General features: G+C 43.1%; 2 protein-coding genes across 2 annotated transcripts; one reads left to right on the top strand and one right to left on the bottom strand.

The window, feature by feature from the left end:
- The first annotated feature begins 19,339 nt into the window (after positions 1 to 19,339).
- On the top strand, positions 19,340 to 40,688 carry LOC139367784 (guanine nucleotide-binding protein G(t) subunit alpha-2-like). The gene is made up of 8 exons (XM_071106116.1): positions 19,340 to 19,645; positions 31,768 to 31,810; positions 32,087 to 32,228; positions 33,707 to 33,867; positions 35,856 to 35,984; positions 38,709 to 38,838; positions 39,237 to 39,390; positions 40,490 to 40,688. Exons 1-8 carry the CDS (start codon positions 19,534 to 19,536, stop codon positions 40,675 to 40,677), a joined length of 1,059 nt encoding a protein of 352 aa, XP_070962217.1. The 5' UTR covers positions 19,340 to 19,533; the 3' UTR covers positions 40,678 to 40,688.
- Positions 40,689 to 49,881: 9,193 nt separating this feature from the next.
- LOC139368990 (guanine nucleotide-binding protein G(i) subunit alpha-3-like) lies at positions 49,882 to 126,591 on the bottom strand. The gene is made up of 9 exons (XM_071108527.1): positions 126,221 to 126,591; positions 74,470 to 74,512; positions 73,099 to 73,240; positions 70,532 to 70,689; positions 66,007 to 66,135; positions 64,069 to 64,198; positions 62,146 to 62,299; positions 57,706 to 57,917; positions 49,882 to 54,581 (listed from the first exon to the last, which is right to left on the bottom strand). The coding sequence occupies exons 1-8, from the start codon at positions 126,336 to 126,338 to the stop codon at positions 57,727 to 57,729; spliced, it is 1,065 nt and encodes a 354-aa protein (XP_070964628.1). The 5' UTR covers positions 126,339 to 126,591; the 3' UTR covers positions 49,882 to 54,581; positions 57,706 to 57,726.
- Between the last annotated feature and the right edge of the window lie 17,588 nt (positions 126,592 to 144,179).

Raw genomic sequence — 144,179 nt, 5'->3', positions numbered from 1 at the left:
TTTGTGATGTAGCCTACGCTAGCTATCCCCAGTAAGATCCCACTTCGCAACGTCTAGGTTTGAGTTACATTTGGAATAGTTTCGAGTTACATTTGATTAGTTTTGAGTTACATTTGATTAGTTTTGAGTTACATTTGATTAGTTTTGAGTTACATTTGGTTAGTTCTGAGTTAGAAGGTGGAGGGGGGGGGGGGGGGGGTTCTACTAAGCTAACATATGGAATTGTTTTAAGACGGTCATACCAAAGATCATTTAGCTTTTTGATTTAGAATTTTAGGACCCCTTTCGGTATAAAAAAATATATATATATATTTATTTTTAGGATAAAATATTGAATTTGGGCTTTACTACTATAGTCCATAGACATGCATTGAATAAGACGTTCAGAAAACGGCAAAAAATACACAAAATAATAAAAATAATAAAATAATAATAATAAAATAAAATAAAATAATAATAATAATACTAAAAATAATAATAATAATAATAATAAAAATAATAATAATAATAATAATAATAATAATAAAAAAATATATAATAATAATAATAATAATAATAAAAATAATAATAAAAATGATAATAATAATAATAAAAATAATAATAATAATACAAAAAAATAATACTAATAATAATAATAAAAATAATAATACAAATAATAATACTAATAATAATAATAATTAAAAAAAAACAATAATAAAAAATAAAAATAAAATAATAATACAAATAATAATAATAATAATAATAATAATAATAATAAATAAAATAATGATAATAATACAAAAATATAATGATAATAATTTTAAAAATTACAAAAATAATAATAAGAAAAATAAGGAGTAAGGTTTTGAGGTGTCTGTCGTATATCGGAGATTCAAGAAAGTTCAGGAAATACTTTAGTTTGGACACATTGAACCCCTTATTTTTGTTGACACGAAACTACCTTCATGCTTCCATTCATTTGTATGGGTCACCAAAACGGAGAATTAACTCCATGCTTCCATTCATTTGTATGGGTCACCTTCCGAAGAGTCCCTTGACACTTGTTGGGGTTGTAGAGCAAAACTCGTGAGAGTCTCTCCATATTAGATTAAATCCCAAACGGTTCAGACGCTACAGACAGAAATAGGATCATCAGAAGACCGGTTATTTTTTCTTCTCACGGTCTGACCAACACCGCTGTCGCTCTGCCACTTTCAACTGCAGATATCTGTAGCTTTAAACTCACAGATTTTGATGGGGATTTTTTTTGAAATTATGTTCATTAGACTGGTGAGTCAATACTCTTTTAAGGATTAAAAATTTAGTGAAAAAAAATATGAATTTCCCATTCGTTGATGATTTTTTTGCAAATCCAATCCGTTTTCTACATTGATTCATTGTCATCTAATTAAATATTGTGGTTGAATTGACGTGGAAACAACGTTGATTTTGCAACCAGATTTTGCCCAGTGGGATAGTTGACTCGTTTTCACTTGTTGTTTTTGTGCTTGTTGTGTTTTCCCCTTCATCTATCAGTCAACGTCATCGGTAGCTCTCTCTAACTGATGGTAATCTGGTAATCTGTTCAAATCACTGGTAGCTCTTTCTAATTGATGGTAATCTGGTAATCTGTTCAAATCACTGGTAGCTCTTTCTAATTGATGGTAATCTGGTAATCTGTTCAAATCACTGGTAGCTCTTTCTAACTGATGGTAATCTGGTAATCTGTTCAAATCACTGGTAGCTCTTTCTAACTGATGGTAATCTGGTAATCTGTTCAAATCACTGGTAGCTCTTTCTAACTGATGGTAATCTGGTAATCTGTTCAAATCACTGGTAGCTCTTTCTAACTGATGGTAATCTGGTAATCTGTTCAAATCACTGGTAGCTCTTTCTAACTGATGGTAATCTGGTAATCTGTTCAAATCACTGGTAGCTCTTTCTAACTGATGGTAATCTGGTAATCTGTTCAAATCACTGGTAGCTCTTTCTAACTGATGGTAATCTGGTAATCTGTTCAAATCACTGGTAGCTCTTTCTAACTGATGGTATTCTGGTAATCTGTTCAAATCACTGGTAGTTCTTTCTAACTGATGGTAATCTGGTAATCTGTTCAAATCACTGGTAGCTCTTTCTAACTGATGGTAATCTAGTAATCTGTTCAAATCACCGGTAGCTCTTTCTAATTGATGGTAATCTGGTAATCTGTTCAAATCACTGGTAGCTCTTTCTAATTGATGGTAATCTGGTAATCTGTTCAAATCACTGGTAGCTCTTTCTAACTAATGGTAATCTGGTAATCTGTTCAAATCACTGGTAGCTCTTTCTAACTGATGGTAATCTGGTAATCTGTTCAAATCACTGGTAGCTCTTTCTAACTGATGGTAATCTGGTAATCTGTTCAAAACAAAGTGCAGCAGGGATTCTGATTTTCAAATGCAAAAATGTAAATATTTCTAGGCCTATTTATGCTGTTCTTCAATTGCATAGATCCAAGGTCAAACACTAATCTAGTTTTTCAACAGCAAGGCTCAGACCAACTAGCCTGGCTAACACCTAACTTCTTCCTGATATCAGAGTCCGGAATGGCTCTTTGATGTTGTCGACAAAATGCTCCAATGATGTAAGGGGCTGTGTTTTTACTGGTCGGCTCTCCTCTGTGTCTTTATCACTCAAACACCCACAGTCACACACAGACCCCAGTCCACTGACCCCTTCCATTTACAACGGCTGGAGTTTTAAAATTCAAACAGTGAGAGGTCTCAACCCTCAAAGGAATGTTTGATTGTTGATGGTTGAAAAGAACCAATCAAATCTGTCGCACAATTTCTGAGCGATTATATTACGTTGACAAACGGCCTCCTTTCCAGACTCTTGTGGTCACAGCTCTCCCTGCGCTGCGAATCACGTGGGTTGCGTCAGACAAGCTACAGATCAACACGGCAGTGTTGCCATTCTTTATGAATTTGTTTATTTATAATGTCACAATAAACACGTCTCCAACCCCCATATCACACCCTCGCAGACAGAAATCATATGTGTTTTACATTGTACAATCAATTAGTGAGAGAGAGCCTAAACATTACATACCTTTAGTATATACAGTGCCTTGCGAAAGTATTCGGCCCCCTTGAACTTTGCGACCTTTTGCCACATTTCAGGCTTCAAACATAAAGATATAAAACTGTATTTTTTTGTGAAGAATCAACAACAAGTGGGACACAATCATGAAGTGGAACGACATTTATTGGATATTTAAAACTTTTTTAACAAATCAAAAACTGAAAAATTGGGCGTGCAAAATTATTCAGCACCTTTACTTTCAGTGCAGCAAACTCTCTCCTGAAGTTCAGTGAGGATCTCTGAAGGATCCAATGTTGACCTAAATGACTAATGATGATAAATTTGAACCAGCTTGGGGGTATGAACTTGCAACCTTCCGGTTACTAGTCCAACGCTCTAACCACTAGGCTACCCTGCCGCCCCACTTTGACATTTTGGGGTATTGTGTGTAGGCCAGTGACACAACAATCTTCATTTAATCCATTTTAAATTCAGGCTGTAACTCAACAAAATGTGGAAAAAGGGGTGTAAATACTTGATGAAGGCACTGTATGCAATATATACGCTTTCATTCATACAATTCTGAACCATACAGCGGCTACTATACATTTATTTGATCATTGATACAGTATGTGGAAGAAGCCATAATGTGAGTCACCTTTGTAGCCCCTCCCTTGTTCATAGAGTGTTCAATGTTCCCTCTAAACTGCAGGTACACTGGGTCCTCTCAGACCAGCACGAGATTGAACTTCACTCAACTTTCTAGAGTTTTCTCCCTTTAGTTAACACTATCAACATGTCCCTTCACTGTGGGAATTGTGATCGAATCAAGGCAATGTTAGACACTTTCAATGCAACATACGTGAAACTAAACTAAACTAGTTTTAAGGCTATACTGTGTTTGTTAACATTTACAGTGCATTCGAAAAGTATTCAGACCAGTTTACTTTTTCCACATTTTGTTAAGTTACAGCCTTCTTCTAAAATTGATTAAATAAAAAAAATCCTCATCAACATACACACAATGGCCCATCATGACATCACAATACTCCATAATGACATCACAATACCCCATAATTGCATCACAATACCCCATAATGACAAAGCGAAAAATTGTGTTCTAGACATTTCTGCACTTTCAGTACAAATAAAAAAAGGAAATACATTATTTACATAAGTATTCAGACCCTTTGCTATGAGACTCGATATTGAGCTAAGGTGCATCCTGTGTCATTGATCATCCATGAGATGTTTCGACAACTTGATTGGAGTCCACCTGTGGTAAATTAAATTGATTGGACATGATTAGGAAAGGCACACACCGGTCTATATAAGGTCCCACACTTGACAGTGCATGTCAGAACAAAAACCAGGCCACGAGGTCGAAGGAATTGTCCGTAGATCTCCGAGACAGGATTGTGTCGAGCCACAGATCTGGGGAATGGTACCAAAACATTTCTGCAGCATTGAGGTCCCCAAGAACACAGTGGCCTCCATCAATCTTAAATGGAATAAGTTTGGAACCACCAAGTCTCTTCCTGGAGCTGGCCGCCCGGCCAAAGTGAGCAATCGGGGGAGAAGGGCCTTGGTCAGGGAGGTGACCAAGAACCTGATGGTCACTCTGACAGAGCTCTAGAGTCAGTCTCTGGAGCTCAGTTACATAAACACAGTTACATAGTTACAGTTACATAGATACAGTTACATAGTTACAGTTACATAGATACAGTTACATAGATATAGTTACATAGTTACAGTTACATAGATACAGTTACATAGTTACAGTTACATAGATACAGTTACATAGATACAGTTACATAGATACAGTTACATAGATACATATACATAGATATAGTTACAAAGTTACAGTTACATAGATAGTTACAGTTACATAGATATAGGTACATAGTTACAGTTACATAGATACAGTTACATAGATACATAGTTACAGATACAGTTACATAGTTACAGATACAGTTACATAGTTACATAGATACAGTTACATAGATATACTTACATAGTTACAGTTACATAGATATACTTACATAGTTACAGTTACATAGATATAGTTACATAGTTACAGTTACATAGATATAGTTACATAGATATAGTTACATAGTTACAGTTACATAGATATAGTTACATAGATATAGTTACATAGATATAGTTACATAGATATAGTCACATAGATATAGTTACATAGTTACATAGTTACATAGATATAGTTACATAGATATAGTTACATAGATATAGTTACATAGATATAGTTACATAGTTACAGTTACATAGATATAGTTACATAGATATACTTACATAGATATACTTACATAGTTACAGTTACATAGATACAGAAACATTACAGAGACATAGACATGAACAATGTTTCTACTGTTTAACCGTTCTTTTTAAATGAGATTATGGTTTGGTAGGGCTTAGAGTTGCTGTGGTAGTTTGTTCCACTCAACAGCGCCGGTATATCAGAAGGTGTTCTCACTAGATAAACCTTTCAATTTCAATAGCAGTTAGTAGAGTCTCTGGCATCATGCTGGTGGAAAAAATAATTGACAGATGGCAACGCGCGCGCGCCCACACACACACACACACACACACACACACACACACACACACACACACACACACACACACACACACACACACACACACACACAATTATCTTTGACCAGAGCTCAAAAGTAATAGGGTCCTATTTGACCTTCTAGATGACCTTTAATAAAAACAGTTAGACTGGAAGAAACATAGACTGGAGGGTAAACCGTGCGGGCAAAGCACCATCTGTTAATGTGATTGATACCTCAAAAAGATACAAAATCATACACTTAATAGTGTGAGGTATTGCTAATGGGATATATGGGATATTGGGCAAGTGTAATGTCAAGCGTTATGAGAACGCCTCCTACGTCACTCAGTCAAGGACGGAGTTGTCAACTGTGTTGGCCAGGTCGCAGTTGTAAATGAGAACGTGTTGTCAATTGGCCTACCTGGTTAAATAAAGGTGAAATAAAAAATGAAAAAATAATCTTGATAGTGCTGCTGCAAGTGTTATGTGTTTTTTTTTTTGTGTGTTTTTATTTTAATTTAGTTTGAGTACGTGTGCGTATGTGTGGGTGTGTATGTATATGTGCGTATGTATGTACGTACGTATGTATGTATGTATGTATATGTACCAAGGAAAAGATAAAGATTAAGAAAAATAAATGCTTTTATTTGACTTTATCATTCATTTTAATTGTATTTTTAATTTTTCAAAAGTATTATTATTTTTTTATTTTTTTTATTTTTTAAAGCCTGTCACATCTGTGAATGTGGAATGTGTTTTGTTGGTTGATTGAAAAACAAGAAAACTTAATAAAACTTTAAATTGAAAAAAAAAAAAAAAAAAAAATGAAAAAGGAGCTTATGTTTGCTCCCTCTTGTGGAGATGACGAGGTATCAGTGGTGACAAATGGATGGCAAAATGGAAGACATCAAACCTAGGAAATAACACATATGGAATCATGTAAGTAGCCAAAAAAAAGTGTTAAACAACTCAAAATACATATTCCATGTTTGAGATTCTTCAAAGTAGCCACCCGTTGCCTTGATGACAGCTTTGCACACTCTTGGAAGTCTCTCAACAAGCTTCATGAGGTAGTCACCTGAAATGCATTTCAATTAACAGGTGAGCCTTGTTAGAAGTTCATTTGTGGAATTTCCTCCCTTCTTAATGTGTTTGAGCCATTCAGTTGTTTTGTGACAAGGTAGGGGTGGTATACAGAAGATTTGGTGAAAGACCAAGTCCATATTATGGCAAGAACAGCTCACATAAGCAAAGAGAAACAACAGTCCATCATTACTTTAAGACATGAAGGTCAGTAAATCTTGAAAAATTCAAGAGCTTTTAAAATTTCTTCAAGTGCAGTCGCAAAAACCATCAAACGCTATGACGAAACTGGCTCTCTCTCACTGCCACAGGAAAGGAAGACCCAGAGTTACCTCTGCTGCAAAATATAAGTTCATTAGAGTTAACTGCAACTCACATTGCAGCCCAAATAAATGCTTCACAGAGTTCAAGTAACAGACACATCTCAACATCAACTGTTCAGAGGAGACTGCATGAATCGGGCCATCATGGCCTAATTGCTGCAAAGAAACCACTACTAAAGGACCCCAATAATAAGAAGAGACTTGCTTGGGACAAGAAACATGAGCAATGGACATTAGAGAGGTGGAAATCTGTCCTTTGGTCTGATAAGTCCAAATTTTAGATTTTTGGTTCCAACCGCCATGTTATTTTGAGACGCAGAGTAGGTGAAAGGATGATCTCTGCATGTGTGGTTCCCACTGTGAAGCATGGAGGAGGAGGTGTGATGGTGTGGGGCTGCTTTGCTGGTGACACTGTCTGTGATTTATTTAGAATTCAAGACACACTTAACCAGCATGGCAACCACAGCATTCTGCAGCAATACACTATCCCATCTGGTTTGCTTTTAGTGGGACTATCATTTGTTATTCAACAGGACAATGACCCAACACACCTTCCGACTGTGTAAGGGCTATTTCATCAAGAGGTAGAGTGATGGAGTGCTGCATCAGATAACCTGGCCTCCACAATCACCGAACTCAACCCAATTGAGATGGTTTGGGATGAGTTGGACCTCAACAAGTGCTCAGCATATGTGGGAACTCCTACAAGACTGTTGGAAAAGCATTCCAGATGAAGCTGGTTGAGAGAATGCCAAGAGTGTGTAAAGCTGTCATCAAGGCAAAGGATGGCTACCTTGAAGAATCTTGCTTACCACTTTTTTTGGTTAATACATGATTCCATTTGTGTTATTTCATAGTTTTGATGTCTTCACTATTATTCTACAATGTAGAAATTAGTAAAAATAAAGAAAAACCCTTGAATGAGTAGGTGTATCCAAACTTTTAACTGGTACTGTACATGTCAGTACATACATACAAAAAGTAAGTCACATGGGATAGAGGCATTGTTCCGTGAGGTGTTGCTTTATTTGTTTTGTTGGAGCTAGGTTTGCTCTTCATTTGCACTATATTAGATGGAAGGGAGTTCCATGCAGTCATGGTTCTGTATAATACTGTATATGAGATGGAAGGGAGTTCCATGCAGTCATGGCTCTGTATAATACTGTATATGAGATGGAAGGGAGTTCCATGCAGTCATGGCTCTGTATAATACTGTATATGAGATGGAAGGGAGTTCCATGCAGTCATGGTTCTGTATAATACTGTATATGAGATGGAAGGGAGTTCCATGCAGTCATGGCTCTGTATAATACTGTAACTTTCCTTGAATTGGTTCTGGACCTGGGGACTGTGAAAAGACCCCTGGTGGCATGTCTGGTGGGGTAAGTGGGTGTGTCAGTAGATAATACATAATACATGGCCCTGTCAAAGTGTGGTAAACTATTTGTATCACTTACCTTTCCACCATTTCCTGTAGCTACATTTTGTATACGGTTCAATTACAATGTATCCATAAAGTGGTGTTTATGGCAGCCAAGATTGGGGTCAATTCTATTTTAATTCTATTATATTTAAATTCAATTCTATTTTAATTCCAAACAACAACACTGAAATTGGTTCTGAATATTATGTAAATAGTGTATTTCCATTTTTGTTTTAAGTTTTTTATTTTTATTTTTTTTATCTACTTTTTAAACATTGTATCAACAGTTGTGTCAAATCACTATGGTGATTGGATAGTTTTTAATGTGCGTTATTCAAGGCACATTTCATATGAATTTGATTTCCATGTATTCAGTCCTCAAATGGAACGCGTCTCTGAGACTGTCTTCCGGTTGTCTTCAAAAGTAGAATTTATTTCACTGTCCACTTCTTAAAACCAACCCAAGATGAAGTACAAACTTAACGATAAGTATGCTATTCAAAATCATTTGTAAGGTTGCGTGCGTAGTTGCTTTAGTATTTTAGGGATTACTGTGAGTAGTGGCTTATTCTACGTCATCACTGTGAGTATCCCTATATAAGCTCTCTTACAGGCTAAACCACTTATATATGGTATAGCTATATTGGCTAGGGCCTGGAGTAAACCATCTAACTGGCCCTGCATGCCAGCAGGCTAATTAATACCATAGAGGGACTAGATAAACCATGTAACTGGTCCTACATGCTAGCAGGCTAATACCATAGAGACAAACTAGATAAACCCTGTAACTGGCCCTACATGCTAGCAGGCTAATACCATAGAGACAAACTAGATAAACCCTGTAACTGGTCCTACATGCTAGCAGGCTAATACCATAGAGACAAACTAGATAAACCCTGTAACTGGCCCTACATGCTAGCAGGCTAATACCATAGAGACAAACTAGATAAACTCTGTAACTGGTCCTACATGCTAGCAGGCTAATATCATAGAGACAAACTAGATAAACCCTGTAACTGGTCCTACATGCTAGCAGGCTAATACCATAGAGACAAACTAGATAAACCCTGTAACTGGCCCTACATGCTAGCAGGCTAATACCATAGAGACAAACTAGATAAACCCTGTAACTGGTCCTACATGCTAGCAGGCTAATACCATAGAGACAAACTAGATAAACCCTGTAACTGGCCCTACATGCTAGCAGGCTAATACCATAGAGACAAACTAGATAAACTCTGTAACTGGTCCTACATGCTAGCAGGCTAATATCATAGAGACAAACTAGATAAACCCTGTAACTGGTCCTACATGCTAGCAGGCTAATACCATAGAGACAAACTAGATAAACCCTGTAACTGGTCCTACATGCTAGCAGGCTAATACCATAGAGACAAACTAGATAAACCCTGTAACTGGCCCTACATGCTAGCAGGCTAATACCATAGAGACAAACTAGATAAACCCTGTAACTGGTCCTACATGCTAGCAGGCTAATACCATAGAGACAAACTAGATAAACCCTGTAACTGGTCCTACATGCTAGCAGGCTAATACCATAGAGACAAACTAGATAAACCCTGTAACTGGTCCTACATGCTAGCAGGCTAATACCATAGAGACAAACTAGATAAACCCTGTAACTGGTCCTACATGCTAGCAGGCTAATACCATAGAGACAAACTAGATAAACCCTGTAACTGGCCCTACATGCTAGCAGGCTAATACCATAGAGACAAACTAGATAAACCCTGTAACTGGTCCTACATGCTAGCAGGCTAATACCATAGAGACAAACTAGATAAACCCTGTAACTGGTCCTACATGCTAGCAGGCTAATACCATAGAGACAAACTAGATAAACCCTGTAACTGGTCCTACATGCTAGCAGGCTAATACCATAGAGACAAACTAGATAAACCCTGTAACTGGTCCTACATGCTAGCAGGCTAATACCATAGAGACAAACTAGATAAACCCTGTAACTGGTCCTACATGCTAGCAGGCTAATACCATAGAGACAAACTAGATAAACCCTGTAACTGGTCCTACATGCTAGCAGGCTAATACCATAGAGACAAACTAGATAAACCCTGTAACTGGCCCTTGAGGGATTCCACCATTTTAATATAAGGAAACATTTCAGTAACATCTGCTAAACATGTATGCGACCAATAAAATGTTATTTGACTAGCAGGCCAATACCAAAAGAGATAGACTGGGGTTTGACAAGTCAATGGGAGAAGTGAACAATTCTTCCTAAATGGTTAATTTTCTCGATTTCTAAATGAGCTCCCTCTATCCAACTCTATGGCTAAGCTCATTGACTACAGGTATAAATAAAGGATAATACTGATCTACAGAAGCCTCCTCAGGTTACTAAATACCATCTGTTGAATCTCAAACCACCACACTATTCCTCACCACGCTTTTCATAGTGTCAATTCAAAGTGAATGAAGGTAATGTATCCCTGATCCCTTTCAATTAACACTATGGCCCTATATGGATTGGTAGGTATAGAGGTATGGAGAGAGGGAGAGGACAGAGAGACGAGAGACAGAGACAACAAAAAAAGAGACAGACAGCTCTACCAGGGAGGGACTGAGACCAGAAATGGGCCCGGGAATTTCTAATACGCTGGGACATTTCTTTTCCTAGAGAAATTATTAGCCCAATTTGTTTTTATCATGCGTATTTGCCTGAGCTGGTCTATGGCCTACCTCAAAAGCCCTATTCTTCAAGTATAGGCAATAAACCCCTGACATACACGTGTCTTACAACAATAACCTATAATTGGTTAACAAATTAACAAATTGGTTTGAGGTAGCAGCCAGTGACTAAGCAGACGAGGTTGGGTTCAAATACCAGTCAGTCACACATGGTACTGGCTCTGCAAATAGTTGCGTGAACTAACGGGACCCCAAAAAAACGTGCAGGAGACAATAGGATTGGCCCCGCTGGGAATCTATTTACATGTATTTGGGTGAATGAAAGCCTGTGGCAAAGCAATATTCCGTGTGAGGGACTCGCATTCCTTTATCTCAGTCTGAGACAGAGCTACACGTTTGTTATTGAAGTTAAACTGGTTGACATGCAAAGCTTTTGGGCAGTTGGCAGGTTTTTCCCACGTTGCCCATGCAGGCTTCAGGTAGAGCCAGTAGAATACAGTGGGATAGAAAACCGTCTTATATCCATGGTATAGGAATTATGTTAGTGTTCAAGTTCCATGACTAATCAATGAACACAAACACGACATGATCTAAGAATGGAGATTTTTGCTGCGAAGAGACAGAATCATTAGATCATTTGTTTTGGTACTATCCATATGTAGCTTGTTTTTGGTTGCAAGTTCAGGAATGGCTGAATAATTAACTCTGCAAATAGCACTGCTGGCTGAAAATTCATAGTTAAATCGATCAATAATATAATAATACTCTTAGCAACAAAAAAAACGTGTATCTTTAATTTACAATCTGTAGAAACTCTGAGAATAGAAATGTTTCAAACTTTTGTGAAACATCACAGCACAGTGGAATGGCAAATAGAAATCTAATATGGATGGTGTTAAGAGATAGATGGGAGGGGTTGAGGGGAGCTGAAGGATGGGACTGGATGGTGTTAAGAGATAGATGGGAGGGGTTGAATGGAGCTGCAGGGACTGGATGGTGTTAAGAGATAGATGGGAGGGGTTGAGGGGAGCTGAAGGATGGGACTGGATGGTGTTAAGAGATAGATGGGAGGGGTTGAATGGAGCTGCAGGGACTGGATGGTGTTAAGAGATAGATGGGAGGGGTTGAGGGGAGCTGAAGGGTGGGACTGGATGGTGTTCAGAGATAGATGGGAGGGGTTGAGGGGAGCTGAAGGATGGGACTGGATGGTGTTAAGAGATAGATGGGAGGGGTTGAGGGGAGCTGAAGGGTGGGACTGGATGGTGTTCAGAGATAGATGGGAGGGGTTGAATGGAGCTGAAGGGTGGGACTGGATGGTGTTAAGAGATAGATGGGAGGGGTTGAGGGGAGCTGAAGGATGGGACTGGATGGTGTTAAGAGATAGATGGGAGGGGTTGAATGGAGCTGCAGGGACTGGATGGTGTTAAGAGATAGATGGGAGGGGTTGAGGGGAGCTGAAGGATGGGACTGGATGGTGTTCAGAGATAGATGAGAGGGGTTGAGGGGAGCTGAAGGATGGGACTGGATGGTGATCAGAGATAGATGGGAGGGGTTGAGGGGAGCTGAAGGATGGGACTGGATGGTGATCAGAGATAGATGGGAGGGGTTGAGGGGAGCTGAAGGATGGGACTGGATGGTGTTCAGAAATAGATGGGAGGGGTTGAGGGGAGCTGAAGGATGGGACTGGATGGTGTTCAGAGATAGATGGGAGGGGTTGAGGGGAGCTGAAGGATGGGACTGGATGGTGTTCAGAGATAGATGGGAGGGGTTGAGGGGAGCTGAAGGATGGAACTGGATGGTGTTCAGAGAAAGATGGGAGGGGTTGAGGGGAGCTGAAGGATGGGACTGGATGGTGTTCAGAGATAGATGGGAGGGGTTGAGGGGAGCTGAAGGATGGGACTGGATGGTGTTCAGAGATAGATGGGAGGGGTTGAGGGGAGCTGAAGGATGGGACTGGATGGTGTTCAGAGATAGATGGGAGGGGTTGAGGGGAGCTGAAGGATGGGACTATAACAAACAAAAGATAACTAAATGTAAAATATACTGTCTGTGAAATGTATGTAGTATGTATTAAGCTGGAAGTGGGAGCCCAAGTGTTGTTGTCGATTAGTTTACTCCAATTAGGGGAGGGGTGGTAGGGTTAGGGGAAAATAATAAAAGAAGTTAAATACAGTTAGCATGAAAAAGTATTTGAATCCTTTGGAAATACCTGGATTTCTGCATAAATTGGTCATAAAATTTGATCCGATCTTCATCTTGGTCACAACAATAGACAAACACAGTCTGCTTAAACTAATAACACACAAACAATTCTACGTTTTCATGTCTGTATTGAACACACCATGTAAACATTCACAGTGCAGGGTGGGAAAAGTATGTGAACCCTTGGATTTTAGTAATTGGTTGACCCTACTTCGGTAGCAATAACCTCAACCAAACGTTTTCTGTAGTTGCGGATCAGACCTGCACAACGGTCAGGAGGAATTTAGGACCATTCATCTTTACAAATCTGTTTCAGTTCAGCAATATTCTTGGGATGTCTGGTGTGAACTGCTCTCTTGAGGTCATGCCACAGCATCTCAATCGGGTTGAGGTTAGGACTCTGGCGGGGGCAATCCAGAAGGCGTATTTTCTTTGTGTGAAACCATTTTGTTGTCGATTTACGTCTGTGTTTTGAGTCGTTGTCCTGTTGCATCACCCAACTTCTGTTGAGCTTCAATTGGCAGACAGATAGCCTAACATTCTCCCGCAAAATGTCTTGATTAACTTGGGAATTCATTTTTCCATCGATAATAGCAAGCTGTCCAGGCCCTGAGGCAGCCCCAAACCATGATGCTCCCTCCACCATACTTTACAGTTGGGATGAGGTTTTGATGTTGGGTTGCTGTGCTATGCCTTTTTTCTCCGCACATACTGTTGCTGTTGTGGGTTCCTTCCAAACAACTTAACAGTAGTTTCATCTGTCCACAGAATATTTTGCCAGTAGCACTGTGGAACATCCAGGTGCACCTTTGCAAATTTCAGACGTTCAGCAATGGGTTTTTTTGGACAGCAGTGGCTTCCTCCGTGGTGTCCTCACATGACACCATTCTTGGTTAGTGTTTTACGTATCGTAGACTCGTGAACAGAGATGTTAGCATGTTCCAGAGATTTCTGTAAGTATTTAGCTGACACTCACTGATCTCAATGAGCATTCTGCGCTGTGCTCTTGCAGTCATCTTTGTAGGACGGCCACTCCTAGGGAGAGTAGCAACAGTGCTGAACTTTCTCCATTTATAGACAGTGTGTCTTACCGTGGAGTGATGAACATCAAGGCTTTTAGAGATACTTTTGTAACCCTTTCCAGCTTTATGCAAGTCAACAATTCTTAATCTTATGTCTTCTGAGATCTCTTTTGTTCGAGGCATGGTTCCCATCAGGCAATGCTTCTTGTGAATAGCAAACTCAAATTTTGTGAGTGTTTTTTATAGGGCACGGCAGCTCTAACCAACATCTCCAATCGTCTCATTGATTGGAATCCAGGTTAGCTGACTCCTGACTCCAATTAGCTTTTGGAGAAGTCATTAGCCTAGGGGTTCACATACCTTTTCCAACCTACACTGTGAATGTTTAAAGTATGCAAACGTAAAATTGTTTGTGTGTTATTAGTTAAAGCAGACTGTGTCTGTCTATTGTTGTGACTTAGATGGAGATCAGATCAAATTTGATGACCAATTTATACAGAAATCCAGGTAATTCCAAAGGGTTCACATACTTTTTCTTATAATATACAGTACCAGTCAAAAGTTGGGACACCTACTAATTCAAGGTTTTTATTTTATTTTTTATTATTTCTACATTGTCAAATAATAGTGAAGACATCAAACTATGAAATAACTCATCACGTAGTAACCAAAAAAGGTGTTGAACAAATCAAAACATATTTTAGATTTTAGATTCTTCAAAGTAGCCAGCCTTTGCCTGGATGACATCTTTGCACACTCTTGGCATTCTTTCAACCAGCTTCATGAGGAAAGCTTTTCCAGCAGTCTTGAAGGAGTTCCCACATATGCTGAGCACTTGTTTGCTGCTTTTCCTTCACTTTGCATGTCCGGGTTATCACAAAACATCTCAATTGGGTTGAAGGCTGGTGATTGTGGAGGCCAGGTCATCTGAGGCAGCACTCAATCACTCTCCTTGGTCAAATAGCCCTTGCATAGCCTGGAGGTGTGTTTTGGGTCATTGTCCTGTCGAAAAACAAAATGATAGTCCCATTAAGCGTAAGCCAGAAAGAATGGCATATCGCTGCAGAATGCTGTGGTAGCCTTACTGGTTAAGTGTGCCTTGAATTTTAAATAAATCACAGACAGTGTTACCAGCAAAGCACCCCCACACCTACTCCTCCATGCTTCACGGTGGGAACCATACATGCAGAGATCATCCGTTCACCTACTCTGAGTCTCACAAAGACACGGCGGTTGGAACCAAAAATCTCAAATTTGGACTCATCAGATCAAAGGACAGATTTCCACCAGTCTAATGTTCATTGCTCATGTTTCTTGTCCCATGCAAGTCTCATCTTCTTATTGGTGTCCTTTAGTAGTGTTTTTTTTGCAGCAATTCAACCATAAAGGCCTGATTCACGCAGTCTTCTCTGAATAGTTGATGTTGTGATGTGTCTGTTACTTGAACTCTGTGAAGCATTTATTTGGGCTGCAATCTGAGGTGCAGTTAACTCTAATGAACTTATCCTCTGCAGCAGAGGTGTAACTCTGGGTCTTCCTTTCCTGTGGCGGTCTTCATGAGAGTTTCATCATAGCGTTTGATGGTTTTGCGACTGCACTTGAAGAAACTTGAAAAGTTCTTGACATTTTCCGGATTGACTGACCTTCATGTCTTAAAGTAATGATGGACTGTCATTTCTCTTTGCTTATTTTAGCTGTTCTTGCCATAATATGGACTTGGTCTTTTACCAAATAGGGCTGTCTTCTGTATACCACCCCTACCTTGTCACAACACAACTGATTCGCTCAAACATCAAGATGGAAAGAAATTCCACAAATGAACTTTTAACAAGGCACACCTGTTAAATGAAATGCATTCCAGGTGACTACCTCATGAAGCTGGTTGAGAGAATGCCAAGAGTGTGCAAAGCTGTCATCAAGGCAAAGGGTGGCTACTTTGTAGAATCTCAAATTTAAAATATATTTTCATTTGTTTAACACTTTTTTGGTTACTATACGATTCCATATGTGTTATTTCATAGTGTTGATGTCTTCACTGTTTTTCTACAATGTAGAAAATAGTAAAAAAGAAAGAAAAACCCTTGAATGAGTAGGTGTGTCCAAACTTTTCACTGGTACTGTACATTTATAAAACACATATATGGGCGATTCGAAATGATGCAGACAATTACATTGATAGAAGCTACTATCTATCTGAAATATAAAAAATAAAAAAAAGATACAAATAATTGAGCATGTGTAACCATGGTGATGTGGTCAACCATGCTGTCGTAGTGAGTAACGCCTAGACTCTAACTCGCCGAGGAACCTCCCAGTGTTGTGGTGCACAGATGACCCGGGTTCAGAGACCAGTTAGTCACACATGGCAATCAATTGGACCCAAAAGAGTACAATACGCTGGGGATTGACTCTGGGAGTCTGGGACAGGGCCACCCGCTTGGTATTAAACTCATGACATGCAAAGCTTTGGGGCCGTTCCATGGCTGAGCAGGGTGACCCAGTTGCTCCTCTATTTGCCCAGAGTCCACCCACACAGACGGCAAGGGGCCATCTGCCCGGTTTAAGCCTGTCCCTCCCTGGGTGGATCAGGGGCTCTGTAGGGGTAATCTCCTCAACAGATCAGCAGTGATGATGGTGGGGGTGGTGTGTGTGTGTCTGTGCTCGTGCATATATATATATATATATGTGTGTGTGTGTGTGTGTGTGTATCTGCGCGTATGCATGCAAGTGCGTGTCCATGTGCACTTGCGTGTGTGAATGTCTACTCGTGCGCCTATGTGTGTGGTTGGCCTAGTCCAGCCATCCACGCCTTAGAGACATTCATTGGATTGGCTAGATGATGAGGCCATGATTAGCTGTCAATGGAAGCCTTTGGGGATTTGGATCTGGAGTAAATTAGCTAGCTGTCACTTAGCGTTTCGGTTAGGGGAGATTCAGTGACGTCCATCTGATGCTGACTATCTCAGGAAAGCATGTGAGTCCAGATGGAGAGATGCAAGCCTTAGATCGGGGTTCCCTTCTTTCTTTTTGGGGATAAAAGTGTTCTTCCGGAGAGGTTACCAGGGTTCTTGAACTGCGTCAGGGTTCTGCCAGGGTTTGACCAAGGTTCTACCAGGGTTCTGCCAGGGTTCACCAACACTCCTGTAGTTGCCTTTGTCATGGGTGGGAGCTGAACCCTGGTCTAAGGTGTTGCGGAGGTGAGTCAGAATCCCACTCTCGTGATAAGGTAGGTTAACCCTGGTCTAAGGTCGTGATGAGGTAGGTTAACCCTGGTCTAAGGTCCTGATGAGGTAGGTTAACCCTGGTCTAAGGTCCTGATGAGGTAGGTTAACACTGGTCTAAGGTTGTGATGAGGTAGGTTAACCCTGGTCTAAGGTTGTGATGAGGTAGGTTAACCCAGATCTAAGGTTGTGATGAGGTAGGTTAACCCTGGTCTAAGGTCCTGATGAGGTAGGTTAACCCTGATCTAAGGTCGTGATGAGGTAGGTTAACCCTGGTCTAAGGTCCTGATGAGGTAGGTTAACCCTGATCTAAGGTTGTGATGAGGTAGGTTAAACCTGATCTAAGGTTGTGATGAGGTAGGTTAACCCTGATCTAAGGTTGTGATGAGGTAGGTTAATCCTGGTCTAAGGGAATGATGAGGTAGGTTAACCCTGGTCTAAGGGGGTGATGAGGTAGTTTAACCCTGGTCTAAGGGGGTGATGAGGTAGGTTAACCCTGGTATAAGGTTGTGATGAGGTAGGTTAACCCTGGTCTAAGGTTGTGATGAGGTAGATTAACCCTGGTCTAAGGGGGTGATGAGGTAGTTTAACCCTGGTCTAAGGGGGTGATGAGGTAGTTTAACCCTGGTCTAAGGGGGTGATGAGGATGTTTAACCCTGGTCTAAGGGGGTGATGAGGTAGTTTAACCCTGGTCTAAGGGGGTGATGAGGTAGGTTAACCCTGGTCTAAGGTTGTGATGAGGTAGTTTAACCCTGGTCTAAGGGGGTGATGAGGTAGTTTAACCCTGGTCTAAGGGGGTGATGAGGTAGGTTAACCCTGGTCTAAGGTTGTGATGAGGTAAGTTAACCCTGGTCTAAGGTAGGTTAACCCTGATCTAAGGTTGTGATGAGGTAGGTTAACCCTGGTCTAAGGGGGTGATGAGGTAGGTTAGCCCTGGTCTAAGGGGGTGATGAGGTAGGTTAACACTGGTCTAAGGGGTGATGAGGTAGGTTAACCCTGGTCTAAGGGGTGATGAGGTAGGTTAACCCTGGTCTAAGGGTGTGATGAGGTAGGCTAAAGCAGTGCTGGATCAAAAGCCTGCACACACCCATAACCTTCTCACACGATCGTGCCGACCTGAACTGTGCTGTGCTAGCTCGGTAATGTTTCTTTCCCATTGTCCTTTACAGAATGGTTTATATAGTACTGGAAGCATCACAGTAATAGGAACCTGCACTTTTTAATCATGTACAAGAGCTCTTAAAAGGGCAATCTGCAGTTCAAACAATAACAAACCTGTTAAACAGCTGAGGGACGGGGCTGGAGAAATGTAACCACTCTCTGCTAGACAGAGATATGACACAATGACTGACCATCCATGATATCAACATTATAGTAGGAACCATGTTTTCAGGCTACACAGTATTTGTTTACATGTACTGTGTTTACAAACATTGGAGTAAAACAACAAGCTCATAAGGCATTGAGTTATGGTCTTGAAGAATCAATGGCTATATACCTATATATATATACATTTCATTTTAAAGTCCTCTAATGGAGGTACCAATGCTCTTTAATAAATCATATAAAGTACAAAACCTTTGAAAGGTCATTCTCTGGTGTCAAAGTTACAGAAAACGGGAACAGTCAATGCATCTCTCCATATCAAATCCCTAACCAACCGTAGAGGAGCCAAATTGGTCGTGTTTTGGTCTCTTCAGTCCAGACCTGATTAGCTGTGTTAATAGGATTTGGCTTCTGGTTCCATGTTCTATGACATGAGCTTTAAACCACAGAGACTACCCGAGTGACATTTAGCACCTGAACCTGCAGAGGAGCGACACTCTGACTCAACCTTTGAACAGTAGCCTACCTAGCCAACAACTACTTAACGATCTAACTGATTGTTCCTTTATCTGGGCGATCACACATCGTTTAGTGACTGAAAGGCTGTTTCTGTGTAGTTAGGCACTCCGGACAACTAACCGCCAAGATGTCGATGGACCAGCCGGAGGATCTGGAGATGGAGGGAGAGGAGGGGATAGACTCCAAGGAGCTGAAGAAGCAGCTGGCAGAGTCTAAGGCAGTTAAAGTGCTGATGCTGGGTAAGAGAACTGAACCCATTGGTGTGAATGTATCGGAGGTGATTTGAAAATCATCACGTTATTGTGAAGAGTTAACCCTGTCTGAGACTTAGAAGCCAGAAGGATGTCCTTTTGGTCTAATGGCTAAGAGGTTAGGATCCCCCATCATATTTTTTCCCTGTTCATATAGAAACTGAAAGGATATATTTCAACTAAATACCATGGAACAATAAACAGGATATTTGTTGTGCAACATTTAACACAACACATTTGGCCTCCCGATAGCACTAAAACTATTTAAAATTAAATTGAGATTACCAGATGTCACCTGTTTGAAAAACATCTGTAATTTGCACATTTAATGTTTCTGCTGTTGAATATAGTCGATGAAATGATATGATGCTTTCTCTATGGTCACATTTCAATCAAACACAGAAAATTAAGTCCTGTTTTTGTCTGTGAATTGATTATTCACTCTATCTGAACATTGACAGTTAAGAGCAGGGCTGCCAAACCATCTTCCTGGAAATCTACTGTCCTGTAGGTTTTCAGTCCAATTCCTCTTCCTGGAGATCTACAGTCTTGTGGGGGTTTCAGTCCCACGGGACTGTAGGTTGGGCAGCCCTGGTTAAGAGCAACACTTTGTCTGAACATTGACAGTTAAGAGCAAACTAACACAGATCAAGGCATAATGTTCTTTCTCATAGAATGTTTTAAGATATATGTGACTGAACCTAGAAAATAAGGAACATTGTTAAAGTTCAGACTAAGAGCTTTAAGGTACATTGAGGTACATTTCTCCCTGAGGTACATTTCTCCCTGAGGTACATTGAGGTACATTGAAGTACATTTCTCCCTGAGGTACATTGAAGTAAATTTCTCCCTGAGGTACATTGAAGTAAATATCTCCCTGAGGTACATTGAAGTAAATTTCTCCCTGAGGTACATTGAAGTACATTTCTCCCTGAGGTACATTGAAGTACATTTCTCCCTGAGGTACATTGAAGTACATTTCTCCCTGAGGTACATTGAAGTACATTTTTCCCTGAGGTACATTGAAGTAAATTTCTATTTTATTTTATTTCACCTTTATTTAACCAGGTAGGCTAGTTGAGAACACCTTTATTTAACCAGGTAGGCTAGTTGAGAACAAGTTCTCATTTACAACTGTGGCCTGGCCAAGATAAAGCATAGCAGTGTGAACAGATAACACAGAGTTACACATGGAGTAAACAATAAACAAATCAATAACACAGTAGAACAAAATAAAAAAAAGAGTCTATATACATTGTGTGCAAAAGGCATGAGGAGGTAGGCGAATAAATACAATTTAGCAGATTAACACTGGAGTGATAAATGATCAGATGGTCGTGTGCAGGAAGATATAATGGTGTGCAAAAGAGCAGAAAAGTAAATCATTAAAAACAGTATGGGGATGAGGTAGGTCAATTGGGTTGGCTATTTACTGATAGACTATGTACAGCTGCAGCGATCGGTTAGCTGCTCAGATAGCAGATGTTTAAAGTTGGTGAGGGATATAAAAGTCTCCAACTTCAGCGATTTTTGCAATTCGTTCCAGTCGCAGGCAGCAGAGAACTGGAAGGAAAGGCGGCCAAATGAGGTGTTGGCTTTAGGGATGATCAGTGAGATACACCTGCTGGAGCGCGTGCTACGGGTGGGTGTTGCCATCGAGAAGAGTGAACTGAGATAAGGCGGAGCTTTACCTAGCATGGACTTGTAGATGACCTGGAGCCAGTGGGTCTGGTGACGAATATGTAGCGAGGGCCAGCCGACTAGAGCATACAGGTCGCAGTGGTGGGTGGTATAAGGTGCTTTAGTAACAAAAAGGATGGCACTGTGATAAACTGCATCCAGTTTGCTGAGTAGAGTATTGGAAGCTATTTTGTAGATGACATTGCCAAAGTCGAGGATCGGTAGGATAGTCAATTTTACTAGGGTAAGTTTGGCGGCGTGAGTGAAGGAGGCTTTGTTGCGGAATAGAAAGCCGACTCTAGATTTGATTTTAGATTGGAGATGTTTGATGAGTCTGGAAGGAGAGTTTACAGTCTAGCCAGACACCTGGATACTTATAGATGTCCACATATTCTAGGTCGGAACCATCCAGGGTGGTGATGCTATTCGGGCGTGCGGGTGCAGGCAGCGAACGGTTGAAAAGCATGCATTTGGTTTTACTAGCGTTTAAGAGCAGTTGGAGGCCACGGAAGGAGTGTTGTATGGCATTGAAGCTCGTTTGGAGGTTAGATAGCACAGTGTCCAAGGAAGGGCCAGAACTATACAGAATGGTGTCGTCTGCGTAGAGGTGAATCAGGGAATCGCCCGCTGCAAGAGCAACATCATTGATGTATACAGAGAAAATAGTCGGCCCGAGAATTGAACCCTGTGGCATGCCCATAGAGACTTCCAGAGGACCGGACAACATGCCCTCCGATTTGACACACTGAACTCTGTCTGCAAAGTAGTTGGTGAACCAGGCAAGGCAGTCATTAGAAAAACCGAGGCTACTGAGGTACATTGAAGTACATTTTTCCCTGAGGTACATTGAAGTACATTTCTCCCTGAGGTACATTGAAGTACATTTCTCCCTGAGGTACATTGCTCCTTCCCAGAAGAGTTGTAGTCCAGGTGAAAGTCAGGACACAGTGAGGTGCTGAAAGAATCACTACTTTAGGTCCAAGTCAATCATGTTCCCTTGCTGATGAGAGGTCAAGCCTATTACTCTAACTGGTTTAGTCCAGTCTCAGAATCCAGTCCAGATTGGTGTACCCATCCTCTCGTCAGACAGCATTTAACCTTTCACACTATCATGCTGACCCAATCCAAACTGTACTTTCACACAGTGGTGGAAAATGTACCCAATTGCCATACTTGAGTAAAAGTAAAGATACCTTAATTATGGCTGGGGGCAGTATTGAGTAGCTTGGATGAATAAGGTGCCCAGAGGTGCCCAGAGTAAAGGGCCTGCTACTCAGTCCCAGTTGCAAATACATGCATATTGTTAGTACATTTTGATAGAAAACACTCTGAAGTTTCTAAAACTGTTTGAATGATGTCTGTGAGTATAATAGAACTCATATGGCAGGCAAAAACCTGAGAAGAAATCCAGCCAGGAAGTGGGAAATCTGAGGTTAGTCGATTTTCAACTCATTCCCTATTGAAGATACAGTGGGCTATTGGTCATGTTGCACTTCCTAATGCTTCCACTAGATGTCAATAGTCTTTAGAAACTTGTTTCAGTCTTCTACTGTAAAAGGAGGGGCTCATAAGGGCTCTTTGAGTCAGTGGTCTGGCAGAGTGCCACAGGCTCGTGAGGCTCATTCACGTGAGAGGTAGCTCGTATTGCGTTGCTTTTCTACAGACAAAGGAATTCTCCAGTTGGAACATTATTGAAGATGTATGTTAAAAACATCCTAAAGATTGATTCTATACATCGTTTGACATGTTTCTACGGACTGTAACGGAACTTTTTGACATTTCGTCTGCTCCTAGTGAACGCGCTTCGTGACTTTGGATTTGTTTACTAAAGTAGCTATTTGGACATAAATGATGGACATTATCGAACAAAACAAACATTTATTGTGGAACTGGGATTCCTGGGAGTACATTCTGATGAAGATCATCAAAGGTAAGTGAATATTTATCATGTTATTTCTGACTTCTGTTGACTGCACAATATCGCGGATATCTTTTTGGCTGGTTTGGGCTCTGAGCGCCGTACTCAGATTATTGCATGGTTTGCTTTTTTCATAAAGCTTTTTTGAAATCTGACACAGCGGTTGCATTAAGGAGAAGTGGATCTAAAATTCCATGTTAACACTTGTATCTTTGATCAACGTTTATTATGAGTATTTCTGGAAATTGATGTGGCTCTCTGCAAAATCACCGGATGAGATTTTTTGATATAAATATGAACTTTACCGAACAAAACATACATGCATTGTGTAACATGAAGTCCTATGAGTGTCATCTGATGAAGATCATCAAAGGTTAGTGATTCATTTTATCTCTATTTCTGCTTTTTATGACTCCTGTCTTTGGCTTGGAAAAATGGCTGTGTTTTTCTGTGACTTGGTGTTGACCTAACATAATCGTTTGTGGTGCTTTCGCTGTAAAGCCTTTTTGAAATCAGAAATTAGATTACCTTTAAAATGGTATAAGATACTTTTGTATGTTTGTGGAATTTTAAATTAGGAGATTTCTGTTGTTTGAATTTGGCTCCCTGCACTTTCACTGGCTGTTGTCATATCGATCCCGTTAACGGGATCTCAGCCATAAGAAGTTTTTAATAGAAAATGACTCAAGTAAAAGTGAAAATCACCCAGTAAAATACTACTTGAGTAAAAGTCTAAAATTATTTGGTTTTAAATATATTTAAGTATCAAAAGTAAATGTAATTGCTAAATATACTTAATTATTAAAAGTAAAAGTATTAATAATTTCAAATTCCTTATATTAAGCAAACCAGAAGGCATGATTTTCTTGTTTTTTTAAATTGACGATAGACAGGGGCACACTCCAACACAACAAAGCACTTGTGTTTAATGAGTCCACCAGATTAGAGGCAGTAGATGACCAGGCAGGTTCTCTTGATAAGTGTGTGAATTGGACCATTTTTCTGTCCTGCTAAGCATTCAAAATGTAACGAGTACTTTTGTGTGTCAGGAAAAATGTATGGAGTAAAAAGTACATTATTTTCTTTAGGAATGTAGTGGAGTAAAAGTAAAAGTTGTAAATAAATAAATAGTGACAGAGACCCCCAAAAACGACTTAAATAAAAAGACTTTAAAGTACTACTTAAGTACTTTACTCCACATCATTCTGACCCAATCCAAACTGTACTGGCTCTGACTTAGTGTTATTTTCACCTAGTTCCTCTTCCAGCACCTATGATGTATGGGTTCAGATGGGTTCTCAGACCAGCAGGGTTCAGATGGGTTCTCAGATCAGCAGGGTTCAGATGGGTTCTCAGACCAGCAGGGTTCAGATGGGTTCTCAGATCAACAGGGTTCAGATGGGTTCTCAGATCAGCTGGGTTCAGATGGGTTCTCAGATCAGCAGGGTTCAGATGGGTTCTCAGATCAGCAGGGTTTGACTAGGTTCTCAGATCAGCATGGTTTGACTGGGCTGAGGTTCAGTAGTGTGAAAGGGGTAATTCTCTTAGCCTCTCTGCATGTAGCCACTTAAAGTCTCAATCAAGGTCAAAGATCAGATCCCGAAACAAGTCAGTATATACAGTGCCCTTTCTAATCATTGGAACATTGAAGCATTTGTCTTATTTTGTCTTTATACTCTCTACTTGAAATCAAACAGTGCAGACTGTCAGCTTTAATTTGAGGGTATTTAGATCCATATCAGCTGAACCGTTTAGAAATTACAGCACTTTATGTACATAGTCCCCCCCATTTTAGGAGAGCAAAACTATTGGGACAAATTCACTTGAGTACGAAAGTGGTGAAAAGCTAATGTATTTGGTCCTATATCCACAGCACGTAATGATTACATCAAGCTTGTGACTCAACAAACTTGTTGGATGCATTTGCTGTTTGTTTTGGTTGTGTTTCAGATTATTTTGAGCCCAATAGATATTAATGGTAAATAATGTATTGTGTCATTTTGGAGCCACTTTTATTATAAATAAGAACAGAATATGTTTCTGAACACTTCTACATTAATGTGGATGCTACCATGATTACGGATAATCCTGAATGAACCGTGAATAATGAATGAGAATAACATGCTAACCTCTCACCATTTCAATAAGGGTAGGTTAGCATTTTTGGGGGGTATATGACAGGGTCTAACTCTCTCTTAATCTTAAACACAACCAAAATAATGAGCAAATGCATACCAAAAATGTGTATAGTCACAAGCTTGACGTAGTCATTGCATGCTAGGAATATGGGAGCAAATAGACTTTTTACTACTTTAATACACATATAAGTGAATTTGTCCCAATACATTTTTGTTAGCCCTATGCAGTAAAGCCTAGACATTAGATTGGGGATGGGAAGCGAACACAAGTTTTAAGGTCTCGTTTCTCAGGTTGATTGTTGTTTTATTGCACGGGCAGTGATATCTCTTGATCCACAGTGGCCAAACGAAATGTTTCCAGGTTACATAATGCTTGTTGTGTTAAGACAGGATCAGGTTACATAATGCTTGATGTGTTAAGACAGGATCAGGTTACATAATGCTTGATGTGTTAAGACAGGATCAGGTTACATAATGCTTGATGTGTTAAGACAGGATCAGGTTACATAATGCTTGATGTGTTAAGACAGGACCAGGTTACATACTGCTTGATGTGTTAAGACAGGATCAGGTTACATACTGCTTGATGTGTTAAGACACAGGACCAGGTTACATACTGCTTGTTGTGTTAAGACACAGGACCAGGTTACATACTGCTTGATGTGTTAAGACACAGGACCAGGTTACATACTACTTGATGTGTTAAGACACAGGACCAGGTTACATAATGCTTGATGTGTTAAGACACAGGACCAGGTTACATAATGCTTGATGTGTTAAGACCGGACCAGGTTACATTTTGCCTGATGTGTTAAGACACAGGACCAGGTTACATAATGCTTGTTGTGTTAAGACACAGAACCAGGTTACATACTGCTTGTTGTGTTAAGACAGGATCAGGTTTCATAATGCTTGATGTGTTAAGACAGGATCAGGTTACATAATGCTTGATGTGTTAATACACAGGATCAGGTTACATAATGCTTGATGTGTTAAGACACAGGACCAGGTTACATAATGCTTGATGTGTTAAGACACAGGACCAGGTTTCATAATGCTTGTTGTGTTAAGACAGGACCAGGTTACATACTGCTTGATGTGTTAAGACACAGGACCAGGTTACATACTGCTTGATGTGTTAAGACAGGACCAGGTTACATACTGCTTGATGTGTTAAGACACAGGACCAGGTTACATACTGCTTGATGTGTTAAGACAGGATCAGGTTACATAATGCTTGATGTGTTAAGACACAGGACCAGGTTACATACTGCTTGATGTGTTAAGACACAGGACCAGGTTACATAATGCTTGATGTGTTAAGACACAGGACCAGGTTACATACTGCTTGATGTGTTAAGACACAGGACCAGGTTACATACTGCTTGATGTGTTAAGACAGGATCAGGTTACATAATGCTTGATGTGTTAAGACACAGGACCAGGTTACATACTGCTTGATGTGTTAAGACACAGGAGACATGAAACCCAACACTCAATAGGGAAGTGGATGGGCACTGAGCCAATGGGTGCTATCTGTGACTAGGAGTGGTTCAGGACTTAACCAATTAGAGTAGACTAAATAGAGAACCCATCTCCTTCAGAAGGTGGTCCCTCTTGGGTTTCTATTGCCCAATTTGTATTTTGTTTTTATTTAACCTTTATTTGTCCTTTATTTGTCCAGGAAGTCCCACTGAGGCCAGAATACCTCTTTTACAAGGGATACATTGTGGGGCGGCAGGGTAGCCCAGTGGTTAGAGCGTTGGTCTAGTAACCGGAAGGTTGCAAGTTCAAACCCCCGAACAGGGGCTGTCATTGAAAATAAGAATTTGTTCTTAACTGACTTGCCTAGTTAAATAAAGCTAAAAAAAAAGTGTACACTGGGAGTCAGGAAGTACAGGAATTGCACATTTTATAATAAATATAGTACAAAATAATAAACATGGAAAGCGTACAGAGTCAATAACACCCGAGGAGAGAACAAAGCGGACGGACAGATACAGGGGAGGTAATCAGGAAGGTGATGGAGTCCAGGTGAGTGTCATGAGGCGCAGGTGCGTGTAACGACTGTGACAGGTGTGCGTAATGATGTGACAACCGGCCACGTCGAGCAACTGAAGAGAGGCAGCAGGATGCAGAGGTGATGGTTAACAGAGAGAGTCTTTAAGCTCAGCTGAGAGGAGAGAGGCAGCAGGATGCAGAGGTGATGGTTAACAGAGAGAGTCTTTAAGCTCAGCTGAGAGGAGAGAGGCAGCAGGATGCAGAGGTGATGGTTAACAGAGAGAGTCTTTAAGCTCAGCTGAGAGGAGAGAGGCAGCAGGATGCAGAGGTGATGGTTAACAGAGAGAGTCTTTAAGCTCAGCTGAGAGGAGAGAGGCAGCAGGATGCAGAGGTGATGGTTAACAGAGAGAGTCTTTAAGCTCAGCTGAGAGGAGAGAGGCAGCAGGATGCAGAGGTGATGGTTAACAGAGAGAGTCTTTAAGCTCAGCTGAGAGGAGAGAGGCAGCAGGATGCAGAGGTGATGGTTAACAGAGAGAGTCTTTAAGCTCAGCTGAGAGGAGAGAGGCAGCAGGATGCAGAGGTGATGGTTAACAGAGAGAGTCTTTAAGCTCAGCTGAGAGGAGAGAGGCAGCAGGATGCAGAGGTGATGGTTAACAGAGAGAGTCTTTAAGCTCAGCTGAGAGGAGAGAGGCAGCAGGATGCAGAGGTGATGGTTAACAGAGAGAGTCTTTAAGCTCAGCTGAGAGGAGAGAGGCAGCAGGATGCAGAGGTGATGGTTAACAGAGAGAGTCTTTAAGCTCAGCTGAGAGGAGAGAGGCAGCAGGATGCAGAGGTGATGGTTAACAGAGAGAGTCTTTAAGCTCAGCTGAGAGGAGAGAGGCAGCAGGATGCAGAGGTGATGGTTAACAGAGAGAGTCTTTAAGCTCAGCTGAGAGGAGAGAGGCAGCAGGATGCAGAGGTGATGGTTAACAGAGAGAGTCTTTAAGCTCAGCTGAGAGGAGAGAGGCAGCAGGATGCAGAGGTGATGGTTAACAGAGAGAGTCTTTAAGCTCAGCTGAGAGGAGAGAGGCAGCAGGATGCAGAGGTGATGGTTAACAGAGAGAGTCTTTAAGCTCAGCTGAGAGGAGAGAGGCAGCAGGATGCAGAGGTGATGGTTAACAGAGAGAGTCTTTAAGCTCAGCTGAGAGGAGAGAGGCAGCAGGATGCAGAGGTGATGGTTAACAGAGAGAGTCTTTAAGCTCAGCTGAGAGGAGAGAGGCAGCAGGATGCAGAGGTGATGGTTAACAGAGAGAGTCTTTAAGCTCAGCTGAGAGGAGAGAGGCAGCAGGATGCAGAGGTGATGGTTAACAGAGAGAGTCTTTAAGCTCAGCTGAGAGGAGAGAGGCAGCAGGATGCAGAGGTGATGGTTAACAGAGAGAGTCTTTAAGCTCAGCTGAGAGGAGAGAGGCAGCAGGATGCAGAGGTGATGGTTAACAGAGAGAGTCTTTAAGCTCAGCTGAGAGGAGAGAGGCAGCAGGATGCAGAGGTGATGGTTAACAGAGAGAGTCTTTAAGCTCAGCTGAGAGGAGAGAGGCAGCAGGATGCAGAGGTGATGGTTAACAGAGAGAGTCTTTAAGCTCAGCTGAGAGGAGAGAGGCAGCAGGATGCAGAGGTGATGGTTAACAGAGAGAGTCTTTAAGCTCAGCTGAGAGGAGAGAGGCAGCAGGATGCAGAGGTGATGGTTAACAGAGAGAGTCTTTAAGCTCAGCTGAGAGGAGAGAGGCAGCAGGATGCAGAGGTGATGGTTAACAGAGAGAGTCTTTAAGCTCAGCTGAGAGGAGAGAGGCAGCAGGATGCAGAGGTGATGGTTAACAGAGAGAGTCTTTAAGCTCAGCTGAGAGGAGAGAGGCAGCAGGATGCAGAGGTGATGGTTAACAGAGAGAGTCTTTAAGCTCAGCTGAGAGGAGAGAGGCAGCAGGATGCAGAGGTGATGGTTAACAGAGAGAGTCTTTAAGCTCAGCTGAGAGGAGAGAGGCAGCAGGATGCAGAGGTGATGGTTAACAGAGAGAGTCTTTAAGCTCAGCTGAGAGGAGAGAGGCAGCAGGATGCAGAGGTGATGGTTAACAGAGAGAGTCTTTAAGCTCAGCTGAGAGGAGAGAGGCAGCAGGATGCAGAGGTGATGGTTAACAGAGAGAGTCTTTAAGCTCAGCTGAGAGGAGAGAGGCAGCAGGATGCAGAGGTGATGGTTAACAGAGAGAGTCTTTAAGCTCAGCTGAGAGGAGAGAGGCAGCAGGATGCAGAGGTGATGGTTAGCAGAGAGAGTCTTTAAGCTCAGCTGAGAGGAGAGAGGCAGCAGGATGCAGAGGTGATGGTTAACAGAGAGAGTCTTTAAGCTCAGCTGAGAGGAGAGAGGCAGCAGGATGCAGAGGTGATGGTTAACAGAGAGAGTCTTTAAGCTCAGCTGAGAGGAGAGAGGCAGCAGGATGCAGAGGTGATGGTTAACAGAGAGAGTCTTTAAGCTCAGCTGAGAGGAGAGAGGCAGCAGGATGCAGAGGTGATGGTTAACAGAGAGAGTCTTTAAGCTCAGCTGAGAGGAGAGAGGCAGCAGGATGCAGAGGTGATGGTTAACAGAGAGAGTCTTTAAGCTCAGCTGAGAGGAGAGAGGCAGCAGGATGCAGAGGTGATGGTTAACAGAGAGAGTCTTTAAGCTCAGCTGAGAGGAGAGAGGCAGCAGGATGCAGAGGTGATGGTTAACAGAGAGAGTCTTTAAGCTCAGCTGAGAGGAGAGAGGCAGCAGGATGCAGAGGTGATGGTTAACAGAGAGAGTCTTTAAGCTCAGCTGAGAGGAGAGAGGCAGCAGGATGCAGAGGTGATGGTTAACAGAGAGAGTCTTTAAGCTCAGCTGAGAGGAGAGAGGCAGCAGGATGCAGAGGTGATGGTTAACAGAGAGAGTCTTTAAGCTCAGCTGAGAGGAGAGAGGCAGCAGGATGCAGAGGTGATGGTTAACAGAGAGACCTGTAGAGAGAGTCTTTAAGCTCAGCTGAGAGGAGAGAGGCAGCAGGATGCAGAGGTGATGGTTAACAGAGAGAGTCTTTAAGCTCAGCCTGGGCACCAGATTGTTTGTGTTGTATAACCTATTCCTATCTATGTTCGTTGTCATGGCAAGACAGCACAAACAGAACTGGAACCAGGCTAAGTGCTGAGCAATAGGTACTAACACACGTGCTTGGTACAGGGTGGGATCGGTACCATAGTGTTGATTGATTGAACTTATGGGACATTTGAAAGTAGCAGGTTGACACAGCATTACATGAACTGTAAGCGAGGCTAAAAACACAATAAAGCCGAGGTCTTCTTTTCAATATGGTGTTTAAATAAAGGGGTTTAAATAAGTGACATCGAGGCCTTTGTCCTAATCTGCCTGAGAGAACCAGGTTACATCCCAAACGGAACCCTATTTAAGCAGTTGTGCACTATGTAGGGAAGAGGGTTCCATAGGGTTCTGGTCTAAAGTAGTGCACAATGTAGGGAAGAGGGTTCCATAGGGCTCTGGTCTAAAGTAGTGCACTATGTAGGGAAGAGGGTTCCATAGGGTTCTGGTCTATAGTAGTGCACTATGTAGGTAAGATGGTTCCATAGGGTTCTGGTCTAAAGTAGTGCACTATGTAGGGAAGAGGGTTCCATCGGACTCTGGTCTAAAGTAGTGCACTATGTAGGGAATAAGGGTCCATCTGAGCTCAAAAAACGAGCTGAGCCGTGCTGCACTGGTCTGGTTACATGTTGGGGTAGGCACCCATAGTATTTTAGTTTTAAAGGTTTTAAAATAAAAGGTTTAAAATAAATATTTTAGGTGACATCAAGATCTTTTTTACCCTGAAGTCTCTGAGAGACCCAGCCTGCCTCTCAAATGGCATCCTATTAAGCACTGGTCAAACAATAGCGTTTAAAATGAAGGTTTTAAAATAAAGGTTTTTAAGTGACATCCAGGCCTTTGTCCCGGTGTGTTCTGAGTCCCAGTAAGGAGATGTCAGTGATCTCCACACAGACTGTTCTGTCAAACTGCTCTATTTTCAATCGGTCCCATAGGGCTCTGGTCAAAATTAGGGCACTATATAGGGAAGAGGGTGCCATTTGGGAATAACCCTATGTTTCGCTGGCCACCAGGTCCAGGAGTATTAAGATATTTTATTGTCGCGTACACCGGATAGTGTAGTGAAATGTGTTGTTTTACAGGGTCAGTCATAGTAGAACACCCCTGGAGCAAATTAGGGTTAAGTGCCTTGCTCAAGGGCACATTGGCCGGTTTTTCACCTTGTCAGCTTTGTAATTAAAAATGACATTGTTGACCTTTATTTAACTGTTGTAATAAATGGTGTATTTTTGTTTTCTTTCAGGTGCTGAGGAGTCTGGGAAAAGCACCATCGTAAAACAAATGAAGTAAGTTAAGTTACAAATGAAGTACGCTTTTTCGGGTTCTCTCTCTGTTAATATGGGGCAGCAGAGAAGTGAGCTGCACTGCCACAGAAGCACCACTAGGTGGCAGTTTGGATAATTGAGCCACAGGGAAATTCCACTTTCACAGAGTGACAGACTCAGATGTCACAAAGTTAAACAAACCATACAACTCTATGCACAACAAGGACTACGTTAAACAATTTTTTAAAAAGTGGAATGACTCAATACTAACCCAATAGTTCTTCTTCTTCTTCACAGAATCCTTCACCTGGGTGGTTTTAATAAGGAGGAGAAGGTGTCATCCAGAGGGGCGATCTTTGGTAACATCCTGCAGTCAGCTCTGTCCATCGTCAGAGGCATGGGCATCCTGGGGATCAAGTACGGCTCACCGGCTGCGGAGGTGGGTACTGCAGGCTGGGTGTTTGCGTGTGTGTGTGAAACAATACTATAATATACTGTACCATGTTATACATGTTATACTATATAGACATGTTATACTATACCTTATGTTATACTATACTATACTGCTATACTATAGACATGTTATACTGTACTATACTGTTATACTATAGAGACATGTTATACTATACCTTATGTTATACTATACTATACTGCTATACTATAGACATGTTATACTGTACCATGTAGACATGTTATACATGTTATACTATATAGACATGTTATACTATACCTTATGTTATACTATACTATACTGCTATACTATAGACATGTTATACTGTACCATGTAGACATGTTATACATGTTATACTATATAGACATGTTATACTATACCTTATGTTATACTATACTATACTGCTATACTATAGACATGTTATACTGTACCATGTAGACATGTTATACATGTTATACTATATAGACATGTTATACTATACCTTATGTTATACTATACTATACTGCTATACTATAGACATGTTATACTGTACCATGTAGACATGTTATACATGTTATACTATATAGACATGTTATACTATACCTTATGTTATACTATACTATACTGCTATACTATAGACATGTTATACTGTACCATGTAGACATGTTATACATGTTATACTATATAGACATGTTATACTATACCTTATGTTATACTATACTATACTGCTATACTATAGACATGTTATACTATACCTTATGTTATACTATACTGCTATACTATAGAGACATGTTATACTGTAACTTATGTTATATTATACTATACTGTTATATTATACTGTTATACTATATACTATACTGTTATATTATACTGTTATACTATAGACATGTTATACTGTACAATACTGTTATACTATACAGACATGTTATACTGTACCTTATGTTATACTATACTGTTATACTATAGACATGTTATACTGTACAATACTGTTATACTATACAGACATGTTATACTGTACCTTATGTTATACTATACTGTTATACTATAGACATGTTATACTGTACAATACTGTTATACTATACAGACATGTTATACTATATAGACATGATATACTACACTAAATACATTTTATACTATACTGTATAGACATGATATACTATACTATACTGTACACATTTTATAATATTGCGGAGTTGCCAACAACCGGAAGTTCTGGTTGTCAGGGGAAATGGAATGAGAGCCTGTGACTCGACTTCCTCTTTTTGGATGTTAAGGCGAGACTTCATCTTAACTCCTCCTCCGCATTCATTGGATTGGTTGAACAGTGCAGAAGAGAACCTCCCCCCACAGTTTGTCTTTGTATTCTCTTCAAGACCAGAATGTGGAGGGCTCTACAGTAGTTTCAGGTGTTTCTTTTCTGCCTGGTAATGTTACATCATGCTATGCTATACTGATGCATGTATGGGTGTTGTTCTCTGTGTGTCCAGGATGAAGGCACGAAGCTGGAGAACCTATCCAACTCTACTGAGGAGGGAACCATGTCTCCTGAGCTGGCTGAGTGCATCAAGAAGCTGTGGATGGACCCTGGCATCCAGGAGTGTTTCGAGTCAGCAGCCGAGGGCTACCATCTCCTCGACTCCGCTCACTAGTGAGTCTATGGCATGGCTCAATAACCAGATTCAGGCGCGGGACGTTTTCTTCTTGATCGGAGGGTCAGGGGGCCGGAACATAATTACAAATCATTTGTAGAATGCAAATTGACAGCAAGAAGCCTAAACATATATAATATTTGACTAAAAGACCATTTCAAATTTTTCTGACATTTGTATACGATCACATATATCTGTTATACACGGGAATACTTTTGGACAGATTTACACAATTAAAATAACTTTGCTGGTGTTTTTACAGTCTTTTATACTGAACAAAAATATAAACGCAACATGTAAAGTGTTGGTTCCATGTTTCTTGAGCTGAAATTAAAGATCCCAGAAATTGTCCATACGCACTAAAAGGTTTTCTATCAAATTTAGTGCTCACATTTGTTTACATCCCTGTTAGTGAGCATTTCTCCTTTGCCAAGATAATCCATCCACCTGACAGGTGTGGCATATCAAGAAGCTGATTAAACAGCATGATCATTACACAGGTGCACTTTGTACTGGGGACAATAAAAGGCCACTCTAAAATGTGCAGTTTTGTCCCACAACACAATGCCACAGCTGTCTCACGTTGAGGGAGCGTGCAATCGGCATGCTGACTACAGGAATGTCCACCAGATTATTGAATGTTAATTTCTCTACCATAAGCCGTTTAAGAGAATTTGGCAGAACGCCCAACCAGCCTCACAACCGTAGACCACTTGCAACCATGCCAGCCCAGGACATCCACATCCGACTTCTTCCCATGCGGGATCGTCTGAGACCAGCCACCCGGACATCTGATGAAACTGTGGGTTTGCACAATGGAAGAATTTCTGTAGAAATGTTCAGAAATCGTCTCGGGGAAGATCATTTGCGTGCTCGTTGTCCTCACCAGGATCTTGACCTGACTGCAGTTCGCCGTTGTAACCGACTTCAGTGGGAAAATGCTCACCTTCGATGACCACTGACACGCTGGAGAAGTGTGCTCTTCACGGATGAATCCCGGAGTATGGCGTCTTGTGGGCGAGCGGATTGCTGATGTCAACGTTGTTAACAGAGTGCCCCCATGGTGGCGGTGGGGTTATGGTATGGAGCAGGTATAAGCCATGGACAACGAACACAATAGCATTTTATGGATGACAATGCGATATCGTAATGAGATCCTGAGGCCCGTTGTTGTGCCATTCGTCAGCTGCCATCACCGTTTCAGCATGACAATGCATGGCCACGTCTCAAGGATCTGTACACAATTCATGAAAGCTGAAAAATGTCCCCGTTCTTCCATGGCCTGCATACTCACCAGACATGTCACCCATGTAGAATGTTTAAGATGCTCTGGATCGACGTGTACGACAGCGTGTTCCAGTTCCTGACAATATCCAGCAACTTCACACAGCCATTGAAGAGGAGAGGAACAACTTTCCACAGGCCACAATCAACAGCCTGAACAACTCTATGTGAAGGAGATGTGTCGCGCTGCATGAGGCTAATGGTGGTCACACCAGACACTGACTGGTTTTCTGATCCACGCCCCTATTTTTTTTGTGATCAACAGATGCATATCTGTATTCCCAGTCATGTGTAATCCATAGATTAGGGCCAAATGTATTTATTTAAATTAACTGATTTGCATATATGAACCGTAACTCGGTAAAAATCTTTGAAAATGTTGCATGTTGCATTTATATTTCTGTTCAGTGTTTTTTTTGGTGTTCAGAAAAATTGAGGGTCCAAATAAAATCAATCACGGGCCAAAGTTTGGCCTGCGGGCCGCCAGTTGGGGATCCCTGGTCTATGGCCTCTGTGGATGCTAGACAGTGCTGTTGTCTTTGGGGTCTAGTTACTGTAAAGCACTCTGTAATAACTGCTGATCTAAAAAAGGCTTTTTAAATACATTTTATTGATTTGTTGATTGATTTACTCTGCCTCTCTCCCACAGCTAACTCAGTGATCTGATCTTGATTGATTCATTGATTGACTGCCTCTCACACAGCTTCCTCAGTGACCTGGAGCGCATCACCCAGGCTGACTTCACCCCTAACGACCAGGACATCCTTCGGTGCAGGATCAAGACCGGCGGGGTCAATGAGGAGAGGTTCATCTGCAAAGATGTCAAATTCAGGTGAGCTACAGTAGCTAACTACCTGGCTCTTTTGTCACAGTACATTATAGTTCACCTGCAAAGATGTTAAATTCAGGTGAGCTACAGTAGCTAACTACCTGGCTCTTTTGTCACAGTAAATTATAGTTCACCTGCAAATATGTTAAATGCAGGTGAGCTACAGTAGTTAACTACCTGGCTCTTTTGTCACAGTAAATTATAGTTCACCTGCAAAGATGTTAAATTCAGGTGAGCTACAGTAGTTAACTACCTGGCTCTTTTGTCACAGTAAATTATAGTTCACCTGCAAAGATGTTAAATTCAGGTGAGCTACAGTAGCTAACTACCTGGCTCTTTTGTCACAGTACATTATAGTTCAACTGCAAAGACGTCAAATGAAGGCAAGGTAGTGTAACTGTTGCAATTGAACCAGCCACTTCTTACCCAACATCTTAACCATTAGATCAGGATACTCCAACCCTGTTCCTGGAGAGCTACCCTCCTATAGGTTCACTACAACCCTGTTCCTGGAGAGCTACCCTCCTGTTGGTTTTCACTCCAACCCTGTTCCTGGAGAGCTACCCTCCTATAGGTTCACTCCAACCCTGTTCCTGGAGAGCTACCCTCCTGTTGGTTTTCACTCCAGATGCAGTTGTAACTAACCTGATTCAGTGTATCATCCAGTTAGTTATTGGAATCAGGTGGAATAGATTGGTATTGGAATGAAAAAATACAGGACGGTAGCTTTCAAGGAACAGGGTCAGAGTTAAAACCTACAGGAGGGTAGCTGGTACAGAGTCAATGTGGAGGCTATATACAGGGGGTGCCAGTACAGAGTCAATGTCGAGGCTATATACAGGGGGTACTGGTACAGAGTCAATGTGGAGGCTATATACAGGGTGTTACGGTACAGAGTCAATGTGGAGGCTATATACAGGGTGTTACGGTACAGAGTCAATGTGGAGGCTATATACAGGGGGTACCGGTACAGAGTCAATGTGGAGGCTATATACAGGGTGTTACGGTACAGAGTCAATGTGGAGGCTATATACAGGGGGTACCGGTACAGAGTCAATGTGGAGGCTATATACAGGGGGTACCGGTACAGAGTCAATGTGGAGGCTATATACAGGGGGTACCTGTACAGAGTCAATGTGGAGGCTATACACAGGGGGTACCGGTACAGAGTCAATGTGGAGGCTATACACAGGGGGTACCGGTACAGAGTCAATGTGGAGGCTATACACAGGGGGTATCGGTACAGAGTCAATGTGGAGGCTATATACAGGTGGTACCGGTACAGAGTCAATGTGGAGGCTATATACAGGGTGTTACGGTACAGAGTCAATGTGGAGGCTATATACAGGGGGTACAGGTACAGAGTCAATGTGGAGGCTATATACAGGGGGTACCAGTTCAGAGTCAATGTGGAGGCTATATACAGGGGGTGCCAGTACAGAGTCAATGTCGAGGCTATATACAGGGGGTACTGGTACAGAGTCAATGTGGAGGCTATATACAGGGTGTTACGGTACAGAGTCAATGTGGAGGCTATATACAGGGGGTACAGGTACAGAGTCAATGTGGAGGCTATATACAGGGGGTACCAGTTCAGAGTCAATGTTGAGGTTATATACAGGGGGTACCGGTACAGAGTCAATATACAGGGGGTAACAGTACAGAGTCAATGTGGAGGCTATATACAGGGGGTACTGGTACAGAGTCAATGTGGAGGCTATATACAGGGGGTACCGGAACAGAGTCATTGTGGAGGCTATATACAGGGGGTACTCACTACCCTCTGTAGTACATTGCGGTCAGAAGCCGAGAAGTTGCCATACCAGGCAGTGGTGCAACCATTCAGGATGCTCTCGATAGTGCAGCTGTAGAACCTTTTGAGGGTCTGAGGACCCATGCCAAATCTTTTCAGTCTCCTGAGGGGGAATAGGTTTAGACATGCCCTTTTCACGACTGTCTTGGTGTGTTTGGACCACGTTAGTTTGTTGGGGATGTGGACGCCAAGGAACTTAAAGCTCTCAACCAACTCCACTACAGCCCCGTCGATGAGAATGGGGGCATGCTCAGTCCTCCTTTTCCATATTTACCGTAACAACGTAGTAGTGTCTATACCATATCAACGTAGTAGTGTCTATTCCGTAGCAATGTAGTAGCGTCTGTACCGTAGCAACGTAGTAGCGTCTGTACCGTAGCAACGTAGTAGCGTCTGTACCGTAGCAACGTAGTAGCGTCTGTACCGTAGCAACGTAGTAGCGTCTGTACCGTAGCAACGTAGTAGCGTCTGTACCGTAGCAACGTAGTAGCGTCTGTACCGTAGCAACGTAGTAGCGTCTGTACCGTAGCAACGTAGTAGTGTCTGTACCGTAGCAACGTAGTAGTGTCTGTACCGTAGCAACGTAGTAGTGTCTGTACCGTAGCAACGTAGTAGTGCCTGTAACTTAGCAACGTAGTGTCTGTACCGTAGCAACGTAGTAGCGTCTGTACTCATAGCAACGTATAATACAGTGTGCATGCATTGTCAGTATTTGTATGTGATTCCTGCTGGAGTTGAACCTTCAACCTTTGTATTACAAGTACCACGCTCTCACCATATACAAGAACTATGTGTAAAAAGCCTGGAGGAGCTCATGATACTGTACTGGAGTTACTGATCGCTCCTCTCCTGTAAAAAGGTTGACACTTAATAATTGGTTAATTGATTGATTATTGTGTCTCTCTGATGGACAGGATGTTTGATATGAGCGGTAGAAGAGAAGAGAGGAAGAAGTGGATCCACTGTTTCCAGGGCGTCCATTGTGTCCTGTTCTGTAGTTCCCTCAGCGCGTATGACCTGGTGCTGCTGGAGGACGAGGAAATGGTGAGTGATCACACACACTGTTTCACATACATACACACACACACACTGTTTCACATACATACACACACACACACTCTTTCACATACACACTTTTTCACATACACACTCTTTCACATACACACACAAACTGTTTCACACACACACACACACACACACACACACACACACACACACACACACACACACACACACACACACACACACACTTCAAAGTTAAACTAAACTAAAGGAGGGTACAGATGAGAGGGAGGAGACGCTGATATGGTTCAACCATATTGCAAACCTCACCAACTAGTGTGACCGCAGCGAGCTAGTGGAGGTTGAGCATTGACCCTTTTGTAGCCCGACGATGACGATGACCCATCCTTCATTCCTCTTCTGTCCTCTTCTCTTTTCAGAACCGCATGCACGAGTCTCTCCATCTATTCAACAGTATCTGCAACCACAGGTTCTTCGAGGACACCATCCACGTGCTCTTCCTCAACAAGAAGGACATCTTCCAAGAGAAGATCAAGAATGTCCACCTCAATGTCTGCTTCCCCGACTACGATGGTGAGTCCTACTCTTGAGTCCCAAAATGGCAAAAACTTGTTTTCCATGAACTATTGACCATTGGTTTTTTAGTGTATTCACAGTGTGTGATGAATGACTCCAGGCTGAATCTCATCCGGCCGTGACTGGGAGTCCCATAGGGCCGTGCTTGGGAGTCCCATAGGGCCGTGCTTGGGAGTCCCATAGGGCCGTGATTGGGAGTCCCATAGGGCCGTGATTGGGAGTCCCATAGGGCCGTGATTGGGAGTCCCATAGGGCCGTGATTGGGAGTCCCATAGGGCCGTGAATGGGAGTCCCATAGGGCCGTGAATGGGAGTCCCATAGGGCCGTGATTGGGAGTCCCATAGGGCCGTGATTGGGAGTCCCATAGGGCTGCGCACAGTTGGCCCAGCATTGTCCGGGTTGGGCTGTCATTGTAAATAAGATTTTGTTCTTAACTGACTTGCCTAGTTAAATAAAGATTAAATAAATAAAATATATACATAAAAAAAATGAATACATTGAAATCTTTCTCACTCAATTAAAACACAATAAGAAACTCCCTCTTATTCCCTCTGTCAAACACATACGAAGACACAACTAGTCTCTGATCAGTTTTTACAGCTCTCTTATTCCCTCTGTCAAACACATACGAAGACGCAACTAGTCTCTGATCAGTTTTAACAGCTCTCTTATTCCCTCTGTCAAACACATACGAAGACGCAACTAGTCTCTGATCAGTTTTAACAGCTCTCTTATCTCCCTATAGGGCCTAACACATACGAAGACGCCAGCAACTAGTCTCTGATCAGTTTTTACAGCTCTCTTATCTCCCTATAGGGCCTAACACATACGAAGACGCCAGCAACTAGTCTCTATACAGTTTTTACAGCTCTCTTATCTCCCTATAGGGCCTAACACATACGAAGACGCAACTAGTCTCTGATCAGTTTTAACAGCTCTCTTATCTCCCTATAGGGCCTAACACATACGAAGACGCCAGCAACTAGTCTCTGATCAGTTTTTACAGCTCTCTTATCTCCCTATAGGGCCTAACACATACGAAGACGCCAGCAACTAGTCTCTGATCAGTTTTTACAGCTCTCTTATCTCCCTATAGGGCCTAACACATACGAAGACGCCAGCAACCACGTGAAGATGCAGTTTGAGTCTCTGAACTTGAGGCAGGCGGAGAAACCCATCTACACCCACATCACCTGCGCTGTAGAGACACAGGACGTCAACCAGGCCTTCAACACCATCACAGACGTCATCAAAACCAACCTAAAAGACGCCGGGCTGTTCTGAGCAGACTGAAGGTACAGTATGACGGCCTGTATTACTGCCTGAAGCACGCTCACACCTCAGTGCCGAACAGGAAATCACTATGAAGGACCAACATTAGTCCTGTGGCCTTACTGAAACAATGTAATAAGGTCTGGCTATGAACAGACCATCTGCTGACAAACTGTAATAAGGCCTGGCTGTGGACAGACCATCTGCTGACAAACTGTAATAAGGCCTGGCTGTGGACAGACCATCTGCAATGAAATTAAAATACGACATGTTGTATTATGTCTGACATATTACCTCAATGACATAAACTCAGCAAATAAAGAAACAGCCCTTTTTTCAGGACCCTGTCTTTTAAAGATAATTCGCAAAAATCCAAATAACTTCACAGATCTTCATTGTAAAAGGTTTAAACACTGTTTCCCATGCTTGTTCAATGAACCATGAACAATTAATGAACATGCACCTGTGGAACGTCGTTAAGACACTAACAGCTCACAGACGGTAGGCAATTAAGGTCACAGTTATGAAAACTTAGGACACTAAAGAGGCCTTTCTACTGACTCTGTAAAACACCAAAAGAAAGATGCCCAGAGTACCTGCTCATCTGCGTGAACGTGCTGCAAGGAGGCATGAGGACTGCAGATGTGGCCAGGACAATAAAGTGCAATGTCCGTACTGTGAGACGCCTAAGACAGCGCTACAGGGAGAAAGGACGGACAGCTGATTGTCCTCGCAGTGGCAGACCACGTGTAACAACACCTGCACAGGATGGGTACATCAGAACATTACACCTGCAGGACAGGTACAGGATGGCAACAACAACTGCCCGAGTTACACCAGGAACACACAATCCCTCCATCAGTGCTCAGACTGTCCGAAATAGGCTGAGAGAGACTGGACTGAGGGCTTGAAGGCCTGTTGTAGTAAGGCAGGTCCTCACCAGACATCACCGGCAACAACGTCTCCTATGGGCACAAACCCACCGTCGCTGGACCAGACAGGACTGGCAAAACGTGCTCTTCACTGACGAGTCGCGGTTTTGTCTCACCAGGGGTGATGGTCGGATTTGAGTTTATTGTCGAATGAATGAGGGTTACACCGAGGACTGGACTCTGGATCGGGATCGATTTAGAGGTGGAGGGCTCGTCATGGTCTGGGGTGGTGTTTCACAGCATCATCGGACTGAGCTTGTTGTCATTGCAGGAAATCTCAACGCTGTGCGTTATAGGGAAGACATCCTCCTCCCTCATGTGGTACCCTTCCTGCAGGCTCATCCTGACATGACCCTCCAGCATGACAATACCACCAGCCATACTGCTCGTTCTGTGTGTGATTTCCTGCAAAACAGGAATGTCAGTGTTTTGTTATGGCCAGCGAAGAGCCCGGATCTCAATCCCATTGAGCACGTCTGGGACCTGTTGGATCGGAGGATGAGGGCTAGGGTCATTCCCCCCAGAAATGTCCGGGAACTTGCAGGTGCCTTGGTGGAAGAGTGGGATAACATCTCACAGCAATAACTGGCAAATCTGGTGCAGTCCATGAGGAGGAGATGCACTGCAGTACTTAATGCAGCTGGTGGCCACACCAGATACTGACTGTTACTTTTGATTTCGACCCCCCCTTTGTTCAGGGACACATTATTCCATTTCTGTTAGTCACATGTCTGTGGAACTTGTTCAGTTTATGTCTCAATGGTTGAATCTTATTTTCATACAAATATATACACATGTTAAGTTTGCTGAAAATAAACGCAGTTGACAGTGAGAGGATGTTTCTGTTTATGTATGGTTCTAATTATTACAGCATTATTATACTTCTATTACACGGTTAGGTCAGACTATAGAAATCTATTACTAGAATGGACATACCATGGTCTGAGGTGCTTTGTCCCTTCTAGTAATTGAGTTTCTATGGTTCAGACGGCTGAGGGTGAGGAGGATGGATGAAGAGAATCATATCGCTAACATTTCCCCGATATTATCCCTCCCTCCCCATCTCGACACTATGTCTGTCCCTCCCTCCGTCCCTCCCTTCCCATCTCGACACTATCCCTGTCCCTCCCTCCCCATCTCGACACTATCCCTGTCCCTCCCTCCCTCCCCATCTCGACACTATCCCTGTCCCTCCCTCCCCATCTCGACACCTGTCCCTCCCTCCCCATCTCGACACTATCCCTCCCTCCCCATCTCGACACTATCCCTGTCCCTCCCTCCCCATCTCGACACCTGTCCCTCCCTCCCCATCTCGACACTATCCCTGTCCCTCCCTCCCTCCCCATCTCGACACTATCCCTGTCCCTCCCTCCCCATCTCGACACTATCCCTGTCCCTCCCTCCCTCCCCATCTCGACACTATCCCTGTCCCTCCCTCCCCATCTCGACACTATCCCTGTCCCTCCCTCCCCATCTCGACACTATCCCTGTCCCTCCCTCCCCATCTCGACACTATCCCTGTCCCTCCCTCCCATCACGACACTATCCCTGTCCCTCCCTCCCCATCTCGACACTATCCCTGTCCCTCCCTCCCCATCACGACACAATCCCTGTCACGCCCTCCCTGTCCTTCCCTCCCCATCTCGACACTATCCCTGTTCCTCCCTCCCTATTTCAACACTATCCCTGTCCCTCCCTCCCCATCACGACACAATCCCTGTCCTTCCCTCCCCATCTCAACACTATCCCTGTTCCTCCCTCCCTATTTCAACACTATCCCTGTCCCTCCCTCCCCATCTCGACACTATCCCTGTCCCTCCCTCCCTCCCCATCTCGACACTATCCCTGTCCCTCCCTCCCTCCCCATCCATCTCGACACTATCCCTGTCCCTCCCTCCCCATCTCGACACTATCCCTGTCCCTCCCTCCCCATCTCGACACTATCCCTGTCCCTCCCTCCCCATCTCGACACTATCCCTGTCCCTCCCTCCCCATCTCGACACTATCCCTGTCCCTCCCTCCCCATCTCGACACTATCCCTGTCCCTCCCTCCCCATCTCGACACTATCCCTGTCCCTCCCTCCCTATTTCAACACTATCCCTGTCCCTCCCTCCCCATCAACACTATCCCTGTCCCTCCCTCCCCATCACGACACTATCCCTGTCCCTCCCTCCCCATCTCGACACTATCCCTGTCCCTCCCTTCCCATCTCGACACTATCCCTGTCCCTCCCTCCCTGTCCCTCCCTCCCCATCTCAACACTATCCCTGTCCCTCCCTCCCCATCTCGACACTATCCCTGTCCCTCCCTCCCCATCTCGACACTATCCCTGTCCCTCCCTCCCCATCTCAACACTATCCCTGTCCCTCCCTCCCCATCTCGACATTATCCCTGTCCCTCCCTCCCTCCCTCCCTCCCCGTCCCTCCCTCCCCATCTCGACACTATCCCTGTCCCTCCCTCCCCATCTCGACACTATCCCCGTCCCTCCCTCCCCATCTCGACACTATCCCCGTCCCTCCCTCCCCATCTCGACACTATCCCCGTCCCTCCCTCCCCATCTCGACACTATCTCTGTCCCTCCCTCCGTCCCATCTGGACACTAGCTCTGTCCCTACCTCCGTCCCATCTCGACACTATCTCTGTCCCTCCCTCCGTCCCATCTCGACACTATCTCTGTCCCTCCCTCCGTCCCATCTCGACACTATCCCTGTCCCTCCCTCCGTCCCATCTCAACACTATCCCTGTCCCTCCCTCCCCATCTCGACACTATCCCTGTCCCTCCCTCCGTCCCTCCCTCCCCATCTCGACACTATCCCTGTCCCTCCCTCCGTCCCTCCCTCCCCATCTCGACACTATCCCTGTCCCTCCCTCCGTCCCTCCCTCCCCATCTCGACACTATCCCTGTCCCTCCCTCCGTCCCATCTCGACACTATCCCTGTCCCTCCCTCCCCATCTCGACACTATCCCTGTCCCTCCCTCCCTGTTCCCTCCCATATTGCTCTCTTTTCATGGTTTATTTTTCATCATTAGCCTCCCAAAAGTCCCATTGAAACAGACCTGGGGCTCTATTTAATGTGCATGGCAGAAGTTCAGCTGTACAGCACACTCCCGTTTTACAGGAGACAGCGTTCATGGAAAACGCCGCATGTCGACGTAAACCGGAAATGACCTTTTGTATTTCTATCGCTTCACACTTTGAATAGAAGTTAAGATATATTTTACTCGATACAAATGCGATCAAATATATATTAGAGCAGCTGTGAGGCATTGCAGCGTGTCCTTTTTTGTTCCCGTCTACAAGACCAAAACACAACTGAATCTGCAGACATGATTGATCTACGACGAGTAGCATTCACAAAGTTTTTTATGGACATATTAAATGGACTTCCTCTTTTCTCTTCAGAACTTCCATCAGCCAACTCACTGGTTTTTATTGGGCCACTGTGCTGGAGAAGGTGGACAGTTGGTGGACAACTGTTTATCCTGCTGTCATCGTCACCACCGCAGAGCCCTGGGTTCCTCGGATGCATCCCTCTACTACTACAACAACATCATCATCATCATCATCATCATCAAGTCCATTGGGTAGAAAACAGTATCAACATTTAACATTTTTGTTGTAAAAAAATTAAATGAAAGTGCTCCTTGGACGGCACTTATATTGTGTAACGTACCTTTAAACCCCTGAAGCTAGTGTTTATGTTTTACCTTTAGTAGTCTCCTGCTGTTTCTCTTTAACTTGTAAAACAGTTACCAACAGCAGATATTTGAAAATGATCATCTATTTTTAATTGAATCTATTTTAATAGCATAAACTGTGTATTGTGAGACACAAGCTTAGACTAAATAATAATAGACCAAACTCTATTTTGACCAGACCAATATTATCGTAAGTACTGTGAGAAAGGGATCGTTTTGAATATTACCTTTGTCCTTATTTTTGAAGTTTAGAGACAAAATAAAGATGGATAGACTTCTCTGTACTCTGTTTTTGATAACTGAAGATTACACAGACCGTACCAGACACCGATTACACAGACCGTACCAGACACCGATTACACTGACCGTACCAGACACCGATTACACAGACACCGATTACACAGACCATACCAGACACCGATTACACAGACCGTACCAGACACCGATTACACAGACCGTACCAGACACCAATTACACAGACCGTACCAGACACCGATTACACAGACACCGATTACACAGACCGTACCAGACACCGATTACACAGACCGTACCAGACACCGATTACACAGACCGTACCAGACACCGATTACACAGACCGTACCAGACACCGATTACACAGACCGTACCAGACACCGATTACACAGACCGTACCAGACACCGATTACACAGACCGTACCAGACACCGATTACACAGACCGTACCAGACACCGATTACACAGACACCGATTACACAGACCGTACCCGACACCGATTACACAGACCGTCCCAGACACCGATTACACAGACCGTACCAGACACCGATTACACAGACCGTACCAGACACCGATTACACAGACCGTACCAGACACAGATTACACAGACCGTACCAGACACCGATTACACAGACCGTCCCAGACACCAATTACACAGACCGTCCCCGACACCGATTACACAGACCGTCCCAGACACCGATTACACAGACCGTACCAGACACCGATTACACAGACCGTACCAGACACCGATTACACAGACCGTACCCGACACCGATTACACAGACCGTACCAGACACCGATTACACAGACCGTACCAGACACCGATTACACAGACCGTACCAGACACCGATTACACAGACCGTACCAGACACCGATTACACAGACCGTACCAGACACCGATTACACAGACCGTACCAGACACCGATTACACAGACTGTACCAGACAGATTACAGAGACCGTACCAGACACCGATTACACAGACACCGATTACACAGACACCGATTACACAGACCGTCCCAGACACCGATTACACAGACCGTCCCAGACAGATTACACAGACCGTACCAGACACCGATTACACAGACCGTCCCAGACACCGATTACACAGACCGTACCCGACACCGATTACACAGACCGTCCCAGACACCGATTACACAGACCGTACCCGACACCGATTACACAGACACTGATTACACAGACCGTACCAGACACCGATTACACATACCGTACCAGACACCGATTACACAGACCGTACCCGACACCGATTACACAGACCGTCCCAGACACCGATTACACAGACCGTACCAGACACCGATTACACAGACTGTACCAGACACCGATTACATAGACCGTACCAGACACCGATTACACAGACCGTACCAGACACCGATTACACAAAACGTACCAGACAGATTACACAGACCGTACCAGACACCAATTACACAGACCGTACCAGACACCGATTACACAGACACCAATTACACAGACCGTACCAGACACCGATGACACAGACCGTACCAGACACCGATTACACAGAGAGTACTGACACCGAGAAAACAAACTGTTGTTTGCAGCACTATCATTTGGACTTGGAGTCAATTCCATTTCAATTCCAGTCGATTCATGAAGTACATTGACATTTCAATTCTAAATCCAATTCTCTTCAATGAGGAAAATTAGGAATTGTGTTTACTTTCTGAATTGACTATTCCTCTTCTGCTTGACCTGTTGTGTGAGAGCAGAGTGGATGGACCAAACGCCTTGGATAGGTACAATTGAATCAGAACACTGTGATGACAACAGTTGAGTTGTACTTAATACCGTTACATACATGGACATCATATCACACTTTACCATCAGCTGGTGGTTTTATTCATTTTATTTAACCTTTATCTAGTCAAGACAGTTAACAACAAATTATTATTATTTACAATGACGGCCTACCCCGGCCAAAACCTTTCTTAACACGGACGAGGCTGGGCCAATTGTGCGCCGCCCTATGGGGACTCCCAATCACGGACGGTTGTGATACAGCCTGGAATCGAACCAGGGTCTGTAGTGACGCTTCTAGCACTGCGATGCAGTGCCTTAGACCGCTGCGACACTTGGGAGCCCTTGTGTTGTTTATGAAGACAAGGGATGTGTCACAAAAGGGCATCGTATTCCCTACGGGCCCTGGTCAAAAGGGCATCGTATTCCCTACGGGCCCTGGTCAAAAGGGCATCGTATTCCCTACGGGCCCTGGTCAAAAGGGCATCGTATTCCCTACGGGCCCGGGTCAAAAGGGCATCATATTCCCTACGGGCCCTGGTCAAAAGGGCATCATATTCCCTACGGGCCCTGGTCAAAAGGGCATCGTATTCCCTACGGGCCCTGGTCAAAAGGGCATCGTATTCCCTACGGGCCCTGGTCAAAAGGGCATCGTATTCCCTACGGGCCCTGGTCAAAAGGGCATCGTATTCCCTACGGGCCCTGGTCAAAAGGGCATCGTATTCCCTACGGGCCCTGGTCAAAAGGGCATCGTATTCCCTACGGGCCCTGGTCAAAAGGGCATCGTATTCCCTACGGGCCCTGGTCAAAAGGGCATCGTATTCCCTAAGGGCCCTGGTCAAAAGGGCATCGTATTCCCTAAGGGCCCTGGTCAAAAGGGCATCGTATTCCCTACGGGCCCTGGTCAAAAGGGCATCGTATTCCCTACGGGCCCGGGTCAAAAGGGCATCGTATTCCCTACGGGCCCTGGTCAAAAGGGCATCGTATTCCCTACGGGCCCGGGTCAAAAGGGCATCGTATTCCCTACGGGCCCTGGTCAAAAGGGCATCGTATTCCCTACGGGCCCTGGTCAAAAGGGCATCGTATTCCCTACGGGCCCTGGTCAAAAGGGCATCGTATTCCCTACGGGCCCTGGTCAAAAGGGCATCGTATTCCCTACGGGCCCTGGTCAAAAGGGCATCGTATTCCCTACGGGCCCGGGTCAAAAGGGCATCATATTCCCTACGGGCCCTGGTCAAAAGGGCATCATATTCCCTACGGGCCCTGGTCAAAAAGGCATCGTATTCCCTACGGGCCCTGGTCAAAAGGGCATCGTATTCCCTACGGGCCCTGGTCAAAAGGGCATCGTATTCCCTACGGGCCCTGGTCAAAAGGGCATCGTATTCCCTACGGGCCCTGGTCAAAAGGGCATCGTATTCCCTAAGGGCCCTGGTCAAAAGGGCATCGTATTCCCTAAGGGCCCTGGTCAAAAGGGCATTGTATTCCCTACGGGCCCTGGTCAAAAGGGCATCGTATTCCCTATGGGCCCGGGTCAAAAGGGCATCGTATTCCCTACGGGCCCTGGTCAAAAGGGCATCGTATTCCCTACGGGCCCTGGTCAAAAGGGCATCGTATTCCCTATGGGCCCGGGTCAAAAGGGCATCGTATTCCCTACGGGCCCTGGTCAAAAGGGCATCGTATTCCCTATGGGCCCTGGTCAAAAGGGCATCGTATTCCCTACGGGCCCTGGTCAAAAGGGCATCGTATTCCCTATGGGCCCGGGTCAAAAGGGCATCGTAATCCCTAAGGGCCCTGGTCAAAAGGGCATCATATTCCCTATGGGCCCGGGTCAAAAGTAATACAGGGGAATATGGTGCCATCTAGGATGCAACCAAGGATAGAAAAATAGAGCAGAGAGTTGAAGTGCCATCATTTAATAGAGTTAATAGTAACACATCTGAACAAAGTCAACCTGAACCAGAAGTATAATGTAACCAGCTCATCTGATCCATCTACAGGGTCGCATTCATTAGTGCACACCGTTTCAAAACGTAGCGAAAAAGACATCTGGCAACAGGAGAGAGAGAAAAAAAAAAAAGAGCGTTTCTTATTGGACAATTCCGGGTAGTCCCTTCCTGTTTCAGTGTATTTTATTCCGTTGTAAGGTATAGTTCTGACCGAGGAGGAAGTCATGACAGTCTCTAACCCAGGTAGTTGGTGGCTTTTTGACAAACTGTTTTCTGGACAAAACAAATGTTCAGTGGAGTTCTCCTTGGTTCCCGAACCAACCAATCAATGTTTCTTATGTAACAGTAACCCCACCCATAAACCTAACCTTTCGTGGAATGACTTACTTAGTATCACATTTGTTTCTGCCTCCCAAGCAAGTGAAGGCATGCAGTGGGGTTCTGAGCACAGCTTTCCCCTCTGTACAAAATTGTTTTTGTTACATACTCGATCTAGTTCATTGGTCCGTTCATTCTTAACAATACACTTTGGATAAAATAAATCTCTTAATTAATTATAAAGGCTATAAAATATCAAGATAGTGAATTACAAAAATGGTATTTTCATCCAGATAATCAATAAGTATTGTTTTATAAAAGTGGTGCGATAAAACTATTAATCTCACTTGACAATAATCAATATTCAATGATCAATATTATACAATAATGTGCCGTAGTGAACAAGAGTCCCACCATACAAAAATACTGTTCTACACAAAGTGGTCCATTTGTAATTTAAGTTTTGAAAATGAAATAACAAATAAGGATGTAACCTAGGTAAAACGTGATGAAAGGTAAAGAGGTTAGGTGCCACGTCAAATCTATCACATTAATTCCCGATCCATCTCTAGAGCATTGACACACTACTTATAGATGGAATCTGATTTTGTAAAGAAAATCCCCAAATGAAAAAAAAGACAGTTTGAACTAGTCCATACAAACAACATGCCATAAAGACAATGGTTTTACAGGAAATTAAATGAGATAATTAACTCAGTAAACAAACACAACAAAGGTGAAATAGTGACATGAGATGTTCAGCTTGGTGGTTTGGTCTGGTGTGCATTCTGAGTAGACAAAACATTAGGAACACCTGCTCTTTCCACCAGACTGACCAGGTGAACGTTGTAGATGAAGGGGAGGATGTCTAAGCCTTGAGGTAATTGAGACATGGACCATTCAGAGGGTGAATGGGCAAGAAAAAAAAAGACTTAACCACCTAAGGTCGATGTCCACACCCCCGTGGAAAATGAATTAGCATAATAAAATACAAATATAACTTTAAAAAAAAAAACCTGTCAGTTTAAACTAGAGTTTTGTTGCTGTTGCATCTTAATCTACCGTCGATGTAACACTTCCTGTGGTGAAAGGTGACAAAGCTAGAGCGGTGTTTGTCAGACCAGGAGACGTTGTCGAATAACAGTGAAGACATCAAAACTATGAAATAACACATATGGAATCATGTAGTAACCAAAATAAAAATAAAATAAAGTGCTAAACAAATCAAAATCTATTTTATATTTGAGATTCTACAAAGTAGCCACCCGTTGCCTTGATGACAGCTTTGCACACTCTTGGCATTCTCTCAACCAGCATCATGAGGTCACCTGGAATGATTTTCAATTAACAGGTGTGCCTTATTAAAAGTATTTGTGGAATTTGTTTCCTCCTTAATGCGTTTGAGTCAATCAGTTGTGTTGTGACAAGGTAGGGGTGGTATACAGAAGATAGTCCTATTTGGTAAAAGACCAAGTCCATATTATGGCAAGAACAGCTCAAATAAGCGAAGAGAAACGACAGTCAATCATTACTTTGACTTTTTTTCGGTTCAATCAATACGGAAAATGTCAAGAAGCTTTTCAAGTTTCTTCAGGTGCAGTCGCAAAAAAAATCAAACACTATAATGAAACTGATACTCATGAGGACCGCCACAGGAAAGGAAGACCCAGAGTTACCTCTACTGCAGAGGATAAGTTCATTAGAGTTAACTGCACCTCACATTGCAACCCAAATAAATGCTTCACAGAGTTCAAGTAACAGACACATCTCAACATCAACTAATCAGAGGAGACTGCATGAATCAGGCCATCATGGTCGAATTGCTGCAAAGAAACCACTACGAAAGGTCACCAATAAGAAGAAGAGACTTGCTTGGGTCAAGAAACACAAGCAATGGACATTAGCCCGGTGGAAATCTGTCCTTTGGTCTGATGAGTCCAAATTTGAGAGTTTTGGTTCTAACTGCTGTGTTCTTGTGAGACACAGAGTAGGTGAATGGATGATCTCCGGATGTGTGGTTCCCACCGTGAAGCATGGAGGAGGAGGTGTGTGGTTCCCACCGTGAAGCATGGAGGAGGTGGTTTGATGGTGTGGGGGTGCTTTGCTGTTGACACGGTCTGTAATTTATTTAGAATTCAAGGCACACTTAACCAGCATGGCAACCACAGCATTCTGCAGCAATACACTATCCCATCTGTTTTGCGTTTAGTGGGACTATCATTTGTTATTCAACAGGACAATGACCCAACACACACCTCCAGGCTGTGTAAGGGCTATTTGACCTAGAAGGAGAGCGATGGAGTGCTGCATTAGATGACCTGGCCTCCACAATCCCCTGACCTCAACCCAATTGAGATGGTTTGCGATGAGTTGGACCGCAGAGTGGAGGAAAAGCAGCCAACAAGTGCTCAGTATATGTGGAAACTCCTTCAAGACTGTTGGAAAAGCATTCCAGGTGAAGCTGGTTGAGAGAATTTCAAGAGTGTGCAAAGCTGTCATCAAGGAGGCTACCATGAAGAATCTAAAATATATTTTTATTTGTTTAACACTTTTTTTTAGTTACTACATGATTCCAAATGTGTTATTTCATAGTTTTGATGTCTTCACTATTATTCAACAATGTAGAAAATAGTACAAATAAAGAAAACTCCTTGAATGAGGTGTGTCCAAACTTTGGACTGGTACTGTACATGTTTCCTGATCTTTCTTATATCTCAGATATTAGTAGGTGCCAGGTTTGTGTCAAGAACTGCAACTCTGCTAAGGTTTTTCACGCTCAACGGTTTCCCGTGTGTATCAAGAATGGTCCACCACCCCAACGGACATTCAGCCAATTTAACACAACTGTGGGAAGCGTTGGAGTCAACATGGGCCAGCATCCCTGTACAATGCTTTCGACACCTTTCCCCAGTGATTTGAGGCTGTTCTGAGGGCAAAGGAGTTGCAACTCAATATTAGGAAGCTGTTCTTAATGTTTTGTACACTCAGTGTATACCAGTATTGTGTCAATCTATAGATGGGAGCACTGGAATGGAGAGAAGGGATATGTTCCAAAGACACCCTATTCCCCTATGTAGTGCACTACTACTCTGGTCGAAGGTATCGCACTACATTGGGGATTGGGTGTCATTTGGGACACAGCCAAGGATGATTTTTTTTCTATCTGTGTGATTTGTTGGTTAATAAATCAACCAAATGCCATAAAAATATCACTCCACTTCATCTACACTGAACAAAAATATAAAACGCAACATGCAACAATTTCAAAGATTTTCACTGAGTTACAGTTCATATAAGGAAATCAGTCCATTTAAATAAATGAATTAGGCCCTAATCTATGGATTTCACATGACTGGGAATACAGATATGCATCTGTGGATCAGAAAACCAGTCAGTATCTGGTGTGACCACAATTTGCCATGGGGCACTCTGTTCACAATGCCTCATCTCCTTCACATAGAGTTGATCAGGCTGTTGATTGGTGGCCTGTGGAATCTTGTCCCTCTCCTCATCAATGGCTGTGTGAAGTTGCTGAATATTGGCGGGAACTGGAACACGCTGTCGTACACGTCGATCCAGAGCATCTTAAACATTCTAAATGGGTGACAGCATGCAGGCCATAGAATAACTGGGAAATGTTCAGCTTCCAGAAATTGTGTACAGATCCTTGCGACACGAGGCTGTGCATTATCTTGCTGAAACATGAGGTGATGGTGGTGGATGAATGGCACGACAATGGGCCTCAGGATCTCGTCACGGTATCTCTGAGCATTCAAATTGCCACCAATAAAATGCAATTGTGTTCGTTGTCCGTAGTTAATGCCTGCCCATACCATAACCCCACCGCCACCATGGGGCACTCTGTTAACAACGTTGACATACGCAAACCGCTCGCCCACAAGACGCCATACACGCTGTCTGCCATCTGCTCGTACAGTTGAAACCAGGATTAATCTGTGAAGAGCACACTTCTCCAGCGTGCCAGTGGCCATCGAAGGTAAGACTTTTCCCATTGAAGTCGGTTACGACGCCGAACTGCAGTCAGGTCAAGGCTAAGTAGATGAGCTTCCCTGAGAAGGTTGCACAAACCCACAGTTGCATCAGCTGTCCGGCTGGCTCGTCTCAGACAATCCTGATGGGGAAGAAGCCAGATGTGGAGGTCCTGGGCTGACGTGGTTTACACGTGGTCTGCGGTTGTGAGGCCGGTTGGCCGTATTGGCAAATTCTCTAAAACGACGTTGGAGACGAGAAATTAACATTCAATTCTCTGGCAATAGCTTTAGTGGACAGTCCTGCAGTCAGCATGCCAATTGCACGGTCCCCAAAAAACTTGGGTCATCTGTGGCATTGTGTTGTGTGGCAAAACTGCACCTTTAAGACTTATCTTATATTGCCCCAGCACAAGGTGCACCTGTGTAATGATCATGCTGTTTAATCAGTATCTTGATATGCCGCACCTGTCAGGTGGATGGATTATCTTGGCAAAGGAGAAATGCTCACTAACACGGATGTAAACAAAATTCTGCACAACATTTTTTGAGAAATAAGCTTTTTGTGCGTATGGAAAATGTCTGGGATCTTTAATTTCAGCTCATGAAACATGGGACCAACACTTTATATGTTGCGTTTATATTTTTGTTCAGTGTAAATTATCTGGAACTAAAAACAGAATTATTCTGTAGTCTGACTTGGCAGTTCCCATAGAAGTCACAGTGACTATATTTCACTGCTTAAGGTTTTCCCCACAGTTCAGTTCTGTCCTGAGCTCAGTGTATCAGAGGGTTGAGAACATGGAGAAAAATAAAAAGTGGTAAAACGAAAACAATCCCAGAATGCAGTATTCATCATCCGCTGTATTCAGCATGGCAACCAACAGTCTCAATCGCTGGTTCTACTTTCCATAATCTTCTTCTACTTCCACGATCATCTAATGCAAATGTCCCAAGTCATCTCATATCTTCATCCCCCTTACATGAGGCTCACGGTCCACCAGACACCTACAGAAGAGGAAGAGAGAGGATAAAAGTGAACCATTATAAAAAAAACATATCTATGACTGCATCCAAGCTGTGCTGACATCACAATGAAGCACGCCCCCCTCATGAATCCAATCTGTGCTGACATCACAATGAAGCATGCCCCCCTCATGAATCCAAGCTGTCCTAACATCACAATGAAGCACGCCCCCCTCATGAATCCAATCTGTGCTGACATCACAATGAAGCATGCCCCCCTCATGAATCCAAGCTGTCCTAACATCACAATGAAGCACGCCCCCCTCATGAATCCAAGCTGTCCTAACATCACAATGAAGCACGCCCCCCTCATGAATCCAAGCTGTCCTAACATCACAATGAAGCACGCCCCCCTCATGAATCCAAGCTGTCCTAACATCACAATGAAGCACGCCCCCATCATGAATCCAAGCTGTCCTAACATCACAATGAAGCATGCCCCCCTCATGAATCCAAGCTGTCCTAACATCACAATGAAGCACGCCCCCCTCATGAATCCAAGCTGTCCTAACATCACAATGAAGCACGCCCCCCTCATGAATCCAAGCTGTCCTAACATCACAATGTAGCACGCCCCCCTCATGAATCCAAGCTGTCCTAACATCACAATGAAGCACGCCCCCCTCATGAATCCAAGCTGTCCTATCACAATGAAGCACGCCCCCCTCATGAATCCAAGCTGTCCTAACATCACAATGAAGCATGCCCCCCTCATGAATGCAAGCTGTCCTGACATCACAATGAAGCACGCCCCCCTCATGAATCCAAGCTGTGCTGACATCCCAATGAAGCACACGCCCCTCATGAATCCAAGCTGTCCTAACATCACAATGAAGCACGCCCCCCTCATTAATCCAAGCTGTCCTGACATCCCAATGAAGCACACGCCCCTCATGAATCCAATCTGTGCTGACATCACAATGAAGCACGCCCCCCTCATTAATCCAAGCTGTCCTGACATCCCAATGAAGTACACGCCCCTCATGAATCCAATCTGTGCTGACATCACAATGAAGCACGCCCCCCTCATGAATCCAAGCTGTGCTGACATCACAATGAAGCACGCCCCCCTCATGAATCCAATCTGTGCTGACATCACAATGAAGCACGCCCCCCTCATGAATCCAAGCTGTGCTGACATCACAATGAAGCACGCCCCCCTCATGAATCCAAGCTGTGCTAACATCACAATGAAGCACGCCCCCCTCATGAATCCAAGCTGTGCTAACATCACAATGAAGCACACTCCCCTCAAGAATCCAAGCTGTGCTAACATCACAATGAGGCACGCCCCCGTCATGAGTCCAATCTGTGCTGACATCACAATGAAGCACGCCCCCTTCATGAATCCAAGCTGTGCTAACATCACAATGAAGCACTCCCCCATCATGAATCCAAGCTGTGCTAACATCACAATGAAGCACGCCCCCCTCATGAATCCAAGCTGTGCTAACATCACAATGAAGCACACTCCCCTCAAGAATCCAAGCTGTGCTAACATCACAATGAGGCACGCCCCCGTCATGAGTCCAATCTGTGCTGACATCACAATGAAGCACGCCCCCTTCATGAATCCAAGCTGTGCTAACATCACAATGAAGCACTCCCCCATCATGAATCCAAGCTGTGCTAACATCACAATGAAGCACGCCCCCCTCATGAATCCAAGCTGTCATGACATCACAATGAAGCACGCCCCCCTCATGAATCCAAGCTGTGCTAACATCACAATGAAGCACGCCCCCCTCATGAATTGCTTCATTACAACACCTACACATGCTGCCACTGAATCAAACAATCAAGAGGACAAAGAATCTGTAACATACAGTCATCTTGGCATTCTGCGGACTATCCAGTCCTTTCAGATATCACCCAAATGCCCCCCACCCCCAAAAAAAACATTCTGCAGCTTTAACCAATAACAGGTGCATATCTACAGTGATTCAGTATGTACAAAGTTCAAAAGGTCACTAACCTGAAGCTCCCTGTCACCTCCTTAGAGGCCAAACCCAAACAGTTCTCACAGCAAGGACATGTTTGAGTCCTCATGGTTGTGGGTTCAATCCCCCGCTAGCCTTTTTGTGGGTTCAATCCCCCCGCTAGCCTTTCTGTGGGTTCAATCCCCCCGCTAGCCAGTCTATGGGTTCAATCCCCCCGCTAGCCAGTCTATGGGTTCAATCCCCCCGCTAGCCAGTCTATGGGTTCAATCCCCCCGCTAGCCAGTCTATGGGTTCAATCCCCCCGCTAGCCTTTCTATGGGTTCAATCCCCCCCGCTAGCCTTTCTATGGGTTCAATCCCCCCCGCTAGCCTTTCTATGGGTTCAATCCCCCCGCTAGCCTTTCTATGGGTTCAATCCCCCCGCTAGCCTTTCTATGGGTTCAATCCCCCCGCTAGCCTTTCTATGGGTTCAATCCCCCCGCTAGCCTTTCTATGGGTTCAATCCCCCCGCTAGCCTTTCTATGGGTTCAATCCCCCCGCTAGCCTTTCTATGGGTTCAATCCCCCCGCTAGCCTTTCTATGGGTTCAATCCCCCCGCTAGCCTTTCTATGGGTTCAATCCCCCCGCTAGCCAGTCTATGGGTTCAATCCCCCCGCTAGCCTTTCTATGGGTTCAATCCCCCCCGCTAGCCTTTCTATGGGTTCAATCCCCCCGCTAGCCTTTCTATGGGTTCAATCCCCCCGCTAGCCTTTCTATGGGTTCAATCCCCCCGCTAGCCTTTCTATGGGTTCAATCCCCCCGCTAGCCTTTCTATGGGTTCAATCCCCCCGCTAGCCTTTCTATGGGTTCAATCCCCCCGCTAGCCTTTCTATGGGTTCAATCCCCCCGCTAGCCTTTCTATGGGTTCAATCCCCCCGCTAGCCTTTCTATGGGTTCAATCCCCCCGCTAGCCTTTCTATGGGTTCAATCCCCCCGCTAGCCTTTCTATGGGTTCAATCCCCCCGCTAGCCTTTCCTATAGCAAAAAAATACATGAGGGTGGAATTCCACAAGTCAAAGGTCACTGACCTAAAGATTTCTGCTCCCACCTCAGTAGAGTCCACACTCCTTGAGGTTGATCTACAGGAAAGGGTAGGTGCTAGGGAGTAAGGGTTGATTTGGTACTGACCTGAAGATCCCTGGTCCCCCCTCAGTAGAGTCCACACTCCTTGAGGTTGATCTTGATGATGACGTCTGTGACGGCGTCAAACACGAACTGAACGTTCTTGGTGTCGGTGGCGCAGGTGAAGTGGGTGTAGATCTCTTTAGTGTCCTTCCTCCTGTTCAGATCCTCAAACTGACACTGGATGTAGGCTGCTGCTTCCTCATATGTACTGGCTCCTGTAGTAATAATACTAGTGCATTATGGGTACTGTAGTATACTGGATGTAGGCTGCAGCCTCCTCATATTAAGCTCCATCTAACTACTTAGGTAAACATATGAATTATCTGTTGCACAACGTTCGGCGCAGGTGTTGGTAACTGGTTCGCCATACACCTGCGCAGGTAATTCACATGTTTATCCAAGTAGTTAGATGGTTTGTCATGAAATGTATTAGATAGATATGCTTCTAATATCCGTACATTATTGACCCGTGACTGACAATTTTGGTAAATAGTATGGTCTACATCTTATCATGCGGTATTCTAACTCAGAATATTTAGTCTCAAGGTTCTGCTTGCCTATCTTATTGGATCTCTCCTATTGGCACTATAGCAGAGCTCATTGGCCATATCCCTGCTGACTGGAACGTTTTTTTAATTTTTTTAGCACAATAATTTTGTCCTTCAGGCTAGATGGACGTCACAGCCTACGTCTCCCCTTTTCATAGGCCGCAAAAAAATACAGCTTCCTCAAGCTTGAAACCCACGCGCCGCCTATGACTCCTTGTGTTATATATAGCAGATCATTTATTTTAAGACTGGTCGCAGAGCCAATGTCAACGGATATCGGCAGTAGAAAGGCCAAGCCAAAGAAAAACTTCTGAGAAGTTCCCAGAAAAGCCAACCGTATAAAGATGCTTGATTTAGTTGTCCAGGTAACCATGGAATGGAATGGGTAACCAGGTAACCACGGAATGGACCAATGGAATGGTCCCAAAAGAGGAAACACAACAGGTTCGAACAGCTTTTTCAATACTGCCTTTGTGCTTTAAAAAAAAAAAGTACACAAACTAGTTGAATCAGGAAGAACTCAAACACTTCCAAGTATTTCACATCATGTATGTGTTGTGTTGTGTTGTGTTGTGTTGTGTTGTGTTGTGGTGTGTTGTGGTGTGGTGTGGTGTTGTGTGTGTGTGTGTATTCTTCACATGCGCACAGTGTGTGTGTTACAGTTGAAGTCATAAGTTTACACACACCTTAGCCAAATGTATTTAAACTCAGTTTTTCACAATTCCTGACATTTAATCCTAGTAAATATTCCCTGTCTTAGGTCAGTTAGGATCACCACTTTATTTTAAGAATGTGAAATGTCAGAATAATAGTAGAGAGTGATTTATTTCAGCTTTTATTTATTTCATTACACTCCCAGTGGGTCAGAAGTTTACATACACTCAACTAGTATTTGGTAGCATTGCCTTTAAATTGTTTAACTTGGGTCAAACGTTTTGGGTCTCCTTCCACAATAAGTTGGGTGAATTTTGGCCCATTCCTCCTGACAGAGCTGGAGTGACCGAGTCAGGTTTGTAGGCCTCCTTGCTCAAATACGCCTTTTCAGTTCTGCCCACAAATTTTCTATAGGATTGAGGTCAGGACTTTGTGATGGCCACTCCAATCCCTTGACTTTGTTGTCCTTAAGCCATTTTGCCACAACTTCGGAAGTATGCTTGGGGTCATTGTCCATTTGGAAGACCCATTTGCGACCAAGCTTTAACTTCCTGACTGATGTCTTGAGATGTTGCTTCAATATATCCACATAATTTTCCGACCTCATGATGCCATCGATTTTGTGAAGTGCACCAGTCCCTCCTGCAGCAAAGCACCCCCACAACATGATGCTGCCACTCCCGTGCTTCACGGTTGGGATGGTGTTCTTCTGCTTGCAACCCTCCCCCTTTTTCCTCCAAACATAACGATGGTCATTATGGCCAAACAGTTCTATTTTTGTTTCATCAGACCAGAGGACATTTCTCCAAAAAGTACGATGTTTGTCCTCATGTGCAGTTGCAAACCGTAGTCTGGCTTTTTATGGCGGTTTTGGAGCAGTGGCTTCTTCCTTGCTGAGCGGCCTTTCAGGATATGTCGATATAGGACTCGTTTTACTGTGGAGAAAGATACTTTTGTACCTGTTTCCTCCAGCATCTTCACAAGGTCCTTTGCTGTTGTTCTGGGATTGATTTGGACTTTTCACACCAAAGTACGTTCATCTCTAGGAGACTCCTTCCTGTGAGGTATGACGGCTGCGTGGTCCCATGGTGTTTATACTTGCATACTATTGTTTGTACAGGTGAGCGTGGTACCTTCAGGCGTTTGTGGAGGTCTTCAAACTTGTGGAGGTCTACAATTTTTTACTGAGGTATTTGGCTGATTTCTTTAGATTTTCCCATGATGTCAAGCAAAGAGGCACTGAGTTTGAAGGTAGGCCTTGAAATACATCCACAGATACACCTCCAATTGACTCAAATGATGTCAATTAGCCTATCAGAAACTTCTAAAGCCATGACATCATTGTCTGGAGTTTTCCAAGCTTTTTAAAGGCACAGTCAACTTAGTGTATGTAAACTTCTGACCCACTGGAATTGTCATACAGTGAATTATAAGTTAAATAATCTGTCTGTAAACAATTGTTGGAAGAATACCTTGTGTCATGCACAAAGTAGATGTCCTAACCGACTTGCCAAAACTATAGTTTGTTAACAAGAAATTTGTGGAGTGGTTGAAAAACGAGTTTCAATGACTCCAACGTAAAGTGGATGTAAACCTCCCACTTCAACTGTACTTGTAGTATGTTTATCACCCACCTGCGTACTCAGGGTAACAGATGGTGAGTGGATGTACACCTCCAACTTCAACTGTACTTGTAGTATGTTTATCACCCACCTGCGTACTCAGGGTAACAGATGGTGAGTGGATGTACACCTCCAACTTCAACTGTACTTGTAGTATGTTTATCACCCACCTGCGTACTCAGGGTAACAGATGGTGAGTGGATGTACACCTCCAACTTCAACTGTACTTGTAGTATGTTTATCACCCACCTGCGTACTCAGGGTAACAGATGGTGAGTGGATGTACACCTCCAACTTCAACTGTACTTGTAGTATGTTTATCACCCACCTGCGTACTCAGGGTAACAGATGGTGAGTGGATGTACACCTCCAACTTCAACTGTACTTGTAGTATGTTTATCACCCACCTGCGTACTCAGGGTAACAGATGGTGAGTGGATGTACACCTCCAACTTCAACTGTACTTGTAGTATGTTTATCACCCACCTGCGTACTCAGGGTAACAGATGGTGAGTGGATGTACACCTCCAACTTCAACTGTACTTGTAGTATGTTTATCACCCACCTGCGTACTCAGGGTAACAGATGGTGAGTGGATGTAAACCTCCCACTTCAACTGTACTTGTAGTATGTTTATCACCCACCTGCGTACTCAGGGTAACAGATGGTGAGTGGATGTACACCTCCAACTTCAACTGTACTTGTAGTATGTTTATCACCCACCTGCGTACTCAGGGTAACAGATGGTGAGTGGATGTACACCTCCAACTTCAACTGTACTTGTAGTATGTTTATCACCCACCTGCGTACTCAGGGTAACAGATGGTGAGTGGATGTACACCTCCAACTTCAACTGTACTTGTAGTATGTTAATCACCCACCTGCGTACTCAGGGTAACAGATGGTGAGTGGATGTACACCTCCAACTTCAACTCACCTGCGTACTCGGGGTAACAGATGGTGAGTGGATGTACACCTCCAACTTCAACTCACCTGCGTACTCGGGGTAACAGATGGTGAGTGGATGTACACCTCCAACTTCAACTGTACTTGTAGTATGTTTATCACCCACCTGCGTACTCAGGGTAACAGATGGTGAGTGGATGTACACCTCCAACTTCAACTGTACTTGTAGTATGTTTATCACCCACCTGCGTACTCGGGGTAACAGATGGTGAGTGGATGTACACCTCCAACTTCAACTGTACTTGTAGTATGTTTATCACCCACCTGCGTACTCAGGGTAACAGATGGTGAGTGGATGTACACCTCCAACTTCAACTGTACTTGTAGTATGTTTATCACCCACCTGCGTACTCAGGGTAACAGATGGTGAGTGGATGTACACCTCCAACTTCAACTGTACTTGTAGTATGTTTATCACCCACCTGCGTACTCAGGGTAACAGATGGTGAGTGGATGTACACCTCCAACTTCAACTGTACTTGTAGTATGTTTATCACCCACCTGCGTACTCGGGGTAACAGATGGTGAGTGGATGTACACCTCCAACTGTACTTGTAGTATGTTTATCACCCACCTGCGTACTCAGGGTAACAGATGGTGAGTGGATGTACACCTCCAACTTCAACTGTACTTGTAGTATGTTTATCACCCACCTGCGTACTCAGGGTAACAGATGGTGAGTGGACTCCTGGCGATCTTCTCCTCAAACAGATCCTTCTTGTTGAGGAAGAGGATGATGGAGGTGTCTGTGAACCACTTGTTGTTGCAGATGGAGTCAAACAGCTTCATGCTCTCATGCATACGGTTCTGTAGGGGAGACCCGGAAACACGGTGTGGAATCAGAACAGTAGAGCTGGGCGATATGGACATAAAAGTCATGTCGTGATAAACTATTTAGCTTGATAACAATAAATACAACAACAACAGAAAAATGTAAAGTTGTCTTCCAGCGCCAAGTTAGACAACTGAGATGGCAGCCTTTGATTAAAAAAGTTATCTATTTGATCTAACATTTCCAGGGAACGGATGGTTCATATTATGATATGCAACCTGTCAAAATAGGATCCAGAATGATCAGATTTATTTTGGGCTTTTCAGAGAATTTGCCGACATCTTTACGCATGTTGACTTGGAATTGTCTATAACATTCACCATCTGAGGAAGTGGGAACTCAAAACCCTTTCTAACAACAAATAATGATATTGTTGCTACAGAGCCTTCAGAAAGTATTCATACCCCTTGACTTATTTCACATTTTGTTGTGTTACAGCCTGAATTCAAAATGGATTAAAAAATATTATTTACACACAATACCCGATAATGACAAATTGAAAACATGTTTAGACATTTTGGCTAATGTATTTCAAATGAAATTCAGAAATATCTCATTTATACTAAACAAAAATATAAACACAACAAGGGCCCCAAAGTGTTGGTCCCATGTTTCATGAGCTGAAATAAAAGATCTCAGAAATTATCCATACGCACAAAAAACACATTTCTCTCAAATTTTTGCCACAAATTGGTTTAGTGAGCATTTCTCCTTACCAAGATAATCCATCCACCTGCCAGGTGTGGCATATCAGGAAGCGGATTAAACAGCATGATCATTGCACAGGTGCACCTTGTGCTGGGGACAATAAAAGGCCACTCTAAAATGTGCAGTTTTGTCACACAACGCTAGAGATGTCTCAAGTTTTGCGAGAGAGTGCAATTGGCATGTTGACTGCAGGAATGTCCAACAGAACTGTTGCCATAGAATTGAATGTTTATTTCTCTACCATAAGCCGCCACCAACGTTGTTTTAGAGAATTTGTCAGTATGTTTCAACTGGCCTCACAACCCAGTCTGGGGGGGGGGTGAGGAGTATTTCTGTCTGTAATAAAGCCCTTTTGTGAGGAAAAATGAATTCTGATTGGTTGGGCCTGGCTCCCAAGTGCGTGGGCCAATGCCCACCCATGGCTGTGCTCCTGCGATTGATTAGGGCCTAATTTATTTATTTAAATGAACTGATTTGCAAACATTTTTTAAAACATGTTTTCGCTTCAGCAGATGGGTGAAAAAAAGTTTTTGAATCCATTTTGAATTCAGGCTGTAACAACAAAATGTGGAATAAGTCAAGGGGTATGAATACTTTCTGAAGGCAACGTGCTCACAGAAAGCAGTGACTCTCCTATCTGTAACTACAACATTAGTTGTATTTTGAGCAATGGTCATATGCTTGTGCTTTCAGAATGCATCTCTCCCTCCTCTGTGCTCACAGTGGCTCGCACCTCTTCTGCTACACCTCAACTCCTCTCCCTCAACTCCCCTCCCTCAACTCCCCTCCCTCAACTCCCCTCCCTCAACTCCCCTCCCTCAACTCCTCTCCCGCAACACATCTCCTCCACACATCTCCCGACTTAACTGAAGACCCCTCTCCCTCTATCCACCCTTCCCTGCTCTCCCTCCTCGTCCTTTGCCAGCAGCAGGTCATAATCGCTGAGCTCCACACAGAAGATAATGGCCGTCACACCCTCCCTCGGCACCCCTCACCCACTCTCCACCCCTCCCTGCTACCCCTCCTCTCTCCTCACCATCTCTTCGTCCTCTGCCAGCACCAGGTCATAGTCACTGAGTGCCACACAGAAGATAATAGATGTCACGCCCTCAAAGCAGTGGATCCACTTCTTCCTCTCAGAACGCTGGCCGCCCACGTCAAACATCCTGAGGGGAAACAAAGGGAAACAGGGTAAGGGGGAGGTGACGCAGCAGGGTAAGATGACTCAGCAGGGTAAGGGGGAGGTGACTAGGCAGGGTAAGGGGGAGGTGACTCAGCAGGGTAAGGGGGAGGTGACTCAGCAGGGTAAGGGGGAGGTGACTCAGCAGGGTAAGGGGGAGGTGACTCAGCAGGGTAAGGGGGAGGTGACGCAGCAGGGGGAGGTGACTCGGCAGGGTGAGGGGGAGTTGACTCGGCAGGGTAAGGGGGAGGTGACTAGGCAGGGTAAGGGGGAGGTGACGCGGCAGGGTAAGGGGGAGGTGACGCAGCAGGGTAAGGGGGAGGTGACGCAGCAGGGTAAGGGGGAGGTGACTCAGCAGGGTAAGGGGGAGGTGACTCAGCAGGGTAAGGGGGAGGTGACTCAGCAGGGTAAGGGGGAGGTGACTCAGCAGGGTAAGGGGGAGGTGACTCAGCAGGGTATGGGTGCTACGGCTTCTTATCGACAGAAGAGATTTGACAACTGATTACACACACACTTTAGCTCCCTAATATACAATTGACATCATGGAGATGACATCACTACTATGGTCATAGACAAGGCTCCTGGTTGTACCTGAGACCCACCCTCACCACTATGGTCATAGACAAGGATTAGGCTTTTCACAGGACGTGCTACCTTGTCCCGGACCTGCTGTTTTCATCTCTCCTCTCTACCGCACCTGCTGTCTCTAACTCTTAATGATCGGCTATGAAACGCCAACCGACATTTACTCCTGAGGTGCTGACTTGTTGCACCCAACAACTACTATGATTATTATTATTTGACCATGCTGGTCATCTATGAACATTTGAACACCTTGGCCATGTTCTGTTATCATCTCTACCTGGCACAGCCAGAAGAGGACTGGCCGCCCCTCATAGCCTGGTTCCTCTGTAGGTTTCTTCCTAGGTTCTGGCCTTTCTAGGGAGTTTGTCCCACTGTGCTTCTACACCTGCATTGCTTGCTGTTTGGGGTTTTAGGCTGGGTTTCTATATAGAACTTTGTGACATCTGTGATGTAAAAAGGGCTTTATAAATACATTTGATTGATTGACGGAGCAACTCCCTTCAACTTAAGAAAGACAGACCGACAGACCGACCGACAGACCGACCGACCGACCATAGGGACGGTGCCCCTGCATCAACCCAGCCAATCAGCATTTCTAGGAACTAAATATTTGCTGAACACATACATCTATGAACAGACTGAGTGTCAACACCACTATTTAAACTGGCCCTTAGTAATTTAGTTTAGATTCTGCTTTGCTTCCTCTGTGTGTGTGTGTGGGGGGGGGGGTCAACGCCAGGTTACTCTCAAGCCCTTCGTGACGTCGACTGATGTAAAAAAAAAAAAAAAGGGGCTGATCATATCAATTAAGATGGATTGTGGATTGTGTTTGTCTAAACAAACGAATGAATTAAGTACGATTATTGAATCCATCTAATTAATGAATTATGTTGACGCTATACCAAATCATCTGTCCCCATCACCTGTGAAACAGTTGTTTGCCTCATTAGGCTCTGGCTTGGCACTGAGACGACTATTCTCAAATAACTAAGATCTGTCTCAATCAAAATGGTGTGTGTAGCTATCGATAGGTATAAAGACTTCAAACAGCGCTCCTTGAAGGTGTGTGTGTGTGTGTGTGTGTGGATAGCAGCGGGTGTACTGACTTGAAGTAGAGCTCCTTGAAGGTGTACGTGTGTGTGTGTGTGTGTGTGTGTGTGTGTGTGTGTGTGTGTGTGTGTGTGTGAGGATAGCAGCGGGTGTACTGACTTGAAGTAGAGCTCCTTGAAGGTAAAGTGTGTCTCCACGATGCCAGTAGTCTTGACTCTGGTCCTCAGCACATCTTGCTGGGTGGGGACATAACTCTGTTGGGCAATACGGTCCAGGTCATTCAGATAACTGAGGGAGGAGAGACAACGAGAAACAGGTCAGGAGAGGGAGACAGAGCAGAAGAGAGAGAGAGACAGGGCAGAAGAGAGAGAAAGACAGGTCAGTAGAGAGAAAGAGAGACTGGTCAGGAGAGAGAAAGAGAGACTGGTCAGGAGAGAGAAAGAGAGACAGGTCAGGAGAGAGAAAGAGAGACAGGTCAGGAGAGAGAAAGAGAGACAGGTCAGGAGAGAGAAAGAGAGACAGGTCAGGAGAGAGAGACAGACAGGTCAGGAGAGAGAAAGAGACAGGTCAGGAGAGAGAGACAGACAGGTCAGGAGAGAGAGACAGACAGGTCAGGAGAGAGAAAGAGACAGGTCAGGAGAGAGAAAGAGACAGGTCAGGAGAGAGAAAGAGAGACAGGTCAGGAGAGAGAAAGAGAGACAGGTCAGGAGAGAGAAAGAGAGACAGGTCAGGAGAGAGAGACAGACAGGCCAGGTCCATCAGCATTTCACTGTTAGTCTACACCTGTTGTTTCTCTCTACATTGTTGGGAAGGGCCTGTCAGCATTTCACTGTTAGTCTACACCTGTTGTTTCTCTCTACATTGTTGGGAAGGGCCCGTCAGTATTTCACTGTTAGTCTACACCTGTTGTTTCTGTCTACATTGTTGGGAAGGGCCTGTCAGCATTTCACTGTTAGTCTACACCTGTTGTTTCTCTCTACATTGTTGGGACGGGCCCATCAGAAAGCATTTCACTGTTAGTCTACACCTGTTGTTTCTCTCTACATTGTTGGGACGGGCCCATCAGAAAGCATTTCACTGTTAGTCTACACCTGTTGTTTCTCTCTACATTGTTGGGAAGGGTCCATCAGAAAGCATTTCACTGTTAGTCTACACCTGTTGTTTCTCTCTACATTGTTGGGAAGGGCCCATCAGAAAGCATTTCACTGTTAGTCTACACCTGTTGTTTCTCTCTACATTGTTGGGAAGGGCCTGTCAGCATTTCACTGTTAGTCTACACCTGTTGTTTCTCTCTACATTGTTGGGAAGGGCCCGTCAGAAAGCATTTCACTGTTAGTCTACACCTGTTGTTTCTCTCTACATTGTTGGGAAGGGCCTGTCAGCATTTCACTGTTAGTCTACACCTGTTGTTTCTCTCTACATTGTTGGGAAGGGCCCATCAGAAAGCCTTTCACTGTTAGTCTACACCTGTTGTTTCTCTCTACATTGTTGGGAAGGGCCCGTCAGAAAGCATTTCACTGTTAGTCTACACCTGTTGTTTCTCTCTACATTGTTGGGAAGGGCCCGTCAGAAAGCATTTCACTGTTAGTCTACACCTGTTGTTTCTCTCTACATTGTTGGGAAGGGTCTGTCAGCATTTCACTGTTAGTCTACACCTGTTGTTTCTCTCTACATTGTTGGGAAGGGCCTGTCAGCATTTCACTGTTAGTCTACACCTGTTGTTTCTCTCTACATTGTTGGGAAGGGTCCATCAGAAAGCATTTCACTGTTAGTCTACACCTGTTGTTTCTCTCTACATTGTTGGGAAGGGCCCATCAGAAAGCATTTCACTGTTAGTCTACACCTGTTGTTTCTCTCTACATTGTTGGGAAGGGCCTGTCAGCATTTCACTGTTAGTCTACACCTGTTGTTTCTCTCTACATTGTTGGGAAGGGCCCGTCAGAAAGCATTTCACTGTTAGTCTACACCTGTTGTTTCTCTCTACATTGTTGGGAAGGGCCTGTCAGCATTTCACTGTTAGTCTACACCTGTTGTTTCTCTCTACATTGTTGGGAAGGGCCCATCAGAAAGCCTTTCACTGTTAGTCTACACCTGTTGTTTCTCTCTACATTGTTGGGAAGGGCCCGTCAGAAAGCATTTCACTGTTAGTCTACACCTGTTGTTTCTCTCTACATTGTTGGGAAGGGCCCGTCAGAAAGCATTTCACTGTTAGTCTACACCTGTTGTTTCTCTCTACATTGTTGGGAAGGGTCTGTCAGCATTTCACTGTTAGTCTACACCTGTTGTTTCTCTCTACATTGTTGGGAAGGGCCTGTCAGCATTTCACTGTTAGTCTACACCTGTTGTTTCTCTCTACATTGTTGGGAAGGGCCCATCAGAAAGCATTTCACTGTTAGTCTACACCTGTTGTTACTCTCTACATTGTTGGGAAGGGCCTGTCAGCATTTCACTGTTAGTCTACACCTGTTGTTTCTCTCTACATTGTTGGGAAGGGCCCGTCAGAAAGCATTTCACTGTTAGTCTACACCTGTTGTTTCTCTCTACATTGTTGGGAAGGGCCCGTCAGAAAGCCTTTCACTGTTAGTCTACACCTGTTGTTTCTCTCTACATTGTTGGGAAGGGCCCGTCAGAAAGCCTTTCACTGTTAGTCTACACCTGTTGTTTCTCTCTACATTGTTGGGAAGGGCCCGTCAGAAAGCCTTTCACTGTTAGTCTACACCTGTTGTTTCTCTCTACATTGTTGGGAAGGGCCCGTCAGAAAGCCTTTCACTGTTAGTCTACACCTGTTGTTTCTCTCTACATTGTTGGGAAGGGCCCATCAGCATTTCACTGTTAGTCTACACCTGTTGTTTCTCTCTACATTGTTGGGAAGGGCCCATCAGCATTTCACTGTTAGTCTACACCTGTTGTTTCTCTCTACATTGTTGGGAAGGGCCCGTCAGTATTTCACTGTTAGTCTACACCTGTTGTTTCTCTCTACATTGTTGGGACGGGCCCATCAGAAAGCATTTCACTGTTAGTCTACACCTGTTGTTTTTCCATTCCTAACTTGTCCTGTGTTGGTGATGGCGTGCACAACTGGAGCTGCTTCTTCTTGTTTGTAGCTGATAGGAGTGGAACCAGGTGTGGTTGTCTGCTGAAATAGCCAATCCGTGACAAGGACCGACCAGTGGTGCGTTCTGAGATGCCGTTCTGCTGTTGTACTGTGCCGTTTATTTCCCTGTTTGTGGCCCGCCTGTTAGCTTCTCTCTCCACAACGAGCTGTTTTCACCCACAGGACTGCCGCTGACTGGATGTTTGTTTGTTTGTTTGTCGCCACATGCTCGGTAAAGCCCTAGACACTGTCGTGAGTGAGAAGCCCAAGAGGACGGCCGTTTCTGAGATACTGGGACCGGAGCGCCTGGCACCAAACGATCATACCACGCTCAAAGTCTCTCGGGGCTCTCGTTTTTGTCCAGTCTAAAGTTCAATCGAACTGAATGCCTCGATGCCTGTCTGCCTGCTTCATATGGCCACGTGACTCACTGTCTGTAGGAGCGAACCATTTTCATGAACGTAGGTGTACCTAGATAACAGGCCACTGAGTGTGTATATAGCTCTACTATGTGTGAGAATACTTGGAGCTGATTTGCTGGTGTTTTTACAGTCTGTCCAACAACTAAAACAATATTTTTGTGGGGGGGGGGGTCTAAATATTCAGTACATGTATAAATAAAGTTAGTTCTCACTTTTAGATTCTGGTGTACAAATATCGTATACTGTACTTACACAATCTAGTGTACAGCTTATAGGCCACAGTAAATTATATTACTCTTTGACGAAGGCTCTAACTCAGAACTGTAACTAATTCAAATTATAACGGAAATGGAAAAACAATATACTACAACCTACAGTGACACATGAATTTACAGTGTAGAGCAACTCTAATATTTCCTAAGTGAAATGGTAACAGCTTTGACAACCAGCTGGGTAATGTCTGTGATGACAGTGTTTATCATAATCTCCCACTGCGTTGTAGAACACCATCAGCTGTATCAGCTAGCTAGCTGGTCTACATTCTGAACAAGCTGCAGTCTAAACGAGCCATATCCAAGGCGATAAGCAAGACCAGTCTTGTCCATCTCTACTGTGAGCTTTTACATAGCAAAAAAAAAACTATTCTCGGTCCTTCGGAAATGTAACCTCTCAGGAGATGTAATAAAACAATGAAATTCAGAGGAAAGAGGGCGAGGTTAAGTTTCAGTCATGTATGACAAGAGGAAGTTGTCAGTGAATTTAAGACACAGTCGTTCCTATAGAAGTGAATCTGTCGGCAGCTTACAGCATTGTAAACTGCCAGGGTGTATCTTTGTGGCACGTATTTGTATTATGTCTAAATAAAACAAGTCTATAAGCATAACAAGTGAGGTACAGCGCGTGTACTGTGTGTGTGTGTGTGTGTGTGTGTGTGTGTGTGTACACTGTGTCCGTCTGTCAGTCTGTGTGTGTGTGTGTGTGTGTGTGTGTGTGTGTGTGTGTGTGTGTGTGTGTGTGTGTGTGTGTGTGTGTGTACTGTGTCCGTCTGTCAGTCTGTGCGTGTGTGTGTGTGTATGTGTGTACTGTGTCCGTCTGTCAGTCTGTGTGTGTGTGTGTGTGTGTGTACACTGTGTCCGTCTGTCAGTCTGTGTGTGCGTGCGTGTCTTACTAGGATGCGGAGTCGTTGAGCTGGTACTCTCTGGAACGCAGGAAGCAGGTCTGGACCCCGCTGTCCGACCACAGTTTCCGTATCACACCGGTTAGATCTGATGAGATCACACCCTCCTCCGTTGTACCAGCCAATACAAACAGCTGACGAGCATCGTCCTGGTAAAATAGACATGCTCATTAGACCAGTGATTCATTGATTCGTTGATTGACCAATGTTTCCCAAAATGCATCTGGGACCCATACTTCCAGATACGTCATATATTCCAGAACAAGCTCACCTGATTCAACTGGTTAACTAAACAGAACAAATATATAAACGCAACATGTAAAAAGTGTTGGTCCCATGTTTCATGAGTTTAAATAAAAGATGCCAGAAATCTTCTATACGCACAAAAAAAACGTATTTCTCTAAAATGTTGTGCACAAATTTGTTTACATCCGTGTTAGTGAGCATTTCTCCTTTGCCAAGATAATCCATCCACCTGACAGGTGCGGCATATCAAGAATCTGATTAAACAGCATGATCATTACACAGGTGCACCTTGTGCTGGGGACAATAAAAGCCGCATACGTTTCAAGTTTTGACGGAACGTGCTATTGGCATGCTGACTGCAGGAATATCCACCAGAGCGGTTGCCGGATAATTTAAATGTTAATTTCTCTACCATAAGCCGCCTCCATCGTCGTTTTAGAGAATTTGGCAGTACGTCTAACCGGCCTAACAACCGCAGACCACATGTAACCACGCCAGCCCAGGTCCTCCACAGAGTGCCCCATGGTGGTGGTGGTATGGGCAGGCATAAGCTACGGACAACGAACACAATTACATTTTATCAATGGCAATTTGAATGCAGAGATACCGTGATGAGATCCTGAGGTCCATTGTTGTGCCATTCATCTGCCGCCATCACATGTTTCAGCATGACAATGCACGGCCCCATGTTTCAAGGATATGTACACAATTCTTGGAAGCTGAAAATGTCCCAGTTCTTCCATGGCCCACATACTCACCAGACATGTCACCCATTGAGCATGTTTGGGATGCTCTGGATCGATGTGTAGGACAGCGTGTTCCAGTTCCCGCCAATATCCAGCATCTTCACACGGCCCTTGAAGGGGAGTGGGACAACATCCCCCAGGCCACCAATCAACAGCCTGATCAACTCGATGCAAATGGTTGTCACACCAGATACTGACTGGTTCCACACCCCTACTTATTTTTTAAGGTATCTGTGACCAACAGATGCATATCTATATTCCCAGTCATGTGAAATCCATAGATTAGGGCCAAATGAATGTATTTCAATGGACTGATTTCCTTATATGAACTGTAACTCAGTAAAAATCTTTGAAATTGTTGCATGTTGTGTTTATAAATTTCCGTTCAGTGTATAATCCCCAACCCCCTAGATGCATTGAATCAGATGTGCTAGTCTAGAAGAAATAGAACAGGTGGAAGAGCTTTGGGAAACACTGCCATATGTTTATGAAAGACGAATGCCCCTCCCCCCTCCTCAGGAAAACCCCCGGAAGCTGCAAAACCTTCCAACTCTGCTTCCAATAAAGGCTCAGTTCCAAGGGTATACATTCCCTACAGGTACATTCCCTACAGGTACATTCCCTACAGGTACATGTCCTACAGGTACATTCCTACGGGTACATGTCCTACGGGTACATGCCTGAGGGTACATGTCATACGGGTACATGTCCTACGGGTACATGTCCTACGGGTACATGCCTACGGGTACAGTGCCTACGGGTACAGTGCCTACGGGTACAGTGCCTACGGGTACAGTGCCTACAGGCACAGTGCCTACAGGCACAGTGCCTACAGGTACATGCCTACAGGTACATGCCTACAGGTACATGCCTACAGGTACAGTGCCTACAGGTACAGTGCCTACAGGTACATGCCTACAGGTACATGCCTACAGGTACAGTGCCTACAGGTACATGCCTACAGGTACAGTGCCTACAGGTACATGCCTACAGGTACAGTGCCTACAGGTACAGTGCCTACAGGTACAGTGCCTACAGGTACAGTGCCTACAGGTACAGTGCCTACAGGTACAGTGCCTACAGGTACATTCCTACAGGTACAGTGCCTACAGGTACATTCCTACAGGTACAGTGCCTACAGGTACATATCCTACAGGTACAGTGCCTACAGGTACATATCCTACAGGTACAGTGCCTACCGGTACATGCCTACAGGTACATTCAAATGTGAGACCTGTTCGGTAGACGATGAGAACTCTAAAGACTCAGCTCATCAAATACAGATGGGCATGGGTTCTTCAAACCCTTTTTTTCAGCTTGAGACCCAAATGAGAAATTGACCGTCCTCTGGTGACTCAAATCGCCCTCCAAAAGACCCAAATTAAGATGAAATAGCATGTGATCATAACTGGCGACCCACCTCTCACATGCCAGACCCACTTTGGGTTCCGACCCATAGTTTAAGAAAGCAGGCCATTAAAAACATAGACACAATGCGAACCACTCATTAAGAACAAGTTTTGCCAGACCATAAAGTTACAAAGTTACGTTGCGTTGTGTGCCTACCGCTCGTGTGGCGTCCCCAAAGTCTATCTTTAGGTGTCCCATGGCTCTGATGACGGCGATGATAGACTGGATTGTGTTGCTGTACACCACCACTCTGTACTGTTTACACTCCTCCTCAGAGTAGCCGGCCTCATGGATGATTCTGAACAGGAGAACATTCAAAACGTCCAATATTCAATAAACGTCCAATATCCACACTTGAATATCATTAATTAAGTTGTCCTCTGAAGGGGTGGATGGTGGCGGTCCCCCATCCCCCCCCAAAAAAATATAATATATTTTTTAAATACAACTTAACACTTGGTATGAATCAATGGATTAGGCATGTTTTCTACGTAATGTGCACTGTGGAACATTGTCACTCTGGTCTAAGGGAAATCTAACTGAAGTTTTGAACTTTTCTGTATGCGTGACCATTCAAGACAAGACATTTCCAAAACCAACCAACTGTTAACAGGTCTATTGTGTGAGTAAATAGGCATGCTTAATGTGGGAATCCAGGGTTGGTAGTCTATTCAGGCCATGCCAGGCTAGCTGCTGGCCTCTGTGGCCATTGTGTTATGTAATGTGTGCTTCCCTCCATCGTCTCTCTGCCTGAGCGCCACGTTAAAATGAGGCTAGCATCTCTCTATGCAACACACACACACACACACACACACACACACACACACGACAGAAAGAGATGAACTCAGCTGGCAATGGCAATTATCCCTGCACCATTAAACCCTCACAAAAGACAGTACTGTACATCGACAGCATATTATCTAAATGACAGTTAACGGTTTAACTAATCGGGTTAACTGTTTAATAAGTTAAAATAATCAGCTATATAACTTACAAAATGTCAAAAACAGAAATAGTAACAGTAACCTTTTGCAATGGTTTATGCAAGTTTAACGCGCTACTGTCCTGTTGTATGTGAGTTTGAATGCTATTTGGACTGCAACGCGCTACTGTCGTGTTGTATATGAGTTGGAATGCTATTTGGACTGCAACGCGCTACTGTCGTGTTGTATGTGAGTTGGAATGCTATTTTTGGGCTGCAACGTGCTACCCATAGAAATGGAATGAACAGAACAGTCAAACTGCTCATCACCAACATCACCAACATTCTACCCATAGAAATGGAATGAACAGAACAGTCAAACTGCTCATCACCAACATCACCAACATTCTACCCATAGAAATGGAATGAACAGAACAGTCAAACTGCTCATCACCAACATCACCAACATTCTACCCATAGAAATGGAATGAACAGAACAGTCAAACCGCTCATCACCAACTCATTCTAGTTCTGTGCTGCAACCATCATGGGGATTTGTGAGTTTGACATAATGCAGTTTGATGAAAAATGTTTCCTGAACTTACTTCATCTGCTTCACTATTGTACTTTTCCCAGACTCCCCAGCACCTGAAAAGAGAAAAAAAAGAGACTCATCGATTACAGGAGAACTAATAAATGAAACAAAATCAGCCAGAAAAGTACATTTTGAACTGTAGTCTAAACATTTTCAATTCAATTTCAATGTAAGGGGCTTTATTGGCAATGGGAAACATATGTTTAAATAAAATAAACACATTTACTTACAGTAAACATTACACTCACAAAAGTTCAAAAGAAATAAAGACATTTCAAATGTCATATGTCTGTATACAGTGTGGTAACAATGTACAAAAGGGAAAATAAATAAACATAAATATGGGTCGTATTTACAATGGTGCTTGTTCTTCACTGGTTGCCCTTTTCTTGTGGCAACAGGTCACAAATATTACTGCTGTGATGGCACACTGTGGTATTTCACCCAATCGATATGGGAGTTAATCAAAATTGGATTTGTTTTCGAATTCTTTGTGGATCTGTGTAATCTGAGGGAAATATGTGTCACTAATATGGTCATACATTTGGCAGGAGGTTAGGAAGTGCAGCTCAGTTTCCACCTCATTTTGTGGGCAGTGTGCACATAGTATGTCTTCTCTTGAGCCATGTCTGCCTACGGAAGCCTTTCTCAATAGCAAGGCTATGCTCACTGAGTCTGTACATAGTCAAAGCTTTCTTTACGTTTGGGTCAGTCACATTGGTCAGGTATTCTGCCACTGTGTACTCTCTGTTTAGGGCCAAATAGCATTCTAGTTTGCTCAGTTTTTTTGCTAGTTCTTTCCAATGTGTCAAGTAATAATGTTTTGTTTTCTCATGATTTGGTTGGGTCTAATTGTGTTGCTGTCCTGGGGCTCTGTGGGGTCTGCTTGTGTATGTGAACAGAGCCCCAGGACCACTCTGGCTTTGTTATGGAAGGTTTGGGAATCGTTTTTCAATTTAACGGCTCTTTTCTGGATTTTGATCATTAGCGGGTGTCAGTCTAATTCTGCTCTGCATGCATTATTTGGCGTTTTACGTTGTACACGGGATATTTTTGCAGAATTAGTCTCAATTTGGTGTTTGTCCCATTTTGTGAATTCTTGGTTGGTGAGCGGACCCCAGACCTCGCAACCATAAAAGGGCAATGGGTTCTATAACTGATTCAAGTATTTTTAGCCAGGTCCTAATTGGTATGTCGAATTTGATGTTCCTTTTGATGGCATAGAAGGCCCTTCTTGCCTCGTCTCTCAGATCGTTCACAGCTTTGTGGAAGTTACCTGTGGCGCTGACGTTTAGGCCGAGGTACGTACAGTGGTTCTTCCTTAAAAAGGTTTTGAGTTTATGCCGCGACCGTTTATGGTAGATGGTGGCAGATTGCGTAATTCTGTCATTGCACCACACTACGGCAAGGAGGAGTCAGAATGCTCATCTATCAGTAGTCTAAAATGTGGCACAAATTGACTCTCTTTTCGGATATTAATGGAGGCGTTTTCAGTCTTGAGTCCTGCATCAGGCACACACACACACACACACACACACAACGCTGCCGGTGGTCCTGGTGTTGAGAGAGAACTTGGGTAAATACAAATGGGGGAATTACACTTGACGTGTACAGACGATTTTTGAAAAATAGGTACGGTGGCCTTTTGGTTTCTCTCCCTCTAAAAACAGAAAGAAATAATTCTAGATAACAAAGTGGCTTTATTTACCACAGTGTGAAAGACTGATAGCCCCTCTATATATAAAGTGAGTTGCTGAAACACGGAGTCCTTTGCTGAGGTGAAGAAGAAACTGAATGAAAGAGACCAGCGAGGATTCGTTAGCATAAAGATGACTCACTCACTCATTCATGGCTTCGAATCAAAATAAATAAGCACCTTTAATAAAGAAATGTTTTGGCTGTTTTGACCAAGTTAATCTACTCATGTTGTGTGTGATCAATTATTTGTGACATTGTAGTTATAATTAATGTAAACAAAATAAATCAAACAAATCCTATTCATAATAAATAATCAGATGCAAGATTGATTTTTCTTTGTATTCATTTTTATACATTTTTAGACAGTACAAAACATACACATACAAGACAACTACATCACACCAGACCCACCTGTTCACACCCGCCCAGACCCACCTGTGTTCACACCCCCCGAGACCCACCTGTGTTCACACCCGCCCAGACCCACCTGTTCACACTCCCCCAGACCCACCTGTTCACACCCCCCCAGACCCACCTGTACACACCCGCCCATCCACACCCGCCCAGACCCACCTGTCCACACCCCCCCAGACCCACCTGTCCACACCCCCCCAGACCCACCTGTCCACACCCACCCAGACCCACCTGTCCACACCCACCCAGACCCACCTGTCCACACCCCCCCAGACCCACCTGTCCACACCCCCCCAGACCCACCTGTCCACACCCTCCCAGACCCACCTGTCCACACCCACCCAGACCCACCTGTCCACACCCTCCCAGACCCACCTGTCCACACCCACCCAGACCCACCTGTCCACACCCCCCCAGACCCACCTGTCCACACCCACCCAGACCCACCTGTCCACACCCACCCAGACCCACCTGTCCACACCCACCCAGACCCACCTGTCCACACCCACCCAGACCCACCTGTCCACACCCACCCAGACCCACCTGTCCACACCCCCCCAGACCCACCTGTCCACACCCCCCCAGACCCACCTGTCCACACCCACCCAGACCCACCTGTCCACACCCCCCCAGACCCACCTGTCCACACCCCCCCAGACCCACCTGTCCACACCCACCCAGACCCACCTGTCCACACCCCCCCAGACCCACCTGTCCACACCCACCCAGACCCACCTGTCCACACCCCCATCTCCCATCACTCTCTGCCACATTGCCTCAAACTGCACCATTTCCTTTTCTTTCCCGTCAACCCACCTGCACTTTAAACATTTGGATAATAAAGCATACTTCTGACAGCCAAAATTCTAACTCCAACCATAACTAACAGATCCTCAACCATAACTAACAGATCCTCAACCATAACTAACAGATCCTCAACCATAACTAACTTCACCAATCTGTCCAAACAGATCCTCAACCATAACTAACAGATCCTCAACCATAACTAACAGATCCTCAACCATAACTAACAGATCCTCAACCATAACTAACAGATCCTCAACCATAACTAACAGATCCTCAACCATAACTAACAGATCCTCAACCATAACTAACAGATCCTCAACCATAACTAACAGATCCTCAACCATAACTAACAGATCCTCAACCATAACTAACAGATCCTCAACCATAACTAACAGATCCTCAACCATAACTAACAGATCCTCAACCATAACTAACAGATCCTCAACCATAACTAACAGATCCTCAACCATAACTAACTTCACCAATCTGTCCAAACAGATCCTCAACCATAACTAACAGATCCTCAACCATAACTAACTTCACCAATCTGTCCAAACAGATCCTCAACCATAACTAACAGATCCTCAACCATAACTAACAGATCCTCAACCATAACTAACTTCACCAATCTGTCCAAACAGATCCTCAACCATAACTAACAGATCCTCAACCATAACTAACAGATCCTCAACCATAACTAACAGATCCTCAACCATAACTAACAGATCCTCAACCATAACTAACAGATCCTCAACCATAACTAACAGATCCTCAACCATAACTAACAGATCCTCAACCATAACAAACAGATCCTCAACCATAACTAACAGATCCTCAACCATAACTAACAGATCCTCAACCATAACTAACAGATCCTCAACCATAACTAACAGATCCTCAACCATAACTAACAGATCCTCAACCATAACTAACAGATCCTCAACCATAACTAACAGATCCTCAACCATAACTAACAGATCCTCAACCATAACTAACAGATCCTCAACCATAACTAACAGATCCTCAACCATAACTAACAGATCCTCAACCATAACTAACAGATCCTCAACCATAACTAACAGATCCTCAACCATAACTAACAGATCCTCAACCATAACTAACAGATCCTCAACCATAACTAACTTCACCAATCTGTCCAAACAGATCCTCAACCATAACTAACAGATCCTCAACCATAACTAACTTCACCAATCTGTCCAAACAGATCCTCAACCATAACTAACAGATCCTCAACCATAACTAACAGATCCTCAACCATAACTAACTTCACCAATCTGTCCAAACAGATCCTCAACCATAACTAACAGATCCTCAACCATAACTAACTTCACCAATCTGTCCAAACAGATCCTCAACCATAACTAACAGATCCTCAACCATAACTAACAGATCCTCAACCATAACTAACTTCACCAATCTGTCCAAACAGATCCTCAACCATAACTAACAGATCCTCAACCATAACTAACAGATCCTCAACCATAACTAACAGATCCTCAACCATAACTAACAGATCCTCAACCATAACTAACAGATCCTCAACCATAACTAACAGATCCTCAACCATAACTAACAGATCCTCAACCATAACTAACAGATCCTCAACCATAACTAACAGATCCTCAACCATAACAAACAGATCCTCAACCATAACTAACAGATCCTCAACCATAACTAACAGATCCTCAACCATAACAAACAGATCCTCAACCATAACTAACAGATCCTCAACCATAACTAACAGATCCTCAACCATAACTAACAGATCATCAACCATAACTAACAGATCCTCAACCATAACTAACAGATCCTCAACCATAACTAACAGATCCTCAACCATAACTAACAGATCCTCAACCATAACTAACAGATCCTCAACCATAACTAACAGATCCTCAACCATAACTAACAGATCCTCAACCATAACTAACAGATCCTCAACCATAACTAACAGATCCTCAACCATAACTAACAGATCCTAAACCATAACTAACAGATCCTCAACCATAACTAACAGATCCTCAACCATAACTAACAGATCCTCAACCATAACTAACAGATCCTCAACCATAACTAACAGATCCTCAACCATAACAAACAGATCCTCAACCATAACTAACAGATCCTCAACCATAACTAACAGATCCTCAACCATAACTAACAGATCCTCAACCATAACTAACAGATCCTCAACCATAACTAACAGATCCTCAACCATAACTAACAGATCCTCAACCACAACTAACAGATCCTCTACCATAACAAACAGATCCTCAACCATAACAAACAGATCCTCAACCATAACTAACAGATCCTCAACCATAACTAACAGATCCTCAACCATAACTAACAGATCCTCAACCATAACTAACATATCCTCAACCATAACTAACAGATCCTCAACCATAACTAACAGATCCTCAACCATAACTAACAGATCCTCAACCATAACTAACTTCACCAATCTGTCCAAACAGATCCTCAACCATAACTAACAGATCCTCAACCATAACTAACTTCACCAATCTGTCCAAACAGATCCTCAACCATAACTAACAGATCCTCAACCATAACTAACAGATCCTCAACCATAACTAACTTCACCAATCTGTCCAAACAGATCCTCAACCATAACTAACAGATCCTCAACCATAACTAACTTCACCAATCTGTCCAAACAGATCCTCAACCATAACTAACAGATCCTCAACCATAACTAACAGATCCTCAACCATAACTAACTTCACCAATCTGTCCAAACAGATCCTCAACCATAACTAACAGATCCTCAACCATAACTAACAGATCCTCAACCATAACTAACAGATCCTCAACCATAACTAACAGATCCTCAACCATAACTAACAGATCCTCAACCATAACTAACAGATCCTCAACCATAACTAACAGATCCTCAACCATAACTAACAGATCCTCAACCATAACAAACAGATCCTCAACCATAACTAACAGATCCTCAACCATAACTAACAGATCCTCAACCATAACAAACAGATCCTCAACCATAACTAACAGATCCTCAACCATAACTAACAGATCCTCAACCATAACTAACAGATCCTCAACCATAACTAACAGATCCTCAACCATAACTAACAGATCCTCAACCATAACTAACAGATCCTCAACCATAACTAACAGATCCTCAACCATAACTAACAGATCCTCAACCATAACTAACAGATCCTCAACCATAACTAACAGATCCTCAACCATAACTAACAGATCCTCAACCATAACTAACAGATCCTCAACCATAACTAACAGATCCTCAACCATAACTAACAGATCCTAAACCATAACTAACAGATCCTCAACCATAACTAACAGATCCTCAACCATAACTAACAGATCCTCAACCATAACTAACAGATCCTCAACCATAACTAACAGATCCTCAACCATAACAAACAGATCCTCAACCATAACTAACAGATCCTCAACCATAACTAACAGATCCTCAACCATAACTAACAGATCCTCAACCATAACTAACAGATCCTCAACCATAACTAACAGATCCTCAACCATAACTAACAGATCCTCAACCACAACTAACAGATCCTCTACCATAACAAACAGATCCTCAACCATAACAAACAGATCCTCAACCATAACTAACAGATCCTCAACCATAACTAACAGATCCTCAACCATAACTAACAGATCCTCAACCATAACTAACATATCCTCAACCATAACTAACAGATCCTCAACCATAACTAACAGATCCTCAAGGTAGATGGATGATGTTTAATATGTTACTGGATCATAAACACATATGTCTCGTTGACCTGTACGGTCCAAATCATGATGATCCACACTTCTTTGACAAAATATATAATAATTGATCAACTCTATAAGCAACACCATACTGTATCGTTATGGTGGGAGATTATAATATGGTTTTAAATAACTCTATGGACCGAAAAGGAAATCACAATACAAACTATCACCCTCATGCACTCAAGGGAATCATGAATGTCATGGATATATTGGAATTGTTGGATATATGAAGGCTTAAATATCCTGACCTAGTGAGATATACATGGAGGAGGTTTAATACCCTGACCTAGTGAGATATACATGGAGGAGGTTTAATATCCTGACCTAGTGAGATATACATGGAGGAGGTTTAATACCCTGACCTAGTGAGATATACATGGAGGAGGTTTAATATCCTGACCTAGTGAGATATACATGGAGGAGGTTTAATACCCTGACCTAGTGAGATATACATGGAGGAGGTTTAATACCCTGACCTAGTGAGATATACATGGAGGAGGCTCAATCAAGCTAGTCGTCTTGATTACTTTCTTATGTCAATCTCTCTAGCACCAAAAGTTTAAAAAGTGTTGATAGGGGACAGGATGCGGTCGGACCATCACATAATGGGAATATATATTACTCTTACAGATTTTCCATGTGGGCAAGGATATTTGAGATTTAATCAAAATCTATTGAATGATAACTTGTTTTTAACTAGGACAGAAGAATTGATAACTGACTTTTTCCGACATAACATAGGTACAGCAGATCCCCTTATTGTATGGGACACTTTTTTATGTGTCTTTAGAGGCCATGCAATTCAGTACCAATCTCTAAAAAAACAAGCACTTTAGGTCAAAAGAGTCCATACTAACAAAGGAAATGGAATGCTACCAAAAAGTATTTACTGAAACTTGTTAGAAATGGAGTCACCCATGAATCACCAAACAACATTTTGAAAGAGGGAGTAAAGTACTTTAAGCATATGTTTTCGTTTCAGTCGCCTCCATCTCCACTAACCGAAGCTAATTGTATGGATTTCTTTCCTATTAATAATGTACAGAAAGACTCATGTGAAGGCCAAATTACAGAGGAGGAACTTCTTGATGCAATTAAAGCCTTTAAGGCTGGGTAAACTCCAGGGCTGGATGGCATAACAGTGGAAGGATACCAAACTTTTTTTTATATACTCACGACTGTTATTAGCGTGTTTTAACCACTCCTATATAAATGGTAGATTATCAGACACTCACCAAGAAGGTCTGATTTCATTATTACTGAAACAGGATACAAGTGGTAAATATAAGGATCCAGACCATTTAAAAAATGGGAGGCCTCTTACACTTCAGTGTTGTGATGCAAAAATTATAGCAAAATGCTTAGCGCATAGAATTAAAAAAAGGTATTGTCTGATATTATTAATATCCTAATTAGACAGTTTTTTTTTTACATGGACAATACATTGGAGATAATATAAATACTGGAAACAATAGAACACTATGAAATATCTGGGAAACCAGGCCTGGTATTCATAGCCGACTTTGAAAAGGCCTTTGATAAAGTACGACTAGAGTTTATATATAAATGCCTGGAATATTTCAATTTTGGAGAATCCCTTATAAAATGTTATTATGTATAGTAACCCTAGGTGTAAAATAGTAAATAATGGCTACATCTCTTAAAGTTTTAAACTGTCAAGAGGAGTAAAAACAAGGTTGTCCACTGTCGGCATATCTATTTATAATGGCCACTGAAATGTTAGCTGTTAAAATCAGATCCAACAATAATATTAAGGGATTAGAAATCCAGGGCTTAAAAACAAGGGTTTCATTGTACGCTGTTATCTTTTTAAAAAACACAATTAGAATCCCTCCACAGGATTTAGATACTTATTCTGACCTGTCTGGATTAAAACCAAATTATGATAAGTGTATTTACTATATTACGTATTGGATCACTAAAAAAATACAAACTTTTTCATTACCATGTAGTTTACCAATAAAAATGGTCTGACAGGGATGTGAACATACTCGGTATACATATCCCAAAATAATTAAATGTCGTTTTTATAGCCTAACACGAAACATTTTGTGAACCGCTTGTGTAGTGAATTCCGTCTCATTCCATTTTCGACGACACATTCCAGGTAAATCACCCACACAGAACTTGACTTTTCCAGTCATGTTTGGTTTCACTGCAATCAACTGGTTTGTTTGTAACACAATCAAACCTGATGGGCCATTTCGCGGGACGCATTGACTGAAAGAAACCGATTTGAAGACAACAAGTAATGACATCATTGTGCACCAATGATTGGCCCGCTGTTTCGTTGATTGACTGTCTTTTAACCCAATGACCACTGATCGTCTTGAAATCTAGCTGGGTAGATAGCCAATGAGCTGAGCTAAACGGCAATACGCCATGTTTATGTGTTGCAAGACCAACCCATGTAGTAAACTACAGCGTAAAGTGAGTCATGCGCTATTGAAGTTTCATACCGGAAGGAGAAACACATATTACGCACTGCATTGTTTGGTGAATGCGCAGATTCAGCTGTTTATATATCAATCATTATGGCGACTAAGTCAGGGAAAGCTAAATCTAAGTCTATATATACAGATGTACACACAACTTTAGAATAAATTGATTGGGAAGGTGAGACAGAGATTGTTGTAGGACGCTTCATTTAGCAATTGTGGAGGAATATTTTTTGAACGGGAGAGGATATCGTTTTGGACTGGTAAGTTCTTATCATGCTAATGCCCTGTTTGAAATTAATAATATAAAATATTATTTGTGATTTTCTATTTATTTTAGAAGCAATATATAAACATTTAATGTCATGAAATGTGAGATGTGTGTGTCTGCCGCCCCACCCCAACCCACATGAAATAGCCTATTTGAGGCTGTTGAGGAGAGGGCAGGACCACATCAATGGCCAAAGTGAAATGGACACAGTAGATACAGCTGGTCTGTTGTAATATAACAAAGACAGTAGATCTAGCTGGTCTGTCATAATATAAGAGACAGTAGATCTAGCTGAAATGTCATAATATAAAAGAGACAATAGATCTAGCAGGTAATAATAATATAATAATATATTCAACCTTCAACTCTCTATATATATCTGTTTATTATACCTGTTGATACAGGGCTCATATGTGAAACTATTCTAACTGAACATTTTCTTTCACAGTGACACTGACTCCGAATGGGAGTCTTATCCGGTGTCCTGTGTGAATTTAAGTATGCTCTCTCTAATTCTCTCTTTCTCTCGGAGGAGGACCTGAGCCCTAGGACCATGCGTCAGGACTACCTGGCATGATGACTCCTTGCTGTCCCCAGACCACCTGGCCTTGCCGCTGTTCCAGTTTCAACTGTTCTGCCTGCGGCTATGGAACCCTAAACTGTTCATTTTTACTCTTTAGGTGCTGTCCTGTTGCACCCTCTACAACCACTGTGATCTCCACCCGGCACAGCCAGAAGAGGACTGGCCACCCCTCAGCCTGGTTTTTCCTAGCCACCGTGCTTCTACGCCTGCATTGCTTGCTGTTTGGGGTTTTAGGCTGGGGCTATTCAAATAGATTTGATTTCATAAAGGACTTAGGGTCATCCAAATATTGAAAGTGTGTAAATAGTTACCCATGTTATTTTGTAAATGTATATATATATATATTTTTTTTTTTCATATTTTTTTCTTTTGTTTTTCTTAATTTTTTTTTTTGGGGGGGGGGGGGGGGGGGTGTTAGAATACCATTTTGGCATTTTGTATATAGTTATTTGCTTCAAAATGTATACCTTCACCAATTTGGCCACTTGGGTACATTTGGGCTACTTGTGTGGGACACCTGGGTGACTTCATGATAAATGTCATGTAGCACACTCATTTTGGAAGTTATCATTCTGTAACTTTGCACAAGTACTGTTGCCCTCTTATGTTTTTCACTGAAATTGTCCCTATCATCCTATCTGAATGTTTGTTTTATCTTGTTCATTTTAAAGATGATTCAAAAAGAAAAAAACGTATGTTTTTTTTCATTGTTTTATCTAAACCAGATCTATTGTGTGTTATTCTCCTACATTCAATTCACATTTACACAAACTTCAGAGTGTTTTCTTTCAAATGGTACCAAGAATATGCATATCCTTGGTTCTGTGCCTGAGCTACAGGCTGTTAGATTTGGGTATGTCTTCAGGCGGAAATTGCACAAAGTAGGGGGGGAGTTGCAAGATTAAAGTGGCGAGTCTCACTAGTGTTGAGTAATGTACTGTTTAAAGTGGCGAGTCTCACTAGTGTTGAGTAATGTACTGTTTAAAGTGTGAGTCTCACTAGTGTTGAGTAATGTGCTGTTTAAAGTGGAGTCAAACTAGCATTGAGTATTGTGCTGTTAAAAGTGGCGAGTCTCACTAGTGTTGAGTAATGTACTGTTTAAAGTGGCGAGTCTCACTAGTGTTGAGTAATGTACTGTTTAAAGTGGTGAGTCTCACTAGTGTTGAGTAATGTGCTGTTTAAAGTGGAGTCTCACTAGCGTTGAGTAATGTGCTGGTTAAAGTGGTGAGTCTCACTAGAGTTGAGTATTGTGCTGTTAAAAGTGGTGTAGGTCTACTTACTATGCTGGCTCTTTTTTTACTGTAGCAAGGGCAACGGTTGACTCGTCTGTGAAGATGACGTCATTGAAAGTCTCGCCAGCTTTGATCCATGCCTGGGCCACGCAAAGGTCTTTGTCAGACAAATCATTGGGTCAAAACTAGAGAACATACATGGTTAATGTTCTGAAAAAAAAAAAATAATATATTATTCATATTATTCACGGCTCCTTTCTCTTCTCTGAGCTGGAGTTCTTTTAAGAATAAACAAGAAGCCATCCACCCTTGATGGGCTATCAGCAGGACAATAGACTCTTGCCGAGTACAGGGAATTTAAATGTTTTAATGGCTGTTTGCGAGGCGTGTCACTTTTCTCCCATCTCTTTTGCATAGACCACCAAATGCATTGTTTTCAAACCATATCTGTCTGGATCCATACATTACTATGGGAATAAATATCACCGAATGACAGAGCTTGGGGACTGGTCTTTATGAATCAATCAGATTTTTATGTGGAATGTTAGGATTATTTTGCTCTTCGCTTGCAGTCACTTAGTAGCCTAGGTCTACTCCCGACCGGTCACGTTGTACAGCGTCATATTTTACTAACGGAAACACTTAGGCCTACATCGGCTACAGTAAGAAATGCATTTTGGTTTTTCTTGGAATAGAAACACCATAATAGTCATCAAATTAATTAAACTACATTTCCAAAAATCAATCCCATAGTGTCTGTTCTATTCAAGGCTCCCTTTGACTCTTAGGCCCTACACCTCCATGTCATTTCAATAACTTCGCTTCTCAAAGATGCCCTCTAGTGGGCAGACTAGCACTAACTACCATTAATGGAAACAATGGCTGACACTTAAATAACGTGCCATAGAATTCTGGGGCAACCTGCAAGCTGTGCTGCAGTACGACAACTTATAAAGGAAGAACCACTATACATTTTTGTGTGCTCTGGGGCAACGGTGTCTAGATGGAATTTGTATTTGTGGTCCTGGCAACTGGACCTTTTTAGAACACCATTACTTTTGTCTTACTGAGATTTACTGTCAGAGCCCAGGTCTGACAGAATATCTAGGTGCTGCTGTAGGCCCTCCTTGGTTGGGTACAGAAGCACCAGATTGTCAGAAAGCAGTAGACGTTTGATTTCAGTAGAGTGAGGCCGGGTGCTGCAGACTGTTCTAGTGCCCTCACCAATTCGTTTATATATACACAGTACCAGTCAAAAGTGAGGATTCTATATTGTAGAATGTTAGTGAAGACATCACAACAGTGAAATAACACAAATGTAGTAACCAAAATAAAAAGTAAAATGTTAATTCAAAATATATTTTATATTTAAGATTATTCGAAGTAGCCACCCTTTGCCTTGATGACAGCTTTGCACACTCTTGGAAGTCTCTCAACCAGCTTCATGAGGAATGGTTTTCCAACAGTCTTGAAGGAGTTCCCACATATGCTGAGCACTTGCTGGCTGCTTTTCTTTCACTCTGCAGTCTAACTCATCCCAAACCATCTCAATTGGGTTGAGGAATCTGTGGTCTGCATATTTTATTTCATTTAGGATATCATCAACAACGCTGGCCTTTTTGGTTTGGAGGGTTTGTATTTCGTTATGTAGTTCATTCAATGTAATTGGAGAATCCAGTGGGTGCTGGTAGTCTTTAATAGTTGATTCTAAGATTTGTATTTGATCATGTATATGTTTTTGCTGTTTGTTCTAGAGCCAAAAATATTGGTTTATCAATGCATCTCCGTTTTGGATAGATAACTCATGTTGTTTGTTTAGTGTTTTCAAATTTTCCCAGAAGTGGTTAGATTCTATGGATTCTTCAATTACACTGAGCTGATTTCTGACGTGCTGTTCCTTCTTTTTCCGTAGTGTGTTCCTCTATCATTTAAGGCACAGGCTCAGGTTTTCTGGGTCTCTGTTTTTGGTTGGATAGGTTTCTGCATTCTTCATCAAACATTTTGTCACTGTTGTTCATTTTTTAAGGTTGTCTACTTAAATGTTTAGATTTGATAGGGAAACAGGAGGTCAAATATACAGTTTAGATTTTCTACTCCCAAGGTTACACTTTCATTATTACAGTGAAACATTTTGTCCAGGAAGTTGTCTCAAAGGGATTGAATTTGTTGTTGCCTAATTGTTATTTGGCAGAGTTCCAGACTACTTTCCTTCCTTCTATAGCATTTCTTAATATTATTCAGTTCCTTTGACGCCTCGTGATTGAGTATTGCTCTGTTCAAGAAGACTGTGATCTGATAGGGGTGTCAGTGGGCTGACTGAACGCTCTGACTCTGGGTTGAGATCTGTCTCGCTCTCGCTCTCTCTCTCTGTCTGTCTATTTTAAGTCTTCTGAAGAGAGATGAAATACAGATGAAAGGTTAGGCATGGAACCTCTAACTCTGGCATTTTCACTGGTAAAAACTCATGGGTACCCTCACAATGGCTGCCTGGTATTGTGATGCATCTAGAGGCGAAAGAAACTCACACCGATTTAGGCGAGGTGCTGGCTAGCGGAGTAGAACACTTGAAAAATTGAAAGGAGAGCCGCACACTATAGGAGCTCAGATGCAATAAGCTGTCTTCATCAGGGTATTGTGATGCAATCATTTCCATTGTGATGTAGAATGTTCCTTCAAATGATATTAACCTTTTCACACGTACCAACAAACGGGTACCAACAAACGGGTGTGATTCTACAGTGGTCCCTGCAGCGTACGCTCAAACCGGTGCGATTTGAACACTTATTTAGAATATCCAGTTTCGATTAACACAACAGTCAGCATTTGAGCTAGGCACACTTTTTTCAAAGAAACATTTCTGCACAAAGACAGTCCTTACAAAAGTTATGTTCTGAATGTGGCCAGTTTATTTTTGGATGGAATGTTCAGACATTCACAGAAGTAGCAACAGCATAACACAATAATCTAAACTGGAAAATATAGGCTACATTAGTCCTAGCGCTAACTGAGGAAAGGTTGACATAACACAATAATCTAAACCGGAAAATATAGGTTACATTAGTCCTAGCGCTAACTGAGGAAAGACATAACACAATAATCTAAACCGGAAAATATAGGCTACATTAGTCCTAGCGCTAACTGAGGAAAGACATAACACAATAATCTAAACTGGAAAATATAGGCTACATTAGTCCTAGCGCTAACTGAGTAAAGGTTGACATAACACAAGCAGTCATATTAAGATAACTCTCAGCTGACAGAAACCACAATATGAATGAGCTAACAGCAATTACTATTTATAGTAGCTCAACACTGATCCAAATCATTGAGTAAAACAGTTTAAAATCAAAAGTAATCCGAAGATGGGTGGTTTTTGTGCGCGTCGCCATATTTGTTTTTTTAAGTCAACCAGAGACAATAAGTGGAGACAAGACGAGTTTGGTCTGTTTGCAGTAGGCATGTTGAAGAAGGTGTCGTCTACCATCATTCACTTCCTTTCATTCACTTCCGGAAGTTTACCCGAAAGATGAGTGAACCATTCCTTTGCCTCCTAACATCTTTGGTCTGACAGACATTTCCGTGACACCCAGAATGCTTTGTATAATGTCAACAAACATGGTGCCACACATAGCTGACAAATAGCTTAGCATTAGCTCATTATAAATCACTACAACCTTCAAAAATGTATTTTACACACACCATATGTGTCCATTACAATCTACGCAATAATCGGAATTCATTATGTATCCAGTACTTGAAAACATGTGAATAAAACTGTGAATACATTATGCTCCACACATACATACATACATTTCATGCTAGAGTAGAAACGACGACAGGATATACAGAAAATAAAGGCCCTTACTTTGATAGGAATGCACATGTCCAAAGTTATGATTTGTAAAGAAAACAACAATGGAGGCAATGGGAGCGCCAGACAAAAAAATGTGCCAGTTCGAACAAGACTGCGCAAATGTCTGCATACTGTTTTTGTGTTTACAGTTTGTCCACGGTGTGGCTACTTCATTTCCGGTCACAACTTGTAGACTTGTTTACGTGCTGCTGTGCGATGTGTTGCTAACCTTAACGGTTTTTACTTTTTAAGTAGCGGGTTTATACTTTTTTCATTCAGCTCTTTAACCCTGGACGCTTTATCTGGACGTGATTCGTCAGGACCTCCACCAGCCGAAGCTAAGTAGTAACATTAACATGATGCTTTATCTGGACGTGATTCGTCAGGACCTCCACCAGCCGAAGCTAAGTAGTAACATTAACATGATGCTTTATCTGGACGTGATTCGTCAGGACCTCCACCAGCCGCAGCTAAGCAGTAACATTAACATGACGCTTTATCTGGGCGTGATTCGTCAGGACCTCCACCAGCCGCAGCTAAGCAGTAACATTAACATAACGCTTTATCTGGGCGTGATTCGTCAGGACCTCCACCAGCCAAAGCTAAGTAGTAACATTAACATGACGCTTTATCTGGACGTGATTCGTCAGGACCTCCACCAGCCGCAGCTAAGTAGTAACATTAACATGACGCTTTATCTGGACGTGATTCGTCAGGACCTCCACCAGCCGCAGCTAAGTAGTAACATTAACATGATGCTTTATCTGGACGTGATTCGTCAGGACCTCCACCAGCCGCAGCTAAGTAGTAACATTAACATGATGCTTTATCTGGACATGATTCGTCAGGACCTCCACCAGCCGAAGCTAAGTAGTAACATTAACATGACGCTTTATCTGGGCGTGATTCGTCAGGACCTCCACCAGCCGAAGCTAAGCAGTAACATTAACATGACGCTTTATCTGGACGTGATTCGTCAGGACCTCCACCAGCCGCAGCTAAGTAGTAACATTAACATGATGCTTTATCTGGGCGTGATTCGTCAGGACCTCCACCAGCCGAAGCTAAGTAGTAACATTAACATGATGCTTTATCTGGGCGTGATTCGTCAGGACCTCCACCAGCCGAAGCAAAGTAGTAACATTAACATGACGCTTTATCTGGAAGTGATTCGTCAGGACCTCCACCAGCCGAAGCAAAGTAGTAACATTAACATGATGCTTTATCTGGGCGTGATTCGTCAGGACCTCCACCAGCCGCAGCTAACTAGTAACATTAACATGATGCTTTATCTGGGCGTGATTCGTCAGGACCTCCACCAGCCGCAGCTAAGCAGTAACATTAACATGATGCTTTATCTGGGCGTGATTCTTCAGGACCTCCACCAGCCGCAGCTAACTAGTAACATTAACATGATGCTTTATCTGGACGTGATTCGTCAGGACCTCCACCAGCCGCAGCTAAGCAGTAACATTAACATGATGCTTTATCTGGACGTGATTCGACAGGACCTCCACCAGCCGCAGCTAAGCAGTAACATTAACATGATGCTTTATCTGGGCGTGATTCGTCAGGACCTCCACCAGCCGCAGCTAAGCAGTAACATTAACATGATGCTTTATCTGGGCGTGATTCGACAGGACCTCCACCAGCCGCAGCTAAGCAGTAACATTAACATGATGCTTTATCTGGACGTGTTTCGTCAGGACCTCCACCAGCCGCAGCTAAGCAGTAACATTAACATGATGCTTTATCTGGACGTGATTCGTCAGGACCTCCACCAGCCGCAGCTAAGCAGTAACATTAACATGATGCCTTCTAATTGCAGTCGCTGTACTCATAATATACAGGAGAACGATCGCCTTACGGGGAGGATAGCTGTGCTACAAGCCCAGCTTCAGATGCAATCGTTAGGCAAGGGTACTTTCAGTGTAGGAAAGGATGAAACAGCGTCTGTGCCACCAGTAAGTACAGATAGTAGTATAAATCCCCTGGCACAGTCCCCGCAGCCGGACAAGTTTCTCATGGCTTCTGGAGGGAAAGGCTGTAGGAATGCTCAACCGGTGTCACTCATTTGGACGACCCTAACTTTCAACCGGTTCTCCCCATTAAGCAACAGGCCGGAGTCAGAGGCCGAGCCTTCTCTGGTCTCTCCTCCTCCCGTTACGGGGTCTGAGACGCTGAAGTCTCCCGCCATTAGCTCCGACAAATTGAAAACCCTAGTCATTGGTGACTCCATTACCTGCAGTATTAGACTTAAAACGAATCATCCAGCGATCATACACTGTTTACCAGGGTGCAGGGCTACCGATGGTACCGAAGATGCTGCTAGCTAAAGCTAAAACTAAAGCTAAAACTGGCGAGTGTAGAGAGATATTGTTATCCACGTTGGCACCAACGATGTTAGGATGAAACAGTCAGAGTTCACCAAGTGCAACATAGCTTCAGTGTGCAAATCAGCTAGAAACGTGTCTGCATCGAGTAATTGTCACTGAGCCCCTCCCAGTTAGTGGGAGTGGTGAGTTCCCACAACTCGATCGCTGGTTGAAAACTGTTTTCTGCCCCTCCCAAAAGATAGAATTTGTAGATAATTGTCCCTCTTTCTGAAACTCAACCACAAACAGGACAAAGCCTGGCCTGTTGAGGAGTGACGGACTCCATCCTAGCTGGAGGGGTGCTCTCATCTTATCTACGAACATAAACAGGGCTCTAACTCCTCTAGCTCCACAATGAAATAGGGTGCAGGCCAGGCAGCAGGCGGTTAGCCAGCCTGCCAGCTTACTGGAGTCTGCCACTAGCACAGTCAGTGGAGTCAGCTCAGCTATCCCCATTGAGATCGTGTCTGTGCCTCGATGTAGGTTGGGAAAACCTAAACATGGCGGTGTTCACCTTAGCAATCTCACTAGAATAAAGACCTCTTCCATTCCTGTCATTATTGAAAGAGATTGTGATACCTCACATCTCAAAATAGGACTACTTAATGTTAGATCTCTCACTTCCAAGGCAGTTACTGTCAATTAACTAATCACTGATCATAATCTTGATGTGATTGGCCTGACTGAAACATGGCTTAAGCCTGATAATTTACTGTGTTAAATGAGGCCTCACCTCCTGATTACACTAGTGACCATATCCCCTGTACATCCCGCAAAGGCGGAGGTGTTGCTAACATTACGACAGCAAATTTCAATGTATAAAAAGACTGCATTTGTCTTTTGAGCTTCTAGTCGTGAAATCTATGCAGCCTACTCAATCACTTTTTAGCTACTGTTTACAGGCCTCCTGGGCCATATACAGCGTTCCTCACTGAGTTCCCTGAATTCCTATCAGACCTTGTAGTCATGGCAGATAATATTCTAATCTTTGGTTCCTTTAATATTCACATGGAAAAGTCCACAGACCCACTCCAAAAGGCTTTCGGAGCCATCATCGACTCAGTGGGTTTTGTCCAACATATCTCCGGACCTACTCACTGACAGTCATACTCTGGACCTAGTTTTTTCCGTTGGAATAAATGCTGCGGATCTTAATGTTTTTCCTCATAGTCCTGGACTATCAGACCACCATTTTAGTATGTTTGCAATCGCAACAAAATAATCTGCTCAGACCCCAACCAAGGAGCATCAAAAGCCGTGCTATAAATTCTCAGACAACCCAAAGATTCCTAGACGCCGTTCCAGACTCCCTCCACCTACCCAAGGACGTCAGAGTACAAAAATCAGTTAACCACGTAACCGAGGAACTCAATTTAACCTTGCGTAATACCCTAGACGCAGTCGCACCCCTAAAAACAAAAACCGCTCGTCATAAGAAACAAGCTCCCCGGTATACAGAAAATACCCGAGCTCTGAAGCAAACTTCCAAACAATTGGAACAGAAATGGCGCTACACCAAATTGGAAGTCTTCCGACTAGCTTGGAAAGACAGTACCGTGCAGTATCGAAGAGCCCTTACTGCTGCTCGATCATCCTATTTTTTCAACTTAATTGAGGAAAACAAGAACAATCCATAATGTATTTTTGATACTGTCGCAAAGCTAACTAAAAAGCAGCATTCCCCAAGAGAGGATGGCTTTCACTTTAGCAGTGATAAATTAATTAACTTCTTTGACGAAAAGATCACATTCATTAGAAAGCAAACTACGGACTCGTCTTTAAATCTGCCTATTCCTCCAAAGCTCAGTTGTCCTGAGTCTGCACAACTCTGCCAGGACCTAGGATCAAGGGAGACACTCAAGTTCTTTAATACTATATCTCTTGACACATTGATGAAAATAGTAATGGCCTCTAAACCTTCAAGCTACATACTGGACCCTATCCCAACTAAACTATCGAAAAAGCTGCTTCCTGTGCTTGGCCCTCCTATGTTGAACATAATAAACGGCTCTCTATCCACCGGATGTGTACCAAACTCACTAAATGTGGCAATAACAAAGAATCTCTTGAAAAAGCCAAACCTTGACCCAGAAAATATAAAAAACTAAACCGGCCTATATCGAATCTCCCATTCTTCTCAAACATTATTTAAAAAGCTGTTGCGCAGCTACTCACTGCCTTCCTGAAGACAAACAATGTATATGAAATGCTTCAGCCTGGTTTTAGACCCCAACATAGCACCGAGACTGCACTTGTGAAGGTGGTAAATTACCTTTTAATGGCGTCAGACCGAGGCTCTGCATCTGTCCTCGTGCTCCTAGACCTTAGTGCTGCTTTTGATACCATCGATCACCACATTCTTTTGGAGAAACTGAAAACCCAAATTGATCTACACGGACAAGTTCTGGCCTGGTTTAGATCTTATCTGTCGGAAAGATATAATTTTGTCTCTGTAGATGGTTTGTCCTCTGACAAATCAACTGTACATTTCGATGTTCTTCAAGGCTCCGTTTTAGGACCACTATTGTTTTCACAATATATTTTACCTTTTGGTGATGTCATTCTGAAACATAATGTTAACTTTCACTGCTATGCGGACAACACACAGCTGTACATTTCGATGAAACATGGTGAAGCCCCAAAATTGCCCTCCCTGGAAGCCTGTGTTTCAGACATAAGGAAGTGGATGGCGGGAAACGTTCTACTTTTAAACTCGAACAAAACAGAGATGATAGTTCTAGGTCCCAAGAAAAAGAGATCTTCTGTTGTATTTGACAATTAATCTTGATGGTTGTACAGTCGTCTCAAATAAAACTGAAGGACCTCGGCATTACTCTGGTCCCTGATCTCTCTTTTGACAAACATATCAAGACTGTTTCAAGGACAGCTTTTTTTCCATCTACGTAACATTGCAAAAATCAGAAACTTTCTGTCTAAAACTGATGCAGAAAAATGTATCCATGCTTTTGTCACTTCTAGGTTAGACTACCGCAATGCTCTACTTTCCGGCTACCCAGATAAAGCACAAAATAAACTTCAGTTAGTGCTATATACGGCTGCTAGAATCCTGACTAGAAGCCATAATACTCCAGTGCTAGCCTCTCTACACTGGCTTCCTGTTAAGACTAGGGCTGATTTCAAGGTTTTACTGCTAACCTACAAAGTATTACATGGGCTTGCTCCTACCCATCTTTCTGATTTGGTCCTGCCGTACATAACTACACGTACATAACTACACGTACGCTACAGTCAAGACGCAGGCCTCCTTTCTGTCCCTAGAATTTCTTTCTCCTATAGAGCTCAATTTTTATGGAAGGGTCTGCCTATCCATGTGAGAGACGCAGACTCGGTCTCAACCTTTAAGTCTTTATTGAAGACTCATCTCTTCAGTAGGTCCTATGATTGAGTGTAGTCTGGCCCAGGAGTACGAAGGTGAACGGAAAACCACTAGAGCAACGAACCACCCTTGCTGTCTCTGCCTGGCCGGTTCCCCTCTCTCCACTGGGATTCTCTGCCTCTAACCCTATTACAGGGGCTGACTCACTGGCTTACTGGTGCTCTTCCATGCCGTCCCTAGGAGGGGTGTGTCACTTGAGTGGGTTGAGTCACTGATGTGATCTTCCTGTCTGGGTTGGCGCCCCCCCCTTGGGTTCGTGTTGTTGGGGGAGATCTTTGTGGGCTATACTCGGTCTTGTCTCAGGATAGTGAGTTGGTGCTTGACGATATCCCTCTAGTGGTGTGGGGGCTGTGCTTTGGCAAAGTGGGTGGGGTTATATCCTGTCCGGGGGTATCGTCGGACGGGGCCACAGTGTCTCCTGACCCCTCCTGTCTCAGTATCCAGTATTTATGCTGCAATAGTTTATGTGTCAAAGGGCTAGGGTCAGTCTGCTATATCTGGAGTATTTCTCCTGTCTTATCCGGTGTCCTGTGTGAATTTAAGTATGCTCTCTCTAATTCTCTCTCTCTCTGAGGACCTGAGCCCTAGGACCATGCCTCAGGACTACCTGGCCTTATGACACCTTGCTGTCCACGTGGTCGTGCTGCTGCTCCAGTTTCAACTGTTCTGCCTGCGGCTATGGAACCCTGACCTGTTCACCGGACGTTCTACCTGTCCCAGACCTGCTGTTTTCAACTCTCTAGAGACAGCAGGAGCGGTAGAAATACTCTGAATGATCGGCTATGAAAAGTCAACTGACATTTACTCCTGAGGTGCTGACCTGTTGCACCCTCTACAACTACCGTGATTATTATTATTTGACCCTGCTGGTCATCTATGAACATTTGAACATCTTGGCAATGTTCTGTTATAATCTCCACCCGGCACAGCCAGAAGAGGACTGGCCATCCCTCATAGCCTGGTTCCTCTCTAGGTTTCTTCCTAGGTTCTGGCCTTTCTAGGGAGTTTTTCCTAGCCACCGTGCTTCTACACCTGCATTGCTTGGTGTTTGGGGTTTTAGGCTGGGTTTCTGTACAGCACTTTGAGATATCAGCTGATGTAAGAAAGGCTTTGTAAATACATTTGACTGATGTGCAGAAAAAAATAGGGAAGGGCTCTCCTCGAAGAGGTTAGTTTGTCCGGCACAGTAAAGCCTCAAAAATAAATTGTCCGCAACATTGAAAATGGGCTACTTCTATGCTAATTAATGAGGAGGCGGAACACACCTCAATTCAAACTGCTGTTAGAAAACACAACTTGTTAAGACAATTATTTGGAATTGACTAGTTGAAACATTAGCAGGCAGCGAGCCTCAACTGTCCTGTTGCGTAACAATCACATTTTGGAACAGTGAGTGCATTCTGACATCACGTGCATAAAACAACTCACGCTGGGGGCGACCGGTAGAGATATTTGGAAGTCACGTGTGAAAAGGTTAACTAAATGTAGCTCATACAATGGAATGTATTTTTTGTAAATGTCAGTTGAATCAACACATATTTTACTTCCTGCTTTGCTCCTATGGGTACAATCGCAATGGACGCCAGTCCACCCGTTATGCCATCATTGACTTGAATGGGGCCACCAGTCCACCCATCATTGACTTGAATGTGGCCGCCAGTCCACCCATTATGCCATCATTGACTTGAATGTGGCCGCCAGTCCACACATTATACCATCATTGACTTGAATGTGGCCGCCAGTCCACCCATTATGCCATCATTGACTTGAATGTGGCCGCCAGTCCCCCCGTTATACAATCATTGACTTGAATGTGGCCGCCAGTCCCCCCATTATGCCATCATTGACTTGAATGTGGCCGCCAGTCCCCCCATTATGCCATCATTGACTTGAATGTGGCCGCCAGTCCACCCGTTATGCCATCATTGACTTGAATGGGACCGCCAGTCCACCCGTTATGCCATCATTAACTTGAATGGGGCCGCCAGTCCACACATTATACCATCATTGACTTCATTCTATTCCTTCTATGGCAGGACATGCAGTCAGGAACGGAGAAAATGTGCATCTATTCCAATGGTTATTACGGAGACCACGGTTACTTGTCTGGCCAATTACAGGTCTTCTAATAGTTAGGCCGCTGTCATCAACATGACTGGCTACCCAATGAGATGGTGGGGAAGCTCGTAGGGTTTAGACTCAAAAGAAAATGACCAATAACGTCATACCAAGACGGTACACAGTCTCTCAGGGGTTCTGATGTCACTCTCAGTGTAGCTGTTTGTATGACTGTAGGTCTACTGATAAGGAAAAACCGTCATGGACCATTACATCTCCATAACCCTCCCTCGTATCCTTTTGCATTCAGCAGAGGAACTAGTAGGTGCCAGCTGGCCCGAGGTTTGTTCTATGTGTGAGGAAGACAAGGTAGATTCTGCCTCTGAAAATCAGTCTCTCATTGGCCCATATTTATAGCTCAGTGTGTGTGGGCTATAGAAAAGGGGACATGGGCACTAGTATCATGGTGAAGAATCCTCATTGACAGTACTATAGTATGATGCAGTCTGGGATGGGACACTGCAGTAGAGAGCTGCCAGGCACTAAGGGAATACCTGGATAGTGTCAGATACCAACGGTGCTTCCCTTAAAAAGGAGACAGTCAGATACCAATGGGGAGAACGGGATAGTTTCTGTATACCATGAAATAATGAATGTAACACAGTTAACTGTAATGAGAAGTAGCACATTAATTCACTATACTGTATGTAGCCTGTAGGGTGTCCAATTAAAAACTCATATACTGTATGTAGCCTGTAGGGTGTCCAATTAAAAACTCATATACTGTGTGTAGCCTGTAGGGTGTCCAATTAGAAACTCATATTTTGACCAGTGGGTAAAATAATTGTGCAGATAATCCTCTAAGAAAATCAAAATGGTCCAAACCTCATGTCTCTATCAAAATTCGTTCACAAGTTATTGGAGTTTTTACCCTTGTAGGATGGCCAGAATTAGGGTGACTAAATCAATGGAGGTCAGTAGGGGTTTAAAAGTACATGTACTCATACCGAACTGTTCGGTATGGGGGACCTCGGTTCGGTATGGGGGACCTCGGTTCGGTATGGGGGACCTCGGTTCGGTATGGGGGACCTCGGTCCACACTGTGAACCTGAACGAATACATTTTTTTTTTTAAACATAAAAAAAAAAACTAAAAACACTGCCTATAGATTAAATCTGAGCTGAAAAAAAAAACATTTCAGGCTATTCAGTTAAATGACTAGAGCCTGTCCTGTCGCACGTTATAATCAAAATTCTCATTTGAATCTTAATTGGCGTAATTCAAACTTTTATTTTGTGAGGCACAGACGGGAACTAGTTCTGTTCGATGGCGAGTGGTGGGGTCGTCTCCCCTCCGCACTCAAGCAGCCCTTGGCAGCTTATTCTGACAGGGACAAAGAAATTACAAGAGCAATAGGTATATTTCAGGATTTCCGTTATGAAAATGTGGAGGCGGACATTTGACCGGCAGCATTTTAATTTACCAGACATACGAGACATTTACCAGAGCAATATGCATCGTAACCTGATTAACCTGATTCGGGCGTCCACCCACGGTGCTCAGGGGCGGGGTCCACCCACGGTGCTCAGGGGCGGGGTCCACCCACGGTGCTCAGGGGCGGGGTCCACCCACGGTGCTCAGGGGCGGGGTCCACCCACGGTGCTCAGGGGCGGGGTCCACCCACGGTGCTCAGGGGCGGGGTCCACCCACGGTGCTCAGGGGCGGGGTCCACCCACAGTGCTCAGGGGCGGGGTCCACCCACAGTGCTCAGGGGCGGGGTCCACCCACAGTGCTCAGGGGCGGGGTCCACCCACAGTGCTCAGGGGCGGGGTCCACCCACAGTGCTCAGGGGGGGTCCACCCACAGTGCTCAGGGGGGGTCCACCCACAGTGCTCAGGGGGGGTCCACCCACGGTGCTCAGGGGGGGTCCACCCACGGTGCTCAGGGGGGGTCCACCCACGGTGCTCAGGGGCGGGGTCCACCCACAGTGCTCAGGGGCGGGGTCCACCCACAGTGCTCAGGGGCGGGGTCCACCCACAGTGCTCAGGGGCGGGGTCCACCCACAGTGCTCAGGGGCGGGGTCCACCCACAGTGCTCAGGGGGGGTCCACCCACAGTGCTCAGGGGGGGTCCACCCACAGTGATCAGGGGGGGTCCACCCACAGTGATCAGGGGGGGTCCACCCACAGTGCTCAGGGGGGGTCCACCCACGCTGCTCAGGGGGGGTCCACCCACGCTGCTCAGGGGGGGTCCACCCACGGTGCTCAGGGGGGGTCCACCCACGGTGCTCAGGGGGGGTCCACCCACGGTGCTCAGGGGGGGTCCACCCACGGTGCTCAGTGGGGGGGGTCCACCCACGGTGCTCAGGGGGGGTCCACCCACGGTGCTCAGGGGGGGTCCACCCACGGTGCTCAGGGGGGGGTCCACCCACGGTGCTCAGGGGGGGTCCACCCACGGTGCTCAGGGGAGTCCACCCACGGTGCTCAGGGGAGTCCACCCACGGTGCTCAGGGGAGTCCACCCACGGTGCTCAGGGGAGTCCACCCACGGTGCTCAGGGGAGTCCACCCACGGTGCTCAGAATGACAGAAATCTTTATATTAATAGAACATGCAAGTGGAGGATGCGACGCCACGTGTCCTTCTTACCGAATTCAGATCCACAGTTTGAAGACGTTAAAATAGCTGCCCCTGTTCCTCAGCCAATAAGAAGAGTAACAAACCGCTACATCACTAGTCTATGCATATGAGGCAAGTCGGTTTCAATTTGGGGATGCGCCTGTTAGCTTTTCAGTCATGCTAGATAGGCTACTCCAGATATTTCACTCCATGCATCAACCACTGTTTGAGGAGCACGCAGCCTCTCGCTGCGCGACTGGTAATATTCCACCCAATCTCTGTATGCCATTGGCTCTCCAACCCCTGTTCCTGCAGCTACCCAGAGCTTAAATTTGGGAAACCAAGATAAATATTTTTCGGGAATGTTTTCACAACTAAACATATTTCATTAAAACAGTTGACAGCTCCTCTGTGTGCTTGAGAAAGGAAGGAAGGAGTGAGTGGAGGAAATGGAAACGCACAGTGGTGAGATATTTTCTACCTAAAAAGGTCATGTGTGAAAGTATACAAATTCACTATGAAATTGTAGGCTAAATCTGTAAATTGCCCTGCACAGTCAACGAACCAACAGCATTGCCTACAGTGGTTCTTCCCTTAAAAGTTTAGAGTTTATGCCACGACCGTTTGTGGTAGATGGTGGCATTCTGTCATTGCACCACACTATCACAAGTTAGAACGCTGATCTATTGGTAGTCTAAACTGTGGCACTAATTTACTATCTTTTTCGTAAATTAATGGAGGCGTTTTCAGTCGGACAGTCTCTCTTCTCTGGCACTTGAGTCCTGCATCAGGCCCCCCCCAAAAAAATTCAATTATTCAAGGCTCCCTTTGTTAAATATTTAGTTTTATAACTAAAATGCTTGACTGTATTTAATGACATGGATGACTTGTATGCTGTGTGATGACATGCACAAATTAATGATTGATGGATGTAGTTCATTTTGAAGAAGGTCTTTATGCCAATAAGGAGGTTGTGCTAAAACAGCTACAGTAAGAAACGCATGTTAGTTTTTCTTGGAATAGAAACACCATAATATTCATCAAATTAATTCATCTACATTTCCAAAAATCAATCCCATCTGTTCAAGACTCCCTTTGACTCTTAGGCCCTACGGTTCCATGTCATTTCATTAACTTCGCTTCTCAAATACGCCCTCTAGTGGGCAGACTAGCACTAACTACCATTAATGGAAACAATGGCTGACACTTAAATAACGTGCCATAGAATTTTGCAGCAGCTCGCAAGCTATGCTGCAGTACGACAACTTTTAAAAGGAAGAACCCTTCTCTTCCAGGACTCATAAATAGAAAGTTTGGACCAGAAGGTAACCAGTCCACCCAGTATGCATAATAATACAGTCTACACTCAAAAGGCAAATCACTACAATTTAAGTTTACAATTTGTTATAGACTAGACCAATTATGTACCAAAAGACATCTTATAAGTCAGTTTTGTTTCATGTTTTTTCTGCCATGCGTAATACGCGGTAAGCTATTGATTGTATAACGGCACCGTCATTATTTTAATTAATGTTTCTTGGGGGGGGGGGGGGGGGGGGGGGGGCTTGGGCTCATATACAGTACCAGTCAAAAGTTTGGACACACCTACTCTAATTACAGGGTTTTTCTTTATTTGTACTATTTTCTACATTGTAGAATAATAGTGAAGACATCAACACTATGAGATGACACACTATGGACATGTCCCGCATGCAACTTTTGACAGTAGCTATGCCTGCGCATTCTGAGAAGACATAGGAATAGAAAATAGTGTATCTAAACCGGGTAAGTTATGAATTGTATCACCAACTGTGTCATTTTGCCATCGTGTTTCTTTGTCATAACCCAAGGTTGCATGCCAAATTGTTACTGAACCGGAAAATAGACAAAAGTTTCATTCAAGATTCAAATAACACACACGATCCAGCAGCGGCCTCCGCAGCTCGAGCCTGCCTCTGTGCTCGACTTTCCAACAGTCGTTGTGAGGGTCAGTCAGTTGGTTAACAGTGGAGGCCAGCCGGAGAAGTTCAAAATAGGTCATTGTAGCTATTGTATTTGTAGTAGTGTATTTCGTTTCAGTCGCTAACTAGTTTGACATTGTATCTAGCTTCATTTCTGGACTGTTCATGGTTGTCGTCAAAGGTTCTCCGTTAACGTCAGCTAATGTTAATGTTAGCTCGCTAGCTATCTTAGCTACCTGTTAGAGCAGAGGTAGCTAGCTAAGTCAATAAGTTTAGGGTCTAGCCTATGTGATATTTAGGTAGCTAATTGAGCTAGCTAGTGTTTATGTTTGTAAAACATTGGTAGTCTAGCTAAGACTAGGCAAGAAAGCACCCGGTTAACATAGCTAGCTAGCTGTCACAGTCACAGTTAGGGCTCTCGATGGTGCAGCTGTAAAACGTAGAGGATCTGGGGACCCATGGCCAAAAAAATTCAGTCTCCTGAGGGGGAATATGCATTGTCGAGTCCTCTTCATGACTGTCTTGGTGTGTTTGGACCATGATAGTTTGCTGGTGATGTGGACACCAAGGAACTTGAAGCTCTCGACCCGCTCCATTACAGCCCCGTCGATGTGAATTCGGCCCTCCTTTTCCTATAGTCCACAATCAGCTCCTTTATCCTGCTCACAACGAGGGAGAGGTTGTTGTCCTGGCACCACACTGTCAGGTCTCTGACCTCCTCCCTATAGGCTGTCTCATTGTTGTCGGTGATCAGGCCTACCATCGTTGGGTCGTCAGAAAACTTAACGGTGTTGGAGCCTGTGCTTGGCCATGCAGTCATGGATGAACAGGGAGTACAGGAGGGGGACTAAGCACGTACCCCTGAGGGGCCCCCGATGTGATCGTAGTGAGAGTAGTAATGAAGGAACATAATGTGATCTGAACACTTAAGTAAAAATACTTTAAAGAACTACTTAAGTAGTTTGTTGGGGTATCTGTACTTTACTATTTATATTTTTGGCAACTTTTACTTCACTACTTTCCTAAAGACAATAATGTACTTTTTACACCATACATTTTTCCTGACACCCAAAAGTACTTGTTACATTTTGACAGGAAAAAGGTCCAATTCGCACACTTATCAAGAGAACATCCCTGGTCATCCCTACTGCCTCTGACCTAGTGGACTCACTAAACACAAATTCTTTGTTTGTAAATTATGTCGCAAGGCATTCTGGTACTTGCAGTCAATACCGTAAATTCACCATCACACGAATTCTACTACAATTACATATGTAAATAACTGTAAAGAAAATATCTTTAGCTACAGCTCAATGACATTAACTCTGTAACCCATTAAAAAGTTCCAACATCCTCCCCCCGATGAACAACGGTGTTCATCTAAATCGCTGAGATGAATAGGTCTTCTAAACAAAGTCCCTGAAGCAGTACAAACTGAACATGACCTAACTAGGCCATCTCGGCCTGGAAACAGTTCCTCAATCTTTCCTAGTTTCCAGGTTTGTCTGGGTGTGTTATCTTCGCAGATGAGTACAACGTCACCCGCTTTCAGTGGGGTGGGCTGTGGTGTGTCACAGCAGTGTGCTGACTTTACTGAACACCACTTCATTGTGCATGAAGAGGCCTAGAATTTAGGATAGCTTCAACCTCTGTCAGGACTGAGTGAAGCTCTCCCAGGGAACCTTTCTCAGGCATGCTTTCACTGACCTGACGAGTCTTTCCCAGAATCCGCCCCACCAGGCTGCTCGCTCGGAGATGGACCCTCCAGGTGATGCCCCTTTCTGAGAAGAACGCCAAGAGTTAGGGCTCTTCAATTGCCTTCTACAGCTCTTTCAAGTCCTGATCAGCTCTCTTGAACATTTTTGCATTGTCTGAGTAGATTACCTTGCATAATCCTCTCCTTGAGATGAATCTTTTCAGAGCTGACAGGAATGTCTCTGTTGACTGATCTGAGACCAGTTACAAATGCACTGTTCTGGTTACAGCACAAGTGAACAGTGCAACGTATGACTTCTTCACAGAAACATTTTCTTTCCTGTAGAGCGGTCCAGCAAAATCCACACCTGTGACTTCGAATGGTGGAGATTCAGTTATTCTGTCTTTTGGTAAAGGCGGAGTGACCTGCTGTCTGGCCCTTGCCTTGAATCTCTTGCACACTAAACATCTTGTCACTGTGCTCTTGATCAGCTGCCTGATCCAGTATCGCTCTCTGATTTGTACTAGAGTGTCTCTTGCTCCGGAATGCATCACCTTCTCATGATGGTACTGTATCATTTGAGTATCTGTGCTTGTTGAGCAGAACCCATGGGTGCTGCTCTCTGAATGTGAAGTTGGACTGTTGCAGTCTTCCTCCTACACGGAGTAGTTTGTGTTCGTCCAGGAACGGTTTCAGTTCTCTAATTTTACAGTCATTGTTTAGGCTTTTTCCTGCCTTCAGTAGTTTGATCTCCTGACTGAAACTCATGTTACCTTGAACCAGTACTTTTGTGCTTCAGTTCGTCAGCAGTCGGTTCACCTTGCATCTTTATGTTTGTACGAGCATTGCCTATAGATCTCATCATCCAGGCGGTCAACTCTGAACACTTTTTTCAGTTTGCTGTACCTTTCAAGCTCCAACACAGGTTCAGTAATGTCTGTGCTGTTTGCTGTGAGCTGTACAGTAACCTGGCGACTGGACTTGAATTCTGTATTCACCTCTTCTGCAACCTTGTTATCATCAGTCTCCTCGGACTGATTGGGTGATGTCAGAACGCTGGGTCCATTCCACCGTAGATGGCTCTGTGTTAAGTTTCGAACAGTTTGTCCTCTTGTAGGGAGGTCGGCTGGATCCGTTCTCCCTTTAATATGTGACCATGACTCTGGATTGGTCAAGGACTGGATCTCTGTCACCTTGTTCACCACAAACTGTTTCCATTTCTGAGCTGAAAATCCAATGCAGCACGATCATCGAGTCTGTCCACATTTCGATCTGTTTTTGTTCCATTTTCAGTGTGGTGATCAGGTTGTTTTGTTAGTCTCGCTCCAAATCACAGCTCCCATGAGCTCCAGGTGTGGCAGCGTCATTTTATTGAGTGGGGCGACCCTGGACTTGGATGCGACTAGACTCGTCATTGTTTCCCGGTCTTGTGATTCACCTTGCAAGTGAGCTACTGCACCGCCTTTCACTTGCGTCACAGAACACGTGTGGCTCTGTGGTCGCATGTCTATTCTGTACCACCTTGGTATGGCGAGCTGGTGTAACTGGGGTAGTTCTGAACACCACTGTTGCCATTCTCGTGTCAGATCAGGTGGTAATTATTCAGTCCCTTCTCCCACATTTCCTGGAACATGCACTTGATCCTGATGGTGAAGGGGGACGGTAAAACCAAGAGGGTCGACGACTGCAGAACACTTCTCTTTGTGTTTTCCTTTTGCTTTAGAATGCTCAGTAGCGGCCTGAGGTCAAACACAAAGTCATCTGTTTCCGGTCTCCATACTAAACCTAAAACCTTCAGCACTACTCCTTGTGTTTCTAACATCAACGGGTGGTCAGTTGTCGGTACTCTCCTCCCATTTTGTTTTTCAGATCAAGAGGGTTGGTAATCCACTTGCAGAGGTCCATGCCTGCAATCGACAGCATTTGCTTTGCAGTTGTCACAAAGGAAACCTCTTCAACATTGCGTGAACTTGCAATGAAGTCATCTACATCTCTCAATATCTCTACAACTTCTGGTTGTTCTGTTTCATAGTGTTTCCGGTGCTTCCTGATTGTATCTGCCAGCAAGAATGGACTTGGGGAAGCTCCAAATACCACTCTGTTCATCCTCAGCACACGCAGCTCCTCTTCATTTTCTCCCCTTGGTGGGCCTGTGAGCCATAGGAATCTCACGGCGTCTCTCTCTGCTAGAGATATCTGCAGGAAAGCCTTTTTGCTGTCTGCCATGAATGCGATCTCATGTAGTCTGAACCTTATCAGAACGCTGAGCAGATCCGGATTCCGGTTCGGTCCTGTGAGTAGACCGTCATTGAGGGATGGACAGCCATCTTCATGGGATCTCATGTAGTCTGAACCCTACCAGAAAGCTGAGCAGATCCGGATTCAGGTTCGGTCCTGTGAGTAGACCGTCATTGAGGGATGGAGAGCCATCTTCATGGGACGAGGCATCAAACACCAATCTCAGTTTTGTCGTCACCTTATCTTCTCGGAGCACTGCATGGTGAGGTACGTAGTATTTTACGTTGTCTGCACTTGATGCGTTGTCCTTGGGCACGTCCTCTGCCATATCCTGTTCTAAGTAGTCCTCTACTACTTCATTGTATCTGCTGTACAATGTCACATCCTTCTTCAGTCTTTTCTTCAGAATTTCAAACCATTTCTTGGCGATTCTACAGTTGTCTTGGAGTTCTGGCATTTCTCATTTCCATGGCAACTCCACATGCTATCGTCCGTCTTTGAAGGTGGTTGTTTTCTCTAACCTCTGTAGAGCCTCGTTTTCCTCTGGGTTCTGTGTTCTCACTTATAATACCCAGAGACTCAAGCTCCTGAACATTCATGTTGCCTTGGCGACACATGATATGGACACTGGTCCCTGCACAGACCATCCAAAAGTGCTCTCTAAAGCAACCAGCGTACCCGTCAGTCGCTCCACTCTGCCTGATACGATCTGCCAGTAGTAGTCTGCTCCTATCAGGACAGATCTTCTAGCTATCTTCCTGCTCGATGGGCCTTCTACACATGCCTTTTCCGTTTGTAGAAACACAGTGTTCTGTCCATCTGGTTTCATCTTCACTGAATGGGGAATAACTGAGGAAACATAATCATCTGCAGAAACAGTAGGGGGTTGAACCTCAATCCTCTTACCAGTACACACAGCAATGTGATGTCTGCTTCCACATGTTGCACATGACACATCTTTGACTTTACAGAATTTTGCTGTGTGTTTCTGTCCTAAACATAAAAAGCATCTTCAGTTCTCTGATTTGTGGTCTGCACGGTCACAGAATAGACAGTTTTGTTCCTTGTGGCTGGCTGGCTGTGTGCAGTGCCGCAGCTGTCTGGGTCTTTTTTGTTTTCATTTCAATGGAGGAGGATGACTTGTTCAATGGTTTGTCCTCTTTCTGTTGGTTGCATGATCTTGTCATTTGGAGCGCTCTCTCCCTGCTCTGAACCTCTTTCTGTAGGAAACTGATAATCTCAGACACTTTCCATTCATCATCTACTCCCCCCTCTGACGACTATAGTCAAGAGCTATGTTCTCTGGAATCATCTGCAGTAAGATTGGGCATAGTAGGCTTCCAGAGGTTTCTGACACTACACCCAGTGATTCCAAGCTCCTAATCTGAATTTCACATTCATCATATAGCCGCCTCAATGCATTTAGGTCAGAGGATTTCTTCACAGGAGTGAGATTCAGCAGCTTTGACATGAGAACTAATCACAAGATCTTACCTTCCAAATCTGCTCTTGAGCAGAGCTATTGCATCATAGTTACTGTCTGTTAACATCAGTCATGCTGCTGCCTTTGCAGCTGGTCCAATGAGATATGTTTTCAGATAGGTAAACTTCTCTATTACACAGTGAATCATTGTTGTGAATAGCAGTCTCATACTGGCTCCAAAACTCCTGCCACATACTGACATCTCCATAGAATTTTCCAATCAACTTTGTTAGCCTTACTGATTGTTTGAGTTAGCGTCACTCACCCGGGCTGGTAGTGGATTGACGTCCTGTTTCTTCGTTATCACTCTTTGTGCACGGCTCTTCAGCATGATAACACGCTCTTTCTAATCCTCCGTGCAAGCAATCTCTTCCTCCAATCCGTCCAATGGCGTTAACTGTTCAATTCCGTGATCAAGTTTTAAACAAGATGTCCTCCTCAGCTGATAGCAATTCCAACAATGTACTCAAGTGATTGGTATTCGGATTTGACTGGGTGATTTCAACGTCAATCTGATCCAAAATCCGCGTTGTGGAACCTCGAATGGTACCCTGCTTTGGTCTCATTCTTTCTGCTTCATGCCGACGTTCCTCCTCAACCATTTCAGTCGCTTCATCCCTGTGATCTCCGTAGCAGCTCATACTTTTCCCAGGTTTCGGCACCAAAAATATAGAATAACTATCTTCAAAAGTAATGACTCGGGACGCCGGGTTGTGAAATGAAAGCTTATTTTAGTAATAATACTTGTTCACGTTTCATTTAACAACTTTAGATTCTACAAAACAATAAAAGAAAGTTCCTAGCGAAAGTCAGGAAAATCACTTGAACATAACTGGCGCATTCATCCTTTTGTCTACTACCTGTCGCAAGGCATTCTGGTACTTCAGTCACTAGCGTAATGCAATACTAACCAATAGAGCAGAAGTATGTATGTAGTTCTCTCCCTCACACAATTTATAATACAATTACATATGTAAATAACTAAAGAAAATATCTTTAGATACAGCTCAATGAATTAACTGTAAACATGAACTCTAACACATTAAAAGTTACAACAATAACAATGTGATCTGAGTGAGTAACCGAAAGGTTGCTGGTTCGAATCCCTAAGCTGACAAGGTAAAAATCTGTCGTTCTGGCCCTGAACAAGGCAGTTAACCCACTGTTCCTAGGCAGTCATTGTAAGTAAGAATTTGTTCTTAACCTCTCTGGTACTCGACAACAGCAAGTGAAATTGCAGGGCACCAAATTCAAAACAGAAATCCCAAAATAATAATACTTCCTGGTTGGATTTTCCTTGGGTTTTCGCCTGCCATATCAGTTCTGTTATACTCACAGACATTATTTTAACAGTTTTGGAAACTTTAGAGTGTTTTATATCCAAATATACGAATTATATGCATATCCTAGCTTATGGGCCTGAGTAGCAGACAGTTCAATTTGGGCAATCTTTTCATCCAAAATTCCGAATGCTGCCCCCTACCCTAGAGAAGTTGCCTAGTTAGATGAAGGTTAAATATTTAAAACTGTAAAAACACAAAGACAGTCGTGAAGAGGGCACGACAAAGCCTATTTCCTTCTACAGCTGCACCATCGAGAGCATCCTGACTGGCTGCATCACTGCCTGGTATGGCAACTGCTCGGCGGTTAGTGCATACGGCCCAGGACTGGGGCCAAGCTTCCTGCAATCCAGGACCTCTACACCAGGCGGTGTCAGAGGAAGGCCCTAAAAATGGTCAAAGACTCCAGCCACCCGAATCATGGACTGTTCTCTCTACTAGAGATCGACCGATTATGATTTTTCAAGGCCGATACCGATTATTGGCGGACCACAAAAAGTCGATACCGATTAATTGGCCGATTTAAAAATATATATATTTAAAAAAAATACTGAATGAACACTTATTTGAACTTAATATAATACATCAATAAAAACAATTTAGCCTCAAATAAAATGAAACATGTTCAACTTGGTTTAAATAATGCAAAAACAAAGTGTTGGAGAAGAAAGTAAAAGTGCAATATGTGCCATGTAAGAAAGCTAACGTTTCAGTTCCTTGCTCAGAACATGAGAACATATGAAAGCTGGTGGTTCCTTTTAACAGGAGTCTTCAATATTCCCAGGTAAGAAGTTTTAAGTTGTAGTTATATATATATATATATATATAGGACAATTTCTGTCTATACGATATGTATTTCATATACCTATGTCTATTGGATGTTCTTATAGGCACTTTAGTATTGCCAGTGTAACAGTATAGCTTCCGTCCCTCTCCTCGCCCCTACCTGGGCTCGAACCAGGAACACATCGACAACAGCCACCCTCGAAGCAGCATTACCCATCGCTCCACAAAAGCCGCGGCCCTTGCAGAGCAAGGGGAACAACCACTCCAAGTCTCAGAGCGAGTGACGTTTGAAACGCTATTAGCCCGCACCCCACTAACTAGCTAGCCATTTCACATCCGTTACACCAGCCTAATCTCGGGAGTTGATAGGCTTGAAGTCATAAACAGTGCAATGCTTGAAGCACAGCGACTAGCTGCTGGCAAAACGCATGAAAGTGCTGTTTGAATGAATGCTTATGAGCCTGCTGGTGCCTACCATCGCTCAGTCAGACTGCTCTATCAAATCATAGACTTAATTATAACATAATAACACACAGAAATACGAGCCTTAGGGCATTAATATGGTCGAATCCGGAAACTATCATCTCGAAAACAAGACGTTTATTCTTTCAGTGAAAAACGGAACCGTTCCGTATTTTATCTAATGGGTGGGCATCCATAAGTATAAATATTCCTGTTACTTTGCACAACCTTAAATGTTATGTCATAATTACGTAAAATTCTGGCAAATTAGGCGGCCCAAACTGTTGCATATACACTGACTCTGCGTGCAATGAACGCAAGAGAAGTGACACAATTTCACCAGGTTAATATTGCCTGCTAATCTGGATTTCTTTTAGCTAAATATGCAGGTTTAAAAATATATACTTCTGTGTATTGATTTTTTTTAAATGCATTGATGTTTATGGTTAGGTACAGTCGTGCAACGATTGTGCTTTTTCCGCAAATGCGCTTTTGTTAAATCATCCCCCGTTTGGTGAAGTTGGCTGTCTTTGTTAGGAAGAAATAGTATTCACAGAGTTCGCAACGAGCCAGGTTAGCAGGCAATATTAACTAAATATGCAGGTTTAAAAATATACACTTGTGTATTAATTTTAAGAAAGGCCTTGATGTTCATGGTTAGGTACACATTGGAGCAAGACGGTCCTTTTTCGAGAATACGCACCACATCGATTATATGCAACGCAGGACACGCTAGATAAACTAGTAATAACAGCAACCATGTGTAGTTAACTAGTGATTATGATTGATTGTTTTTTTATAAGAAAAGTTTAATGCTAGCTAGCAACTTACCTTGGCATCTTACTGCATTCGCGTAACAGGCAGGCTCCTTGTGGAGTGCAATGTAATCAGGTGGTTAGAGCGTTGGACTAGTTAACTGTAAGGTTGCATGATCGAATCACCGAGCTGACAAGGTAAAAATCTGTTATTCTGCCCCTGAACAAGGCAGTTAACCCACCGTTCCTAGGCCGTCATTGAAAATAAGAATGTGTTCTTAACTGCCTAATTAGAGATTATATAAAGGTGTAAAAAAAAATACAAATACATTTTTTTTTTAAATCTGCCAAATCGGTGTCCAAAAATACAGATTTCCGAATGTTATGAAAACTTGAAATCGGCCCTAATTAATCGGCCATTCCGATTAATCGGTCGACCTCTGCTCTCTACTCCCACACGGCAAGTGATACCGGAGCACCAAGTCTAGGTCCAAAAGGCTTCTTAACAGTTTCTACCCCCAAGCAATAAGACTGCTGAACAGCTAATCCAAGGGCTACCCAGACCCCTCTTTTATGCTGCTGCTAATCTCTGTCTATGCATAGTCACTTTAACTCTACCTACATGTACAGATCACCTCAATTACTTTGAATAACCTGTGCCCCCGCACATTGACTCTGTACCGGTACCCCCTGTATATAGCCTCCACATTGACTCTGTACCGGTACCCCCTGTGTATAGCCTCCACATTGACTCTGTACCAGTACCACCTGTATATAGCCTCCACATTGGCTCTGTACCAGTACCACCTGTATATAGCCTCCACATTGACTCTGTACCGGTACCCCCCTGTATATAGCCTCCACATTGGCTCTGTACCAGTACCACCTGTATATAGCCTCCACATTGACTCTGTACCGGTACCGCAAGGCCCTGCAGCGGGTGGTGAAGACGGCCCAGTACTGTTTCTTATTGTTGTTTCATTGTCCAGAAGGAATCTGCAAGTAAGCATTTCATTGGACGGTGTATCCCATGTGATTCCTGTACTAATAAAACGTGAAACTATGAGTGAGACGACTGCTACAGTATAACTGTAATTTACAATAGGCCTACAGGGTGTGAACACTGCATATTAACAACACATATGAGTGTGGTGCTTGTGAGCACTCCTGTGTGTGTGTGTGTGTGTGTGTGTATGCATGTAGGTCTATAGCTCTGTATGTGTGTGTGTGTGTGTAGGTCTATAGCTCTGTATGTGTATGCATGTAGGTCTATAGCTCTGTATGTGTGTGTGTGTATGCATGTAGGTCTATAGCTCTGTATGTGTGTGTGTGTGTGTATGCATGTAGGTCTATAGCTCTGTATGTGTGTGTGTGTGTATGCATGTAGGTCTATAGCTCTGTATGTGTGTGTATGCATGTAGGTCTATAGCTCTGTGTGTGTGTGTGTATGCATGTAGGTCTATAGCTCTGTGTGTGTGTGTGTGTGTGTGTGTGTATGCATGTAGGTCTATAGCTCTGTATGTGTGTGTGTGTGTGTGTGTGTGTGTGTATGTGTGTGTATGCATGTAGGTCTATAGCTCTGTATGTGTGTGTGTGTGTGTATGCATGTAGGTCTATAGCTCTGTATATGTGTGTGTGTGTGTGTGTGTGTGTGTGTGTGTGTGTGTGTGTGTGTGTGTGTGTGTGTGTGTGTGTGTGTGTGTGTGTGTGTGCATGCAGGTCTATAGCTCTGTATGTGTGTGTGTGTGTACACACGTGTCTCCTAAATGGAGCACAAATCACCACAGAGACATTAAGTTCAATAAACATGCATGGATGGTTGAATCAGCATTTGTGCTGTAGCGCCACACTAATTAGTCTAGCTTAGACAGTGAGGAGGCACTGCTGGAGCAATGGTACAGTAGTCACTATTTAGAGGTTGGACTGGTTACTAGACTGTTTAGGAGGTTGGACTAGGAATCAATATAATAATAAGCACTTGTTAGTCAGCTAAGGAATCTACATCTGAATGACCCGCTGACTTCCAAAGAGTGTAAAGAAATGTATATAATCTACGGTGTTCTGGACTCCATTTCTACGTGTTCTGACTGATGATGTCATAGATGGGAGTCGGGGACAACGCTGACACGACTACAAGCAGACAGAGGTTGTAAAGCAAGAACAAGCTTTAGTCAGGGATGGATCATTAGAGAGGAAAATATGGAGCTTGGTTTTGTGGTATCCTCACTAACTTTCTCATTCAGTAACCCTTCTAAATACTATAACGATTCGCCTCCAACAAAAATGGTTTTCAGAGAAATAGCTAAATCTGCCAAGTTTGACATGGTGTGTGTGAGAGTTTGATAGGATTCTATTTGGACTGCAAATTGCTCCCATTGTTAGAGGACTAGGCCTATGTGATCACATTAAAATGTGCATTTCAGACCTACAGGAGACTTTCACATGTCCCCAAGTTAAACAGACTAAGAATAAGCCTCAGTTAGCAAGGGTTTTGAATGTGCAATAACATTATTTGATTGGGTTAAAGTCTGGGCTCTGGCTGGGCCACTAAAGGACATTCAGAGACTTGTCCCGAAGACAGTCCTGCGTTGTCTTGGCTGTGTGCTTAGGATCGTTGTTCTGTTGGAAGGTGAACCTTCGACACAGTCAAAGGTCCTGAGCGCTCTGGAGCAGGTTTTCATCAAGGATCTCTCTGCACTTTGCTCTTTCCCCTCGATCCTGACTAGTCTCCCAGTCCCTGCCGCTGAAAAACATCTCCACAGCATGATGCTGCCACCACCATGCTTCGCTGTAGGGATGGTGCCAGGTTTCCTCCAGACATGATGCTGCCACCACCATGCTTCGCTGTAGGGATGGAGCCAGGTTTCCTCCAGACATGATGCTGCCACCACCATGCTTCGCTGTAGGGATGGAGCCAGGTTTCCTCCAGACATGATGCTGCCACCACCATGCTTCGCTGTAGGGATGGTGCCAGGTTTCCTCCAGACATGATGCTGCCACCACCATGCTTCGCTGTAGGGATGGTGCCAGGTTTCCTCCAGACATGATGCTGCCACCACCATGCTTCGCTGTAGGGATGGTGCCAGGTTTCCTCCAGACATGATGCTGCCACCACCATGCTTCGCTGTAGGGATGGTGCCAGGTTTCCTCCAGACATGATGCTGCCACCACCATGCTTCGCTGTAGGGATGGTGCCAGGTTTCCTCCAGACATGATGCTGCCACCACCATGCTTCGCTGTAGGGATGGTGCCAGGTTTCCTCCAGACATGATGCTGCCACCACCATGCTTCGCTGTAGGGATGGTGCCAGGTTTCCTCCAGACATGACACTCAGGTCAAATAGTTCAATCTTGGTTTCATCAGACCAGAGAATCTTGTTTCTCATGGTCTGAGAGTCTTTAGGTGCCTTTTGGCAAACTCCAAGTGGGCTGTCATGTGCCTTTTTACTGAGGAGTGGCTTCCGTCTGGCCACTCTACCGTAAAGTCAAGATTGGTGGAGTGCTGCAGAGATGGTTGTCCTTCTGGAAGTTTCTCCCATCTCCACAGAGGAACTCTAGAGCTCTGTCAGAGTGACCAGTGGGATATTGGTCACCTCCTTGACCAAGGCCCTTCTCCCCAAATTGCTCAGTTTGGCTGGGCGGCCATCTCTAGGAAGGGTCTTGGTGGTTCCAAACTTCTAAGAATGACGGAGGCCACTGTGTTGTTGGGGACCTTCTTTTTGCTCTGACATGCACTGTCAACTGTGGTACCTTATATAGACAGGTGTGTGGCTTTCCAAATCATGTCCAATCAATTGAATTTACCACAGGTGGACTCTAATCAAGTTGTAGAAACATCTCAAGGATGATCAATGGAAACAGGATGCACCGGAGCTCAATTTCCAGTCTCATAGCAAAGGGTCTGAATACTTATGTCAATAAGGTATCAGATATTAGTATCCCCTCCACCACCTCTTCGGAGGGCAAATATCTTTTTTTTTTTTACATATACATTGTACATACACGGCACTTTTATATAAAGCAGTCACATAACAGTAATACATTACCAAACATCAGCTCTTTAATCCCGCCCCCTAAGCCCATCCCACCTATCACCATAGACATCAGCTCTTTAATCCCGCCCCCTCAGCCAATCCCACCTATCACCACCCTCGTTTGGTTTCCATGTGCATTGTATTTTTGTTTCCATGTGCTGTGATGTTTTACAAAATGTTTGAACCTTTCTAATCATATTTTAGATTTTGAGCTAAAAGATGAAAATATTTCCTATGAGTATTATATTATTTATTGACTGACTATGGCTTTGTGATGTCATTATGGGGTATTGTGATGTCATTATGGGGTATTGTGGTGTCATTATGGGGTATTGTGGTGTCATTATGGGGTATTGTGGTGTCATTATGGGGTATTGTGGTGTCATTATGGGGTATTGTGGTGTCATTATGGGGTATTGTGGTGTCATTATGGGGTATTGTGATGTCATTATGGGGTATTGTGATGTCATTATGGGGTATTGTGATGTCATTATGGGGTATTGTGATGTCATTATGGGGTATTGTGGTGTCATTATGGGGTATTGTGGTGTCATTATGGGGTATTGTGATGTCATTATGGGGTATTGTGATGTCATTATGGGGTATTGTGGTGTCATTATGGGGTATTGTGATGTCATTATGGGGTATTGTGGTGTCATTATGGGGTATTGTGGTGTCATTATGGGGTATTGTGGTGTCATTATGGGGTATTGTGGTGTCATTATGGGGTATTGTGGTGTCATTATGGGGTATTGTGGTGTCATTATGGGGTATTGTGGTGTCATTATGGGGTATTGTGGTGTCATTATGGGGTATTGTGGTGTCATTATGGGGTATTGTGGTGTCATTATGGGGTATTGTGGTGTCATTATGGGGTATTGTGATGTCATTATGGGGTATTGTGATGTCATTATGGGGTATTGGGTCTAGATTGGAAATCGCCCAACACTGCTATTTATAAGATTCATTTTAATTGCATGTTGTGATTTTTTTTTTTTTTACCATTTCTGAACCTGTGATCTCTTCGCAGCAAAATCTAGAGCTGAGATTGTTGTATGCCCCATATATACAGTGCCTTGCGAAAGTATTCGGCCCCCTTGAACTTTGTGACCTTTTGCCACATTTCAGGCTTCAAACATAAAGATATAAAACTGTATTTTTTTGTGAAGAATCAACAACAAGTGGGACACAATCTTGAAGTGGAACGACATTTATTGGATATTTCAAACTTTTTTAACAAATCAAAAACTGAAAAATTGGGCGTGCAAAATTATTCAGCCCCCTTAAGTTAATACTTTGTAGCGCCACCTTTTGCTGCGATTACAGCTGTAAGTCGCTTGGGGTATGTCTCTATCAGTTTTGCACATCGAGAGACTGAATTTTTTTTCCATTCCTCCTTGCAAAACAGCTCGAGCTCAGTGAGGTTGGATGGAGAGCATTTGTGAACAGCAGTTTTCAGTTCTTTCCACAGATTCTCGATTGGATTCAGGTCTGGACTTTGACTTGGCCATTCTAACACCTGGATATGTTTATTTTTGAACCATTCCATTGTAGATTTTGCTTTATGTTTTGGATCATTGTCTTGTTGGAAGACAAATCTCCGTCCCAGTCTCATGTCTTTTGCAGACTCCATCAGGTTTTCTTCCAGAATGGTCCTGTATTTGGCTCCATCCATCTTCCCATCAATTTTAACCATCTTCCCTGTCCCTGCTGAAGAAAAGCAGGCCCAAACCATGATGCTGCCACCACCATGTTTGACAGTGGGGATGGTGTGTTCAGCTGTGTTGCTTTTACGCCAAACATAACGTTTTGCATTGTTGCCAAAAAGTTCAATTTTGGTTTCATCTGACCAGAACACCTTCTTCCACATGTTTGGTGTGTCTCCCAGGTGGCTTGTGGCAAACTTTAAACGACACTTTTTATGGATATCTTTAAGAAATGGCTTTCTTGCCACTCTTCCATAAAGGCCAGATTTGTGCAATATACAACTGATTGTTGTCCTATGGACAGAGTCTCCCACCTCAGCTGTAGATCTCTGCAGTTCATCCAGAGTGATCATGGGCCTCTTGGCTGCATCTCGGATCAGTCTTCTCCTTGTATGAGCTGAAAGTTTAGAGGGACGGCCAGGTCTTGGTAGATTTGCAGTGGTCTGATACTCCTTCCATTTCAATATTATCGCTTGCACAGTGCTCCTTGAGATGTTTAAAGCTTGGGAAATATTTTTGTATCTAAATCCGGCTTTAAACTTCTTCACAACAGTATCTCGGACCTGCCTGGTGTGTTCCTTGTTCTTCATGATGCTCTCTGCGCTTTTAACGGACCTCTGAGACTAATCACAGTGCAGGTGCATTTATACGGAGACTTGATTACACACAGGTGGATTGTATTTATCATCATTAGTCATTTAGGTCAACATTGGATCATTCAGAGATCCTCACTGAACTTCTGGAGAGAGTTTGCTGCACTGAAAGTAAAGGGGCTGAATAATTTTGCACGCCCAATTTTTCAGTTTTTGATTTGTTAAAAAAGTTTGAAATATCCAATAAATGGTTCATAAATCCACTTCATGATTGTGTCCCACTTGTTGTTGATTCTTCACAAAAAAATACAGTTTTATATCTTTATGTTTGAAGCCTGAAATGTGGCAAAAGGTCGCAAAGTTCAAGGGGGCCGAATACTTCCGCAAGGCACTGTATATAGCATTCTATTGGTGGCAAGAATTGTATATAATAATTTAAATTGAAAAACTGAGTGTTGAATCAAGTGTAGTTTTTTGTACCAGTTCATATTCAACCATATGCCATGGAAATGGTACATCGAAAAGCCCCTATTTATTTTGCAACCTGTATGGTGCAGCTGTCAACATTTCTGTGCTCAGATAAAACTGGTATATTTTTCTATTTATGCCAGTTCCTTTCAGCCAATTTGTATCTTTAACATATGGCAGGCAAACAAGTTCCCTATCTTCTCTCTTTTCCACTTGCCTCCTCCATTTTTGTGGTCGTGCTGCAATCAGTTGGTTGTAAATTTGTATTGAGCAGATATTCCCATATATTTTTCATCACAGCATATATGTGACATAACTCCTCTGTTTCTATTCATAATATATTTGACAAATATAATACGTTTTTTTTTTTTTTTTTTATCCATTAAGATTTTTTTTTTATCCGTATATTTTAATTTAACCATAACATTTGTTCTCTCTTTTCTGGACGATTAAAACTGAAATTGTTACCAGCTTTGTTATGGCTTGTTTTTTTTTTTTAAAAAAGGGCGATACTTTAAAACAAAATTTCATTTTTCAATTAGTCAGAAATGAGAAGTTGTAATCTGTAAAGGCAAAAAAATGTTTTTTTTAACAAAGGATGAGCCTTAATAATCTACTGGAGAACCATTTTGAGTTTAAGTATAACTTATGTACGAGTGAAGCTTTTAGCGAGAGGTTAAAAAAAACTTTCAGAATTTTAGCACCCCAAACTCATATTCATTATTTAAATAGATATGTTTAATTGTGTCTGGCTTATTAGCATTCCAAATAAAATGAAACATGTAATAACAGTGTATAGCAAAAACATTAGGAACACTTTCCTAATATACTAAACATTAGGAACACTTTCCTAATATACTAAACATTAGGAACACTTTCCTAATATACTAAACATTAGGAACACTTTCCTAATATACTAAACATTAGGAACACTTTCCTAATATACTAAACATTAGGAACACTTTCCTAATATACTAAACATTAGGAACACTTTCCTAATATACTAAACATTAGGAACACTTTCCTAATATACTAAACATTAGGAACACTTTCCTAATATACTAAACATTAGGAACAACCTCAATTTGTCAGGACATCCTAATAGCCTGGTCACAGATCTGTTATTAGGCCTGTTATTTGGCCTAATTAGGCCTGTTATTTGGCCTAATTAGGCCTGTTATTTGGCCTAATTAGGCCTGTTATTTGGCCTAAAACTTCTGTGGTAATTTGGCAAGAGAGCACAAACAGATCTGGGACCAGGCTAGAATCCTAGCAGCTCTCGTTTCCCCATAGAAATTCCTTTCGTTCCAACCCAGGCCTGTGAGAGAGAAGTGAGGGCCAAGCCTGGAAATGGAAAAACCACTTTTCAGTGCGGTTGGTTAGAAAATATTAAATAAAAATGTATTTTTTCCATTAGATGTGTAAACCTATTTAACACCAATCTGCATAGTTCTGTTTCTCTCTCTCTCACACACACAGAGAGACAAAGCTAATGATGCGCTCTCTCACATGGGACATAGTCTGTCCATATCCTAGCTATAGTTGTACTACATGGCTCCATTGGCAACCACATGCTTTATGGGGGAGGACGTAAGGTAACACGTTTCAGATGTTTTAAAGACGATAGTAAAACTGTTATCGGTTTACCTGACGCAGAGCAGAACATAAAGCAACTGCTTCATCTGTCCCTTACTGTCCTGACTCATTCAAATCTCACAGACACTGAAAAACAGCATTCATGGTGGGAATTTATTTATCCTCACCACTGAATCACAATGAAAACCATAGAGGTTTGACTTGGCATTCTAGCAACAGCTCACAGTTGACACTAGCTCTCAGGAGCCCAAGTGGTTGGTTGGTGGGTGGGTGGGTGGGTGGGTGTAAGATATATATTACCAGTCAAAAGTTTGGACAAACTAACACATTCAAGGGTTTATTTTTTACATTGTAGAATAATAGTGAAGACATCAAAACAATGAAATAACATATGTAGTAACCAAAAAAAAAGTGTAAAACCTTTGACTGGGAGGTGACCAAGTACCCAATGGTCAATCTGACAGAGCTCTGGAGTTCCTCTATGGAGATGGGAGAACATTCCAGACGGGCAACCATCTCTGCAGCACTCCACCAATCAGGCCATTATGGTAGAGTGGCCATACAGATGCCACTCCTCAGTAAAAAGGCACATGACAGCCCGCTCTGAGTTTACGAAAAGGCACCTAAAGACTCTCAGACTATGAGAAACAAGATTCTCTGGTTTGATGAAACCAAGATTGAACTCTTTGGCCTGAATGCCAAGTGTCACGTCTGGATAAAACCCTGCACCATCCCTACGGTGAAGCATGGTGGTGGCAGCATCATGCTGTGGGGATGATTTTCAGCAGTAGGGACTGGGAGACTAGTCAGGATCGAGGCAAAGATGAACGGAGCAAAGTACAGAGAGATCCTTGATGAAAACCTGCTCCAGAGAGCTCAGGACCTCAGACTGTGGTGAAGGGAAACGGGAAAACGACCCTAAGCACACAGCCAAAACAACGCAGGAGTGGCTTCACGACAAGTCTCTGAATGTCCTTGAGTGGCACGGATTTGATCCCAATCTCTGGAGAGACCTGAAAATAGCTTTGCAGCGACACTCCCCATCCAACCTGACAGAGCTTGAGAGGATATGCAGAGAAGAATGAGAGAAACTCCCCAAATACAGGTGCCAAGCTTGTAGCGTCATACCCAAAAAGCCAAAAGGTGCTTCAACAAAGTACTGAGGAAAGGGTCTGAATACTTATGTTAATGTCATTTGTAAACACCTGTTGTGATATTTTTTGTTTATACATTTGCAAAAAGTTCAAAAAACCTGTTTTGCTTTGTCATGATGGGGGTATTGTGATGTTATAATGGGGTATTGTGATGTCATTATGGGGTATTGGGATGTCATTATGGGGTATTGGGATGTCATTATGGGGTATTGGGATGTCATTATGGGGTATTGGGATGTCATTATGGGGTATTGTGATGTCATTATGGGGTATTGTGATGTCATTATGGGGTGTTGTGATGTCATTATGGGGTATTGGGATGTCATTATGGGGTATTGTGATGTCATTATGGGGTATTGTGATGTTATTATGGGGTGTTGTGATGTCATTATGGGGTGTTGTGATGTCATTATGGGGTATTGTGATGTCATTATGGGGTGTTGTGATGTCATTATGGGGTGTTGTGATGTCATTATGGGGTATTGTGATGTCATTATGGGGTATTGTGATGTCATTATGGGGTATTGTGATGTCATTATGGGGTGTTGTGATGTCATTATGGGGTATTGTGATGTCATTATGGGGTGTTGTGATGTCATTATGGGGTATTGTGATGTCAGTATGGGGTTATTGTGTTGTCATTATGGGGTATTGTGATGTCATTATGGGGTATTGTGATGTCATTATGGGTTATTGTGATGTCATTATGGGGTGTTGTGATGTCATTATGGGGTATTGGGATGTCATTATGGGGTATTGTGATGTCATTATGGGGTATTGTGATGTCATTATGGGGTGTTGTGATGTCATTATGGGGTATTGTGATCAAATCAAATCAAATTTTATTTGTCACATACACATGGTTAGCAGATGTTAATGCGAGTGTAGCGAAATGCTTGTGCTTCTAGTTCCGACAATGCAGTAATAACAAGTAATCTAACTAACAATTCCAAACTACTGTCTTGTACACAGTGTAAGGGGATAAAGAATATGTACATAAGGATATATGAATGAGTGATGGTACAGAGCAGCATAGGCAAGATACAGTAGATGGTATCGGGTACAGTATGTACAAATGAGATGAGTATGTAAACAAAGTGGCATAGTATAGTATAAAGTGGCTAGTGATACATGTATTACATAAGGATACCGTCGATGATATAGAGTACAGTATATACGTATGCGTATGAGATGAATAATGTAGGGTAAGTAACATTTATATAAGGTAGCATTGTTTAAAGTGGCTAGTGATATATTTACATCATTTCCCATCAATTCCCATTATTAACGTGGCTGGAGTTGAGTCAGTGTCAGTGTGTTGGCAGCAGCCACTCAGTGTTAGTGGTGGCTGTTTAACAGTCTGATGGCCTTGAGATAGAAGCTGTTTTTCAGTCTCTCGGTCCCAGCTTTGATGCACCTGTACTGACCTCGCCTTCTGGATGATAGCGGGGTGAACAGGCAGTGGCTCGGGTGGTTGATGTCCTTGATGATCTTTATGGCCTTCCTGTGACATCGGGTGGTGTAGGTGTCCTGGAGGGCAGGTAGTTTGCCCCCGGTGATGCGTTGTGCAGACCTCACTACCCTCTGGAGAGCCTTACGGTTGAGGGCGGTGCAGTTGCCATACCAGGCGGTGATACAGCCCGCCAGGATGCTCTCGATTGTGCATCTGTAGAAGTTTGTGAGTGCTTTTGGTGACAAGCCGAATTTCTTCAGCCTCCTGAGGTTGAAGAGGCGCTGCTGCGCCTTCTTCACGATGCTGTCTGTGTGAGTGGACCAATTCAGTTTGTCTGTGATGTGTATGCCGAGGAACTTAAAACTTGCTACCCTCTCCACTACTGTTCCATCGATGTGGATAGGGGGGTGTTCCCTCTGCTGTTTCCTGAAGTCCACAATCATCTCCTTAGTTTTGTTGACGTTGAGTGTGAGGTTGTTTTCCTGACACCACACTCCGAGGGCCCTCACCTCCTCCCTGTAGGCCGTCTCATCGTTGTTGGTAATCAAGCCTACCACTGTTGTGTCGTCCGCAAACTTGATGATTGAGTTGGAGGCGTGCGTGGCCACGCAGTCGTGGGTGAACAGGGAGTACAGGAGAGGGCTCAGAACGCAACCTTGTGGGGCCCCAGTGTTGAGGATCAGCGGGGAGGAGATGTTGTTGCCTACCCTCACCACCTGGGGGCGGCCCGTCAGGAAGTCCAGTACCCAGTTGCACAGGGCGGGGTCGAGACCCAGGGTCTCGAGCTTGATGACGAGCTTGGAGGGTACTATGGTGTTGAATGCCGAGCTGTAGTCGATGAACAGCATTCTCACATAGGTATTCCTCTTGTCCAGATGGGTTAGGGCAGTGTGCAGTGTGGTTGAGATTGCATCGTCTGTGGACCTATTTGGGCGGTAAGCAAATTGGAGTGGGTCTAGGGTGTCAGGTAGGGTGGAGGTGATATGGTCCTTGACTAGTCTCTCAAAGCACTTCATGATGACGGATGTGAGTGCTACGGGGCGGTAGTCATTTAGCTCAGTTACCTTAGCTTTCTTGGGAACAGGAACAATGGTGGCCCTCTTGAAGCATGTGGGAACAGCAGACTGGTATAGGGATTGATTGAATATGTCCGTAAACACACCGGCCAGCTGGTCTGCGCATGCTCTGAGGGCGCGGCTGGGGATGCCATCTGGGCCTGCAGCCTTGCGAGGGTTAACACGTTTAAATGTCTTACTCACCTCGGCTGCAGTGAAGGAGAGACCGCATGTTTTCGTTGCAGGCCGTGTCAGTGGCACTGTATTGTCCTCAAAGCGGGCAAAAAAGTTATTTAGTCTGCCTGGGAGCAAGACATCCTGGTCCGTGACTGGGCTGGGTTTCTTCCTGTAGTCCGTGATTGACTGTAGACCCTGCCACATGCCTCTTGTGTCTGAGCCGTTGAATTGAGATTCTACTTTGTCTCTGTACTGGCGCTTAGCTTGTTTGATAGCCTTGCGGAGGGAATAGCTGCACTGTTTGTATTCGGTCATGTTACCAGACACCTTGCCCTGATTAAAAGCAGTGGTTCGCGCTTTCAGTTTCACACGAATGCTGCCATCAATCCACGGTTTCTGGTTAGGGAATGTTTTAATCGTTGCTATGGGAACGACATCTTCAACGCACGTTCTAATGAACTCGCACACCGAATCAGCGTATTCGTCAATGTTGTTATCTGACGCAATACGAAACATCTCCCAGTCCACGTGATGGAAGCAGTCTTGGAGTGTGGAGTCAGCTTGGTCGGACCAGCGTTGGACAGACCTCAGCGTGGGAGCCTCTTGTTTTAGTTTCTGTCTGTAGGCAGGGATCAACAAAATGGAGTCGTGGTCAGCTTTTCCGAAAGGGGGGCGGGGCAGGGCCTTATATGCGTCGCGGAAGTTAGAGTAACAATGGTCCAAGGTCTTTCCTCCCCTGGTTGCGCAATCGATATGCTGATAAAATTTGGGGAGTCTTGTTTTCAGATTAGCCTTGTTAAAATCCCCAGCTACAATGAATGCAGCCTCCGGATAAATTGTTTCCAGTTTGCAGAGAGTTAAATAAAGTTCGTTCAGAGCCATCGATGTGTCTGCTTGGGGGGGGATATATACGGCTGTGATTATAATCGAAGAGAATTCTCTTGGTAGATAATGCGGTCTACATTTGATTGTGAGGAATTCTAAATCAGGTGAACAGAAGGATTTGAGTTCCTGTATGTTTCTTTCATCGCACCATGTCACGTTAGTCATAAGGCATACGCCCCCGCCCCTCTTTTTACCAGAAAGATGTTTTTTCCTGTCTGCGCGATGCGTGGAGAAACCTGTTGGCTGCACCGCTTCGGATTGCGTCTCTCCAGTAAGCCACGTTTCCGTGAAGCAAAGAACGTTACAGTCTCTGATGTCCCTCTGGAATGCTACCCTTGCTCGGATTTCATCAACCTTGTTGTCAAGAGACTGGACATTGGCAAGAAGAATGCTAGGGAGTGGTGTGCGCTGTGCCCGTCTCCGGAGTCTGACCAGTAGACCGCCTCGTTTCCCTCTCTTTCGGAGTCGTTTTTTTGGGTCGCTGCATAGGATCCACTCCGTTGTCCTGTTTGTAAGGCAGAACACAGGATCCGCGTCGCGAAAAACATATTCTTGGTCGTACTGATGGTGAGTTGATGCTGATCTTATATTCAGTAGTTCTTCTCGACTGTATGTAATGAAACCTAAGATGACCTGGGGTACTAATGTAAGAAATAACACGTAAAAAAACAAAAAACTGCATAGTTTCCTAGGAACGCGAAGCGAGGCGGCCATCTCTGTCGGCGCCGGAAGTCAAAAATCATTATGGGGTATTGTGATGTCATTATGGGGTATTGTGATGTCATTATGGGGTATTGTGATGTCATTACGGGGTATTGTGATGTCATTATGGGGTATTGTGTGTAGATTGATGAGGAAAAACAACTACTTAATCCATGTTAGAATAAGGCTGTAATGTAACAATGTCTAAAAGGTCAAGGGGTCTGAATACTTTCTGAATGCACTGTAAGTGATTCATTTACAATATTACCACAATTACAATAATATTGTTAACAGGGACAATTAGAAAGAACAAAAATTAAGGTTAAAAAGAACTATACAATGGACAATAATCTTACCGCACACACTCAGGGGTCTGATTACTTTCCGAATACACTGTAATTCCAAAGGACACTCTGGCAAAATGTACATTGTTTGGTTAATAAAGCAATTTGAATTGAGAGAGAGAGAGAGTGTGGAGATTAATATGTAAGAGTTATTTCAACAAGTGGAGAAAGATCCTAAACTACATTCAGATGTCACCTACATACATACATAATGTTGCAGAAAGTAATCATTTGAGATCCGATCACACTAAAAACAAGCAATGGAAGGGCAAATTAACCCTATGTGGCTACAAGTGATGCCAGGACAACAACTTCTCGCTCAACGTGAGGAAGACCAAGGAGCTGATCGTGGACTACAGGAAAAGGGGGGCCGAACAAACACCCATTCACATCGACGGAGCTGTAGTGGAGCGGGTCGAAAGCTTTAAGTTCATTGGTGTCCACATTACTAACAAACTTGTCATGGTCCAAACACACCAAGACAGTCTTGAAGCTGGCACGACAATGCCTATTCCCCCTCAGGAAACTGAAAAGATTTGGCATGGATCCTTAGATCCTCAAAAAGTTGCACCATCGAGAGCATCTTGCCCAGGTGCATCACCACCTGGTATGGCAACTGCTTGCCTACAGAGGGTAGTGCATATGGCCAAGTACATCCCTGGGGCCAAGCTTCCTGCCATCCAGGACCTCTATACCAGGCGGTGTCAGAGGAAGGCCCAAAGAATTGTCAGACTCCAGCCACCCAAGTCATAGACTGTTCTCTCTGCTACTGCACAGCAAGCGGTACCAGAGCGCCATGTCTAGGTCCACAAGGCTTAACAGCTTTCACCCCTGACCATAAGACTGCTGAACAGCTAATCAAATAGCTACACCCCCCCCCCCCCACACACTTGTTTGTCACTTTACACTACCTACATATTACCTCAATTACTTCGAATAACCTGTACCGCCGTACTTTGACTCGGTACCGGTACCCCCTGTAATGGCCTCGTTATTTTATTGGGTTACTTTTTAAAACTTTATTTTGGTCATTATTTTTCTTAAAACCGCATTGTTGGTTAATTAAGGCCATCAAATAAGCATTTTACGGTAAGTTCTACACCTGTTTTATTCGGCGCATGTGACAAATAAAATGTGATTAGATTTGAAGCGATGTCTAACTACAACTGTACCACTATTCTGAAAGAGCAAACAAAGCATTTTCTTCCTCTAGATTTTTGATGCAATTGTTACTCCTTTTTAGTTACTGGGAAAACAGCAAACTTTCTATGTAAAATGACTTACCAAGTAGTAGTAGTTTCACTTCCCTGGACGCTTTGTCTCGGTCTTCTCGTAGGTTCCGATCAATCATTTTACTCCTTTCCATCGCTGCTTTATCCTCCTGGCTGATCGTGCAACCCATTTTGAATCCCTTAGTGGGCTAGTTACTTCTTCAATATCTGGCTTGAATGGCAGCTACTTCTCATAAATTGTTGAGTTGGAAAATAGAAAACGTTCCGGTGCTTTCGCGTTTAGTTTCGCCCAGTCAGAGACAGAAAAAGGCGTTGGCAGTCGACTAGTCTCGACCACTATAGCTGCTATCCCACATGGGAAAGAAACGAGATGCGGACAAACTCACGCCACCAAAACAAGTGTGGTTTCGCGTTGAAAGAACTACGGATGCTGCCCAAGTAGTAGAAACGGTGCAATCGTTTTCTAACGTAGAGCCTGCGACCTAGGCAAGTTTACTAAGAAAGTAGCTACGCAAAAAAAGACTTTCCTATTACAAATGTTAATAACGTAGTAAAAAAGAAAACTGTTGAGTAGCTCCCTCGTCCCGAATTCTTTCAAAACTATTGGCTCGGCAGCTCGTAATACCACTCAAAGCTACTGTGTCATTGATTCATAAAATATCTACCTACAAAATGTCAAAGTCTTCTTGATGTTGTCGCATATGGTGGTGGTGTACGCATCTGCCAGCTGCGCTCATGGTACGTCACACCAGGCTAAAAAGACAATCTATATTTGGGGGATGGATGGAAAAGGATGTGCCTCTCTGACACTAAAATAATATCGGCCTACACATTGCTCTGGTCTCAGTAGTAGATGCTCAGTAGAGGTTAATTCTCACCTTTGAATACGATTGTTGCAGCAATCCAAAAGCCTCTATTTGAGGTAATACAATACAGATTTTTTTTGTTTGTTGGGGGGGGGGTCAGAGGAACTTTTTTCTTTGGAATGAGCTCCCCCAGTGGAATTTTATCGTCATTACAGGCAGCTCAGATTTATGAGGGCACATCTGCATCCAGTCAAGACATGATGAGACAGACAATTTAATTGGCAAATTAGATCAACATAGCCTATTGATTATAAAAGGCAGCCACAGGATTTTAGAAGACGGGTATGTAATTTGATATGAGCAAAATGTCCTCTCCTTCTAAAAAATAATGTTGAAATAAATCCCTATGTATTGTCATATATATATATATATACCTCAGTGGTATATGTCTATTGAGCATAAGAGCGACTGACTCAATAGATCCTCTGTAGAGGGGGATGGTGGGATGAGAGAGGAGAAGGAGAGAGAGCATATCAGAATCCTTTTCTCCTCTCGTCCTCTTGCTCCTCCTACCTCGCTTCCTCCAAAATGTCATTGGTGACAGGTTGCCATGGAAACAGTGGATGGATTTCATCAGGGGGAATGGACTCTACAAGGTGTCGAAAGCGTTCTGTAGGGATAATGGCCCATGTTAACTCCCAATGCTTCCCACGGTTGTGTCAAGTTGGCTGGATGTCCTTTGGGTGGTGGACCATTCTTGGTACACACGGGGAAACTGTTGAGTGTGGAAAAACCCAGCAGCGCTGCAGTTCAAACCGGTGCGCCTGACACCTACTACCATACCCTGTTCAATCTTTTGTTTTTCCAATTCACCCTCTGAATGGCACACAATCCATGTCACAGTTGTCTCAAGTCTTAAAAATCCTTCTTTAACCCGTCTCCTCCCCTTCATCTACACTGACTGAAGTGGATTTAACAAGTGACAACCTTTCACCTTTATTCACCTGGTCAGTCTATGACATGGAAAGAGCAGGTGTTCCTAATGTTTTGTACACTCACTGTATAATCCACAGCATAATTATTAACTTGACCATGTTTAAAGAGATATTCAATGTCTGATTTGTTAAAATATAACTACGATATTTTAGTTAGGAATTTTGTATTTATCTTTAAAAAATATATAATTTGTCTTCCAGTATTTTGTGTAGATTGTTGACAAAAAAAGACAATTAAACCCATTTTAATCCCACTTTGTAACACAATAACATGTGAGGTGTGGGTCTGAGTACTTATGCAAGGCACTGTAGATTACTCTGCATTTCATCAGAGAAGTCAGGAATAAAGTGAAAAAAGCACATGTTGACTGGCTCCTCCCTCTAGCCTGACTACTCTAGCCTGGCTCCTCCTTCTAGCCTGGCTCCTCCCTCTAGCCTGGCTCCTCCCTCTAACCTGGCTCCTCTAGCCTGGCTCCTCTCTCTAGCCTGACTCCTCTAGCCTGGCTCTTCCCTCTAACCCTGGCTCCTCCCTCTAACCTGGCTCCTCCCTCTAGCCTGACTCCTCCCTCTAGCCTGGCTCCTCCCTCTAACCTGGCTCCTCTAGCCTGGCTCCTCCCTCAAACCTGGCTCCTCTAGCCTGGCTCCTCCCTCTAGCCTGGCTCCTCCCTCTAACCTGGCTCCTCCCTCTAACCTGGCTCCTCTAGCCCGTCTGCTTCTGCTCCCTTGCCAGCTCCTTATGGAATTGCATCTGTGGCTTGACAATGACAATGGAGTAGACAAATGCACAAACAGACCTAGATCAAGGCTATTCAACAGCCTCCTAAACTGACCTGGGAGCAGGCTATTCAACAGCCCCCTAAACTGACCTGGGAGCAGGCTATTCAACAGCCCCCTAAACTGACCTGGGAGCAGGCTATTCAACAGCCCCCTAAACTGACCTGGGAGCAGACTATTCAACAGCCCCCTAAACTGACCTGGGAGCAGGCTATTCAACAGCCCCCTAAACTGACCTGGGAGCAGGCTATTCAACAGCACCCTAAACTGACCTGGGAGCAGGCTATTCAACAGCCCCCTAAACTGAGACAGAAGCCGCTTCACCACTCTTTGAGCCCACTGAAAGGTCAGAGAGCGTTTGAACCAACCTCCAGGAGGCCCTCCCTCCCTCTCTCTCCAGTCCAACATCAAAACACAGAGTCACTCCGTTGACAACGGCTCAATCCATCATTTGAAAAACAACAAAACGGAAGCCCCCCCGCCATGACGTTGATGATCAGAAACAGCTGTACACGACTGGCCCCTTTAAACTGCAGCACAGGAGAGAGGAATTTATCAGTTAACAGATTTTTATTTTACCTTTATTTAACTAGGCAAGTCAGTTTTAAGAACAAATTCTTATTTTCAATGACGGCCTAGTGGGTTAACTGCCTGTTCAGGGGCAAAACAACAGATATGTACCTCGTCAGCTCGGGGATATGAACTTGCAACCTTCCGGCTAATAGTCCAACGCTCTAACCACTAGGCTACCCTGCCGCCCCAGATAAGAGGGAGAGAACGAGAGGAGGTGAACGCCGCCTAAGCGAGACAACCACTGTCGAGGTCAGTGAAGATGGAGGTCATAGGTTCATAGAGGAAGAAGGAGGGTTCTAGATGACCTGATTTTAAAGCAGTCAACTGGGTGGAGATTGTTATGGGTGGCGAGCGATCAAGCCAATGATCAGAGCTCGGACTGTGACACTTGTGGAATGTTTGGATGAAGGTTATTGGTCAACCAGTCACCATTATAATCATTTGAATAGCAAAACATAATAAAAATTAAAAATAAATGTGGGTGGAAAAAACAATTGTTTCCCTCTCCTCTGCTCTTGACTGTATGTGCTGTGCTGCTGGAGGGGAGGGGAGGGGTTGCCTTGGCAACCAAAGACACGTTTGCTATAACACCTGGCATGTTGTAAAGAGTCCAAGTAACGACGGAAACGGACTCAACCGGGACGAATGCCCGGCCGTCCCATCGTCAGTTAGCTGCTTGTACCACACAAAACAAACAAAAGACGGTTAGAACGACAGATTTGTACCTTGTCAGCTCGGGGATTCGATCCAGCAACCTTTCGGTTACTAGTCCAACACTCTGACCACTAGGCTACCTAACTCAATTTAAACCCCCCCTCACTCTCCTTGATTTACAGTGTGACAATCTTCCTTCATATTATAGAGCCTGTCAGTCAGTGCTGCTGTTAATGCTGCTACTCCTAATGTCAGACCTCTTTCATCGCGTTCTTCTGGCTTCATCTGACCTCTGTGACATCGTCCAATGACACCATCACTCTCAATGCCTCTCGCCAATACAACCTACAGAGATACATGTTGAATGTTCACGCAGACACGCACACACGCGCACACACACACACACACATATGGAAGCGTGCACATGCAGGCTCACTCTCACACACACACACACACACACACACACACACACACACACACACACACACACACACACACACACACACACACACACACACACACACACACACACACACACACACACACACACACACACACACACACACACACAGAAGCATGATGATTAATGGGCATCATTTAAATAATGTCACTTAAACACATCTAAGTGACATTATTTATCTCCATTTGTTGTCAGGGAATTTGACAGCATGAAAAATAAGTGGTCCTACCACTGGTCACATTTAATAACGTATTAGAGGTCATGAAAAATAAGTGGTCCTACCACTGGTCACATTTAATAACGTATTAGAGGTCATGAAAAATAAGTGGTCCTACCACTGGTCACATTTAATAACGTATTAGAGGTCATGAAAAATAAGTGGTCCTACCACTGGTCACATTTGACAGCGTATTAGAGGTCATGAAAAATAAGTGGTCCTACCACTGGTCACATTTAATAACGTATTAGAGGTCATGAAAAATAAGTGGTCCTACCACTGGTCACATTTAATAACGTATTAGAGGTCATGAAAAATAAGTGGTCCTACCACTGGTCACATTTGACAGCGTATTAGAGGTCATGAAAAATAAGTGGTCCTACCACTGGTCACATTTGACAGCGTATTAGAGGTCATGAAAAATAAGTGGTCCTACCACTGGTCACATTTGACAGCGTATTAGAGGTCATGAAAAATAAGTGGTCCTACCACTGGTCACATTTGACAGCGTATTAGAGGTCATGAAAAATAAGTGGTCCTACCACTGGTCACATTTGACAGCGTATTAGAGGTCATGAAAAACAAGTGGTCCTACCACTGGTCACATTTAATAACGTATTAGAGGTCATGAAAAATAAGTGGTCCTACCACTGGTCACATTTAATAACGCATTAGAGGTCATGAAAAATAAGTGGTCCTACCACTGGTCACATTTGACAGCGTATTAGAGGTCATGAAAAATAAGTGGTCATACCACTGGTCACATTTAATAACGTATTAGAGGTCATGAAAAATAAGTGGTCCTACCACTGGTCACATTTAATAACGTATTAGAGGTCATGAAAAATAAGTGGTCCTACCACTGGTCACATTTAATAACGTATTAGAGGTCATGAAAAATAAGTGGTCCTACCACTGGTCACATTTAATAACGTATTAGAGGTCATGAAAAACAAGTGGTCCTACCACTGGTCACATTTAATAACGTATTAGAGGTCATGAAAAATAAGTGGTCCTACCACTGGTCACATTTAATAACGCATTAGAGGTCATGAAAAATAAGTGGTCCTACCACTGGTCACATTTGACAGCGTATTAGAGGTCATGAAAAATAAGTGGTCATACCACTGGTCACATTTAATAACGTATTAGAGGTCATGAAAAATAAGTGGTCCTACCACTGGTCACATTTAATAACGTATTAGAGGTCATGAAAAATAAGTGGTCCTACCACTGGTCACATTTAATAACGTATTAGAGGTCATGAAAAATAAGTGGTCCTACCACTGGTCACATTTAATAACGTATTAGAGGTCATGAAAAATAAGTGGTCCTACCACTGGTCACATTTAATAACGTATTAGAGGTCATGAAAAATAAGTGGTCCTACCACTGGTCACATTTAATAACGTATTAGAGGTCATGAAAAATAAGTGGTCCTACCACTGGTCACATTTAATAACGTATTAGAGGTCATGAAAAATAAGTGGTCCTACCACTGGTCACATTTAATAACGTATTAGAGGTCATGAAAAATAAGTGGTCCTACCACTGGTCACATTTAATAACGTATTAGAGGTCATGAAAAATAAGTGGTCCTACCACTGGTCACATTTAATAACGTATTAGAGGTCATGAAAAATAAGTGGTCCTACCACTGGTCACATTTAATAACGTATTAGAGGTCATGAAAAATAAGTGGTCCTACCACTGGTCACATTTAATAACGTATTAGAGGTCATGAAAAATAAGTGGTCCTACCACTGGTCACATTTAATAACGTATTAGAGGTCATGAAAAATAAGTGGTCCTACCACTGGTCACATTTAATAACGTATTAGAGGTCATGAAAAATAAGTGGTCCTACCACTGGTCACATTTAATAACGTATTAGAGGTCATGAAAAATAAGTGGTCCTACCACTGGTCACATTTAATAACGTATTAGAGGTCATGAAAAATAAGTGGTCCTACCACTGGTCACATTTGACAGCGTATTAGAGGTCATGAAAAATAAGTGGTCCTACCACTGGTCACATTTGACAGCGTATTAGAGGTCATGAAAAATAAGTGGTCCTACCACTGGTCACATTTAATAACGTATTAGAGGTCATGAAAAATAAGTGGTCCTACCACTGGTCACATTTAATAACGTATTAGAGGTCATGAAAAATAAGTGGTCCTACCACTGGTCACATTTAATAACGTATTAGAGGTCATGAAAAATAAGTGGTCCTACCACTGGTCACATTTAATAACGTATTAGAGGTCATGAAAAATAAGTGGTCCTACCACTGGTCACATTTAATAACGTATTAGAGGTCATGAAAAATAAGTGGTCCTACCACTGGTCACATTTGACAGCGTATTAGAGGTCATGAAAAATAAGTGGTCCTACCACTGGTCACATTTAATAACGTATTAGAGGTCATGAAAAATAAGTGGTCCTACCACTGGTCACATTTAATAACGTATTAGAGGTCATGAAAAATAAGTGGTCCTACCACTGGTCACATTTAATAACGTATTAGAGGTCATGAAAAATAAGTGGTCCTACCACTGGTCACATTTAATAACGTATTAGAGGTCATGAAAAATAAGTGGTCCTACCACTGGTCACATTTAACAGCGTATTAGAGGTCATGAAAAATAAGTGGTCCTACCACTGGTCACATTTAATAACGTATTAGAGGTCATGAAAAATAAGTGGTCCTACCACTGGTCACATTTAATAACGTATTAGAGGTCATGAAAAATAAGTGGTCCTACCACTGGTCACATTTAATAACGTATTAGAGGTCATGAAAAATAAGTGGTCCTACCACTGGTCACATTTAATAACGTATTAGAGGTCATGAAAAATAAGTGGTCCTACCACTGGTCACATTTAATAACGTATTAGAGGTCATGAAAAATAAGTGGTCCTACCACTGGTCACATTTAATAACGTATTAGAGGTCATGAAAAATAAGTGGTCCTACCACTGGTCACATTTAATAACGTATTAGAGGTCATGAAAAATAAGTGGTCCTACCACTGGTCACATTTAATAACGTATTAGAGGTCATGAAAAATAAGTGGTCCTACCACTGGTCACATTTAATAACGTATTAGAGGTCATGAAAAATAAGTGGTCCTACCACTGGTCACATTTAATAACGTATTAGAGGTCATGAAAAATAAGTGGTCCTACCACTGGTCACATTTAATAACGTATTAGAGGTCATGAAAAATAAGTGGTCCTACCACTGGTCACATTTAATAACGTATTAGAGGTCATGAAAAATAAGTGGTCCTACCACTGGTCACATTTAATAAGGTATTAGAGGTCATGAAAAATAAGTGGTCCTACCACTGGTCACATTTAATAACGTATTAGAGGTCATGAAAAATAAGTGGTCCTACCACTGGTCACATTTAATAACGTATTAGAGGTCATGAAAAATAAGTGGTCCTACCACTGGTCACATTTAATAACGTATTAGAGGTCATGAAAAATAAGTGGTCCTACCACTGGTCACATTTGACAGCGTATTAGAGGTCATGAAAAATAAGTGGTCCTACCACTGGTCACATTTAATAACGTATTAGAGGTCATGAAAAATAAGTGGTCCTACCACTGGTCACATTTAATAACGTATTAGAGGTCATGAAAAATAAGTGGTCCTACCACTGGTCACATTTAATAACGTATTAGAGGTCATGAAAAATAAGTGGTCCTACCACTGGTCACATTTAATAAGGTATTAGAGGTCATGAAAAATAAGTGGTCCTACCACTGGTCACATTTAATAACGTATTAGAGGTCATGAAAAATAAGTGGTCCTACCACTGGTCACATTTAATAACGTATTAGAGGTCATGAAAAATAAGTGGTCCTACCACTGGTCACATTTAATAACGTATTAGAGGTCATGAAAAATAAGTGGTCCTACCACTGGTCACATTTGACAGCGTATTAGAGGTCATGAAAAATAAGTGGTCCTACCACTGGTCACATTTAATAACGTATTAGAGGTCATGAAAAATAAGTGGTCCTACCACTGGTCACATTTAATAACGTATTAGAGGTCATGAAAAATAAGTGGTCCTACCACTGGTCACATTTAATAACGTATTAGAGGTCATGAAAAATAAGTGGTCCTACCACTGGTCACATTTAATAACGTATTAGAGGTCATGAAAAATAAGTGGTCCTACCACTGGTCACATTTAACAGCGTATTAGAGGTCATGAAAAATAAGTGGTCCTACCACTGGTCACATTTGACAGCGTATTAGAGGTCATGAAAAATAAGTGGTCCTACCACTGGTCACATTTAACAGCGTATTAGAGGTCATGAAAAATAAGTGGTCCTACCACTGGTCACATTTAATAACGTATTAGAGGTCATGAAAAATAAGTGGTCCTACCACTGGTCACATTTAATAACGTATTAGAGGTCATGAAAAATAAGTGGTCCTACCACTGGTCACATTTAATAACGTATTAGAGGTCATGAAAAATAAGTGGTCCTACCACTGGTCACATTTAATAACGTATTAGAGGTCATGAAAAATAAGTGGTCCTACCACTGGTCACATTTAATAACGTATTAGAGGTCATGAAAAATAAGTGGTCCTACCACTGGTCACATTTGACAGCGTATTAGAGGTCATGAAAAATAAGTGGTCCTACCACTGGTCACATTTAATAACGTATTAGAGGTCATGAAAAATAAGTGGTCCTACCACTGGTCACATTTAATAACGTATTAGAGGTCATGAAAAATAAGTGGTCCTACCACTGGTCACATTTAATAACGTATTAGAGGTCATGAAAAATAAGTGGTCCTACCACTGGTCACATTTAATAACGTATTAGAGGTCATGAAAAATAAGTGGTCCTACCACTGGTCACATTTAATAACGTATTAGAGGTCATGAAAAATAAGTGGTCCTACCACTGGTCACATTTAATAACGTATTAGAGGTCATGAAAAATAAGTGGTCCTACCACTGGTCACATTTGACAGCGTATTAGAGGTCATGAAAATAAGTGGTCCTACCACTGGTCACATTTAATAACGTATTAGAGGTCATGAAAAATAAGTGGTCCTACCACTGGTCACATTTAATAACGTATTAGAGGTCATGAAAAATAAGTGGTCCTACCACTGGTCACATTTAATAACGTATTAGAGGTCATGAAAAATAAGTGGTCCTACCACTGGTCACATTTAATAACGTATTAGAGGTCATGAAAAATAAGTGGTCCTACCACTGGTCACATTTAACAGCGTATTAGAGGTCATGAAAAATAAGTGGTCCTACCACTGGTCACATTTAATAACGTATTAGAGGTCATGAAAAATAAGTGGTCCTACCACTGGTCACATTTAATAACGTATTAGAGGTCATGAAAAATAAGTGGTCCTACCACTGGTCACATTTAATAACGTATTAGAGGTCATGAAAAATAAGTGGTCCTACCACTGGTCACATTTAATAACGTATTAGAGGTCATGAAAAATAAGTGGTCCTACCACTGGTCACATTTAACAGCGTATTAGAGGTCATGAAAAATAAGTGGTCCTACCACTGGTCACATTTAATAACGTATTAGAGGTCATGAAAAATAAGTGGTCCTACCACTGGTCACATTTAATAACGTATTAGAGGTCATGAAAAATAAGTGGTCCTACCACTGGTCACATTTAACAGCGTATTAGAGGTCATGAAAAATAAGTGGTCCTACCACTGGTCACATTTGACAGCGTATTAGAGGTCATGAAAAATAAGTGGTCCTACCACTGGTCACATTTGACAGCGTATTAGAGGTCATGAAAAATAAGTGGTCCTACCACTGGTCACATTTAATAACGTATTAGAGGTCATGAAAAATAAGTGGTCCTACCACTGGTCACATTTAACAGCGTATTAGAGGTCATGAAAAATAAGTGGTCCTACCACTGGTCACATTTAATAACGTATTAGAGGTCATGAAAAATAAGTGGTCCTACCACTGGTCACATTTAATAACGTATTAGAGGTCATGAAAAATAAGTGGTCCTACCACTGGTCACATTTAATAACGTATTAGAGGTCATGAAAAATAAGTGGTCCTACCACTGGTCACATTTAATAACGTATTAGAGGTCATGAAAAATAAGTGGTCCTACCACTAGTCACATTTGACAGCGTATTAGAGGTCATGAAAAATAAGTGGTCCTACCACTGGTCACATTTAATAACGTATTAGAGGTCATGAAAAATAAGTGGTCCTACCACTGGTCACATTTGACAGCGTATTAGAGGTCATGAAAAATAAGTGGTCCTACCACTGGTCACATTTGACAGCGTATTAGAGGTCATGAAAAATAAGTGGTCCTACCACTGGTCACATTTGACAGCGTATTAGAGGTCATGAAAAATAAGTGGTCCTACCACTGGTCACATTTGACAGCGTATTAGAGGTCATGAAAAATAAGTGGTCCTACCACTGGTCACATTTAACAGCGTATTAGAGGTCATGAAAAATAAGTGGTCCTACCACTGGTCACATTTAATAACGTATTAGAGGTCATGAAAAATAAGTGGTCCTACCACTGGTCACATTTAATAACGTATTAGAGGTCATGAAAAATAAGTGGTCCTACCACTGGTCACATTTAATAACGTATTAGAGGTCATGAAAAATAAGTGGTCCTACCACTGGTCACATTTAATAACGTATTAGAGGTCATGAAAAATAAGTGGTCCTACCACTGGTCACATTTAATAACGTATTAGAGGTCATGAAAAATAAGTGGTCCTACCACTGGTCACATTTGACAGCGTATTAGAGGTCATGAAAAATAAGTGGTCCTACCACTGGTCACATTTAATAACGTATTAGAGGTCATGAAAAATAAGTGGTCCTACCACTGGTCACATTTAATAACGTATTAGAGGTCATGAAAAATAAGTGGTCCTACCACTGGTCACATTTAATAACGTATTAGAGGTCATGAAAAATAAGTGGTCCTACCACTGGTCACATTTAATAACGTATTAGAGGTCATGAAAAATAAGTGGTCCTACCACTGGTCACATTTAATAACGTATTAGAGGTCATGAAAAATAAGTGGTCCTACCACTGGTCACATTTAATAACGTATTAGAGGTCATGAAAAATAAGTGGTCCTACCACTGGTCACATTTGACAGCGTATTAGAGGTCATGAAAATAAGTGGTCCTACCACTGGTCACATTTAATAACGTATTAGAGGTCATGAAAAATAAGTGGTCCTACCACTGGTCACATTTAATAACGTATTAGAGGTCATGAAAAATAAGTGGTCCTACCACTGGTCACATTTAATAACGTATTAGAGGTCATGAAAAATAAGTGGTCCTACCACTGGTCACATTTAATAACGTATTAGAGGTCATGAAAAATAAGTGGTCCTACCACTGGTCACATTTAACAGCGTATTAGAGGTCATGAAAAATAAGTGGTCCTACCACTGGTCACATTTAATAACGTATTAGAGGTCATGAAAAATAAGTGGTCCTACCACTGGTCACATTTAATAACGTATTAGAGGTCATGAAAAATAAGTGGTCCTACCACTGGTCACATTTAATAACGTATTAGAGGTCATGAAAAATAAGTGGTCCTACCACTGGTCACATTTAATAACGTATTAGAGGTCATGAAAAATAAGTGGTCCTACCACTGGTCACATTTAACAGCGTATTAGAGGTCATGAAAAATAAGTGGTCCTACCACTGGTCACATTTAATAACGTATTAGAGGTCATGAAAAATAAGTGGTCCTACCACTGGTCACATTTAATAACGTATTAGAGGTCATGAAAAATAAGTGGTCCTACCACTGGTCACATTTAACAGCGTATTAGAGGTCATGAAAAATAAGTGGTCCTACCACTGGTCACATTTGACAGCGTATTAGAGGTCATGAAAAATAAGTGGTCCTACCACTGGTCACATTTGACAGCGTATTAGAGGTCATGAAAAATAAGTGGTCCTACCACTGGTCACATTTGACAGCGTATTAGAGGTCATGAAAAATAAGTGGTCCTACCACTGGTCACATTTGACAGCGTATTAGAGGTCATGAAAAATAAGTGGTCCTACCACTGGTCACATTTAATAACGTATTAGAGGTCATGAAAAATAAGTGGTCCTACCACTGGTCACATTTAATAACGTATTAGAGGTCATGAAAAATAAGTGGTCCTACCACTGGTCACATTTGACAGCGTATTAGAGGTCATGAAAAATAAGTGGTCCTACCACTGGTCACATTTGACAGCGTATTAGAGGTCATGAAAAATAAGTGGTCCTACCACTGGTCACATTTGACAGCGTATTAGAGGTCATGAAAAATAAGTGGTCCTACCACTGGTCACATTTGACAGCGTATTAGAGGTCATGAAAAATAAGTGGTCCTACCACTGGTCACATTTGACAGCGTATTAGAGGTCATGAAAAATAAGTGGTCCTACCACTGGTCACATTTGACAGGGTATTAGAGGTCATGAAAAATAAGTGGTCCTACCACTGGTCACATTTGACAGCGTATTAGAGGTCATGAAAAATAAGTGGTCCTACCACTGGTCACATTTAATAACGTATTAGAGGTCATGAAAAATAAGTGGTCCTACCACTGGTCACATTTAATAACGTATTAGAGGTCATGAAAAATAAGTGGTCCTACCACTGGTCACATTTAATAACGTATTAGAGGTCATGAAAAATAAGTGGTCCTACCACTGGTCACATTTAACAGCGTATTAGAGGTCATGAAAAATAAGTGGTCCTACCACTGGTCACATTTGACAGCGTATTAGAGGTCATGAAAAATAAGTGGTCCTACCACTGGTCACATTTGACAGCGTATTAGAGGTCATGAAAAATAAGTGGTCCTACCACTGGTCACATTTAATAACGTATTAGAGGTCATGAAAAATAAGTGGTCCTACCACTGGTCACATTTAATAACGTATTAGAGGTCATGAAAAATAAGTGGTCCTACCACTGGTCACATTTAATAACGTATTAGAGGTCATGAAAAATAAGTGGTCCTACCACTGGTCACATTTGACAGCGTATTAGAGGTCATGAAAATAAGTGGTCCTACCACTGGTCACATTTAATAACGTATTAGAGGTCATGAAAAATAAGTGGTCCTACCACTGGTCACATTTAATAACGTATTAGAGGTCATGAAAAATAAGTGGTCCTACCACTGGTCACATTTAATAACGTATTAGAGGTCATGAAAAATAAGTGGTCCTACCACTGGTCACATTTAATAACGTATTAGAGGTCATGAAAAATAAGTGGTCCTACCACTGGTCACATTTAACAGCGTATTAGAGGTCATGAAAAATAAGTGGTCCTACCACTGGTCACATTTAATAACGTATTAGAGGTCATGAAAAATAAGTGGTCCTACCACTGGTCACATTTAATAACGTATTAGAGGTCATGAAAAATAAGTGGTCCTACCACTGGTCACATTTAATAACGTATTAGAGGTCATGAAAAATAAGTGGTCCTACCACTGGTCACATTTAATAACGTATTAGAGGTCATGAAAAATAAGTGGTCCTACCACTGGTCACATTTAACAGCGTATTAGAGGTCATGAAAAATAAGTGGTCCTACCACTGGTCACATTTAATAACGTATTAGAGGTCATGAAAAATAAGTGGTCCTACCACTGGTCACATTTAATAACGTATTAGAGGTCATGAAAAATAAGTGGTCCTACCACTGGTCACATTTAACAGCGTATTAGAGGTCATGAAAAATAAGTGGTCCTACCACTGGTCACATTTGACAGCGTATTAGAGGTCATGAAAAATAAGTGGTCCTACCACTGGTCACATTTGACAGCGTATTAGAGGTCATGAAAAATAAGTGGTCCTACCACTGGTCACATTTAATAACGTATTAGAGGTCATGAAAAATAAGTGGTCCTACCACTGGTCACATTTAACAGCGTATTAGAGGTCATGAAAAATAAGTGGTCCTACCACTGGTCACATTTAATAACGTATTAGAGGTCATGAAAAATAAGTGGTCCTACCACTGGTCACATTTAATAACGTATTAGAGGTCATGAAAAATAAGTGGTCCTACCACTGGTCACATTTAATAACGTATTAGAGGTCATGAAAAATAAGTGGTCCTACCACTGGTCACATTTAATAACGTATTAGAGGTCATGAAAAATAAGTGGTCCTACCACTAGTCACATTTGACAGCGTATTAGAGGTCATGAAAAATAAGTGGTCCTACCACTGGTCACATTTAATAACGTATTAGAGGTCATGAAAAATAAGTGGTCCTACCACTGGTCACATTTGACAGCGTATTAGAGGTCATGAAAAATAAGTGGTCCTACCACTGGTCACATTTGACAGCGTATTAGAGGTCATGAAAAATAAGTGGTCCTACCACTGGTCACATTTGACAGCGTATTAGAGGTCATGAAAAATAAGTGGTCCTACCACTGGTCACATTTGACAGCGTATTAGAGGTCATGAAAAATAAGTGGTCCTACCACTGGTCACATTTGACAGCGTATTAGAGGTCATGAAAAATAAGTGGTCCTACCACTGGTCACATTTAATAACGTATTAGAGGTCATGAAAAATAAGTGGTCCTACCACTGGTCACATTTAATAACGTATTAGAGGTCATGAAAAATAAGTGGTCCTACCACTGGTCACATTTGACAGCGTATTAGAGGTCATGAAAAATAAGTGGTCCTACCACTGGTCACATTTGACAGCGTATTAGAGGTCATGAAAAATAAGTGGTCCTACCACTGGTCACATTTGACAGCGTATTAGAGGTCATGAAAAATAAGTGGTCCTACCACTGGTCACATTTGACAGCGTATTAGAGGTCATGAAAAATAAGTGGTCCTACCACTGGTCACATTTGACAGCGTATTAGAGGTCATGAAAAATAAGTGGTCCTACCACTGGTCACATTTGACAGGGTATTAGAGCTCATGAAAAATAAGTGGTCCTACCACTGGTCACATTTGACAGCGTATTAGAGGTCATGAAAAATAAGTGGTCCTACCACTGGTCACATTTAATAACGTATTAGAGGTCATGAAAAATAAGTGGTCCTACCACTGGTCACATTTAATAACGTATTAGAGGTCATGAAAAATAAGTGGTCCTACCACTGGTCACATTTGACAGCGTATTAGAGGTCATGAAAAATAAGTGGTCCTACCACTGGTCACATTTGACAGCGTATTAGAGGTCATGAAAAATAAGTGGTCCTACCACTGGTCACATTTAACAGCGTATTAGAGGTCATGAAAAATAAGTGGTCCTACCACTGGTCACATTTAATAACGTATTAGAGGTCATGAAAAATAAGTGGTCCTACCACTGGTCACATTTAATAACGTATTAGAGGTCATGAAAAATAAGTGGTCCTACCACTGGTCACATTTAACAGCGTATTAGAGGTCATGAAAAATAAGTGGTCCTACCACTGGTCACATTTGACAGCGTATTAGAGGTCATGAAAAATAAGTGGTCCTACCACTGGTCACATTTGACAGCGTATTAGAGGTCATGAAAAATAAGTGGTCCTACCACTGGTCACATTTAATAACGTATTAGAGGTCATGAAAAATAAGTGGTCCTACCACTGGTCACATTTAACAGCGTATTAGAGGTCATGAAAAATAAGTGGTCCTACCACTGGTCACATTTAATAACGTATTAGAGGTCATGAAAAATAAGTGGTCCTACCACTGGTCACATTTAATAACGTATTAGAGGTCATGAAAAATAAGTGGTCCTACCACTGGTCACATTTAATAACGTATTAGAGGTCATGAAAAATAAGTGGTCCTACCACTGGTCACATTTAATAACGTATTAGAGGTCATGAAAAATAAGTGGTCCTACCACTAGTCACATTTGACAGCGTATTAGAGGTCATGAAAAATAAGTGGTCCTACCACTGGTCACATTTAATAACGTATTAGAGGTCATGAAAAATAAGTGGTCCTACCACTGGTCACATTTGACAGCGTATTAGAGGTCATGAAAAATAAGTGGTCCTACCACTGGTCACATTTGACAGCGTATTAGAGGTCATGAAAAATAAGTGGTCCTACCACTGGTCACATTTGACAGCGTATTAGAGGTCATGAAAAATAAGTGGTCCTACCACTGGTCACATTTGACAGCGTATTAGAGGTCATGAAAAATAAGTGGTCCTACCACTGGTCACATTTAACAGCGTATTAGAGGTCATGAAAAATAAGTGGTCCTACCACTGGTCACATTTAATAACGTATTAGAGGTCATGAAAAATAAGTGGTCCTACCACTGGTCACATTTAATAACGTATTAGAGGTCATGAAAAATAAGTGGTCCTACCACTGGTCACATTTAATAACGTATTAGAGGTCATGAAAAATAAGTGGTCCTACCACTGGTCACATTTAATAACGTATTAGAGGTCATGAAAAATAAGTGGTCCTACCACTGGTCACATTTAATAACGTATTAGAGGTCATGAAAAATAAGTGGTCCTACCACTGGTCACATTTGACAGCGTATTAGAGGTCATGAAAAATAAGTGGTCCTACCACTGGTCACATTTAATAACGTATTAGAGGTCATGAAAAATAAGTGGTCCTACCACTGGTCACATTTAATAACGTATTAGAGGTCATGAAAAATAAGTGGTCCTACCACTGGTCACAGTTAATAACGTATTAGAGGTCATGAAAAATAAGTGGTCCTACCACTGGTCACATTTAATAACGTATTAGAGGTCATGAAAAATAAGTGGTCCTACCACTGGTCACATTTAATAACGTATTAGAGGTCATGAAAAATAAGTGGTCCTACCACTGGTCACATTTAATAACGTATTAGAGGTCATGAAAAATAAGTGGTCCTACCACTGGTCACATTTGACAGCGTATTAGAGGTCATGAAAATAAGTGGTCCTACCACTGGTCACATTTAATAACGTATTAGAGGTCATGAAAAATAAGTGGTCCTACCACTGGTCACATTTAATAACGTATTAGAGGTCATGAAAAATAAGTGGTCCTACCACTGGTCACATTTAATAACGTATTAGAGGTCATGAAAAATAAGTGGTCCTACCACTGGTCACATTTAATAACGTATTAGAGGTCATGAAAAATAAGTGGTCCTACCACTGGTCACATTTAACAGCGTATTAGAGGTCATGAAAAATAAGTGGTCCTACCACTGGTCACATTTAATAACGTATTAGAGGTCATGAAAAATAAGTGGTCCTACCACTGGTCACATTTAATAACGTATTAGAGGTCATGAAAAATAAGTGGTCCTACCACTGGTCACATTTAATAACGTATTAGAGGTCATGAAAAATAAGTGGTCCTACCACTGGTCACATTTAATAACGTATTAGAGGTCATGAAAAATAAGTGGTCCTACCACTGGTCACATTTAACAGCGTATTAGAGGTCATGAAAAATAAGTGGTCCTACCACTGGTCA

Source organism: Oncorhynchus clarkii, chromosome 16 (assembly GCF_045791955.1).
Source record: "Oncorhynchus clarkii lewisi isolate Uvic-CL-2024 chromosome 16, UVic_Ocla_1.0, whole genome shotgun sequence".
Lineage (NCBI taxonomy): Eukaryota > Metazoa > Chordata > Actinopteri > Salmoniformes > Salmonidae > Oncorhynchus > Oncorhynchus clarkii.
Note: the sequence above shows the minus strand (reverse complement) of the source record. Positions and strands in the feature narration are given on the sequence as shown.

Coding starts and splice junctions, on each gene's coding strand:
- LOC139367784 (XM_071106116.1), top strand. CDS start 19,534: ATGTCGATGGACCAGCCGGAGGATCTGGAGATGGAGGGAGAGGAGGGG. Junction 38,839..39,236: donor TGCTGGAGGACGAGGAAATG/GTGAGTGATCAC, acceptor TTCTCTTTTCAG/AACCGCATGCACGAGTCTCT. Junction 39,391..40,489: donor CTGCTTCCCCGACTACGATG/GTGAGTCCTACT, acceptor ATCTCCCTATAG/GGCCTAACACATACGAAGAC.
- LOC139368990 (XM_071108527.1), bottom strand. CDS start 126,338: ATGGGTTGCACGATCAGCCAGGAGGATAAAGCAGCGATGGAAAGGAGT. Junction 74,513..126,220: donor AGTGAAACTACTACTACTTG/GTAAGTCATTTT, acceptor TTCTCTTTTCAG/GTGCTGGGGAGTCTGGGAAA. Junction 64,199..66,006: donor TTCAAGGAGCTCTACTTCAA/GTCAGTACACCC, acceptor GTTTCCCCTCAG/GATGTTTGACGTGGGCGGCC.